This window comes from Heterodontus francisci, chromosome 8 (genome assembly GCF_036365525.1).
Source record: "Heterodontus francisci isolate sHetFra1 chromosome 8, sHetFra1.hap1, whole genome shotgun sequence".
Taxonomy (NCBI): domain Eukaryota; kingdom Metazoa; phylum Chordata; class Chondrichthyes; order Heterodontiformes; family Heterodontidae; genus Heterodontus; species Heterodontus francisci.
Window position 1 is genome coordinate 9,692,010 of NC_090378.1, and position 144,179 is coordinate 9,836,188.

At 44.2% G+C, this 144,179-nt stretch overlaps 1 protein-coding gene across 1 annotated transcript; it reads left to right on the forward strand.

The window, feature by feature from the left end:
* Positions 1–54,163: 54,163 nt before the first annotated feature.
* LOC137373168 (di-N-acetylchitobiase-like) lies at positions 54,164–109,015 on the forward strand. The gene is made up of 7 exons (XM_068038026.1): positions 54,164–54,313; positions 56,397–56,532; positions 86,464–86,660; positions 98,197–98,368; positions 98,454–98,551; positions 102,551–102,712; positions 108,812–109,015. The coding sequence occupies exons 1-7, from the start codon at positions 54,164–54,166 to the stop codon at positions 109,013–109,015; spliced, it is 1,119 nt and encodes a 372-aa protein (XP_067894127.1).
* The last annotated feature ends 35,164 nt before the right edge of the window (positions 109,016–144,179 follow it).

A 144,179-nucleotide genomic window follows, 5' to 3' on the forward strand; every position in this document is an offset into this window, starting at 1 on the left:
CTGTTATTACTTCCTTAATAATGGATTCTAACATTTTCCCAATGACATATGTTAAATTGACTGGTCTATAGTTTCCTACTTTCTTCCTCCCTTCCTTTTTGAATAAGAGCATTATATTAGCATTTTCCAATCCACTGGAACCTTTCCCGCATCCAGGGAATTTTGGAATATTATAACCAATGGATCCGCTATCTTGCTGCTCCTTCCTTTAAGACCCTAGGATGTAGGCCATCAGGCCCTGGGGACTTGTCTGCCTTCAATCCCAATAGTTTGCTCAGTACTTTTTCCCTAGTGATGATGATTGTTCTAAGTTCCTCCCTTCCTATAGCCTCTGCATTACATGTTACTATTGGGATGGTACCAGTGTCCTCAACCGTGAAAACTGAGGCAAAATATTGATTTAGCATCTCCGCCATTTCTGTGTTCCCCACCATTACCTCCCCAGTCTCATCCTCCAAGAGACCAACATTCACTTTAGCTACTCTCTTCCTTTTTATAGACTTTTTGAAGCTTTTGCTATCTGTTTTTGTATTTTGCGCTAGTTTTCTTTCATAATTTACCTTTGCTCTTTTTGTTACTTTTTTAGTAACCCTTTGTTGATCTTTAAATGTTTCCCAATCTTCCAGCCTACCACTGGTCTTTGCAATATGGTATGTCTTAGTTTTTTGTCTTCATGTTATCCTGAATTTCCTCGCTTAGCCATGGATATTTTTTCCCCCTCTTACAATCTTTCTTCCTCTCTGGAATATATTTTAGTTGGGAGGAATTGAATATCTCCTTAAACATCTGCCACTGCTCATCAACTGTCCTACTTTTTAATCTTCCTTCCCAGTTCACTGGGGCCAAATCTGTCCTCATGCCTATGTAATTACCTTTATTTAACTGCAGAACACTAGTGTGGGACTCCATTTTCTCGCCCTCAAACTGAATTTGAAATTCTAGCATGCTATGATCACTCTTCCCGAGAGGATCCTTAACTATGAGATCATTAATTAATCCCACCTCATTACACAATACCAAATCCAGAATGGCCTGCTCCCTGGTTGGTTCCACAACATATTGCTCCAAAAAACAATCTCTAATACATTCAATGAACTCTCCCTCAAGGATACCCTTGCCAATTTGATTAATCCAGTCTATATGCATATTAAAATCACCCATGATTATTGCCGTACCTTTCTTACAAGCCTCCAGTATTTTCTGGATAATATTATGCCCCACTACAGAACTAATCTTGGGGACCTATAGATTACTCCCACCAAGGACTTCTTTCCCTTGCTATTTCTTATTCTACCCAGACTGATTCTACGTCTTGATCTCCAGTGCCTATGTCATTTCTCATTACAGCACTGATCGCTTCCTTTACTAACAAAGCTAACACCACCTCCTTTACCTTCCTGCCTATCCTTCTGAAATACTGAGTACCCTTGGATATTCAATTCCCAAACCTGGTTTCCCTGCATTCATGTCTCAGTAATTGCCACTAAATCATACCCATTTGTCTCTATTTGTGCTGCTGCTCAGAAGGGCGGGAAAAAGAGTGGAAGGGCTATCGTCGTAGGGGATTCGATTGTAAGGGGAGTAGATAGGCGGTTCTGTGGTCGAAAACGAGGCTCCCGAATGGTATGTTGCCTCCCAGGTGCACGGGTCAGGGACGTCTCAGATCGGCTGCAGAACATTCTAAAGGGGGAGGGTGAACAGCCAGTTGTCATTGTGCACATAGGCACTAATGATATAGGTAAAAAACGGGATGAGGTCCTACATGCAGAGTTTAGGGAGTTAGGAGCCAAGTTAAAAAGTAGGACCTCAAAGGTAGTAATCTCAGGATTACTACCAGTGCCACGTGATAGTCAGAGTAAAAATGAAAGAATAGTCAGGATGAATGCGTGGCTTGAGAGATGGTGCAGGAAGGAGGGGTTCAGATTTTTGGGACATTGGGACCGGTTCTGGGGGAGGTGGGACTATTACAAATTGGACGGTCTACACCTGGGCCGGACTGGAACCAATGTCCTTGGAGGTGCTTTTGCTAACGCTGTTGGGGAGGGTTTAAACTAATGTGGCAGGGGGATGGGAACCAATTGAGGTCAGTTGACAGTAAGGAGGTAGTAACAAAAGCCTGTAAGGAACTAGATAATGAAGTCAGTGTGACTAAGGGGAAGAGCAGGCAGGGAGCAGATGATGAATATAAAGGGACTGGTGGTCTGAGGTGCATTTGTTTTAATGCAAGAAGTGTAGTAGGTAAGGCAGATGAACTTAGGGCTTGGATTAGTACCTGGGAGTATGATGTTATTGCTATTACTGAGACTTGGTTGAGGGAAGGGCATGATTGGCAACTAAATATCCCAGGATATCGATGCTTCAGGCGGGATAGAGAGGGAGGTAAAAGGGGTGGAGGAGTTGCATTACTGGTCAAAGAGGATATCACAGCTGTGCTGAAGGAGGGCACTATGGAGGACTCGAGCAGTGAGGCAATATGGACAGAACTCAGAAATAGGAAGGGTGCGGTAACAATGTTGGGGCTGTACTACAGGCCTCCCAACAGCGAGCGTGAGATAGAGGTACAAATATGTAAACAGATTATGGAAAGATGTAGGAGCAACAGGGTGGTGGTGATAGGAGATTTTAATTTTCCCAACATTGACTGGGATTCGCTTAGTGTTAGAGGTCCAGATGGAGCAGAATTTGTAAGGAGCATCCAGGAGGGTTTTCTAGAGCAGTATGTAAATAGTCCAACTCGGGAAGGGGCCATACTGGACCTGGTGTTGGGGAATGAGCCCGGCCAGGTTGTTGAAGTTTCAGTAGGGGACTACTTTGGGAATAGTGATCACAATTCCGTAAGCTTTAAAATACTCATGGACAAAGACGAGAATGGTCCAAAAGGGAGAGTGCTAAATTGGGGGAAGGCCAACTACACCAAAATTCGGCAGGAGCTGGGAAATGTAGATTGGGAGCAGCTGTTTGAAGGTAAATCCACATGTGATATGTGGGAGGCTTTTAAAGAGAGGTTGATTAGCGTGCAGGAGAGACATGTTCCTGTGAAAATGAGGGATAGAAATGGCAAGATTAGGGAACCATGGATGACAGGTGAAATTGTGACTAGCTAAGAGGAAAAAGGAAGCATACATAAGGTCTAGGCGGCTGATGAAAGACGAAGCTTTGAAAGAATATCGGGAATGTAGGACCAATCTGAAACGAGGAATTGAGGGCTAAAAGGGGTCATGAAATATCTTTAGCAAACAGGGTTAAGGAAAATCCCAAAGCCTTTTATTCATATATAAGGAGAAAGAGGGTAACTAGAGAAAGGATTGGCCCACTAAAGGACAAAGGAGGAATGTTATGCTTGGACTCAGAGAAAATGGGTGAGATTCTAAACGAGTACTTTGCATCGGTATTCACCGAGGAGAGGGACATGACGGATGTTGAGGTTAGGAACAGATGTTTGATTACTCTAGGTCAAGTCGGCATAAGGAGGGAGGAAGTGTTGGGTATTCTAAAGGGCATTAAGGTGGACAAGTCCCCAGGTCCGGATGGGATCTATCCCAGGTTACTGAGGGAAGCGAGAGAGGAAATAGCTGGGGCCTTAACAGATATCTTTGCAGCATCCTTAAACACGGGTGAGGTCCCGGAGGACTGGAGAATTGCTAATGTTGTCCCCTTGTTTAAGAAGGGTAGCAGGGATAATCCAGGTAATTATAGACCGGTGAGCCTGACGTCAGTGGTAGGGAAGCTGCTGGAGAAGATACTGAGGGATAGGATCTATTCCCATTTGGAAGAAAATGGGCTCATCAGTGATAGGCAACATGGTTTTGTGCAGGGAAGGTCATGTCTTACCAACTTAATAGAATTCTTTGAGGAAGTGACAAAGTTGATTGATGAGGGAAGGGCTGTCGATGTCATATACATGGACTTCAGTAAGGCGTTTGATAAGGTTCCCCATGGCAGGCTGATGGAGAAAGTGAAGGCGCTTGGGGTCCAAGGTGTACTAGCTAGATGGATAAAGAACTGGCTGGGCAACAGGAGACAGAGAGTAGCAGTAGAAGGGAGTTTCTCAAAATGGAGACGTGTGACCAGTGGTGTTCCACAGGGATCCGTGCTGGGACCACTGTTGTTTGTGATATACATTAATGATTTGGAGGAAAGTATAGGTGGACTGATTAGCAAATTTGCAGACGACACTAAGATTGGTGGAGTAGCAGATAGTGAAGGGGACTGTCAGAGAATACAGCAGAATATAGATAGATTGGAGAGTTGGGCAGAGAAATGGCAGATGGAGTTCAATTAGGGCAAATGCGAGGTGATGCATTTTGGAAGATCCAATTCAAGAGTGAACTATACAGTAAATGGAAAAGTCCTGGGGAAAATTGATGTCCAGAGAGATTTGGGTGTTCAGGTCCACTGTTCCCTGAAGGTGGCAACGCAGGTAAATAGAGTGGTCAAGAAGGCATACGGCATGCTTTCCTTCATCGGACGGGGCATTGAGTACAAGAGTTGGCAGGTCATGTTACAGTTGTATAGGACTTTGGTTCGGCCACATTTGGAATACTGCGTACAGTTCTGGTCGCCACATTATCAAAAGGATGTGGATGCTTTGGAGAGGGTGCAGAGGAGGTTCACCAGGATGTTGCCTGGTATGGAGGGCGCTAGCTATGAAGAGAGGTTGAGCAGATTAGGATTATTTTCATTAGAAAGACGGAGGTTGAGGGGGGACCTGATTGAGGTGTACAAAATCATGAGAGGTATAGACAGGGTGGATAGCAAGAGGCTTTTTCCCAGAGTGGGGGTTTCAATTACTAGAGGACACGAGTTCAAAGTGAAAGGGGAAAAGTTTAGGGGGGATATGCGTGGAAAGTTCTTTACGCAGAGGGTGGTGGGCACCTGGAACGCATTGCCAGCGGAGGTGGTAGATGCGGGCACGATGGAGTCTTTTAAGATGTATCTAGACAGATACATGAATGGGCAGGAAGAAAAGAGATACAGAACCTTAGAAAATAGACGACATGTTTAGAGAGAGGATCTGGATCGGCGCAGGCTTGGAGGGCCGAAGGGCCTGTTCCTGTGCTGTAATTATCTTTGTTCTTTGTTCTTTGTTGACTCGTTAATTTTATTCCAAATGCTTCGCGCATTCAGATACAAAGCCTTTAAGTTTGTTCTATTATCAAATTTCTCAACTCTTGTACGATTCCTTGGTGTAATATGACGTTCACACGTTCTGTCCCTTCCTTTTATTTTCTGGTAACAATCAGCCTCATCATTAACCTGCACTCCTACCTTCTCCTTTAACTTTGACTTCCTAATTTTCCATGCTACTGAACCCTGTCCCCCACTATTTAGTTTAAAGCCCTATCTACAGCCCTAGTTATGCGATTTGCCAGGACTCTGGTCCCAGAATGATTCAGGTGGAGCCCATCCCATCGGAACAGCTCCCTCCTTCCCCATTACTGGTGCCAATATCCCATGAATTCGAACACATTTCTTCCAATCCAATCTTTGAGCCACACATTTACCTCTTTAATCTTATTGACCCTTTGCCAATTTGCTCATGGCTCAGGTAGTAATCCGGAGATTATTACCTTTTTGGTTCTGCTTTTTAATTTAGCCCCTAGCTGCTCATATTCCTTCAGCAGAACCTCTATCCTCGTTCTACCTATATCGTTGGTACCTACGTGGATCTTGACAACTGGATCTTTCCCCTCCCACTCCAAGTTCCTCTGCAGCTCAGATGAGATATCCTGAACCCTGTCACCAGGTAGACAACACAGCCTTTGGGACTCTCGATCCTGGCCGCAGAGAACAGTATTTATGCCCCTGACTATACCATCTCCGATTGCGACTACATTTCTCTTTTCTCCCCTCACTTGAATGGCTCCCTGTACCACGGTGCTGTGGTCAGTTTGCTCATCCTCCCTACAGTCCCTGCTCTCGTCCACACAGGGAGCAAGAATCTCGAACCTGTTGGACAAGAACAAGGGCTGAGGGTCCTGCAGTACTACCTCCTGGATCCCTCTACCTGCCTCACTCATATTCACACCCTCCTGTCCCTGACCACTGGCCAAATTCAAGGTAGTTAATCTAAGGGGTGTGACTGTCTGCTGAAACACAGCATCCAGATAACTCACCCCCTCCCTGATGTGTCGCAGTGTCTGAAGCTCAGACTCCAGCTCATCAACTTTGAGCCGGAATTCCTCGAGCAGCCAACACTTGCTACAGATGTAGTCACCAGGAACCACAATGGGGTCCACCAGCTCCCACATCATGCAGGTACAACACATCACCTGGTCCTGCATCTCTATTTTATTTAATTAGAATTTAACTTGTTTTTTAAACTTCTGACTGGCATTTCATTATTTTAATCTACTTTAATTTTTAGTTTATATACTAATAAATCAATCAAGTCTTCCTCTATATTTGTTTTCAATTAAATTAAAAGTTTGCTCTCACTGTTGAATGTGACGTCACTCTGATGTCACTTTTCAATTTTTTTCCTCGGCTCTGCTCCTGCTGTATTTTTCTCTCTCTCTCTCTTTCCGGTCTCCGAATTCTTGGTGTGCTTTTTAAAGCTCTGCTCCCGCTCTCTCTTAATCATGGAGCATATTAATCTACATATAGACTGGAAAAATCAAATGGGCAAAGGTAGGAAGGTTCCATTAGATTGGAAAATAGCAAATGTAACTCCCTTATTCAAAAAGGGAGGGAGACAGAATTCAGGAAACTACAGGCCAGTTAGCTTAACATCTGTCAGAGGGAAACTGTTAGAAGCTATTATTACAGATGTTATAGCAGGGCACTCAGAAAAATTCAAGGTAATCAGGCAGAGTCAACATGGTTTTGTGAAAGGGAAATCAACCAATTTATTGGAGTTCTTTGAAGAAGTAACATGTGCTGTGGATAAAGGGGAACCGGTGGATATACTGTTCTTAGATTTCCTGAAGGCATTCGATAAGTTGCCACATCAAAGGTTATTGCAGAAAATGAAAGTTCACGGTTAGAGGGTAATATAGTGGCATGGGTAGAAAAGTGGCGAGCTAACGGGAACCAGAGAGGCATAAATCAGTCATTTTTTGGTTGGCAAGATGAAACGAGTGGTATGCCACAGTCATCAGTGCTGGGTCCTCAACGTTTTACAATTAATATAAATGATTTGGATGGAGAGACCAAAGGTATGGTTGCTAAATTTACTGATGACACAAAGATAGGTAGGAAAGTGAGTTGTGCAGGTAACTTAAGGACGCTACAAAGGGATATAGATAGGTTAATTGAGTGAGCAAAGACCTGGCGAATGGAGTATAATGTGGGAAAGTGTGAAATTGTTCATTTTGGCAAGAATAATGAAATGAAGCATATTATCTAAATGGTGAGAGATTGCAGAGCTCTGAGATGCAGAGGGATCTGGGTGTCCCAGTGCATGAATCACAAAATGTTAGTATGCAGGTACAGCACGGAATTAGGAAAGCTAATAGAATGTTATCATTTATTGCAAGCAGATTTGAATACAAAAGTAGGGAGGTTTAGCTTCAGTTATACAGGGCATTGGTGAGACCGCATCTGGAGTTCTGTGTACAGTATTGGTCTCCTTATTTAAGGAAGGATGGAAATGCGTTGGAAGCAGTTCAGAGAAGGTTTACTGGACTAATACCTGGAATGGGTGAGTTATTTTTAATTCATTCATGGGATGTTGGCACCGCTGGCCAGGCCAGCATTTATTACCCATCCCTAATTGCCCTTGAGAAGGTGGTGGTGAGCTGGCTTCTTGAACCGCTGCAGTCCATTTGGGGTAGGTATACCCACAGTGCTGTTAGGAAGGGAGTTCCAGGATTTTGACCCAGCGACAGTGAAGGAACGGCGATATAGTTCCAAATCAGGATGGTGTGAGCCTTGGAGGGGAACTTGCAGGTGGTGGTGTTCCCATGCATCTGCTGCACTTGTCCTTCTAGTTGGTAGAGGTCACGGGTTTGGAAGGTGCTGTCTAAGGAGCCTTGGTGCATTGTTGCAGTGCATCTTGTAGATGGTACATTCTGCTGCCACTGTGCGTCGGTGTTGGAGGGAGTGAATGTTTGTAGATGGGGTGCCAAACAAGCGGTCTGCTTTGTCCTGGATGGTGTCGAGCTTCTTGAGTGTTGTTGGAGCTGCACCCATCCAGGCAAGTGGAGAGTATTCCATCACACTCCTGATTTGTGCCTTGTAGATGGTGGACAGGCTTTGGGGAGTCAGGAGGTGAGTTACTCGCCTCAGGATTCCTAGCCTCTGACCTGCTCTTGTAGCCACGGTATTTATTTGACTACTCCAGTTCAGTTTCTGGTCAATGGTAGCCCCTAGGATGTTGATAGTGGGGGATTCAGTGATGGTAATGCTGTTGAATGTCAAGGGGAGATGGTTCGATTCTCTCTTGTTGGAGATGGTCATTGCCTGGCACTTGTCTGGCGCGTATGTTACTTGCCACTTATCAGCCCAAGCCTGGATATTGTCCAGGTCCTGCTGTATTTCTACAGGAACTGCTTCAGGATCTGAGGAGTCACGAATGGTGCTGAACATTGTGCAATCATCAGCGAACATCCCCACTTCTGACCTTATGATTGAAGGAAGGTCATTAATGAAGCAGCTGAAGGTGGTTGGGCCTAGGACACTACCCTGAGGAACTCCTGCAATGATGTCCTCTGAGGAAAGGTTGGACAGGCTAGACTTGTATCTGCTGGAGTTCAGAAGAGTAAGAGGCGACTTGATTGAAACATATATGATTATGTGGGTCTTGACAGGGTGGTTGTGGAAAGGATATTTCCACTTGTGGGAGAATCTAGAACTAGGGATCACTGTATAAAATAAGGGGCCCTCCTTTTAAGACAGAGAAGAGGAGTGAGTCTTTGGAATCCTCTTCCTCAAAAGGTGGTGGAAGCAGTCAAAGAACAAAGAACAAAGAACAAAGAATAGTACAGCACAGGAACTGGCCATTCGGCCCTCCAAGCCTGTACCGATCTTGATGCCTGCCTAAACTAACATCTTCTGCACTTCCGGGGTCCATATCCCTCTATTCCCTTCCTATTCATATATTTGTCAAGATGTCTCTTAAACGTCGCTTTCGTATCTGCTTCCACCACCTCCCCTGGCAGCAAGTTCCAGGCACTCACCACCCTCTGTGTAAAAAACTTGCCTCACACATCCCCTCTAAACTTTGCCCCTCGCACCTTAAACCTATGTCCCCTAGTAACTGACTCTTCCACCCTGGGAAATAGCTTCTGACTATCCACTCTGTCCATGCCGCTCATAACTTTGGAAACCTTTATCATGTCGCCCCTCCACCTCCGTCGTTCCAGTGAAAACAATCCGAGTTTTTCCAACCTCTCCTCATAGCTAATGCCCTCCAGACCAGGCAACATCCTGGTAAACCTCCTCTGTACCCTCTCCAAAGCCTCCACGTCCTTCTGGTAATGTGGGAACCAGAATTGCAATATTCTAAGTGTGGCCTAACTAAGGTTCTGTACAGCTGCAGCATGACTTGCCAATTTTTATACTCTATGCCCCAACCAATGAAGGCAAGCATGCCGTATGCCTTCTTGACTACCTTATCCACCTGCGTTGCCACTTTCAGTGACCTGTGGACCTGTACGCCCAGATCTCACTGCCTGTCAATACTCCTAAGGGTTCTGCCATTTACTGTGTACCTCCCACCTGCATTAGACCTTCCAAAATGCATTACCTCACATTTGTCCGGATTAAACTCTGTCTGCCATTTCTCCACCCAAGTCTCCAACCGATCTATATCCTGCTGTATCCTCTGACAATCCTCGTCATCATCCGCAACTCCACCAACCTTTGCGTCATCCGCAAACTTACTAATCAGACCAGCAACATTTTCCTCCAAATCATTTATATATACTAAAACCAGACAGCCTTCATGCACGCTGGGGGTGTGGGGCCCTCCTGATCAGGCACCCTGTGCCCCACGGAGGGCCGCCCACAAAGCCCCGACTGCACATAATGCACAGCACTACCCCTGCCCCCATAATGACCCCCATTGCCTCGCCGGAGCCTGGCCAATTGTCCCCAGCGAGGCCCTAAAATTCTATCTTTCTTCTGGGGCCATCCTCCATCTTGCTTGCGATGGCTGGGTGTAGTCCCAGCAGTGGTCACCATTCTCAGTGACTAAGTGCTACCAGCCCGCTGATTGGCCGGCAGCTCCATTAGGCAGGACCTCCTGCCTCTCGGAGGTGGTAGTCTCGCCCAAAACCAATTAAGGTCCGAGAGAGTAAAAAATCCCAGCCTGGCTCCCCAGGCCCAGCGGAGGCCGGATTGCCAATGACTTTTCGACTGGTGGGCGGGGCCTCCCGCTCAATGTAAAATTCTGGCCCCCATCTGGGTTTTTGGGGACTTGTTGATCTGTGGATTTGGTGAGACCTCGATCATTGTTGAAACAAGAGAATTTCACTCTAAGCAATAATAAATAGAATTCACTGACTGTGCAATATCTCTTGTTATTGTCACAATAAAAGCTGCTTTAATGTTATTTTTTGTTGGTCATGGTCCATGCATTCGAACTGTGGACTTACTGACTGATACACAATGAACTTTGACACAGCGAATAAGGATTTCAATTGGTGAACATTATGTCAGACACTGTTAACTTGTTGAAATAAGTAACAATTGAACTGATAGTATCTGGACAGAACTGTATATTGCATAAAGTGTGGTGGATAAAATATCATGGTTTGAAGTGATGTGTCAGCAGATGAAAAGTGTCTTTTATGCTGTGTTTTGTTTTAAGAAGTTTGCTCAGAAAGATTTCCCCAGTCAGTGGAGATTAAATTGGTTCACCTCACTGACACAGTTCCCTCTCTCTGACAACGGGTGTGCAGCAGGAAGTAACCGGAGAGGGAGAGCTTGCCTGCATGTTCTGACCCCATAGAGGAGACGGTGCTGTCTATTATGGCAAGTGCCATTGCTGAGGCCATGTCACCAGTGGGGCTGAAGCTACTGAAGATGAGGGTATCCTCAAACCGAATCCTCCTTGCCACATTCCACTTCTCCCTCATCCCTCAATCTCTTCTGATTTACAAGTTCCAGAAAGTATTTGCATCCACTTCTCACTTTCTCCTCTACTCATCACAGCCCTACCCTTTCCCCCTGTCAGTTCAGATACCCAAGAAGTGTAACCTGCACCGGCAGTGGTGGAAGAGCAGGAAGACTGCAAGGATGAAGAACCACCATCACCTGATTTCATAGTCACAGTCACTAGCTCAGATACTGAAACACTGTATAATATAGAGGGTAGCAGAGGTACCTGATACAGGCAAAGGAAGAATCACTAAGGGAATGCACTAGGGTGATTACTTTATTTTTAGATGCAATATGACATGATTTCATTTATAAATTTAGACTGGAATGTGTATTTTGTTGACCTGTTGTTTTTGCATTGTGAGCAAGAGGACGATGTTATGGTCAATTCCAAAGGATAGGTTAGGAGTGTGAGACTGTGGGTGAATGGGATATTAAGGTTAAAATTATTGGTATCTCTCTTGAATTGTTTGTTCATGTACAACCCAGGGAGAAAGGAGTTGTCTAAGTTGCAATGTCCCTCCCTCTTCCTCCTCTTCCTCTGGCTCCTCCTCCTCCTTCACTTCATGTTTTGTTTCTTAGCTTCTTGTTTAATAGATGGTGATGAGGGCTGTTCCCTCCTGATGGTGAGGTTGTGCAGTTTGCAGAATAACCACAACAAATCTTCAGACCCGCTCAGCCGAGTACTGCAGGATGCCTCCGGAGCAGATCAGTCAGCGGGATCATTGCTTCAGGATTTGTTTTGACAGCTTGGCTCTTGTTGTCTGCCTTTTGGAGACATGTGCATGGGTCATGAGCCACGTTTGGTTTGCAATGGTGTTTGAAATACAGCTGGCATGGAGGACCACTGGAGAATGAATGCATCGTGACTACTGCCAGGATACTGGGCATTGACCTACATGATGCACTACGTATGATCACACACCAGCTGCACACTGAGGGAGTGGAATCCCTTTCGGTTCAGCTACATGGCAGAGTTGACATGAGACACACTCAAAGCAATGTACAAGCAGTCAATGGCACCCTGCACCATGGAGAAGTTTGCAATCCCTCAAACCATCGTACTCGCTCTGTCTGCTTCTCTCTGGCAAGATGAAAATAAATTATCTCTCTTTGCAAAGAGCTTCTCAGTGAGCTCCCTTATGCAGCAGTGCACAACAAACTGTGAGATGTTGCTAATATTTCCAGTTGCTGCTGGGATTGCTGCTTTACTTTGGATGTGTGGTGAAGTTTCCAGCCTGCGAAGGCTTTGCACTTACGTTCCATTAGGTCCTCTATTTCCTGGTTGTTCTTGTCAAACCAGTCATGATGCTTCCTGGGGAGAAGCCAAGGACCTCTTTGCAGGTGATTGTTATGGTGGCTTTTAGGATCGACCAGGCACGAATGGCGCACAGCAGCTCCTGGTGGTTGGCCGGTGAGAGGTTGGCGGTAAGACACTGACCGAGAAGGGTCACTTTAACGGGAAATTTGAGGCCTCCAATGTTCATGTTCTTGTGGCATTGCTTTTGTTGCTTCTTCTACTTGGGAGCTGATGGAGATGGTAGATTGGATGAGGCAGTGCTCAGTCCAGCAGTTGTCGGTACCTGTAACGGCGCGGGTGATGTGGACCTCTCTGTGGTCCAACAATTGATGACATGGTTGAGTAGGCCTTTTTCGACCTCACACAGCCTTTGACTCTGTCAGCTGCAAAGGCTTATGGAGCATCCTGCTCAAATTTGGCTGTCCTCAGAAGTTTGTCACCATCCTCCGTCTACTCCACGATGACATACAAGCCATGATCCTCACCAACAGAACCACTACAGACCCTATCTCAGTCAAGACCAGGGTCAAGCAAGGCTGTGTCATCGCACCGACCCTCTTCTCCATTTTCCTTGCTGTAATGCTATATCTCACTTTCAGCAAAATATCTGCCAACGTGGAGGTGATCTATGGAACAGACAGGAAACTGTTCAACCGACGCCGTCTTCAAACCTAAACCAAAATCACTCCAACCTCATTCGTATCGAGCATTAGTTTGCAGATGCTGCTTTTGTGTGCTCACTCTGAAACTGAGTTCCAGATTATTGGCGACTCCTTCTCCAAAGCAAGAAAGGCGGTCTAACAGCAGCATCCTCTCCCAAGTCAACCTGCCCTGCAACTGGGTGCTAAACACCCAAAACCAACTCTACTGGGCTGGACACGTCATTCAAATGCCTGACACCAGACTCCTGAAACAGCTTTTCTACTCAGAACTTTGTCACGGCAGGAGACATCCAGGAGGACAGTGGAAACGCTTTAGAGATGTCCTTAAAGCATCCCTGAAGAGATCAAACATCGCCATTGACTCATGGGAGTCTCTGGCTCGTGACCGTCCTGGATGGAGGAAGCTCATTGGGGAAGGCATCGTGCACCTTGAGGGACTCCTTGAGGAAAACACGGAGGTGAAGTCGAGGCATTGGAGGGAAGCAACAACCTCCAAACTGCTCATCTACCAGAACCTTTAAGCACCACCTGCCCCTCATGTGACAGAGTCTGCAGATCACGCATTGGATTCATCAGCCATCTCAGAACCCATCGAGCCGGAGTGAAAGCAAGTCATCCTCGATCCCGAGGAACTGCCTAAGAAGAAGAAGAAGGGAAGAGAATTGTTCCCTAAGGACCCTGAGTGGTGAAGTCCTGCTGTGGAGGATCCTTCTCCCACTTCTCCTCCCCCCTCTTCCAGCAGATTGTCCTGCTCTGCATGGCCTTTGCTCTTGTTCCCAGTCATGCTCAATTCCAAGCGGAAGGCCGACTAGTGCACTCATGTCTGGGAGCAGCTGCTTTGTGAAGAAGCCTGATGTCAGCAATAAAGTACTTCAGCACCTGCTGCACCACTCCCTGTAGACTTTAGAAACTTTCAAAGTCTGCTTACAATGAGTTATACGATAATATGTTTCGCTTGTCAGTTCTTACTTTCTACTTTTTCGAGTTAGTCTGCATTACCACATTGTACCTCATTCCACAAGGTGAGGAATTCAGCAGCAACCTGTTCAATTTAATGGTTTATCACGTGAGAAAAAGTATTCAGATAACTAATGGGAGCAAAGGCCGACAAGTCTGATGGCCTGCATCCTAGGCTCTTCAAAGAAGTGCATTGTAGCCATATTGACTGATGATACAAAGATAGGTGGGAAAGCAAGTTGTGAGAAGAACCCTGAGTCTGCAAAGTGATACAGATAGTCTTGCTACAATGGTATAGGGTATTGATGAGACCACACCTAGAGTACTGCTTACAGTTTAGGTCTTGTTTAAGGAGGGATATACTGGCATTGGAAGCAGTTCAGAGAAGGTTCACTGGGCTGATTCCTGGAATGAAGGGATTGTCTTATGAGGAAAGATTGCACAGGTTGGGCCTGTACTCATTGGAGTTTAGAAGATTGAGAGGTGATTTTCCTGAAACATATAAGATTCCGAGGGGGTTTGACAGAATATTTGCTGAGAGGATGTTTCCCCACTTGGGGGAATCTCGAACCAGGGGGCACAGTTTCAGAATAAGGGATTTCCCATTCAAGACCGAAAGGAGGAGGAATTTCTTCTCTCAGAATGTTGTCAATCTTTGGAATTCTCTTCCCCAGAGAGCAGTGGATGCTGGGTCATTTAATATATTTAAGGCTGAGTTAGACAGAATTTTGATCTACAAGGGAGTCAAGGGCTGCGGGAGGGCAGCAAGAAAGTGGAGTTAAGGTCACAATCAGAAATCACAATCAGAGGGCAGGAAGTACAGCAACTCATTTACAGCCACCACATGCGTGGATTCTTCAGCACAGTCAAGACCATTTACGGCCCAAGTACCCAACGACCTACCCCACTGAGAGCAAAGAATGGAGTGGTGCTGAGCACGGATAGAGAAGCAGTCAGTACTGGTTGGAAGGAGCACTTTGAAGATCTCCTCAATCGCCACTCAGTCCTTGATGCGAGTGTCCTCGACCACATTCCACAGCATGCTACCAGACACCACCTCAGCATAATCCCAGCCCAACATGAGATCGAAAAGGCCATCTGACAGCTTAAAAAACAATAAGGCCACCGTTGTAGACAGAATTCCTGCCGAAATTCTAAAATACAGCAGAGAGGCACTCTTTACACAAATACATGGTCTCATCACCCTCGTCTGGAAGGAGAGTATCCCAGGGGATTTCCCAGATGCCCCAATTGTGACCATCTTCAAAAAAGGCCACAAGACCGGCTGTGGTAACTACAGAGGGGTATCCCTGCTGTCCGCCACAGGGAAGGTCATCGTACAACTCCTTCTCAACCACCCCCTCCCTGTGGCTGAAGAGCTCCTACTGGAATCACAATGTGGATTCCATCCATCATGAGGCACAGTGGACATGATCTTCACAGCAAGACAACTCCAGGAAAAATGTAGGGAGCAGCAGCGACCTTTATACATGGCCTTCTTTGACCTCACAAAGGCCTTTGACTCTATCAATCAGGAGGGATTATGTAACATCCTCCTCAAATTTGGCTGCCTGGAGAAATTCGTCACCATCCTCCACCTGCTGCGTGTCGACATGCAAGCTGTAATCCTTGCCAATGGATCCACCGCTGACCCAATCCGAGTGCAAACTGGGATCAAGCAAGGCTGTGTCATCACAACAACGCTCTTTTCCATCTTCCTCACCGCAACACTCCACCTCATTCCTTTGAAGTTCCCTGCTGGAGTAGATCTAATCTACAGGACTAGCAGCAAACTATTTAACCTTTGTCACCTCCAGTCCAGAACCAAGGCCACTCCAACCTCTGTCATCGAGCTGCAGTACGTTGACGATGCTTGTGTATGCGCACACTCAGAGGTCGAGATTCAAGCCCTCGTTGATGCATTCACGGAGGCATATGAAAGAATGGGCCTTCAGCTAAACATCCGGCAGACAAAGGTTCTCTACCAGCTGGCTATCAAGATCCACGGTGAACCACTGGACAATGTGAATCACTTCTCATACCTTGGGAGCCTCCTCTCAGCAAGGGCAGACATTGACGATGAAACTCAACATCGCCTCCAGTGTGTCAGCGCAGCCTACAGTCATTTGAGGAAAAGAGTGTTTGACGATAAAGACCTGAAACCTGACACTAAGTTCACGGTCTACAGGGCCGCAGTGTTACCTGCCCTCCTGTATGCATCATAAACATGGACACTGTACTGCAGGCATCTCAAAATCCTGGAGAGATATCACCAGTGTTGCTTCTGCAAGATCCTGCAAGTTCAGTGGTAGGACAGGTGCTCCAATATCAGTGTCCTGTCTCAGGCCAACATCCGCAGTATCGAGACACTGGTCATGGCTAGTCAGTTACGTTGGACGGGCCACATCATCCGCATTCCTGACACAAAACAAGCTTCCTACTCCGAGCTCCGTCACGACAAAAGGCTACCAGGAGGACAGAGGAAACACTACAAGGGTGTCCAGAAAGCATTCCTAAAAAAAATGTGACTAATTCGTAGTAATCTCTTGCCCGAGACCGTCTAAAATGGGGAAGAAGCATCCACCAAGATGCCAGACTGTTCGAACATTGTCGACATGTCCAGGCAGCGCCCAAGTGAAAACAGCGGAAGGAGCATTCAGAAATTCAAGCATCCCATTCACTCGCCTCACCAAACACCACCTGACCCACCTGTGGCAGAGTGTGCAGATCCAGAATTGGACTCTTCAGTCACCTAAGGACCCACAAGCCTGGAGTGGAAGAAAGTCATCCTCGCTCCTGAGGGTCTGCCTAAGAAGGAGAAGAGAAGAAGAAGGAGTTCAGGCCACAATCAGGTCATTCATGATCTTATTGAATAGCAGAGCAGGCTCGAGGGGCCAAATGGCCTACTCCTGCTCCTATTTCTTATGTTCTTAGTGATCTCAATAACTGTCGTGCAGTGTGAAGGTCACTTGTGCAGCTAGTTGATATTAAAAGGTGAACAGAATGTTGGTGCCCCTGATGCTCAAAGAAGTAAAATGGACAGCAGATGGTTTAACTTGCCTTCCCTCATCAGGTTATTGAACGTCTTGCAGCACCAGTCTACAGTTCTGAGGGCAAGAGGCACCTGCACAGTGTTACTCTCACCGAGGATTATAGAATGATACAGCACAGAAGGAGGCCATTCAGCCCATCCGGGTTCTTTGAAAGAACTATCCAATTAGTCCCACTCATCTGCTCTTTCCTCAAAGTCCTGCAATTGATTCCCCTTCAAGTATTTGTCCAATTCTATTTTGAAAGTTAGTATTGAATCTGATTCCACCATCCTTTCAGGCAGTACATTCAAGATAAAAACTCACAAAGAAGATTTTTTCCTCAAGCTGCCTCGCGTTCTTTTGCTGATAAGATAAATCTGTGTTCTCTGTTTACCAACCCTTCTGTCACCTGGAAACAGTTTCTCCTGAATTACTCTATGAATAAATAATCATGGTTTTGAACACCTCGACACAATCTCCTTTTAACCTTCTGCTCTGTAACTGTTGGGTTCATCACTCCCATCCTTTTTTGAACGAGTATGTAAAATTTGCAATCCTCTAGTCCTTTGGTACAGTAGCAACATGGATATGTAATTGGCTGAGCGACAGGAAACACAGAGTAATGGTTAATGGATGTTTTTCAGACTGCAGGAAGGTTTGTAGTGAAGTTTCCCAGAGGTCAGTGTTGGGACCTTGCTCTTCCTGATATATATTAATGACCTGGACCAGGGGTCGCAAAACGTTGATTGCGATTTACTGGAAGCTCGCTGTTGGCTTTTGAGTAGCTGACATAAAATCAATAATTTGTGACGGTAAAAGTAGAATTTAAAAAATGGCCTCTTTCCCAGACTGAAATTTGCGGCATTTTTCGAATTCAAACATTCTGCCTGTTTGACAATTTAAGCCAATGATTTACTCTATTTTCTTGTTCAAGGTCTGCGATTGGTTAAGACATGTGAATGAGAAAAAGGTGACCAATCAGAAGTGGACTCGGGTTTAGAGCGGGTGCAAACTGCGGGAATGAATGGTCCCTGAATGACTGAACTGAAACTAATCAGTTTCATAAACCCTGTCAGTTTCAGTGCAGGAAATACCGTCTCGGGGGAAATAACATCACAAATCATTCTTTGATTCTGAAGAAGGGTCACTGACCTGAAACGTTAATTCTGCTTCTCTCTCCTCAGATGCTGCCAGACCTGCTGAGTATTTCCAGCATTTCTTGTTTTTATATCACAAGTCATTCCATTCTGAAGATGTGATGTTACTTTTCACTGGGAGGGGAGAATCCGCCATCTGAGTAAATCAGCAACTTTATAACATCGTCTGCATATTCAGAAGAGAAACAATGAAAACTCTCGCCATAACCCTGATGCGCTGGAAACGCTAAAATTAAGAGGCTGGAATATTGAAAGAGCATAACGTAAATCATTTACTAATATCTCTAACACATCCCAGCTCCCGTTCCCAGGTCACTGCAGTCCCTATGAGGCGGTGGGTGGCTCTGAAAAGAGTCTTTCTTTAGTGCTTGGGAGAAATGGTTACGTTTTATGACCGCCGAATCCACAGGGAGTGCGACCCTGCTGTTTCAGAGCGGACACCACATGCTTGCATCTTGTGCTGGACCTGCTCAGTGCAGGTGACCACTTCACTGCTCCCTCATTCTCCAGGAAAACCACAAAGATCCTCCCAGGCAGTGAAACTTATCTTCCGAGAATCTCCATAGCAGATTGAAACGGAAAATACAAAGACAGTGAGAAAGATCCAGAGTGATACTTAGCATTAAAACCAAATAAATAAACCGATTCTATAGAGAGATGTTGGTGCAGCTTTTTCAGAGAGATTGTGGGTGGTTCTTAAAAAAGAGCCCTTGTGTTCAGAGTGTTTTTCAGTTCATGGTGGAGGTTTACTTGGAGCTGGTGTACTTGGTCACCGCCTTTGTCCCTTCCAACTTCTAAGTTGAGGCTGTCTAAGTTGAGCACTTTGTTGGGCGGAAATATTTATTCAGGCAGTTTCAACAGCTCAGAGCCAACACTGAGTTAGAAACCAGAAATGGGAGTTCGAGACAGAAACAAGGAAGTTGTTTGGAACCGTTATAAATCTCACTGTTTACAGGCCTCAGCGAGAGCACTGTGTCTAATTCTCAGCTTCACATTTCACCAGGGATGTCAAGGCCTTAGAGAGGGAGCACAGGAGATTTATGAGAATGGTACAAGAGATGTGGGAATTCAGTTAATGTGGAAAGAATATGGGTCTGGGTTCTGTGAAGCTGGGCTCGATCTCAGAACAGAGATATTAATGAGACAGTTAACAGTTGTTTTCAACATTGTGCAGGGTTTTTATAGAGTAAATAAAGAGAAACTGTTTCCAGTGGCAGAAGGGTCCAGAACCAGTGGACACAGAATTGGTAAAAGAATCAGAGAGGGAGATGAGGTGACATTTTTAACGTAACGAGTTACGATGATCAGAGATGCACGCTCCAATCATGCAGTGTCGAATATAACATTGAGAAAGTTAAGATCAGTTTTCCTTCATATTAAATATATTATAATGTAATTATAATACCTATCTATTTAGATATTTCTAAAACAGATGGTGAGAGTTTCTAGAGATACTTAAATAAGAAGTGATAACAAATTGGGCATTGGTCCTGCAGAAAGTGAGTCACGGGAATTAATAATGGAAAATAAGGAGATGGCAGATGAATTCAATAGTTATTTTGCATCGGTTTTCACCATGAAGGATATCAGTAACATCCCAGAAATAGCTGTAAATCAGGAAATGGAAGGGAGGGAGGAATCAAGAAAATTATAATCACCAGGGAAGTGGTAGTGAACAAATTGTTGGAGCTGTGGGCTGACAAGTCCCGGGGTTCTGATGGACTTCATCCTTGGGTCTTAAAAGAAGTGGCGAGTGAGATAGTTGATGCGTTGGTTCTAATTTTCAAAAATTCCCTAGATTTGGGATAATTCCATTAGATTGGAAAATAGCCAATGTAACTCTTTTATTCAAATAGGGAGGGAGACAGAAAGCAGGAAACTACAGGCCAATTAATGTAACACCTGTCAGAGGGAAAATGTTAGAAGCTAATATTAAAGACTTTCTAGCAGGGCACTTAGAAATATTCAAGGGAATCAGGCAGAATCAACATTGTTTTGTGAAAGGGAAATACGTCTAATCAATTTGTTCGAATGGTGTGCCTTATGTTAAGAGAGTTGGCCAAGATCTGGTAAATGGAATAAAAAGTGGAAAAATGTGAAATTGTCCATTTTGTCAGAAATAATAGAAATGAAGCATATTATCTAAATGGTGAGAGATTGCAGAGCTCAGAGATGTCGAGGGATCTGGGTGTCCTAGTACATGAATCACAAAAAGTTAGTATGCAGTTACGGCAATTAATTAGGAAGGCTAATATAATGTTATCATTTATTGTGAGGGGAATTGAATACAAAAGTATGGAGGTTCTGCTTCAATTATGCAGGGAATTGGTGAGACCGCATCTGGAGTACTGTGTACAGTATTGGTCTCCTTATTTAAGGAAGGATGTAAAGGTGTTGAAAGCAGTTCAGAAAAGGTGTCCTAGACTAATACCTGGAATGGGTGGGTTGTTTTCTGAGGAAATGTTGGACAGGCTAGGCTTGTATCCGCTGGAGTTTGAAGAGAACGTGGTGACTTGATTGAAACGGTTAGTAAAGTCATTATTTTTTGTTGAAAAAAATTTTTCAAGGATTTTGTGGTTAAACTGAATAAATGTTGGACCTGGGTATTTTTTTATAAAGGAAGCCATCAACAGGACACCGAGAAAAAGAGCCAGATTGGCAATAGTGTTGCTGGTTGTCACGTGGCTCGGGTTAGTCTTGGAGCAGAAATCCTGGCAACAGGGGCAGAAAAGTTACAAGTGCTCCTTTGATTAGACAAGCCCAGTTGTAAGAGAGTGAACCTGGAATTGGCAGATAACCCGACAAGCTTTCTGGTTATCAGTCTGTGTGTGTGTGGTTTTACCTTCCAGAAGGAGATAAAAGTCAAGTGCTGCTGAAGTGTCAAAAAAGGACAGAAGAAGGACAGAATTCCAAGGAAGAAAAGAAGACTACAACTCAGATCACTTTCCAGCAATTCTCTAAAAGATTCTGAGAAGTCCTTTGTGCCAGTTCATCTTGTTTCCTGTATATGAAGAAAGCCTGCGAAAAAAAATTCTCAATGCCGGCTGAACAGAACTGTTCTAAAGGTCCCGTCTATGTGTGCTCGAAGGTTGGACTTGGTGCCAGTTTTCATGCAGTGTGTTTCATCAGGTTTTTCTTCAGGGATGGGCAAGTGATCTGTCCGGGTGTTTGTTTTTTTGTGTGTAACAGAGCTCTGATCCAAAAATCCCTTTTTATTAGCTTTCGGTTAACCGGTATATCTGTGTCGATTAGTGTGAAGGGACCAAGGTAAAAAGGGACTTTGAAATTTGGTTAAGGTAGAAATGGGACTTTTAAAATTGAATGTTGGATTTTTAAAATTTGATCTGTGATATATTGTTTGACTTCATTACTAGTTAAGACTTGTTATATAATAAAATGTTAATTTTGTTGTTCAGTAAAGAACCCTGGTTGGTGTGTTCTATTCTGGGGAAAAATAATATATCTGATTGACTGTTTCAGTAAGTGGGAAAATGTTTTAAAAAAAATATGTTGTGACCTGTGGAGAAGTGGGACTGAATTAACAGTGCACTCCTCCCGCCTCAGTCGTAACATATTTAATTGGGGGCGCTCTCTTTCCGGGATAAGCCCAACATCGACGGCATACAATTGTAAGTGGGGTAATAATAATTGGGGAAGTTAAAAAAATATGTTGTGACCTGTGGAGAAGTGGGACTGAATTAACAGTGCACTCCTCCCGCCTCAGTCGTAACATATTTAATTGGGGGCTCTCTCTTTCCGGGATAAGCCCAACATCGACGGCGTACAATTGTAAGTGGGGTAACAATAATTGGGAAGGTTAAAAAAATATGTTGTGACCTGTGGAGAAGTGGGACTGAATTAACAGTGCACTCCTCCCGCCTCAGTCGTAACATATTTAATTGGGGGCTCTTTCTTTCCGGGATAAGCCCAACATCGACGGCGTACAATTGTAAGTGGGGTAATAATAATTGGGAAAGTGAAAAAAAATGAATCAGGTTGCTTGTGCAATAGAGTAAAGTTTACACCACCAGAATGTCTTTAACAGTTTCTGTGACTTTTCTGGGGAAGGACATTGTATCCCTAATTGATTTGAGATACTTAAACAAAGTTAAGCTAAAGGATTTGGCAGTCCTGATGGCATTAGAGTTAAAATCAGGTGCTAAGAAAGCAGACATAATTGAAGAAATAGCACACCATTTGAAACTGGAAGAAGAAGAAAGCAAACCAGGGAGTAGTGCAGTTAAACTCGCTAAAGTTCAGTTCAAACTGAAAAAAACTTGAGTTTGAAGAAGAATTGACAATGAAAAGACTTGAACTTGAGGAAAAGGAAAGGGAAAGAGAAGGAGAAAGGAAATACCAGATTAGAAAGCTGGAACTAAGTCAAAAGAGTGGTGTTGATACCAGTGGAGATTCTGATGAGGAAGAATCTGAATCCAGCCCAGGACCAAGTGAAAAGCTGTTTAAATTTATACAAGCTGTCCCTAAATTTGAGGGAAGGGATGTAGAGGCATTTTTCATTTCTTTAGAAAAGATAGGCAAAGAAATGAAATGGCCAAAGGAAAGCTGGACACTGCTTATGCAAAGCAGGTTGATGGGCAGAGTTTATGAAGTTTATGCCATGCTTTCTGAGCAGGTTTCTGCAGTTTGAGATGGCAAAAAAAGGCTATTCTCACTGCATATGAGTTAGTTCCTGAAGCTTATCGACAGAAATTTAAAAACCTCCTGAGATTATCTGGGCAGACTTATATAGAATTTGAGAGGGTAAAACAAATTAATTTTGATTGTTGGATATGGGCACTAAAGATGGAAACCAAGTATGAGAAACTTAGTGAATTAATTCTCCTGAAAGAATTGAAAAATTCACTCCCTCTGTTAGTAAGAACCCATGTAGAGAACCAGAAGGTTTCAAATGTCAGACAGGCAGCGGAAATTGCTGATGATTATGTGCTTGTGTATAAACCTAAGCCCTTTGTCCATCACCCCCACAAACCCGAGAAGGATAGAAGGCAGGAGAAAGGAAGGCAAGTAGCCGGGGATGGGAATGGATAGCTGGGAACGCCCTGGGATTTCCTTTTAAGGCCAGAAAGGAAGGTGCTGAAGGTGGAAGTGAGGTCCGCAAGCCAATGTTACCATTGTCACAAGGTGGGTCATCTCCGTGCAGAATGCTGGAAGTTTCGGGGAAGGTCCATGGGACTTCTTGGGGTGCACAAAGCCAAGGCAGTGAAAAGGCCCCTGACCAAGAGTATGACAGATCAGGCTGTAGCTGTAACTGTAGCTGTAAGGCCAGGTACAAAAACCACTGTGAGTGTAGGGGTTGTGAATAAGATACCTGAGAGTTATAGGGAATTCTTGTCAAAAGGAAAAGTAACTCCTTATCCCTCAAGTGAGGAAGGTAAACATATAGTTTTACTTAGCGATGCAGGAGCCACCCAAACTCTTTTGCTGGAGAAAGGAATACATTTCCACCAGCGAGTGTACTGAATGCTAAGGTTTTAGTGAATGGTATTGGTGGTGAGTATATACCCATACCTTTGTATTGGGTGCAGACAGAATGTGACATAATGACTGGAACGGTAACTGTAGGAGTTGTCCATAGTTTGCCAGTATACGGAGTTGACCTACTCCTGAGGAGTGATTTGGCTGGAGGGAAGGCAGTAGCTTCTCCAGTAATCACGGAAAAACCATGTGAAGTTAAAGAGATGGATCAGTTAGAGGAAAAAGTTTCCAGGAATTTTTCCTTTATGTGTATTAACCCGATCAATGGCTAAATAAGTTCCATTGTCAGGGGTAAAATTGAATATCTGGAACATTCTTTGGGTATTTAGGCAATCCAAAGGAAATAGTTTAATAAGTTTTCTTAGATCACAGCTCAGCAAGCTGATCCAGATTTGAAGAAGGTGGCACAATCAACTCTAACAGAAACTGAGGCAAAAAGAGTTCCAGAAAGTGATTATATTGAAAATAGGACTCTGATGAGATAGTGGAGACCTCCTCATAGACCTATGCACGAAGACTGCACAGTTGTTCGTCAGATAGTGGTACCGCTAAAGTATCACCAGGAACTATTAAGGTTAGCGCATGGGATTCCTCCAGCGGGACATGTGGGGATCGGGAAGACCAAAGCACATATCAGTCAACATTGGGCTGGGATTTAACATCCCCCCGATGTCAGGGATTGTGGTGGGGGGGGCCAGAAAGTACCTCTGGGAGAGGCCTCGCCCCATATTACTGGCGGCGGCAAACCCTTGTGGTGGCCCCCTCGTCACTTGGCAATGGGAACCCAATTAAAATATTTAAATTTATTTAAATTACATGAATAAAGACCAACCTGATGCAATGACCGTCAGGCTCCAATATTCCGGCCAGTTGCGGGAATGACAGTGCCTTTGGAGCTCCGTTCAGATATCCGAGGTGGAACACTGGTGGGGAGTGGGGAGGAGTGAAATTTTCAGGGTGGGAGGGGGAGCGGGGAAAACTCTTACTGTTGTTGAGGGGATGGTGGGAAGGGGTTGAAAGTTAAAGTGAAGAAAGTTCAGGAGGAAAAGGTCAGGATCGAGAGTTGACTTTTTTAGGGGGGAGAGGGCAATTAATAAATTGAGTAGTCATTTGAGGGGGTGGGAGAGGGGATTGAAACTGCTAATAAAGTTTTACATTTATATTTTAAAGACCTGCAACTTTAAAAATTTAAATGAACCTGAAGGGTTTGAAATCCCTTTAAAAATGGCGCCGGTGCCTGCGTCACCGCGGGCAGGCGTTCAGCCCCCTATATGTAAATGAGCTGTGACGATAGTTAGCGCAGTGGCTCAGCAGTGCACATCTTGCACGTGCACCGTGCCGTTTTTGAAGATCACTGCCGAGCTGGAAATGTTCAGTCCATTATTACTGACCAAGTCTTTCCAAGGACGTGGTGCTGTTTTGTAAAACCTGCCATACAGGACAGATTGTGGAAAAACCGCAACCTGTCACAAAACCAGCATCTCTAATTCCCATACAGGTTTTTGAGGAACCATTTAGTCAGGTGTTGGTAGACTGTGTAGGACTCTTACAGAAAACAAAAGCTGGATACTGATATATACTCACTTTCATGGATATGGTTACTCAGCTTCCAGAGGCCATTCCCTTCAGAACAATTTCTGCGAGGGTGCTGGCAGAGAAGCAGGGCTGCATTTTATCGGCTCGCTGCTGAGAACAGTGGCAAGCTTGAAAATGTGCACGGCGCACGCACGAGACGTGTGCCACGAAGCCGCCGCGATGTTACACGCTGCTGCTCAGTAACATGGAGCGCCCGCCCCAATGACATAAAAGGGGTTGGTTCTCCGTCCACGGCAATGGCGTCCGGCTACACCGCACAGGCGCCGGTGCCATTTTTAATGGGTTTCAGGCTCTGACCACTAATTTAAATTTTTAAAGAGAACAGCACATTTAATTTAAGTAAAAACAGTCAATTAATCATTAAAGCCCCTCTTCAAGCCCCCAATGATCAAACAAGATATTTATTTCCCTCTCCCCGCCTACAAACCATTTTTTCCAGTTCCGACCTTTCACCCCCAAACTTTATAATCTTTGCCCTTCAACCCTTTCCCACCATCCCCTCAGCCAGTCAAAACAGTTTTCTCTGCTTCCCCTGCATCCCGCCCTGAAAATTTCACTCCTCCCCCCTCCCCATCAGTGTCACGCGTCGTATCTCCGAACGGAGCTCTGAAGATGTGGGAGTTCCAGACAGCGGCCGGAATATCAGGGTGGGATGGCCACTGCTACCAGGTGAGTCATTATTCTTTAATTGTAATATTATTTGCATATTCAGATGAAGGCTCTGCCGCTGAGTGGCTGGGGGGGCCGCACCGAGGCCCCACCGCTGCCAGTAAAATGCAGCAGGGTCATACCGGCGTTGGGAGTCGTGGCGGGCTTATCCTGGAAGAATTTTCCGGGCCCCCCCCGCTGCGACCCCCAACGTCGGAGGGCTGGTAAATTTCAGCCCGTTAAGCCAGTTCTTCACTAAATATGGATTACTGATTGAGGTCCAGTCAGATCAAGGTTCCAATGTCATGTCCAGAATTTTTTATGAAGTTATGGATATAACACAGTTAAAGTCTTCAGCATTCCACCTACAGACACAGGGAGCTTTAGAGAGGTACCATCAGACCCTCAAAACAATGGTCAGGGCATATTGTCATAAATATCCCCATGATTGGAATAAAGGACTAGAATTTCTTTTGTTTGCCACAAGGGATTCACCTACAGGGTTTCGTCCTTTTGAATTAGTTTATGGACATGAGATAAGAGGTCCTCTAAATTAATTAAAGAAAGATTTTTGGGACAGAGGGATGAATCTTCTGTCTCAGATTGTGTATCCGTGTTCCAGGAATGGCTCACGAGAGCCTGCAAAGTGGCTCAGGAACACCTTAACGCTTCCCCAGCAACAATGAAGAAATGGGCAGACAAGCATGCGAAAACCCAAATGTTTCGGCCAGGGGATGAAATGTTGGTATTGATGCCTTTACAGGCCGAACCATTGAAAGCACGGTTCAGTGATCCATATAAAGTGGTCAAGAGAATTGGTGAAGTAAATTATTTGATTGACACCCCAGATCACCGGAAAAAGAATCGGCTGTGCATTATCAATATGTAAAAATATTATCACCGGGAGGAGGATAAGCGAACTCAGGAATGTCAGGTATTGGGGACAGTGAAGGATGAAAGGGATAGTGAGGATGAGGCAGGAGGCCTAGACAATTCTCAGATTGAACCTCCTGCTATCCGGTTAGCTAATACTGAATTGCTCGGGAGATTGGACACGATGGGCTGAATTTTAAGAACACATTGCAAACTGCGGCAGCGCGCTCTGAAGTTGGAATTTCACCCGTGCAGAGCGGCCCCCGCTCAGCTGCTACGTTATTTCACGTGGGGATCATTTAGATGCAGGGTGTGGAACGGCTGCTCCCGATAACATAGAGGGGGCGACCGCTCCATCCCCAGTAATGGTGTCATTTGCTGACACCATCTATCAAGGGTTTCAGGCCCTTTAGGTGTATTTGCATTTTTAAAGTCAAACAATGTGGAGACGTTCAGTTAAACATGAATGACATTTTCACTCCCCTCACTCACACTCCAAGGAAGAATCGACCCATTAATTGCTCATTACCCCTAAAAAAACCTTTGTGCAGATCCCGACCTCTCCCCCCGCCCCCGATCTTTAACAACATTAAACCTTAATCCCTTCCCATCATCCTCCCCCCCACCAATCAAAAGAGTTTTACCTACTCCGCAACCCCCCACCCAGAGAATTACACTCCTTGCCCCTCCCCACCAGTGTCTCGCCTCGGTTTTCCAAATGGGATTCGAAGCTGCGGGACGGCCGCTGTTCCAGGTAAGTTGATTAACATGCATTTGAATTAATCTCATTACATCACCGTCCAGCAGGGTGGGGGGCGGGGAGGTGGGGGCCACACCGAGACCTAACAAGGCAACTCACAGAGTTTAAAAGCGTCTCTCGGGACAAGCCAGGATCTGCAACCTTAGCCACACATGATGTGTATAAAGTGGAATCCATTCCGATAAAACAACATCCTTATTGCTTATGCCCAGAGAAACAGACCCAGGTAAAAGCAGAAATCCAATACATGCTGGAGAGCTCCTGGCAGAGAGGTCAGTTACCGGGGGCACAGATTTAAGGTGATTGGGAGAAGGATTAGAGGTGACATGAGGAAAACCTTTTTCACCCAGAGGGTGGTGGGTGTCTGGAATTCACTGCCAGGTATGGTGGTGGAGGCAGAAACCCTCAACTCATTTAAAAGTTACCTCAATATGCACCTGATTTGCTGTAACCTGAAAGGCTGAGGACCAGCTGCTGGAAGGTTGGATAAGATTGGGAGGCCAGATTTTTTGGGCGGTGCAGAAATGACGGGCTGAATGGCCTCCTTCTGTGTCATAACTTTTCTATGTTTCTAACTACCTAATGGAACCCAGTCAAAGCAGCTGGAGTTCACCAGTTGTATTAGTGCCTAAACCTAATGGTTCAACCAGACCTTTCATAGACTATAGAAAACTTAATGCGATAACAAAGACAGGCTCCGACACAATTCTTCGATTAGAACAACAGAGGGCGGTTCTGATTGGAAAGTTGCAGTCGGCTGATTTGGTGACAGTCTTGTTGAAAAATTTAAGATTAGAATGCCAGACTAGAGAGACAGAGAGAGAGGAGCACGGCCCGAGGAGCAAAGGTTTAAAAAGCGCGCCAATTCACAGAGTCACAGAGAGAGAGAGAGGGAGGGAGAGAGAGAGGGAGGGAGAGAGGGAGGGAGGGAGGAGCACGGCCCAAGCAGTGGAGGTTTAAAAAGCACGCCAATTCACAGAGTCGGAGAGAGAGAGAGAGGAGCACGGCCCGAGGAGCAGAGGTTTAAAAAGCGCGCCAATTCAGAGTCGGAGACAGAGAGAGCGAAAGAGAGAGGGAGGAGCACGGCCCAAGCAGTGGAGGTTTAAAAAGCGCGCCAATTCACAGAGTCGGAGACAGAGAGAGAGAGGGAGGAGCACGGCCCAAGCAGTGGATGTTTAAAAAGCGCGCCAATTCACAGAGTCGGAGACAGAGAGAGAGAGGGAGGAGCACGGCCCAAGCAGTGGATGTTTAAAAAGCGCGCCAATTCACAGAGTCGGAGACAGAGAGAGAGAGGGAGGAGCACGGCCCAAGCAGTGGAGGTTTAAAAAGCGCGCCAATTCACAGAGTCGGAGAGAGAGAGGAGCACGGCCCAAGCAGTGGATGTTTAAAAAGCGCGCCAATTCACAGAGTCGGAGACAGAGAGAGAGAGAGGAAAACGGCCCAAGGAGCAAATGTTTAAAAAGCGCGCCAATTCAGAGTCGGAGACAGAGAGAGCGAAAGAGAGAGAGAGGAGCACGGCCCAAGCAGTGGATGTTTAAAAAGCGCGCCAATTCAGAGTCGGAGACAGAGAGAGAGAGGGAGGAGCACGGCCCAAGGAGCAAATGTTTAAAAAGCGCGCCAATTCACAGAGTCGGAGACAGAGAGAGTGAGGGAGGAGCACGGCCCAAGGAGCAAATGTTTAAAAAGCGCGCCAATTCACAGAGTCGGAGACAGAGAGAGAGAGGGAGGAGCACGGCCCAAGGAGCAAATGTTTAAAAAGCGCGCCAATTCAGAGTCGGAGACAGAGAGAGAGAGAGAGAGAGAGAGAGGAGAACGGCCCAAGGAGCAAATGTTTAAAAAGCGCGCCAATTCACAGAGTCGGAGACAGAGAGAGAGGAGCACGGCCCAAGCAGTGGATGTTTAAAAAGCGCGCCAATTCACAGAGTCGGACAGAGAGAGAGGGAGGAGCACGGCCCAAGCAGTGGATGTTTAAAAAGCGCGCCAATTCACAGAGTCGGAGACAGAGAGAGGGAGGAGCACGGCCCAAGCAGTGGATGTTTAAAAAGCGCGCCAATTCACAGAGTCGGAGACAGAGAGAGAGGGAGGAGCACGGCCCAAGCAGTGGATGTTTAAAAAGCGCGCCAATTCACAGAGTCGGAGACAGAGAGAGAGGGGGAGGAGCACGGCCCAAGCAGTGGATGTTTAAAAAGCGCGCCAATTCAGAGTCGGAGACAGAGAGAGAGAGGAGCACGGCCCAAGGAGCAAATGTTTAAAAAGTGCGCCAATTCACAGAGTCGGAGACAGAGAGAGAGAGAGGAGCACGGCCCAAGCAGTGGATGTTTAAAAAGCGCGCCAATTCACAGAGTCGGAGAGAGAGAGAGGAGCACGGCCCAAGCAGTGGATGTTTAAAAAGCGCGCCAATTCACAGAGTCGGAGACAGAGAGAGAGAGGGAGGAGCACGGCCCAAGGAGCAAATGTTTAAAAAGCGCGCCAATTCACAGAGTCGGAGACAGAGAGAGAGAGGGAGGAGCACGGCCCAAGCAGTGGATGTTTAAAAAGCGCGCCAATTCACAGAGTCGGAGACAGAGAGAGAGAGAGAGAGAGGAGCACGGCCCAAGCAGTGGAGGTTTAAAAAGCGCGCCAATTCACAGAGTCGGAGACAGAGAGAGAGAGAGGGAGGAGCACGGCCCAAGCAGTGGATGTTTAAAAAGCGCGCCAATTCACAGAGTCGGAGACAGAGAGAGAGGGGGAGGAGCACGGCCCAAGGAGCAAATGTTTAAAAAGCGCGCCAATTCACAGAGTCGGAGACAGAGAGAGAGGGGGAGGAGCACGGCCCAAGCAGTGGAGGTTTAAAAAGCGCGCCAATTCACAGAGTCGGAGACAGAGAGAGAGGGGGAGGAGCACGACCCAAGCAGTGGAGGTTTAAAAAGCGCGCCAATTCACAGAGTCGGAGACAGAGAGGGGGAGGAGCACGGCCCAAGCAGTGGATGTTTAAAAAGCGCGCCAATTCACAGAGTCGGAGACAGAGAGAGAGAGAGGGAGGAGCACGGCCCAAGCAGTGGATGTTTAAAAAGCGCGCCAATTCACAGAGTCGGAGACAGAGAGAGAGAGGGAGGAGCACGGCCCAAGCAGTGGATGTTTAAAAAGCGCGCCAATTCACAGAGTCGGAGACAGAGAGAGAGAGGGAGGAGCACGACCCAAGCAGTGGAGGTTTAAAAAGCGCGCCAATTCACAGAGTCGGAGACAGAGAGAGAGGGGGAGGAGCACGACCCAAGCAGTGGAGGTTTAAAAAGCGCGCCAATTCACAGAGTCGGAGACAGAGAGAGAGGGGGAGGAGCACGGCCCAAGCAGTGGATGTTTAAAAAGCGCGCCAATTCACAGAGTCGGAGACAGAGAGAGAGAGGGAGGAGCACGGCCCAAGCAGTGGATGTTTAAAAAGCGCGCCAATTCACAGAGTCGGAGACAGAGAGAGAGAGGGAGGAGCACGGCCCAAGCAGTGGATGTTTAAAAAGCGCGCCAATTCACAGAGTCGGAGACAGAGAGAGAGAGGGAGGAGCACGACGGGAGCAGCAGGAGAGGAGCAGGGGAAAAAAAAAATCAAAAGGTGACATCAGAGTGACGTCACAATCAACAGAGAGCGCAAGGAAGAATCTACCTGTTGGTGAGTATCTGATAAGTGATTAAAGTCCATTCTCCTCCTAACGTTTAAAGTAATAAAGGAACTAGTGGTAAGCTTAATAATAGATATTACAAAAAATAAATAAATAAATAATTGAATAAAATAATTAAGTATTTAATAAAAACACATTAAGGATGGCAGGACAGGTGATGTGTCACAGCTGCAGCATGTGGAAGCTCCTGGATGCCAGTGTGATCCAGGGCAAACACGTCTGCAGTAAATGTTTGCGGATCGAAGAGCTTCGGCTCAGGGTCATTGGAGTTCCAGCTGCAGACACTGCGACACATCAGGGAGGGGGAAAGTAACCTGGACATTTTGTACCAGGAGACGGTCACACCCCTTACAATAGGGTCTTCTGATTTGGTCAGTGTTCAGGGACAGGAGAGTGCGGCTGCAACTGAGACAGGTAAGGTGACCCAGAGGGCAGGAGCCTCAGCCTCTGCGATTGTCCAACAGGTTTGAGGTTCTTTCAGTTTGTTTGGATGAGAGTGGGGGCTGCAGGGTGGATGAGCAACATGACCATGGCACCATGATACAGGAAACCATTCAAGTGGAAGGAGAAAAAAGGAATGTAGTGGTAGTAGGCGACAGTATAGTTAAGGGGATTGACACTGTTCTCTGCAGCAAAGAGCGAGAGTCCAGACGGCTGTGTTGCCCGATGCCAGGGTTCGGGACATCTGCTCACGGCTGGAGAGGAACTTACAGTAGGAGGGAGCATTTAGGAAGGACTGTTAATTTATGTTGTTATTAGCGCAGTAGAGAGGGATGACCTAAGTTCAGGAGACTAGGATGTAGAAGCAGTTTGGGTCGAGAGGAGTAATCATAAAGACAAGAAGCCACTTGTGGGAGTGGTGCACAGGCCACCTAACATTAACAACACTGTGAGACGGGGTATAAAGGAAGAAATAATGGCAGCTTGTCAGAAAGGTACAGCAATAATTATGGGGGATTTTAACCTATATATAGACTGGAAAAATCAGATGGAACAAAAGTAGCCTAGATGAGGAGTAGATAGAATGTTTTCAGGATTATTTCTTGAAACAATACATTCTGGAGCCAACCAGAGAGCAGACTATACTAGATCTGGTATTGTGCAACGAGACAGGAATAATGAATAACCTCATAGTTAAGGCAGCCCTAGGGAGCAGCGATCACAATATGATTGAATTTTACATTCAGTTTGAGGGAGAGAAGAATGGGTCCAAGACTAGTATTTTAAACTTAAATAAGGGCAATTATGAGCGCATGAAAGCAGAGCTAGCTAAAGTGAACTGGCAAATCAGGTTAAGGGATAGGTCAATAGTGATGCAGTGGCAGACATTTAAGGGGATATTTCAGAATACACAGAATAGATACATTGCAACGAGAAAGAAAAATTCCAGGGGTGGGACGCGCCATCCGTGGTTAACTAAAACAGTTAAAGATAGTATCAAACTTAAAGAAAAAGCCTATAATTGCGCAAAGATGGGAGGCAGGTCAGAAGATTGGACAGAATATAAAAAACAGAAAAGAAGGTAAAATTAGAGTACGAGAGAAAGCTAGCTAGAAATATAAAGACAGATAGTAAGAGTTTCTACAGATATTTTTAAAAAAAGAGTTAACAAAGTGAGTGTTGATTCTGGGGAATTAATAATGGATAATTAGGAGATGGCAGATGAACTGAACAGATATATTGCAATTGTCTTCACTACTGAGGATACAAGTAACATCCCAGTATTAGCTGTAAGTCAGGAAATGGGAGGGAGGGAGGAACTCAAGAAAATTACAATCACCAGGGAAGTGGTACTGAACAAATTGTTGGAGCTGCGGGCTGACAAGCCCTCGGTTCCTGATGAACTTCATCCCCGGGTGTTAAAAGATGTGGCTAATGAGATAGTTGATGCGTTGGTTTTAATTTTCCAAAATTCCCTAGATTCGGGGAAGGTTCCTTCAGATTGGAAAATAGCGAATCGAACTCCTTTATTCAAAAAGGGAGGGAGACAGAAAGCAGGAAATTACAGGCCAGTTAGCTTAACATCTGTCTTAGGGAAAATGCTAGTAGCTATAATTAATTGTTATAGCAGGGCATTTAGAAAAGATCAAGGTAATCAGGCAGAGTCAATATGGCTTTGTGAAAGGGAAATCATGTTTAACCAATTTATTGGAGTTCTTTGAGGGAGTTACATGTGCTATGGAATAAAGGGGAACTGGTGGATATATTGTACTTAGATTTCCAGAAGGCATTTGATAAGGTGCCACATCAAAGGTTATTGCAGAACATAAAAGCTCATGGTGTAGGGGGTAACATATTGGCATGGATAGAAGACTGGCCAGCTAGCAGGAAACAGTAGGCATAAATGGGTAATTTTCTGGTTGGCAAGATGTAACAAGTGATGTGCCATACGGATCTGTGCTGGGGCCTCAACTTTTACAAATTATTTAAATGTCTTAGATGAAGGGACCGAAGGTATGGTTGCCAAATTTGTTGATGACACAAAGATAGGTCACAAAGTAACTTGTGAAGAAGACATAAGGAGGCTACAAAGGAATATAGATAGGTCAAGAGAGTGGGCAAAGACCTGGCAAATGGAGTATAATGTGGGAAAGTGGGAAATTGTCCACTTTGGCCGGAAGAATAAAAAAGAAGCATATTATCTAAATGGCGAACGCTTGCAGAGCTCTGAGATGCAGAGGGATCTGGTTGTCCTGGTGCATGAATCGCAAAAGGTTAGTATGCAGGTACAGCATGTAATTAGAAAAGATTACAGAATGTTATCGTTTATTGTGAGGGGAATTGAATACAAAAGTAGGTAGGTTATGATTCAGCTATACAGAGCATTGGTGAGACCAGATCCGGAGTACTGTGTACAGTACTGGTCTCCTTATTTAAGGAAGGATGTAAATGCGTTGAAGGCAGTGCAGAGAAAGTTTACTTGATTGATACCTGGAATGAGCAGGTTGTCTTATGAGGAAAGGTTGGACAGACTGGACCCGTTTTCACTGGAGTTTAGAAGAGTGAGGGGAGACTTGATTGAAGTTTATAAGATCCTGAACAGTCTTGACAAGGTGGATGTGGAGAGGATGTTTCCTCTTATGGGGGAGTCCAAAACGAAGAGGCACTGTTTTAAAATTAGGGGTCACCCTTTTAAGACAGAGATGAAGAGAAATTTTTTCTCTCAGAGGGTTGTGCGACTTTGGAACTCTGCCTCAGAAGGTGGTGGAGGCGGGGCCATTGAATATTTTTAAGGTGGAGGTAGATAGATTCTTGTTAGGCAAGGGAATCAAAGGTTATCAGGTGTAGATGGGAGTGTGTGGAATTCGAAACACAAACAGATCAGCCATGATCTTATTGAATGGCAGAGCAGGCTCGATGGGCCTAATGGCCTACTTCTGCTCCTAATTCATATGGTCTTATGGAAAGGATGTTTCCACTTGGGGGGAGAATCTAGAATTAGGGGTCACTGTTTAAAAATAAGTGGTCGCCCATTTAGGACAGAGATGAGGAAAATTTTTTTCTCTCAGATGCTCGTGAGTCTTTGGAATTCTCTTCCTCAAAAGGCGCCAGAAGCAGAGTCTTTGAAAAATTTTTAAGGCAGAGATAGATAGATTCTTGATAAGCAATGGGTAAAAAGTTATCAGGGGTTGGTGGGATTGTGGAGTTGAGGTGACAATCAGATCAGCCATGATCTTGTTGAATGACGGAGCAGGCTCGAGGGGTTGAATCGCGTAAAAAAGTTCTTCCTTCCCTGAATCTTGTAGACCCAGTAAAAACACATATAACAAAAACACATAAAAACTTAGCTAAAACAAAGGGGCTAGTCACACAACAATAAATAATGTGTTAAAGCATAGGGAGGATGAGTAGAAAGGGGCCACAGAACACAGATGGCTGAGGAATTGTAAACAGTATAGATAGGACATATTACCAGACCCTGTCTTTGCATGTAGCAGATAAAGGGAGTGGTCATGGATACCAGATAAGATTTGATTCATCGTCGATAATGGGAAATTGTGACGTTTTGAACAGGTTGTCACTGAGCCAAATAAGGAATTATCATTATGTCAGTATACCAGACCCCTATGCATAAGAGGGGCGGGTCTTGGAAACAAGATTTAACCCCTGACTGAAACTGAGGAAGGTACGAGAACCCTGGGGAAGAACACTCGAAGATACCCTGAGCCAAGGGCTCAGAGAACAGAAGAGCAGCCGCAAGTCCGAGACTGATCACCTCGTGTCTTGACGGGTAGAATACTGTACAAGTAGTGAGAGCTTGTACTTTGATGATTTAGTGTGTGAATAAAATATTCATATACCTTTCACCAATCGGATTCTGTGGATTGTTTAAGAGTAAGTCCATATTCGGCACAACATAATTGGTGCCCGAACAGGGACTCGATTGTAGTGCTATTTCAAGTTATTTTGAATCGCCTCACTGAGTTTGAAGTAAATTATGAACAAAGTTACGAGTCTGCCGGATTGGATTGGTGAAACTTTGAGTAATTATGGCCCTGACCAGGCCAGAGTGGGAGTTGGAGCTCTGGAAATATTTGAAGGGCAAGTGGCCCTCGTGGGGAGAGTTTGCAGTTAAACAGTACACGGGCCAGGGGTCCGTTGGGGTACAGCATTGGGAGGATGCACGTACCCACCAAACCAAAAGGGCACCTAAGTTAGTGAAAGTCACTGCTATAGTGTCTTGTATGAGGGAATTAGATGAAAAAGAAAGTGAAGTTGAAAGATTGAAGCAGGAGTTGCGAAAGTCAGAAAAAGAAAAGAATGAGTGGCGTGATAGGGCCCTGAAGGCAGAGTCAGTTAGTACAGCACAGGTGGTGCATTTACGTCAATTCCAGTCTCAAGCTGAAACGGCTGAGTACAGTCGCAGTAAGGCTGAGAGGGAAGTGGACAAGGCAAAGGAACAGCTGACAAGAGCGGAACAGAAATGCTCTGACTTACAGACCGCAATGACAGTTATGCATCGCTCCCAGACGGAGCGAGCGTACCAGTCAGCGAAACATACCAAATGTCAGCAGGAGATAAGTAAACTACAGTCTGAACTCTTCACGCAAAGGGGTATAACAAGCACGTTTGCGGATAGGGAGGATGATGACAATGACGACATTAATTGGACCGACTTGGCAGACCAGGTCAGTAGGTACCATAACGATGAAAACGGTTCATGGGATGATCTACCTCCCGAACCGCCTGAACCCCACCCTGGCCTTACCCATGGCACCATTGATAACTAGGCGAGCAGACGGGGTCCAAGGGGGGCAGACACTAACATATACTATTCCGTATTATATCACTCAATTGGCAGAAATGCAGAAGGAGGTCCCTAAGTATGATGGAGAAGGGGACCCGTACGTTACCTTTGCAGCTATAACCCATTTACGGGCTCTACACGGATTGGACAATAGAGAGGAGGTTAAACTATTGGGAATGTGTTCAGATCCCATACTCTGCATTTCCACAAGCACAACAAGGGAACGAGGGTACCCAAGATGGAATGAAGGCAGCAATATTGGCAGCATCAGGGTGTAATAAAGGGGATCCCACAGAAGGCTTGTATAACTGCCAGCAGGGGTCGAATGAGCATCCGATGGCATTTGTCAATCGATTATGGAATAATTTCAATGGAGTTTATGGGCCCGGACGAGACAGAACTAATCTTGGGAATAATACATCCAGATGAGTGAGCACGTTGATAGCTCATTCTAATGAGAGTAGTCAGAATGCATGTGAGAGTTATGATCCGGAAGACCAAACCCACACTGAACAGTGGGCTCTCCGACATATGACCCGTGTATGGGAAAGAGGCCTGGGAAAATGGGAAAAAGATAAAGACAAGGGAAAGGACAAAATCAGTGCCTTTCACCCGAGGGGCCCGGGAACAGGACAGAGAAACGAGGGGCCCAGGAAAGATCGAGGTAGCACAGCTAGGGTACCACCACCACCCACTGATGAAGAACAAGTAGGGCAAGGTAGAGCGATGGCCAGAAACAATTCCCCCCTGCTCATAATCGGCAGATGTTTTAATTGCGGGATGCAAGGACATTTCGTTCGTGATTGTAATGCACCCCGGCGGCATATAAGGGAAGGAGAACCAGGAGTACCGTCCCTTTACCCTCCATTGCCTTTGGAAGGGGCCAGGAGACCGGTGACTCAGCAGCAGGAGCGCGAGGGTGGTCGATATCATCCTATGGCTCCTGTTAGTGAAATCCGGAGAAGGGCTGGACAGAAGGAAGGGTTAACCAAGTCAGTCACCAGGAATTCTGATCTAGATACCGATTGGGAAGATTGATGGTGTCAGGCCTCGGTGGAGTGGGTTTGCAAAGGGGGGTGGGATCCGTTTGGGCGACCGGTGGTGAAAAGTGAGGTAGGAGACCACCTCACTATGTTTTTGTGGGATACCAGTGGCTCCCGGATGGTCCTGAACCAATTTAAAGGAACGGACTTCTCTTGGCATACCCAGAATAAAGTGATGTTAAGTGGCTTTACAGGCCATGTTCAAACAGGGATTGAAACTAAACCATTACTATTCAGATTTGGAAATTATTGTTTCAACCACACATATATTAAAGCTCTGAGATCATTTTTAGGCCTCGTTGGGTATTGCAGGAACCATATTGATGGATTTGCCTTAAAGGCAGCCCCTTTATATGATCTCCTGAAAAAGAACTCCGAGTGGGTATGGACACCAGAGTGTACATCAGCAGTTGCAGAATGAAAACAGGCACTAGCCACAGCCCCGGGGCTACAGGTGCCGGACCCATCCCGACCCTTTGCCCTCGAGGTTGCTACCACAGATATTACCTTATCAGCAGTATTGCTTCAGGAAAAACATGGTCGATTTTGTCCGGTGGCATATGCGTCTCGCTTGTTAACATCAGTAGAACAAGCTTTTACAGTGTATGCAAAGCATTTGCTGGCCGTCTTCTGGGCAGTTCAACATTTTACTTATATTGTCAGCCTCTACCCCATAACTATTCTAACTGAACACATGCCTATCTAGTTGTTACTGTTAGTCAGAATCGTATTGCTCGGTGGACTTTATTCTTGCAAGGCAGAGACATTTCAGTAAAAAAGGCAAGAACTACTCCGTGCCTGGCAGATAATTTAATCTACCAGGGCAAAGCCCATGAGTGTCAGGTTTTGATAGCAAAAGCCCTCAAAGGACCTTTTGTGTCAAAATCATTGGGGGGTGTACATGGGAAAGAGCCAGAAATCTGTAACAGTTTAACTGAGTACCTACCTCTGTGGGAAGCAAGCGGTTTTGTGTCGGCAAATGGAAAACCTTTGCCGTCTGCCCTCTTACTGCAGAGGATATTAAATGCAGCAAGAAAAGGGGAAGGTCAGTACGGGATCATTAAAGTAAAGGCTCATAGCAAAGAGAGTCCCGAGGGAAATAAGAGGGCCGATGAGTTAGCAAAGATGGGAGCGAATCAGGGAAATATTGGGATCCAAGGGGAGATGACACGAACCCCATTACTGCAGTGATAGTTTCCCAGCTTAAGATTGAAGAGCTGGTAGAGGCACAGAGCCAAGATCCCATACTAAAACAGATACAGAAGGGAGAGAAATGGCCAGAAGAGTATTCTAGATGGAAGTCAAAGATACAGACAGAGACAGGAGTGGTACTGAAGGAAGGAAAATATGTAATGCCGATCCAGGATAGAAATCAAATAATTTATCAGTGTCATGATGTACAAGGACACCAAGGGATGGAGCTACAGAAGGTCAAATAAAGGAATTGTGTTGGTGGCCAGGAATGGGGGGAGATGTGAAGCATTATGTGGAAAACTGTTTGATTTGTGCTCAAAATAATCCAGACCAGTACACACAGAAAGGAGAATTACGACACAAACGTCCGGCAGAAGGGCCATGGACGAATCTGCAGATTGATTATGTGGGGCTATTGCCTCCATGCAGGGGAGGATTTAAATAGGTATTGGTGATTCTTGATACTTCCACTAAATGGGTTGAGGCTTTTCCCACAAAGACTAACACAGCATGGGTAACTGCTGATATTTTAGTGCAGCATGTTTTTACTCGATGGGGGTTGCCTCGAAGCATAGAATCAGATTAAGGGTCTCACTTCACTGCTGAAGTGATGCAGAGTGTGATGACTATGTTGGGGATTGATCAGAAATTCCATATAGCCTATCGCCGCCCTCAGTCAAGTGGGATTGTAGAAAGAATGAACAGGACTTTAAAGGGAATGTTGAGAAAGACAGTGCAGCAAAATAATTCCACCTGGTATAAGGTCCTACCCTATGTCCTGATGGTAATTAGAAACACAGTATCCAGCTCTAATGACGGGACGACAAATGCGAGGATAGAAACATTATTGGGGTTAGATCTTTCTGAACCTGAGATAACTGCCCTAACCCGTGAGAAATTTATGAATCAGTTATTGGAGCACTTGCGGGCAACTCAGAAGATAGCAGCGGAAACGAAAACAGAGTAAGGCATATTTTAATGGAAAGATAAAGATGGTAGAACTAGATGTGAGGCAACAAGTTATCATCCGAATCCAACAGGCAGGAACTTTCCAAAATACGTTGGGCCATACCATATTATGGATAAAGCCAGCCCGTCGGTGTACAAGGTAATGATGGAGAAGGACAGGGCACGCTGGTACCATGTGAACCAACTTAAACTATTCGGAAAACAGAATAGCCATCAACTCCATGTACAGTTAGACACACTCGGAGAGATAGAGATCGGGCAAGTGGGAAACGCTCCCGCCCATGGAGGAACGGACAGGATCAGAGTCCTCAGTTCTTAGAGGATGATATGGAAAACTTAAGTTTTGCATTCCAGAGAATGTTTCTAGAGGACCCAGGGGAAGCCACTTCCTCTGGAACCAAAGAAGTTGAGAATGGTAACATCAAAACAGAGAAATTAAATGTGGAACCAGCTGTCCGTTAAAAAAGGAAGCAGCTTAAACCGCACCTTCAGAGAGAGTGGAGGCGAATGGGGAAACCAGAGGGTAGTGGTCTGTCAGAACAAGGGGTACGGGGTCGATTAATCTGCATAAGTGATGATGAGTTTGACCCAGCTGGGGTGCACTAATCAGAACTGTAAATAAGAGCAGGTGTAATCTTGATCTTACAGGTAACAGAATGAAACCTTGGCATCTATCGCTCGTGATGACTGCTGCGGCTGTAGCCATCAACGCGTTGAAAGAGGATGACAGACCGTATAACATCAAGTGCTGTAACGGGAACTGGTTCGGGGGAGGACATTCAGATGACATCGTCCGACCAGTAGAAGTACATGGCAACTACCAGGGGCTACGGGAAGTTGCAGTTGGGGGCGAGCGGTGGGAGCAGTGGGCTTCTTTTGTAAATGTTACTATTGGACAGTGGGTATGTGTCGAATGCCCAAAGGGAACCACCTTACAGGACCCACCAGGGGGCCCCAAATTTCCTATTTGGGAATGCGATGAAAAAGACTGTAAGAACCGATCGCTGTGTATGAAGCCACACAGTGATAGGGTTTATTGGCTCCAATGTGTTGGGGAAAATAAAAAAGGACAGTTCTTACTCCAGATCGTGAGTGTAAACGGGCTTAACCACCACGGTTAACCCCACATCCAAATTACTGACAAGTCGGGTTACAATCCAGCAGCTACAACTGACTGATCTCCCTTGCCCTGCCTTAACTGCAGGACCAGAAAATGGACTTGTGATAATAAAAACTAATAAAATTGTATATAATATACAGCATGAGTTGGTACCAATAATATTAAATATCTCAGATATCCAGCTACCTGGCTGGTGCCCTGAGAAGACCCGAGAGTTGTACAAGGTATTACTGCAACAATTGCTGAGACAAGAATTTGGTGATGAGGGAATAATAAAGGGAAAGAGACGTAAACATAGTTTAATGAATTACGTAGCCACAGTCTTTAGTACAGGAACTTCAATTGTCAATACCATAGATTTGGAAAGCGTGGACCAGAAGGTTAGAACTTTCAGTCAGCTAGTAAAGGATATTTTGAAAAAGGAACAAAAGGGACAGAGTGGTGTAGCTAAAGTAGGAAAGGATCTGACGAAAACAGTGACAGGACTGGTGTGAGCACTGGAAGGTCATGTTCACACTATTAATGATATAATAGAAAAGGTAAAGGAGGCCCATGACATTTCAAATAATGAAAGTGTTTGCAATACATATGGTTCGTGGATGTTAGAACAAACTCGAGAAAATTTGAGGCAAATTGATTTGGGACAGGTGCCAAGTTGGATCAATAACACCCAGTTGGAGTACTTAGCTAGTCAGACAAATGATAAAATTACCAGGTGCCAACTCAGAAAACTTGTTAACGTATGGAAAGGTCAGGAGTGTGTAAGTACAAGATCGATGAGTATTGGAGTAGTATTGGGAATACCTGTAATTCTGAGATAAGTTAGGGATGCAATTATACAAAGTAGAAAATATAGGGCTGATAAGGGGAAAAGATTACAGAAAATACTATGATATTTTACCCTATGTTGTGGAAATTGGAAAAGAGGTAGTTGGAGCAACATTGTCTAAGTGTAGTCTGGAAAACCAGGTGGTCATATGTCCTCATCCTATATATAAAACAGCAGAATCAAAATGTGGATTTAATGCCACTGTAAATTGCACCATGGAGACTAGGAAAGCATTGTCAGGGCTAACCCATGTAGCCTATTTCGGAAAGGGGAGATATTGCTTAACCACCACGGCGGAGGAGTACCAGTATGGACGTAACCAGACTTGTACATTCTGTTTCAACCCACAAATACCAACCAGAGTAGGGAAGATGGAGTTGGTAGACACACAGAAACGAAAGACAGAAACGATAACTGTGACAGAACGTATTAAGGAGGATTTGATAAATTACCTCCGGGAATATGAATATACTATTCAGCCATTGTCCACGCGCTTGTGTGAAGAGAGACAGCAGCTTGAAGCCATTGGTGTTGTGTACTACAATCTGGAACAACAGTCGAAGAAGCTGCAAGATGAGATTGACGAGATAAATGATTCTACCTGGTGGGAGGACTTATGGAACTGGTGGTCAAATGTGCAGATACACCCCTGGTTTAGAATTATCTCCCATGTCCTGATAGTGGTTTTGGGTATCACGATGATATATGTGACCTACTTAATTTGGAAACTTAAGAAATTAATTAGGTAATGTGAGAGGATGTATGAACGCAGGTTGGACAGCTATCTAAAAGGCAATCAGTGTTCGAACTTGCTCTATAAAAGATAGACAATTAGTTATGTAACACAAGGGTAATTGTCTAACCTATTCATATATACTGAAAATGAATAAATGAATGATCAACATCCTCTAAGAATGAAATTGCGACTGTATTATGTTCGCACAATTGATTGATTATGTAATAGTGATGTTTAAATTGTGCTTTCTTTAATATTACACTGCTTATGGTTTTGCTTTGAAAATGAAATTGTAATTGCACAAGTGTACAACCTAAGAGACATGAGAGTGTGATCCCTTGGACATAGCCCTGCAGGATCAAAGGAGGGACTGTAGTCCCAGCAAAAACACATAACAACTTAGTTAAAACAAATGGGCCAGTCACACAACAATAAATAATGTGTTAAAGCATAGGGAGGATGAGTAGAAAGGAGCCACAGCACACAGATGGCTGAGGAATTGAAAACAGTATAGATGAAACACTGATGATACCAGACCCTGTCTTTGCACATGGCAGATAAAGGGAGTGGTCATGGATACCAGATAAGATTTGATTCATAGTAGATAATGGGAATCTGTGAAGTTTTGAACAGGTTCTCACTGAGCCAAATAAGGAATTATCATTATGTCAGTATACACGACCCCTATGAGTAAGTAAGAGGGGTGGGTCTCGGAAACAAGATTTAACCCCTGACTGAAACTGAGGAAGGTACGAGAACCCCGGGGAAGAACACTCAAGAAGATACCCTGAGCCAGGAACTCAGAGAACAGAAGAGCAGCCGCAAGTCTGAGACTGATCACCTTGTGTCTTGATGGGTAGAATACTGTACAAGCAGTGAGAGCTTGTATTTGATGATTTAGTGTGTGATTAAAATATTGAAATACCTTTCACCATTCGAATTCCGCGGATTGTTTAAGAGTAAGTGCATATAAGGCACAACAATCACTTGACCATATTCTTAAATCTGTGTCCCCCAATCCTTGTACATTTGGCTAATTGGAGCAATTTTTCTTTGTCTACCTTATCCAAACCTATCATAATTTTGTACATCTCTCCTCAATCTCCTTTGATCCAGGAAGAACAACCCCAGCTTCTCCAACCTAACCTTGTAACTAAAATCCCTCATCCCTGGAATCATTCCGGTAAATCTCATCTGCACCCTCTCAAGGACTCTCACATCCTTCCTAAAGTGTGGTGACTAAAATTGCACACAATACTCTAGTAGTGGCCTAACCAGAGCTTTATCAAGGTTCAACATAACTTCCCTTTTGTACTTAATGCCTCTACTTATGAAGCCCAAGATCCCATATGCTTTGCTGACTACTGTCTCAATATGTCATGCCACCTTCAAAGAGCGAGGGCATTTAACACAGTAAAACATAAGAACTAGGAGCAGGAGTAGGCAATTCAGCCCCTCGAGCCTGCTCCGCCATTCAATACGATCATGGCTGATCTCATCTCGGCCTCAACTCCACTTTCCTGCCTGTTCTCCATAGCCCTTCAACCCAATACTAATTAAACGGTCCAAGATGCTTCAAAGGAGCATCAGAGAAATTTATAAATGGAAAGTTTACCAATGAGAGTGTGAAGAATTTGGCCAACAGGAAGTGCGGTTTTGAAGACAGGAGACTTTTAATAATAGAAGAGATCAGTGAAAAGTGTGAAATTTATAAAAAAAATATTGAAAGACAACATCACATCCTATTGTCCACCTTCCATTGACACATGACTTTAATGAGGTAGTTGCCACGGATTTAAAGGTGTGGGACTGTGACAGAAACCACACCTGCCAAATGGAAACATATTAATTTTGTCATATGGAACACTATTTGAACGCTTGCTGGACATTGAAAATAACTTGCTTAAAAAGACCACAGAGCAGTGGCTGAAAACATGGCTACACATTTGCATTCTGAGAGACAGTTGCACAGAGAGACAATGGAAGTGTTTCCTGATTCAAGTAGCCAGATGGATTTTGTCATTAGTGATGATCAGAAGACATTGAGAATCAGTGTTTGTGTAAGAGCCAGCACTGCAACCCCCCACCCCCCGCCCGCACTGAGTGTGTCTGCTAAGCTTTGAAGAATCAACAAACCTCACAGGCGATGCTGTCTCAAACAAAGAGCTAGTCACATGACTAACCTGCTGGCCAACCTGGGAATTGATTGAATTCTGTTCACAGTAATGTTTTGAGACAGACTGCTTTTGAAGACCAAAGAGAAGCAAGGTCTCTCTCTCTCTCTCTCTCACGCAAAGTTCCAGGGACCCACGGAAGTAACTTAAGTCTCAAGATAGAAGACCCCGGCAGCCTTCCGGTACCAGCGAAACAAGTTTGAACGTGTGCACTTTGCCCCAACGAGAACTGCCAGACTTAACTTCAATCGAAGACTTCACAGCCAACCGAAAACCAGTAACTAAATTCCATCTACTACTTCAAACCTTCCTCCCTTTGATTCTTTCCCCTCCTCTGTGTCTGTTTGTGCATGTGTTCATTGCATATGCATGTTCGCGTGGTTATGTTATGTATTCTTAGTCATTTTAACTGCGTTTGAGTTTTAAGGTAAGTAAACTTACACTTTTCTTGTTTAAATCTGAGAAAACCTGTCTGGTTGATTGCTTTACAATTGCAATTAGACGGCAGTGAGCAAGGACTCACTGAGGAGAAGCTAAAAACACTGGGCTGAATTTTACCATCCCCTCAACCCTGCGGGTCGCGGTGTGGCGGCCAGTAAAATTTTGCAGGGAGAGGCCCGCCTCGACCCGCGACACCGGGAAGGGCCCGCCAGAGATTACTGGTGGCAGGGGAACCTCAATGCAGCCCGACCGCTGCCTGGTCGCAGGACCTTCATCTGCATAATCAAATGAACCTCAATGAGATGCAAATAAACTTAACTGCAGGCGGCAGACATCCCACGCCGATTTTACCGACTCCGAACGCAGCTTGGGTGCCTTTGGAGGAGTTCCGTGGCGGGAACCTGGTGGGGAGGGGGGAAGAATCAAATTTTCAGGGCGGGAGGGGGTGGAGTAGCGGAGAAAACAATTTTGCACTGACTGTGAGGATGCTGGGAAGGGGTTGAAGGGCAAAGAGTGCAAAATTTGGGGTTCAAAGGGCAGAACTGTCAAGAATGGCTTTTGCGGGGTAGAGGGAAATAAATTTATTGTGTGATGATTGGGGGACTGGATGTGGTGCTTTTATGTGAAATGTACAGTTTATATTAAAAATTGGTCCTGGTCCCTTTAAAATTAAAATTTCTGCTGAGCTTAACCCAGCGCCTGCGAAGTGGCACCGGATGCCTTTTCCGGGGATGCGGTGGCTGCTCCCTCTACGTCATCAGTGGCGGTCGCTCCACTCCCACTATTTAAATGTGCCCCCACTCGAAATATCGTGGGGGCTCCTTGGTGACACCTCCGTGTTGGAAGGCCACCGAGTTGAAAGTGCGCCACCGAGGAGCACAGTGCGTGATTAAAATACAGCCCACTGTGCTTTAAAAGTTAAACCGTGTTACGGCCAAACAAGGAAAAGGCCTGGAGTGGAGCCCGAGACACCTTCCTCACCTGGTCATAACAGGGACAAAGACAAGAACATTTTCATTCCATATTTTATAGACTTAGCAACTAGATTTTGTCTTTCTACAATAATAAATAGCAAGGACAAAAGGGTGATTATGGACAAAATTCTGGAGAAATGGATAGGGACTGGACTTGGGGCACCAGCTAAATTTCGGACTGATAATGGAGGGGAATTTGCCAATGACGAGTTCAGAGACATGTATGAAAACATAAGCATTGCAGTTATGAATACTGCAGCTGAAATATTCCGGAGGAGTTCAATAAATGGAGGGGTGCAACAGTTGTGAGATGTGCAGGAAATCTACAGGCAAGTTTAAATATTAGTTAATGTTTAAAATGATGGTCAAGAAGCAAGGTCCATGGACTGGCAAAATGGGGTGAAAGAGTGGAGGGTATGAAAGTGCAGTGCAAGTTCTCCTAGTGGGTCTGGAAGTGCCTCTTGCAAAAGGAAGCGATCCTGTCCTGGAGAAAGAGCCTCTGATAATGTGTGAGGGAGATCTTCTAGCAGTAGTCCTGAAAGATATCAAAGTGCTAATCGAGGCCCTAGTTTAAGTAGATTCCACAATGAAACGAACACAGTCTCGGAATAGAACTAGAAGCAGAAGTCCTCATGACTGTGACCTTTTACTGGCTGACAATAAACTTGAGGATAAACTATTAAGAAAAGCAATACATAAGGAATTAGAACGAAGGAGAGAGTTTGGAGTTTATTCTGAGGTACCAGATAGGGGACAGACAGTCTTGTCACAAAGGTGGATTTGTACTGAAAAAGTCCTTCCCGATGGAACTTATAAGGCTAAAGCGAGGCTAGTTGTGAGGGGTTTTGAAGAGTGACTGTGCGATACCGATGTTAGAGTGGACTCTCCCACATATTCAAGGGAGTGTAAATCCATTGACATAAAAGATGCATTTCTGTAGGGTGATTCTTTTCAGAGAGAAGTGTTTCTGAAACCACCCAAAGAGGCAGCAGATGCAGAGGGAAACCGATGGAAACTGAACAAATGTGTCTATGGCCTTAATGATGCTTCCAGGGTGTGGTGTTTCTTAGTGAGATCTGTTTTGTTGAAAATTGGATGTGTTCAAATAAAAGCAGATCCTGCAATGTTTTATTGGTATCATAAAGTGAAACTTTCAGGCACCTTCATGATGCACGTTGATGATTTATTATGGTGAGGTACTGCGGATTTTGAGAAATATGTCATTGATATGATGAGGGCAGAATTTAAGATTGGGAGTCAGGCTTGTGGGGCCTTTAAATATATTGGTTTAGATATTACATAGACTGAGTCTGGAATAAGTTTAAATTAACAATCCTATTTAAAGTGTTACTCCCATCCCGGTTAATCATGTTCGGTCATCACAGAAAGATGATATATCTAAAGCAGAGACTGACCAATTGCAAAGCTTGATTGGTCAATTAAACTGGTTGGGCTCTCAGCCTAGGCCTGATGCTAGGTTTGATGTTCTGGAGTTAAGCACGATGATGAAACATCCGAAAGTTGAGAATATTTTAAAGGCAAAATAAAACGTTGAAAAACTAAATCTGGAGAAATGTGTATTGAAGTTCCCATCCTTAGGTGACCCAAACAACGTGGAGCTAATCATTTTTATTGATGCTTCACATACTAATCTTGCTGATGGGTATTCGAGTTCAGCTGGTTTCATAACATTTCTGTTGGGTGAAAATGGGAAATGTTGTCCTTTCACTTGGGAGGCTAAGAAAATAAAACAGATCATTAAATACACTTTAGCTGCAGAAACACTGGGTCTTGAGGAGGCACAGGATATGGGGTTCTATTTTTCAAATATTTTGGGTGAAATTCTGAACAAGGGATATACTGAAGATAGGATCCCCATCAAATGTAATGCAGATAATCATTCTTTGTGGGACAATGTACACTCCACAAAAAAGTGTGAGTGAGAAAAGACTACATGCTGACCTTGCTAGATTGTAACAAATGCTGGAGAAAAAGGCAATCTCCAAACTTAAATGAGAAGATGCAAGTCATCAGCTATCCAATTGTTTCACAAAAAGAAATGCTGGTACAAAGGAATTGTTAGGATTGCTAAAGGGCATCTCACAATGTAATACTTTATTTTGATTTATTTTGAAATATTCTTCGAGCATATTAATAATTTGCGCAATATATGGAATTTATTTTGAAATGTTGTTTGAGCATATTAATCCACATTGTATTATAAGAGAGAGAAGGGAATCTGTTGCTCTGTTAATTGTGCATCAATTGTTTGATTATATTCAGGTGGAGGTTGTTAACTGGAGTCTTACTTGAGCAGTTATAAGCAGACACTTACTGAGATTGATGGAGGGTTTTGAGTGAGGAGCTACATGTTTGTAATCCTTTTACTCTGTACAATAAATGTGAAACAGAGTAAAGATAGGCTCCAGCATTATCCTTCCATAACAAGCTTTCTGGAGTTTAATGCCACACAGTGTACCAATACCCTACTAATTGTTTTCCCAAAAACTGGAATAGGAATTAGAGGTGTCAGTTTTATTGCAGGTTGCAGCTTTCCCACAATCGGGCACATATGACACGTTTTACAAAACTGCACCACGTCCTTGTGAAGACCTGGCCAGTTAAAATGTTGACTTCCGGATCCTTACATGTCCTGCCAAAGGAATTTCATGGATTGCCTTGATATGTCCCAGCGATAATTGGGTGATACCACCATCTGGTGAACCACCATCCATTCTTCATCCGTGGGTCTGTGAGGAGGTCTCCACTTCCTCATCAGGATCCCATTTTTAATATAATAGCATTCTGGAACTCTCTCTGCTTCAGCTTCAGTTAGAGCCGATTGTTCCCCTTTACTTAACTCTGGATCGGCTTGCTGAGCATCGATCAGAGATTTGCTGAACATTTCCTTCAGATTATCCAAATCCCCCCAAAAATTTCAGATGGCCAAATATCTGTCTGTGGTGCTAACTTGACCTTCGACAATGGAACTTGCTTAGCCATTGCTCAGTTCGCTACACATGAAGGAAAAATCCTGGGACCTTTTCCTTCAACTGCTCTGTCTCCTTGACTTCACTTGGTCTTCCGTAACCTCTGGAGAAACTACTAGCTTCACTCCGGTCAAATCATATCCTCAGGAGTAGGTCAACTCCATCTACAGGTAAACTATGGACAACTCCTACAGTTACCATTCCAGACATTAGATCACACTCCAGGTGCACCCAATACAAAGATATGGGTATATACTCCCCGCCGATACTATTCACTAAAACATAGCATTCAATGTTCTACCTGGTGGAAAAGTCATGCCTTTTCCCAGCAAAAGAGTTTGGGTTGTGCTATTTCCTTAAGTACAAATACAGGTTTACCTGCCTCACTTGAGGGATAGGGAGTTATTTTTCCTTTTGACAAGAATTCCCTGTAGCTCTCAGGTATCTTTTTCACCTTCCCCTGCACTCACAGTGGTGTTTGTACTTGGCCTTACAGCTGCAATCAGAGCTACAGCCTGATGTGCCGTCCTCTCAGTCAGAGCCCCTTTCTCTGTATTGGCCTTGCATACCCCAATAAATCCCATGGGTTTACCCTGTAACTTCCAGCAATCTGCACGAAGGTGTCAGGACTTGCGGCAATGGAAACACTTTGGCTTTTGGACCTCACTTCCACCTTCAGCATCTTCCTTTCTGGCCTGAGGAGGAGATCCCAGGGTGGTCCCAGCTGTCCCTTTTCATCCCTGGCTATTTGCCTTCCTTTCACCCTCCCACCTTCTATCATTCTCGGTTTTGTTGGGGTGATGGAGAAAGGGTTTGGACTTGTAAACAAGCTCGTAATCATCAGCGATCTCAGCTGCCTGTCTGGATCTTGAAACCTTCTGGTTCTCTATGTGGGTTCTTGCTAACAGAGGAAGTAAATTTTTAAATTGTTCCAGGAGAATTATTTCCCTAAGGCTCTCATACATGGCCGCTCCCTTTAGCGCCTGCATCCAATAATCAAAGTTAATTTGCGTTACCCTCTCAAATTCTATATAAGTCTGTCCAGGCTGTTTCCGGAGGTTCCGAAATTTCTGCCTGTAAGCTGCAGGAACCGACTCATAAGCTGTGAGAATAGCCTTTTTTGACATATCATAATCTGCAGAAACCTCCCCAGAAAGTATAGCATGAACTTCATGAGCTCTGCCTGCCAACCTGCTTCGCATGAGCAGTGTCCAGTTTTCTTTCGGCCACCTCATCTGTTTCGCTATCTTTAGAACAGAAATGAAAAATGCCTCTAAGTCCCATTCCTGAAATTTCAAGAATGCTTATGCAAATTTAAATAGCTCCTCACTGGGTCCTGGTTTGCAGTCAGGTCTTTCCTCACCAGAATTTTCATTGGGGTCAAGGGAATCCTTATTTTTTTAGTTCCATCCTTTTTAATTGGAATACCCTTTGTCACCCCCATTCTCTCACCTGCCTCTTCTCTTTCCCTTTGCAATTCTAGTTCCAGCTTATGAAATTCTCTTTCTTTTTCCTCTCTCTGAAGTTCAAGTTTACTCATTTCTTTTTCCTGTTCAAGCTGCTTCATCTGCAACTGAATTTTAGCTAATTCAACTGAATTACCATCTGGATTGTCTTTTCTTTCTTCCAATTTCAAATGCTGTGCTATTACCTGAATTGTACCTGCTTTCTTAGCCCTTGGTTTTGGCTCTAACTCCAATTTTTCTGCCAATGCTATTATTCAAGCCTTGGTTAAGTTTTGCAAATCACTCAGGGAAAAATCCTCCCTTTCCAGAAACATCACAGCAACTGAGAAAGCCCATTTGCATTTCAGTACATATAGCAAAGTTCACCATAAAAAACTTAATCAGCCTTAACCTCAGCAAGTCCCAGCACTTGTATTTGACTGTGGATTTCGAATCCTGCAAAAGCAACCTGATAGACAGATAGAGGTGATCCAATTTGGTAGGAGGAATAGATGTGCAGAGTATTTCTTAAATGGTAAGAGATTAGAAAGTGTAGATGTACAAAGGGACCTAGCTGTCCTCGTCAATAAGTCACTGAAAGCTGACATGCTTGTGCAGCAAGCAATTAAGAATTCTAATGGTATGTTAGCCTTTTATCGCAAGAGGATTTGAGTGCAGGAGTAGTGAAATCTTGCTTCAATTGTGTAGAACCTTGGTTGGACCACACCTGGAGTACTATGTGCAGTTTTGGTCCCCTTACCTTAGGAAGGATATTATTGCCATAGAGGGAGTGCAAAAAAGGTTTACCAGATGTTTCCCAGGATAGCAGGACTGTCCCATGAAGAGAGATTGGGGAAACTGGACCTGTATTCTCTAGAGTTTTGAAGAATGAGAGGTAATCTCATTGAAATCGACAAAATACTTCAAGGGATAGAAAGGACAGATGCAGCTCAGATGTTTCCACTGGTAGGGGAGTCTAAAACCAGGGGAGAAAATTTCAAAATATGTGGGAAGCCACTTAGGACTGAGATGAGGAGACATTTCTTTCCTCAGAGGGTTGTGAATCTTTGAACTTCTCTCCCCGAGAGGAGGCTGAGATGGATCATCAACTCGTCACTTCTGCCTGAAGATTGTTGCAAATGCTTCAGCCTTATCTTTTGCACGGATGTGCAAAATTGAGGATGGGGATACTTGTGGAGCCACCTCCTCCAGTTAGTTGTTTAATTGTCCACCACCATTCACGGCTGGATGTGACAGGACTGCAGAGCTTAGATCTGATCTGCTGTTGATGGGATCGCTTAGCTCTGTCTATCACATGCTGCTTATGCAGTTTGGCACGCAAGTAGCCCTGCTTTGTAGCTTCACCAGGTTGACACCTCATTTTGAGGTACGCCTGGTGCTGCTCCTGGCATGCCCTCTTGCACTGTTCATTTAACCAGGGTTGGTCTCCCTGCTTGTTGGTAATGGTAGAGTGGGGGATATGTCTGGCCATGAGGTTACAGATTGTAGTTGACTACAATTCTGCTGCTGCTGATGGCCCACAGCGTCTCATGGATGCCCAGTTTTGAGTTGCTAAATATGTTCGAAATCTATCCCATTTAGCATGGTGGTAGTGCCACACGACACTATGGAGGGTATCCTCAATGTGAGGGCGGGACCTCGTCTCCACAAGGACTGTGCGGTGGTCACTCCTACCATTACTGTCATGGGCAGATGCATCTGTGGCAGGCAGATTGGTGAGGACGAGGTCAAGTATATATTTCTCTCTTGTTGGTTCCCTCACCACCTACCACATACCCAGTCCAGCAGCTATGTCCTTTAGGACTCGGTCAGCTCGGTCAGTCGTGGTGCCACCGAGCCACTCTTGGTGATGGACATTGAAGTCCCCCACCAGTGTACATTCTGGGCCCTTGCCACCTGCAGTGCTTCCTCCAAGTGATGTTCAACATGGAGGAGTACTGATTCATCAGCTGAGGGAGGGCAGTAGGTGGTAATCAGCAGGAGATTTCCTTGCCCATGTTTGACCTGATGCCATGAGACTTCATGGTGTCCGGAGTCAATGTTGAGGGCAACTCCCTCCCGACTGTATACGACTGTGATGCCACCTCTGGTGGGTGTGTCCTGCCAGTGGGACAGGACATACCTGGGGATGGTGATGTAGGATAAACCAGAAAGTGCTGGAAATACTCAGCAGGTCTGGCAGCATCTGTGGAGAGAGAAACAGAGTTAACATTTCACATTGATGACCTCTCATCAGAGTTCATCGTCCTGAAGCATTAACTCTGTTTCTCTCTCCACAGATGCTGCCAGACCTGCTGAGTATTTCCGGCACTTTCTGTTTTTATTTCAGATTTCCAGCATTGACTGTATTTTGTTTTTAGTATGGTAATGGAGGAGACTGGAACACTGGCTGAAAGGTATGATTCAGTGAGTATGACTAGAATCTTGCTTGACTGGTCTGTGGAACAGCTCTCTCAACTTTGGCAGAAGTCCTCATATGCTGGTAAGGTGGACTTTGTAGAGTAACTGACTGGGGCGTTCCTTTGTCATTCCCAGTGCCCAGGTTGATGCTGGGCAGTCCATCCAGTTTAATTGTTTGTCAACTTTTTTGTAGTAGTTTGCTCGGCATTTCAGAGGGCAGTTAAGAGTCAACCACATTGCTGTGGTTGTGGAGTCACATGTCGGCCAGACCAGGAAAGGACAGCAGATTTCCTTTCCTAAAGGACATTCATGAACGAGATGGGTTTTTAACAACAATTCAGTAGTTTCATGGTCGCTATAACTGAGACCAGCTTCATTTAATTGAATTTAATTCCACCAGACCAGATTTGAACTTGTATCTCCGGAGCATGAGTCCAGGCCTCTGGATTTCTAGCCCAGTAATATTACCACCATGCTACTGAATGTTGGCAAAGTCAGAGAGGAAGAGGGGAGAGAGGGTTAGGATGAATGTTGTGCAAGACACTGAGGAAGGATGGAAAAAGTTTTGAAGATAAAAATTGCACAAATCATGAAGGAAGAGGGCAGAAGATTTAAGGATGAATGTTGAAAGAGGGCTGTGAGTTTTGGGGATGAATGTTGCCCAAGACAGGGAGGGATGGGGGTGGAGGGGGAAAGATGTTTAAGGATGAATGGTGACAAAGATAGCAAGTAAATGGGGAGAGATTGCAATAGGTTAGTGTTGCTCCAGAGATGGACGATGTGGGGGGCACAAGGAATCAGAGTTTCAGGGATGAATGCGAGCGAAGATCAGAGGAACGGGAGCAGAGAGGGTCATGGTGTTGCTCCAGAGATGCTGGAAGCAGTGGTAGCAGTGGTGGGGTGGAATATCAGAGGTTCAGAGATGAATATTAGCAAGGACGAGGAGGATGGAGGCAAACCTTTGGACAATGGAAATGGACCAAGAGGGGGAACGTGGTGGAGAGGCACAGGGATGAATGTTGCCCAAGTTCAGAGGAAAGGGGGAATATCGATAGAGGTTTGGGGATTAATGTTGCCCAGGTTCAGGAGGAAGGTGGGGAGTCAGATTCAGGGGTGAATGTTGAACACGACAGCGATATAAAGGGAGAAATGTTCACGGATGAATGAGTTGGAAAAGGGGAAAGGTTCAGGGATGAATGTTGCACAAGACAGGAAGAGAGGGGGAGAAGAGAACTTCCCAACAAAGTTGCATTTGACAGGATGAAGCTTGCGTCAACATTCCACTATTATCACACAAAGTGAGATAGAGATAGAGATCCAGGAGGTTTCATCATCAGTCACATGCAGCTCAATATAAATAAACCATCTCACTGTGTCTGACGGATTTTCATCTCCGGCGGAGAGGATGCGCTGGAGTTTGGTATTGGTGCGGGCACTGGCGGTGCTGGCGCTGTGGATCGGCGGAGACTCCGGGGTCTTTTCCCAGGATCCGTGTCCATGTTTCCCACGGGATCTGTGTCGACCCGTACCCGCGGACCATCAGTACCAAGTTGAGGTGAGTGTCTCAGATCATTAAATTCCCTCGGGAAAAGAGTTAGTTTACTTGAAGTTGTCTTTTGAAGTGTGTTGAGCAGTAACTCTTGGAATGGAGCATTGGGATGTGAGCTCCTGCCTTTCCTCATGTGGTTCAGCTCCTCTCACCCTCACTGATGTGGAAGGTCAGAGATTGTCCTCTTTAGGATGTTCCTTTTACACCAGGGGCCGGGACTCCACCCCCCGGGGCTGGGCTGGACTGGACTGGGGGGCTCGGGCTGGGCTGGACTGGGGGGATCGGGCTGGGCTGGACTGGACTGGGGGGCTCGGGCTGGACTGGGGGGCTCGGGCTGGACTGGGGGGATCGGGCTGGACTGGACTGGGGGGCTCGGGCTGGACTGGACTGGACTGGGGGGCTCAGGCTGGACTCGGGGGCTCGGGCTGGACTGGACTGGGGGGATCGGGCTGGACTGGACTGGGGGGCTCGGGCTGGACTGGGGGGATCGGGCTGGACTGGACTGGACTGGGGGGCTCGGGCTGGACTCGGGGGCTCGGGCTGGACTGGACTGGGGGGATCGGGCTGGACTGGACTGGGGGGCTCGGGCTGGACTGGGGGGATCGGGCTGGACTGGACTGGGGGGCTCGGGCTGGACTCGGGGGCTCGGGCTGGACTGGGGGACTCGGCTGGGCTGGACTGGGGGGCTCGGGCTGGACTCGGGGGCTCGGGCTGGGCTGGACTGGGGGAACTCGGGCTGGGCTGGACTGGGGGGCTCGGGCTGGACTGGAGTGGGGGGCTCGGGCTGGGCTGGACTGGACTGGGGGGCTCGGGCTGGGCTGGACTGGGGGGCTCGGGCTGGACTGGCCTGGGGGGCTCGGGCTGGGCTGGACTGGACTGGGGGGCTCGGGCTGGACTGGGGGGCTCGGGCTGGACTGGACTGGGGGGCTCGGGCTGGACTGGACTGGGGGGCTCGGGCTGGGCTGGACTGGGGGGCTCGGGCTGGGCTGGACTGGGGGGCTCGGGCTGGACTGGACTGGGGGGCTCGGGCTGGGCTGGACTGGGGGGCTCGGGCTGGGCTGGACTGGGGGGCTCGGGCTGGGCTGGACTGGGGGGCTCGGGCTGGACTGGACTGGGGGGCTCGGGCTGGGCTGGACTGGGGGGCTCGGGCTGGGCTGGACTGGGGGGCTCGGGCTGGGCTGGACTGGACTGGGGGGCTCGGACTGGACTGGACTGGGGGGCTCGGGCTGGGCTGGACTGGACTGGGGGGCTCGGGCTGGACTGGACTGGGGGGACTTGGTCTGGAGTGTGTTGATGTGGGGTAGAGAGTTCTCCAGTCAGGCTCCAGCCTGGGCTCCGGGGGAGATACAGACTGGAGAGGGGTCGTTAACACAGTCCCGAGTATCAGGAACAGGCTGAGGCTGTGAGTCGGGGTCAGTGACAGGTGAAGCTGGTGCAGCGGCGCAAGGGGCAGCTCAGATTATTGTTGAAATGCAAAGAGAATCCTGTTATATATAATACATATGTTCAAGTGTTAATCTTGGTATAGTTACAGCCTGTGTAAAATAGGACCAGCCGTAGTATTGGGCAGTGCAAAGATATTTTAACAAGTACAGCATCAATAAAATGTTTTTTTAATGTTTCTCCAACGTGCAGAGTCTTAAATGATGTGTGATCTAACTCTTACAGCCTCATACCATGGTTCAGGTTTGCAGATTTCACACAATATTGATCCCCAAAACACCAGTTAAAAATCCTGGAATCACATGGAATAAAATTGTGATTTGACCTCGGTCATTGTAAAATTGGGACCCTGGTCATGATTAAACTGAATACAATTTAGCAGATCTTTGAACAAATGTTTGTGTTAAATGTCTCTGTAACTGCTGTGTAGTTGATGAGGTTAGTATTTATTTCAGAGTAATGTTACTAAGTGGGCAGTGTGGCAGGAACAGGAGCTCCATCAATATAACCTGCAGACTAGATGTGTTCATTATCCCTTCCTTATCCTGTACCCTGGGGACAATTATATTGATCAGGAAAATCTATATTTTTAATGTCAGTTTTATATCCTTCATTACTGCAGCTGACAGCTTTATTTTTGTTACAGGTCATGGTGTTTTATCTTGCAGGAACAGATTGGAAACATTATGACTGGTCTAAGGTCACGACTGTAACCATGGAATCTGTTGACAGTGATCTTGTTTGTCATGCTCATGCACACAAAGCTCGAGTTGTCATGAAAGGTAACTAATTTTATCACAGAAAAGTGAAAATGTCCTTCTGTCTTCTAAGGCAAGCTGTGTTATTGAGAACCACGTAATGGAACATGCAGTGTACAGGTTTGAGGCTCGAGCATAATCGCTGGAATGGACTGATTGGGCCGAATGGCCTGTTTGTGTGCTGTATATTTTGTCATTCTATGATATTGCTGTTCTTGACGTTACAGTGCGGAAATACCTGGACAGCTCCGATACAACCATTAATTATTCTGCTAATGATTCTATATTCCATTTATAATATATTAAAAATCTTACATCAACACCCGCCTCCTACCTTCATAGAATGACAGAATGGTTACAGCACAGAAGGACGCCATTCAGCCTGTCCTTTTCGTGCTAGCTCTCTGCAAGAGTAACTCACCTAGTCCCCTTCCTCCGCCTTTTCCCTATAGATCTGCAAATTCTTTCTCTTCAGATAATCATCCAATTTTCTTTTGAGCTCCTCTATTGAATCTGTCCCCACCACACACTCAGGCAGTGCATTCCAGATCCTAACAAATCGTTGTGTGAAAAAGATTTTCCTGATGTCACTGTTGCTTCTTTTGCCAATTCCCTTAAATTGGTGTCCTCTGGTTCTCAATCCTTCTGCCAATGGGAATAGTTTCTTTCCAGCTACTCTGACCAGAACCCTCATGGTTTTGATCATCTCAATCAAAACTCCTCTTAATCTTCCCCAAGGAGAACAGTCCCAGCTACTCCAACATATCCATGTAACGATGTTCCTCATTCCTGGAACCATTTTTGTGAATCATTTCTCCACCCTCTCTGAAGCCTCCACAACCTTCCTAAAATGCAGTGCCCAGGGCTGGATGCAATATTCCAGTTGAGGCTGAGCCAGTGTTTTGTACAGGTTTATCCCAGCTTCTTTGTTCGTATACTCCATGCCTCTATTTGTAAAGCCCAGGATCCCATACGCTTTATTAATGCTTTCTCAGCCTGCCCTGCCACCTTCAATGATTTGTGCATGGATACTTCCAGGTGCCTCTGCTCCTGCACCCACTTTAGAATTGTACCCTTTTTTATGGCCTCTCCTCATTCTTCCTACCAAAATGAATCACTTCACACTTCTCTGTATTAAATTTCATCTGCGACTTATCTTCCCATTCCACCAACCTGTCTATGTCCTCTTGAAGTTGTTGTGCGACAAATCAACCACCACATGAGGAGACTCGGGCACAGGTTCAATTGATTTATTCAAGTGTACGCAGGGAGAAACACCACCTTGGATATTCCGAGGTAATGCTCAAACTTTACATTCTGGAGGACAAACTTATATACCGTTCTTATCATACAATGTGTTCAAACAACAGATGATCGATATGATTGATCACAAAACAATTGTGATTGATTACACATTCCAATGAACACACATCCTCAGCCTTATCAGTACACATACCAAATGGCTCCAAGCTGAGCTTATTATCCCTTTGTTTCCCATTTCACCAACATTCCACGGAAACAGTGGCCTCAAGGTCTCGGCTCCAACCTTCACTCCCTAATCCTTTACCCGAGCAGCATGTTTGTTTCTTTTCTCAATCTGACTGTTATATTCTGCTGAGAGGCTTTCCTAAGGCTTAGCTTGTTTCTACTTAACCCCTTCAAAGTTTATCATTATCTTCCTTACAGTTCAAAATGCCAATATGCCAATTTTGAAATTGTGTCCCACATACCCAAGTCTAGGTCATTAATATATATCAAGAAAAGCAGGGATTCTACACTGTCCCCTAGGGAACCCCACTATATACTTTCCTCCAGTCCAAAAACAACCCTTCACAATTACTCTCTGTTTCCTCTCATTCAGCCAATTTCATATCTATGCTGCTACTGTCCTGTTTATTCCATGGGCTCTAACTTTTCTGAGAAGCCTGTTATGTGGCACATTATCAAATGTGTTACAGACAGGTGGGAAATGGGGTGGCTGGCTTCCATTTTTGGCCGTAGATAGTGCTTTCGTTAAACTAGTGTTTCAGCCCCTGAGAGTTTTAAGAGTCAAATCAACAGACCAAGTACAGGTTTTCTCGTAGGTTTTTTTAAAAGGAAAGATAACTATGCATTTTTACACAATAAGAGAATTGTTTGCAATCTTCACCCATGCACACATTCACACACATACATACAGGGATAGATGGATAGAAAGAAGAGGGTAAGATGTAATTAACGTCTCAAGCCATGCAAGAATTTTATGGTTTGCAGAAACTTATTGAATTATCTTGGAAGGAAAGTCTTTTCAAATGTGGAGGCCTGGATGTTTGTAGTCTTGAACTTGCTGAGGTGTTGCAAACTTCTTGCTTGCTTCTGCAGGTGGGGGATTCAAAGTCACTTTGGCAATTTCTCTCTGCCTCGGTTGTTCAAAGATGTTTTAAAGAGGTTTTTTGGAGGCAAGGCTCCTTTGCTGAACTGGTTGCCCTCAGAGCTTCTCTGGCTGGAAAATATGGCCTTCTGCAGTCTCTGGTTGATCTCTGCCTCTCTCTACAGGTTAAGGTAAAAACTCATCACACTTGAGTTTCTGTTAGGTGATAAAATGGCCCCTCTCCCCTGCTGTCACCATACAATGGTCCAGGATTTGGAAATCATGCTATCTAATGTCTTCTGGATGGGATCCATTCTGCTGTGATGGAGCTACTTCACATTATTTTGGCTTTTGAATCCACAGTCTCTCTGTCAGCCAGGGTCTATGATAATTCAATTTTTGAAGATAGGAGCCGCATTGAATTGCCTGTTTTCCATTTTAATATTTCCCCGGGGCTGGACCAGACATCATGATGGGTTTTGGTCTTCAACAGCCCAAATATACTTTCCAGTACAGGAGTGGTGTCACCTGACACCGACTCCATCTTGTCTGTAGCAATGTGTCCATATTTTGGAGTTTAACTCACCAGTTCATTTTTTCTAGTCCTTAATTGCTCCAATTCACTTCATTTTTCATCCTTGCTTCTTTTGTGAGCATAACACCTCCCTGCAAAAGGAAAAAATGAAATTCTTTTTTGTTTCATTTTTTGTTTCTTGTTTTCAGAAAGAAAGGAAGCAAGTTAGACATAAGATAACACACATCTGTACACATTCATCCCTTGCACTCTTCAGGCTTCCAGTCATGATTTCTTTACAGGTTTCTGGCAATATAGTGATTTTAAATTTGGGATAGCACATCGGCAATAAGACTTTTTTCCTGCTTTATGAACAATTTTTATGTTTAACGGCTGAAGGAGTAAGCTCCATCAAAACAATCTGGCCTTTTTATCTTTAAATTTTTCCTGAGATGTTCGGCGGTTGTGGTCAGTATGGCTTCATTATCTGAGGAGTTGCAAATGGTGCTGAACATTGTGCAATTATCAGCAAACATCCTCACTTCTGACTGGAGGGAAGGTCATTGATGCAGCAGCTGAAGATGGTTGGGCCTAGGACACTATCCTGACAAACCCCTGCACTGGTGTCCTGGGACAGAGATGATTGACCTCCAACAAACACCACCATCTTCCTTTGTGCTAGGTATGACTTCAACCAGCGGAAAGCTTTCCCCCTCATTCCCATTGACTCCCGTTTTGCTAGGGCTCCTTGATGCCACACTCGGTCAAATGCTGCCTTGATGTCAAGTGCAATCACTTTCACCTCAGCTCTGGAGTTCAGCTCTTTCGTCCATGTTTGGATTCAAAGTAGTTAAAGTTCTCCTGGTGTTTTTGTACCAAAACCAGATGGTTTCCAGAGTTTAGAATAATGAGAGGGATCTCATAGAAACCTATAAAATTCTAACAGGGCTAGACAGGCTAGATGCAGAGAGGATGTTCCTGATGACTGGGGAGTCCAGAACCAGGGGTCACAGTCTCAGGATACGGAGTATGCCATGGAGAACCGAAATGAGGAGAAATTTCTTCACTCAGAGGGTGGTGAACCTGTGAAATTCTTGACCGCAGAAGGCAATGGAGGCCAAGTCATTAAATATATTCAAGAAGGAGATAAATACATTTCTTAATGCCAAAGGGATCAAGGGATATGGGGAGAAAGTGGGAATAGGGTACTGAATTAGACGATCAGCCATGATCTTTTTTGAATGGTGGAGCAGGCCCAAAAGGCCGAATGGCCTACTCCTGCTCCTATTTTCTATGTTTCTCTGTAACTAAGATGGACTGCTATCTGATTGTAAGGTTTGAGGATTGCATCGATAGGGTGGGAAACCCGACCTTTGTTAACAGTATTGATTTGCTTACGGGATCCCGGCAAGTCCTCTTGTCTGACCAAGCAAAGGAAATATCTGCTTTTGTGACACCAGATGGTCTCTTCCAGTGTAAAGTCATGACATCTGGTATGAAAAATACATCGGCCATATTTCAAAGATTGACCAATCAAGTGATTGCTGAGTTGAGTAATTGTGTTGTGTACATCGATGACCTTTTGATTAAGTGATCATATCCGATGTTTAAGGGCTCTGTTTGACAGGCTGGCCAAAGCCAACCTTGTCATAAACCCGGCAAAGTGCAAGTTTGTTAAGGCCAAGGTTTTATGTTGGACATATTGTGAGTCAAAGTCAAGTGTTTCCACAAGAGGCCAAGGTTCAGGCGATAATCGATTTTCCTGTACCCAAGACAAAGGAAGAAGTGTTACAGTTTCTGGGTATGTGTGGATTCTACAGTAAATTTGTCCCTAATTTCAGCAGAGTAGTCAGCCTATTAACTAATCTGTTCAAGAAGAATGTGAAGTTTGAAGATTAGAGTCATGCCAAACAGCATCTGTGAAGTTAAAGGATATTTTAATAAAAGAACCAGTTCTTGCAGCCCCAGACTTTAACAAAACATTCAAAGTAGCCATTGATGACAGTGATGTAGGGGTAGTGTTACGAACGAGGTGAGAGAAGTGCAGTGTTTATTCTACTTCCCCTTCTCCACGGGTCACAGCATATATTTAATTTTTTTCCCAATTACCAATACGGTCAATTGTAGATTCCATTTTTATCCCAGAATAAAAGACCAACCAGGTTTCTTTAATAAACAACAAATTATCAGTTTATTATAAAACATGTCCAAACCAGTAATAAGAGAAAGCATAAACACACAGATCAAAATATAAAAGTTCCCTTTTTACCTTAGCCCCTCACACTGACACACACCTACACTGGTTAACCGGAATAATAAAAAGACTTTTGTTTTTGTAGCTCTATTACAAACAAAAAAAACTTGGGCTGAATACTTACTCATTCTTGAAGAAACAGCAAATGAGATACGTTGTGTTCCAAAACTAGCACACAGTCTGGCCTCCGAATACATATGGACAGGTCACTGGGATCTTTTCGAGCAGTTATTTTCAAGCGGCGTTGAGAAATAAATGAACTGGCTTTTCTTCAAAGACAGAAGACGAGATGAGTTGACACAATGGACTTTTCAGGGTCTTTTAGAGAGGTGCTGCAAAGCTGAACTGGGTTGTGGTCTTCTCTTCCTTGGGAATTCTCTTCTCTCCTTGGAAGTTCGCTCCCTTTTTATACAGTTCAACCCCAACTCAAAACAATTCAAAAACAAAACCGACAACAGGAGGTCAATCTTTTGGCCTCCATCAATGTTGACCTGTCACTTCTTTGTAAACAACTTCTCCAGGTGTCCAAAATGCTCTGTTGTTTATTGAGCTGGAAGTCAGTGGTTTCCAGAAAGGCTTGTTTTCCTCACAAGACCTCGCAGTGCCCCTTTTAAAAACATTTCCAGGTACTAATATTCAGAGTCAAGTCGTCTTCTTACCTTCTTGGGCAGTCACTCAGGAATGAGGAAGACCTTTTTCCACTCCAGGGTTGTGGGTCCTTAGGTGACTGAATAGTCTAATTTTGGATCCGGACACACTGCCACAGGTGGGGCAGGTGGTGTTTGGTGAGCTGAGTGAATGGGATGCTTGAATTTCCAAATAATCCTTCCGCTGTTTGCACTTGGTCGCTGCCTGAGCAAGTCGACGTTTGAATTGATTGGCACCTTCACGGATGTTTCTTCTCCATTTTGGGCAGTCTTGGGCAAGAGATTCCCACGAATGAGTGGAGATGTCACATTTTTTCAGGTAAGCAGAAGAAAGTGAAGACTCAATCCAGGAGCTGTTTCTGTTACTGAAAGTACAAAGTAACCAGACCCGGCCATACAGTGCACAGGTTGTCACTGAAGGATTCAGATAAAGGGAAGACTGGTATATTCACACCATCAAGAATGTCATGAGCACAGCGGAGGAGGTAATAGAATGATAGAATCATTTATTGGACAGAAGGAGGCCATTCAGCCCATTGAGTCCATGCCGGCTTTCCATGGACCTATCCAGTCAGTTCCACTACCCTAGTCGATACCCATAGCCCTGCAAGTTTATTTCCTTCAAGTGCCCATTTAAATTCCTTTTGAAGTCATTTATTATCTCCGCTTCCACCAGCCTTGTGGGCAGCAAGTTCCAGATCATTATCACCTGCTGCATAAAAATGTTCTTCCTCATATTCCCCCTGTATCTCTTGCCTAAATCCTTCAATCTGTGTCCCCTAGTCCTTGTACCATTAATTAATGGGAACAGTTTCTCCTTGTCTAATCTTGTACACTTCCATTAAATCTCCCCTCCATCTCCTTTGATCTAAGGATGACAACCACAGTTTTTCCAACCTAATCCTGAAACTAAAATCCTACATCCCTGGAATCATTCTGGTAAATCTCCTCTGCACCCTCTCAAGGACCCTCACATCCTTCCTGAAGAACGGTGACCAGAAATGGATGCAATTTTCCAGTTGGGGCCTAACCAGAGTTTTATAAAAGTTCAACATAACCTCCCTGCTTTTGTACTCAATGCCTCTATTTATGAAGTTCAAGATACCATATGCTTTACTAACCACTCTCTCAATATGTCCTGCCAGCTTCAAAGATCTATGAACATGCATTCCCAGGCCCCTCTGTTCCTGCACAGTCTTTAGAACTGTGCCATTAAGTACACATTTCCTCTCCCTACTCCTTCTGCCAAAATGCATCACCTAACACTTGTCAGTATTGTTATGACTGAGGCGGGAGTAATGCACTGTCAATTCAGTCCCCTTACTCCACAGGTCACAGCACATTATTAAAGTTTCCCACCGATCAGAAATTAGCCAAACTAAACACTTTATTAACCCCTAGAATAAAACACACAAAACCAGGTATCTTTAAACAACAACAAATTAGCTATTTATTAATCAACTAAATCTTAAACAATATTGAGATAAATCTATGTCTAAAAAGCCTTTATAACTTCTTTTTCCTTCTCATCCTCATGCACACACACATAGATTCAAAAACCAACAGTTAATGGGTCTAAAATTATGTTTTTAAATTAGAACTGTTTCTTAGAAATAATAAAACTGGGTTGTAAGTCCTGGTTGGTTATTTTCCTGGATCAATGAGGTGTCCCAGAGTCGAATAGTCAGATGCCGCTCAAAGTCTTCAGGCGAGTTAATGAACAGTCTGGAGTGGATAGGCGTTCAAGGCACTTCAGCTGCAGTAGGCATCACACAGATCTTTCAACAATGAGTATAACAACAGTCCTATTCAGATTTTGAAATAGCAGTCTATCGGTCAAAGCTTTACAGTGTCTTAAAGGCACACAGACCGCCCCCTTAGTTTAAACAACAGAAAACACCTCCATGACAGTACTGAATTCCATCTGCCACCTCTCTGTGTATTCTGCTAACCTACGTCTTGTTGCAGGTGCTTCATATCATCCACACTGCTTGCCACACCTCCAAGTTTTGTGTCATTGACAAATTTTGAGATTCTACTCTGTATTCTAAGATCCAATGCATTTACATATAGCAAAAAATGAAGTGGTCCCAGTACTGACCCTTGGGGAACACCATTGTCCACCATCCTCCAGTCTGAAAAATAACCATTTACTATGCTCGCTGTTTTCTGTCCTTAAGCCAATTTTTTATCCATGCTGACACTGATCCTCCTATTCCATGAGCCAGAAGGGTCTGGAAGTGGTCACCTTGTGACCACCTTGTGGTGACCACTGCACTCGTGGAGTTCAGATTGAGGGTAAACTACTGTCGGAAGAAGAACCGCAGCTAAATCCTTGAAAAAAAGGCTGAAAATCTACCTGAAGAACTGCAGAGTTGTGAAGAACGGTGTGACTGCTTCACCTTACTCTCTATCTCTTTTGACATCCAGGGAGCTCTGAATCTGTTTGCCCTATCTTTCCGCCTCATGGGAATGTACTTTCACCATTCCTGAACTATCTCTTTAAAAGCAGCTCATGTAATATTACTTGTCCCTTGGTGTGTGATCTGTTGTTAAGACTCACAGGATTACAAGTATATACAAAATAAACATGGGTTTTATTATAACTGATCTGGAACATATATATGGAAAGAGTAACTGAATGAGCACGTATTAACACATCTTACTATGTCAGGCTCCACCCACAACCCCCTAGTCATGTGTGATGTGACATCACTTCCAATGATGCTCTTCACTTGCATTCCTTAAGGTAGTCCCTTCTTAAGGTCATCCCACAACATCCCACTTTGCTCCAGAGATAAAAGCATATGTACAATAAATAATGATGTTGTGGTCCAGACTAACTAGACATGATTGAACAAGATGTTATTTACAGATAAGCAAATTTAACCCGCTCTAAAACATAGAGGAAGTTTGCTGATTCATCCAGATCTGCTTTTTGTCAGTCTCTTCCCAGTGGTGAGCTTGTCTTGATGACTCACTTGAAATTCTGGTGACCCAGAACTCTGGTTCGTATTGTTCTCTTCAGTGCTTGTTGTCTCCGTGCTTTCATCTCCAAATTTTGTTTTTGAATGCATCTGCATTATCTCAGGGTTGTCACATGTAGTGCTGTCATGCATCTCTCTGAGCTGACTTCGGTTTCTCCTGGGTGTCTGGACCCTGTATGACCTGGGTTGGTGACATATCCTAGCAACCTCTGCAGAATACCAGGATATGTCGTGGTATACATTGGTACAAACGACATAGGTAAAAAAAAAGGATGAGATCCTGAAAGCAGAATATAGGGAGCCAGGAAGTAAGTTGAAAAGTAGGACCTCAAAGGTAGCGATCTCAGGATTACTACCAGTGCCACGTGCTAGTCAGAATAGAAATAGCAGGATATATCGGATGAATACGTGGCTGAAGAGATGGTGTGAGGGGGAGAGTTTTAGATTCCTGGGGCATTGGGACCAGTTCTGGGGGAGGTGGGACCAGTACAAACTGGATGGGTTACACCTGGGCAGGACCGGGACTGATGTCCTAGGGGGAGTATTTGCTGGAGTGGTTGGGGAGGGTTTAAACTAAAATGGCAGGGGGATGGGAACCATTGCAAGGAGTCAGAGGAGGGGGGATCAAAGACAAGAATAAAAGACAATAAGGGGAATAAGAAAAGTGATAGGCAGAGAAATCAAGGGCCAGAATCAAACAGGGCCACAGTGAAAAATAGTGGGAAGGGGACAAGTAATGTTAAAAAGACAAGCCTTACGGCTTTGTGCCTAAACGCGTGGAGCATTCGCAATAAAGTGGATGAATTAATCGTGCAAATAGTTGGAAACGGGTATGATATAGTCCGGATTACGGAGACATGGCTGCAAGGTGACCAGGGATGTGAAATGAACATCCAGGGATATTCAGTATTCAGGAAGGACAGACAAAAAGCAAAAGGTGGTGGAGTTGCATTGCTGGTTAAAGAGGAAATTAGCACAATAGTGAGGAAAGATATTAGCTCTGATGATGTGGAATCTGTATGGGTAGAGCTGAGAAACACTAAGGGGCAAAAAACATGAGTGGGATTTGTATATAGACCCCCAAACTGTAGTGGTGATGTTGGGAATGGCATTAAACAGGAAATTAGAGATGCATGCGATAAAGGAACATCTGTAATTATGGGTGACTTTAACCTGCATATAAATTGCACAAATCAAACTAGTTAAAATACCGTAGAGGAGGAATTCTTGGAGTGTATACGGGATGGTTTTCTGGAACAATACGTTGAGGAACCAACTAAAGAACAGGCCATTCGAGACTGGGTGTTGTGTAATGAGAGAGGAATAATTGAAAATCTAGTGGTGCGAGACCCCTTGGGGACGAGCGAACTTAATATGATAGAATTCTTTATCAATATGGAGAGTGACGTAGTTGATTCTGAGACAAGAGTCCTGAATCTTAGTAAAGGAAACTACGAAGGCATGAGGCGCGAGTTGGCCATGACGGATTGGGAAACGTTACTTAAAGGGATGACGATGGATAGACAATGACAAACATTTAAAGAACGCATGGATGAACTGCAACAATTGTTAATCCCTGTCTGACGCAAAAGTAAATCAGGAAAGGTAGCCAAACCATGGCTTACAAGGGAAATTAGAGATAGCATTAGATCCAAGGAAGAGGCATATAAATTTGTCAGGAAAAACAACAGACCTGAGGATTGGGAGCAGTTTAGAATTCAGCAAAGGAGGACCAAGGGAGTGATTAAGAATGGGAAAATAGAGTACAAGAGTAAGCTTGCGGGCAACATAAAAACTGACTGTAAAAGTTTCTGTAGGTATGTGAAGAGAAAAAGATTGGTGAAGACAAATGTAGGTCCTGTACAGTCAGAAACAGGGGAATTTATTATGGGGAATAAAGAAATGGCTGACCAACTAAATGCATACTTTGGTTCTGTCTCCACAAAGGAGGACACAAATATCACACCAGAAATGTTGCGGAACACAGGGCTTAGTGAGAGAGAGGAACTGGAGGAAATCAGTATTAGTAGAGAAATGGTGTTGGGGAAATTGATGGGCTTGAAGGCCAATAAATCCCCAGGGCCTGATGGTATGCATCCCAGAGTACTTAAGGAAGTGGCCCCAGAAATAGTGGATGCATTGGTGGTCATCTTACAAGATTCTATAGACTCTGGAACAGTTCCTTCAGATTGGAGGGTAGCTAATGTCACCCCACTATTTAAAAAGGGAGGTGGAGAGAAAGCAGGGAATTATAGACCAGTCAGCCTGATGTCAGTAGTGGGGAAAATTCTAGAGTCCATTATCAAAGATTTTATAGCAGAGCACTTAGAGAACAGTGGTAGAATCGGGCAGATTCAGCATGGATTTACGAAAGGGAAATCATGCTTGACAAATCTACGAGAATTCTTCAAGGATACAACGAGTAGAGTTGATGAAGGGGAGTCAGTGGATGTGGTTTATTTGGACTTTCAGAAGGCTTTTGACAAAGTCCCACATAAGAGATTAGCGTGTAAAATTAAAGCGCATGGGATTGGGGGAAGTCATAGAGTCATCTTGAGATACAGGCCCTTCGGCCCACTGAGTCCACGCTGACCATCAACCATCCATTTATACTAATCCTACATTAACCCCATTTTTCCCTCTCACGTCCCCACCTTCCCTCAATTCTCCTCCCACCTACCTACACTAAGGGGAATCTTTTTTTACAATGGCCAATTTACCTATCAACCCACATGTTTTGGCAGTGTATTGCGATGGAGAGAAAATTGGTTACCTGACAGGAAACAAAGAGTAGGGATAAATTGGTCTTTTTCCGAATGGCAGGCTGGGACTAGTGGGGTATCACAGGGATCGGAGCTCAGACTCCAGCTATTCACACTATATATTGATTTTGATGAGGGAACTAAATGTAATATCTCTAAATTTGCAGATGACTCAAATCTGGGTGGGAGGGTGAGTTGTGAGGAGGATGCAGAGAGGCTTCAGGATGATTTGGACAAGCTGAGTGAGTGGGCAAATGCATGGCTGATGCAGTATAATGTGGATAAATGTGAGGTTGTCCATTTTGGTAGCAAAAACAGGAAGGCAGATTATTATCTGAACGGCTGTAAACTGAGAGAGAGGAATATGCAGCGAGACCTGGGTGTTCTCGTACACCAGTCGCTGAAGGTAAACATGCAGGTGCAACAGGCAGTAAAAAAGGCAAATGGTATGCTGGCCTTCATAGCGAGAGGATTCGAGTACAGAGCAGGGATGTCTTGCTGCAATTATACAGGGCCTTGGTGAGGCCACACCTGGAATATAGTGTGCAGTTTTGTTCTCCTTACCTGAGGAAGGATGTTCTTGCTATAGAGGGAGTGCAGCGAAGGTTTACCAGACTGATTCCTGGAATGGTGGGACTCATGTATGAGCAGAGCTTGAGTCGGTTTGGATTATATCCGCTGGAGTTCAGAAGAGTGAGGGGGGATCTCACCGAAACCTATAAAATTCTAACAGGACTTGACAGGGTAGATGCAGGAAGGATGTTCCCGATGGTGGGGGAGTCCAGAACCAGGGCTCATAGTTTAAGGATACCGGGTAAACCTTTCAGGACTGTGATGAGGAGAAATATCTTCACCCAGAGAGTGATGAGCCTGTGGAATTCGCTACCACAGAAAGCAGTTGAGGCCAAAACATTGTATGTTTTCAAGAAGGAGTTAGATATAGCTCTTTGGTCTAAAGGGATCAAAGGGTTTGGGGCGAAAGCGGGAACAGGTTACTGAGTTGGATGATCAGCCATGATCATAATGAATGGCAGAGCAGGCTCAAAGGGCCGAATGGCCTACTGCTGCTCCTATTTTCTATGTTTCTATGTTACCAACTTCCCTTTGCAAGATTGAGGACTCTGCCCTTCTGCTCCATCTGCATTCGAGCTGATTCTGGTAAAGCTTGCGTGTCATATGATGCCTTCATCTTCTCTTATTTGGACAGTGTCATTCGAGGATCCCACCTGCCAAGAATGAGGCACATTAATTTTGTCATGAACATTGATTTTAAACCATTACTGATGTGAAGAAAGGATTTGTTAAACAGATTAGCCGTGGCTGGAAAAGGTATTCGCATATTAACAGCTAGTGCTTGGAAGGATAATGGACCATTCCCTGACACATTCAACCCACAACAGACCTTGATCACCAGGTATTGTGTGTAAGAGGACCATGACAGAGACTGCTAAGGTGATATAATCCAAGAGGTGATCAGAAGGTTAGTCACATGACTAACATGCTTGGCAACCTGGGTTATTCTGAATTATACAACCAGTTTGAACTGAGAGTATCCGTTTACCTCTAGACAGAGAAGATCCCTCCTGTCTGCTCCCATCTCTTTCTCACAAGCCTCTGAATCCACTGAAGACACATGAACCCCAAGAGAGAAAAGTCTCCTCCAGCGAACAAGGTTTAAGAAGAATACTGGGTCCCAATGAAAAGCAAGAACTACCCGCAATCAAGAACTCTACAGTGAGTTTGAAGAACTGTGGCAATAACTCTTCAGATATGGCCTCAAATTTTTCACTTTATTTTTCTTCCAATCTTTTCTGTCTCTATTTGCATGTGTGTATCGCATATGAATGCTCGCATGGGCAAGTCTTATATCCGTAGGCGTGAACCGAATTAGAGTTTAAGTTCAAGTTTAATAAGTTTCAACTTTTCTTCTTTAAACCTAAGAAAACCTATTTGTACTGGTTTCTTTGCCTTATAATTGAAAAGTGGTGAACAAGGATTCACCAAGGGGGAGCTAAAAACACGGTGTGTTTATAATTAAACCCTGTTACGGTAAGACTAGGTGAAGGCTGAAAGGGAATCCTAGACCTCTTTCTCACCGAGTCATAACAGAAAGATATCCTTTCCTGTGGACAACTTAGAGAGATGTTGACTGGGCAGGTTAGTTCTTCCCTGCCTTCCAAACATTAACTCTGTAGGTGATGATAATCCCCTGTCCGATGGAGTGGCCTGGAGGTTCAGAATTGTCACCTTGAGGTCTGCACCTGTCTGCTTACACTTTAAAATAAGTGCTTTGATAGTGCACACCATGTGATCAGCCATGCCATTGGACTTAGGATAATGCGGCAACAATGTCACGTGATGGACTCCCCACCTGGCACACACGTCTCGGAATGGTCTTCCTGCATATTGTGGCCCATGATCAGAGATGATTTCATCCAACACGCCAAACTGGTGAAAGAGAGCACTGACCATATCCGCAACAACTATATTTGATAATCCTGTAGCTGCCTGATGATTGGAAACTTGATGAAGTAATCTGTAACAAGGAGGAAATCATCATCCTGAACGTGGAACAAATCTGTGCCAATTTCACCCATTGGTGTGAAGGTGTTTCATGTGGAATCAAGGGTTCCTTCGTGTTGATTCAGCTCACAGATTTGACATGCCTCGTAGGATTTTACCAGCATCTCAACATCACTGTTGATTCCTGGCCAGTATACCATCTCTCTGGCAAGGCATCTGCTGCGTTCTATTCCTAAATGCCCTTGATGCAATTGCACTAGAATATCAGAATGTAGAGCCTCGGGTATTAGGATTTGTTTGCCTTTGATACGGCCAGTAACAGAGGTTCGGTTACTTCCTGTATGGTGTCAGACCATCTATCCACAATCATCTTCCACAACAATGGTAGGGTCGGGTCACGTGTCATCTCGTCTCTCAGCTGCTCCATTTGTGGGGTTCAAAACTCATGATGTTGATCTGGAGGACATTCTCAATCTCAGTATTCACCGTGGACATTCAAATCGAGTGGGACATCTGTGTTTTAATTTGGGTTGACAACCTGCTCAGGGTGTCTGAGGTGACCATTTTGCTGCCTGGTTTATATCATACATCACAGTCATAGCCATGAACCTTCATCAGAAGTCTCTGCAGCCGTGGAGGAGCACCATAAGTGGTTTGCGCCGTATGGTTTCAAGCGGCTTGTGGTCAGTCTCCACGGTGAAATGTTTTCCGAACAAGTAGGTGTGAAACCTAACGATGCCAAAAACTAGAGCTAAGGTTTCACGTTCAACATTAGAGTAAATGAATTGTGTTTACCACAAACCCTTCGACGTGAAGGCAATTACTTCCATTCCTGCATGATGCAGGTGCCTAATCCCTCCGGGAGGCACCGATCTCAAGCTTGGTCTCTTTGGTTGGGTCATAATACTGTAACATGCTGTGCTGTCTTGACAGAGAAAACTTTAAGGACTCAAACACCTGATGGTGGCCTTCCTGCCACAAGAAATGGGTATCTTTATGCAGCAGTTCCATAAGTGCTGCAGCTCGCTCAGTGAAATTTACGGGGTCAAAACGTTGAACAACCTTAGGCACAGTTGTAGGTTTTCCAGGTCCTGAGGAGTTGGCACAGCTCTGACATCTTCAACCTTATCCGGGTCTGGATGTATTCCTGTGTCGGAATATATTGACTCAAAGAAGTTGGTATATCCTGTGTTGACCTGGCACTTCTTGCTGTTAAATACAAGGCCTTCACAACAAGCAACCAGCATTAGCAAGTGCAAGTTTCAGTCATCCTCTGCCTTGGTCTGCCCCATCTCCGCAGTATCGTCGCCTATACAGATATAGCCTGGACATTTTCTATTATCCTGTCTATGTATTGTTGGAATATGTCCTGGCTGATGCACAGACCAAACAGTAACCATCTGAAGCAGTATCTACCGAAAGGTGTTCTAAAAGTTTTGACTGACTAAGACTGCTTGGCTAAGTAGACAGACGAGTAGCCATGTTTTGCATCAAGTTTTGAAAAGTACTTAGCACCAGTGAACTGAGGATTCAGTTCCTCCAGGGTCAGGATTTTGTGTGGGCCTCTCTTAAGGGCTAAATTCAGTCATCGTGGATTTGAGCTAATCCTGAGATTGCCATCTTTTTTCAGCACACAGGTAATGGAGCTGCACCAATCGGAATGCTGGTGTACTCGGAGGATGACTCTATTTCACTCCATCACATCCAGCTCCACTTTAAGCTTCTCTTGAATGTGCACGCTGCACTTCCTTGGCATGTCAATAACAGGAACTGCATCCTCCCTCATGTACAGTATGATATCACCCTTCAAATCGCCGATTGCATCAAACCTGTCTGGGTAAAATAGTTTCAGGTCACTAATTGACTCAGTGCACTCTGTGTTACAATCTTCTGAACCTTTCACTGCAGTACTGACGTCATGTATTGTGACAATTTGTAAATCTTGGCAGACTGGAAGTCCTGCGACAGCTGGTCCAGTTGTGTCGACAATGTAAAATGTTTGTGGGAGCCGTTCAGAGTTTCCATAGCTGCATTGTAAGGTTATCATTCCAATGCACTTAATTGGAGAACCATTGTCGGCCGTCAGCCCAGCTGTGGTGGGTTGCACCATGGATTCCCATTTCTTGGATTACATGTCCTTCACTATGTCGATGGGTAGAATATTTGCACTTGCATCTGTGTCATTTTCTCCACATAGCTTATGCTTGCTCCTTTTCTGCGGACAGATAATCCTCATCATGGTGAATGCCTTGGATTGCACAATAGCATAGACACGTTGATCCAAATGGACCATGTGAAATGTTTGCTTGCTGTTCGCATGAGTGCTCTCTTCATCAGTGTCCTCCTGGCAATCTGTCTCTTTGCTGACCTGATGTACCTGCTTGGGCTTCTGTTGTGTGTTGCCATACCTCTTGTTGCGTTTGCCATCCTTTCTTGCAGACGTTCTCTCTGCATGGGATCTGTCACCATTCCTATGTGCAGTGCCTGAGCTGGGTCTTCTGCATTTCCTTGACCAATGTCCTTGCATACCATAAACTTTGCAAAGGACCTGTTACGCTGGACAGCTGTGAATTGGCTTAGTCAGGCCATGTTTGCCACAAGGCTTAGCAGACTTCTCAGCCTTGGTAATCATACTGATTGTTGTAGCCACCCCCAACACTTGTAACTGTTCGTGCCCAGCCATAATGGCTTCAAATTTAATTTGTGCAGTGCGTCTATGGTGTGCCCTTTTCTCTTTTCTAGCAGGTCTTTTTGAAAGACCTCTATTGGGGTAAATGCGAAAACCCATTCTGACAATTCCGTATCTACGAAGTCACATTCCTGAGCTTTGTCTCAGCATCTTGCAACAAACTGGTCAATGGACTCATCTTGCCTTTGCCGGTAGATCATAAGCTCAAATCTATGTATTTAGAAATTTAGCTTTCCCTTCAGTTGCTGCTCCAGGAATGTCCAGATCTTTTTCGGGTCCTTCAGATCCTCATCCAACAATCCTGAGGTATTGAGTCATTTCAAACCTTTGTTAGCCTGTGAGAGCTTAATTTTGGTAATTTATTTCTTTCATTCAGTGACTTCTATGCCTAGGACGCACAGCTCCATCTACTGTCAGAATAGTTTAAATGCAGACACCAAGTCCAAAACCTTCAGTTCATAACTGAACATCTGACAGCCATTGTAATAATGATCTTTTTACTTTGTAAATAAAGAACTTTTACAGGTTGTGTTTATCACAGGAACAGTTCTTGTGTTTCCTTTTTAAGTCAGTTTCGGATAATTGCCACTTCTAAGAGTGACAGACGATAGCTCTCATTGTTTGCACAGACTGGCTGATTGTTGACACAGCTGTTCATTGTTGTTTTTAAACAAAGCTTTTGTAAGATGCCTGGGAGCTTGCAGTACTTGCAGCTGCCACAACCAGTCTTTAACCTAGTGATGGACCTCCCGTGGTGCTGTCTAGTCTTCCCACTCTTTTGGGCTTAGGCACTGCCCACAAACTGAAAGAAAGAGAACACTGAAACAGTAATAGCTTCAGGTACTGCTTTAGAAACCTTCTGACCCACTGTCAGATTGGTGAAAGCTCTCATATCTTGGTCAATTTCCTGTTGTACTTTCAGAACTCTACCACTTCCTGGTGTCCTGTCTGTGTCCTCGCTCGCTGCAGTGTTGTGGGGTTTCTTGCTAGCTGCTCTCCTGCCAGATCTTCGGCCACTCTGGTAGGCAGCTTTCTGTTCCTTGTTATCTTTTTTGATGTATTCTTCAAGAAAAATCAGATGTTGCCACAATATGATGTTTGGTGGTCTACAGATAAATCAATAGATCACAGCACAGCAACCATGCAATATTACTTGCACCTTGGTGTGTTATGAAGGTGTTTCTATTTTTATTTTAAATCGTTTGAAAATTCGTGTGTTAGAAGGAGATGGATTCATTAGCGAACTGAAGTAATTCCATTGAGGTTGGGCTTTGTTTTTTTAAAAGAGGTCGCCGGAAGGACACTTGAAGTCTTATTTGAAAACAACCTTCACTGGAAGTCACATGCCTTAAGCTCAATAAACAACAGAAACATTGGTGACTTGGGGGAGATGTTTACAGAGAAGTGGCATGTCACGATTTATGAGGGTCAGACAGTTCTGACTTGCTATTTGGTTTCACTTCTGACATATTGTTTTGGTTCAGTTGGGGTATGGACAGTGTTGAAAGCTGTTGGAGATCAACCACCCAGCTTGCCTCCTTCCTTGTGTCTCTGTGAAATTCTGCATTTCTCCTGAGGAGCCCCTGGAAAGCTTGCCAGATTAATTGTTGATGCTGCCTAAAAAGAACTGCTCCAGAAAAGATCCCAGTGACATATCTACATGTACTCGGATGCCAGACTGTATGCCAATCAGAGATACAAAATATCTCAACCATTTTCTGCAAGAATGAACAAGTATTCGACCAGCGTATTCTTTTCTATATCTTTTTGTGAAAGGGCTCTGCAGAGAAAATCTCTATTTTTTTGGTTAACTGCTGTGTGTGTGTGTGTGTGTGTGTGTGTGTGTTTGTGTGTGTGGGTGTGTATGCGAGGGGCTAAGGTAAAAAGGGAACTTTCATATTTCAATCTGTGTGTTAATGCTTTGTTTCATTGCTGGATAAATCCTATTTTATAATAAACTGATAATTTTGTTGACAATTAAAGAAACCTGGTTGGTGTACTTTATTTGGGGATGAAGAGTAGAGTGATCTTATTGGTAACTGGGTAAATATTTCAAGATATATTGTGACCTGTGGAGAAGTAGAACTAGAAAAGACAGTGCATTCCTCCCACCTTGGTTGAAACAGCTGTGTGATCTGTCATTAAGACTCACAGCATGACAAGTAATATCCAAAATAAATGCAGCCTTATTATAACTGAACTGGAACATATATATATTATATTTAAACACGTCTTACTGTGTCGGGATCTACCCACAATTTGCTGGTCAAGTGTGATGTGACATCACTTCCTCTGATGATCTTCACTTGCAGTTCTTAAACTGGTCTGGTTTAAGGTAGTCCCTTCTTAAGGTTGTCCTACAACAGCCCATTGTTCAATTACAATTTTGCCTGTCAATCTCTGATTCCAGTTTACCTGGGCCAGATCCATTCCCACTCCATTTTAGATGCTCACCCCCAATTAATTATCTTTAATCTGGATTCTTCCTTGTTCTTTTCCACAGCCAACATAAAATTTATGATGCTATGGTCACTGTCCCCTAAATGTTCCCACTTGACACACCTCATTCTCCAGAACCAGATACAGCAATGCCTCCTTCCTTGTTGGACCGGAAACATACTGATGTAGAAAATTCTCCTGAACACACTCCAGAAACTCTTGCCCCTCTCTGTCCTTTACACTACGACCATCCCAGTCTATATTAGAATAATTAAGGTCCCCCATTATAACTCTATAATTCTTGCCCTGCTCTGTAATTTCCCTGCAAATTTGTTCCTCTATCTTTCCCACTAATTGGTGGCCTATGGAAGACCCCCAGCGATGTAATGATTCATCTATTGTTTCTTAGCTCGAACCAAATAAATATCCCTCCAGGACATCATCTCTCCCCAGCACTGTAGTGTTCTCCTTAATCAATACAACTACCCCTCCTCCTTTCCTTCCTTCCCCAAAGTTTAGAGGGGATGTGCGAGGCAAGTTCTTTACACAGAGGGTGGTGAGTGCCTGGAACTTGTTGCCGGGGGAGGTGGTGGAAGCAGGTACGATAGCGACGTTTAAGAGGCATCTTGACAAATATATGAATAGGATGGGAATAGAGGGATACAGTCCCCGGAAGTGCAGAAGGTTTTAGTTTAGGCTGGCATCAAGATCGGCGCAGGCTTGGAGGGCCAAATGGCCTGTTCCTGTGCTGTCCTGTTCTTTGTTCTCTTTGTCCCATGCTTCCTGAACACATTGGGCTCACTGATATTAGTTTTTGTTTTGTATACTAATGAATCAATCAAGTATTACTTTATGGTTGACTATATTAAATTAAAAGCTTCCCAGTACACTCACCCCAGCCTGCTTTCTGCTTCCCCGCACTCTCTGTTGATTGTGATGTCAATCAGACGTCACTTTTCAATTTTTTTTCCTGCACTTCAAAACTTTACTTCCTGTTGGTCAAGTTTTTCACACTTTGATGACTTTTTTTTTCCATTTATAAATTCCTCTGATGCTCCTTTGAAGCATCTTGGTGTGTTTTACTGTGTCAAAGGAGCTATATAAATACAAGTTTTACATTAGTCATTGTTGTCCACATATATAATAGGAACTGTCTGTGTAAACTTGCTGCACATAATGAGGACCTCCCCCCAATGATGGCACTCTCTAATTTGCATCTTCTCATTTAAATTGTGATTTAACTATAAAATAATACCAGAAGACAGGATTAATTTGTAATAGGATTACATGCATCATGCCATGGCCGGCACAGACACGATGGGCCGAAGGACCTGTTTCAGTGCTGTATGACTCTGTGACTCTATGACTATTTCACAATGGGACTGAATTATATTTGAACACCCTGGTTGAGTAATCCCACACATTCTAACACTGCTTCACCTGAAGACGACACTTCGGCCTGGGCTCCCTTTGTCCATTGGCTGGGAGATTGACCAGTGACTTTTTTAAATGTTTTGCCTCCCAAACTTGCTGGATTTTTCAGCAAGGAGAGGGAGTCATGTGATCTAGGAGTGGGGAAGGGAATAATCATGACATGGGAGCTTGTCGTATTCAGGAGGATTCTGGAGATGGTTGGGATTACTGAGATTTGGCAGTATCGGGGGAGAGAGGGGCAGCAGCATCAAAAATATCTTGTTGAGGAGTTGGGGGGTGCTGTGGTTTTTAATGCAATGAGACAGAAACTGCTATTGGCTCCTTTGGTACCTTCAGGCCTTCATCCATTACCTGTTCCTGAAACTTAGGTGCCTGAACTTCCACCTCCCTGTTTGTCTGCCTATTCCTATCTTCTGTTATAGTCTTGTGCTGGGGAGCATAAATGCTTGGTTACCAAAACCATAAAAAGTACAAACAGAGAGCTGGGGTTCATTTCTAGAGGAATAGAATTCAAAAACTGACAGGTTGCTGGGTATTTTCCCAGGCAGTTGGAGACAGGCAGGATGGGTTGAAGGAGAGCAAGTAACTCCTGTGGGTCTGGCTGGTAAGTAATTTAGAAGTTGTTGAGATTCTTGAGAAGCCACTTGAGGTCATTTCGAACTTCATCCTGAATTTCCCTGTAATAGAAGGTGTTTCCTGAGCTGCGAGCAACCTCACCAGGATCAAAGAAGCAATTGTATAGCGGGAAAAGCTCATCAATAAAACCGACAAAGCTGGAAAGGCTTTGATCAATTACACTGAAGAGCTACAGCTATAGCCAGATGAGAGGCTGCTGTTCAAAGCACTTCTTCTCTCAGAGACTACTTTCACTGTTTGATAGGTGATTTCCAACTTCTTAGAAGTCACTTCCCCTATCCAGCACTTCACTGATCTTCAGCTTCATTTCGCTGCTGCCAGCCTTCAGCATCACATGGAAGCAGTTTCTGCAGCTCCACCACTGGTGCTCAGATGGGGATGTGAGGTGTTTGCAGGGAGACGAATGAGTAGAGCTGCAAGGTGTTCTGAGGTGTGCTGTTCAGGAGAATGCTGGGCAAGTCAGAATGGGGGGCTTGGCACCTGAACGTGTTAAGCCACTCACCCTTCATGCCCTCCTGAGGTCCTGGATCCTATTGAAGGTTATCTCCAGTTTGGAGGGCACACACTTCTGCTGCTGACTTCCTCAGCCAGTTCCATCCTCGCCTGCTTGGTGGGAGAGGCCGGCCTCTTCCTCCCATCGTTGGTAGAGGTCACCTCACTGCAGCCCCTCAGATCCCTCAACAGGACCTCCAGCTAAGAGTGAGCCCAGAGGAGGGCTCTTAGTTGGTTTGCTCTGGGAAAAAGCAACCACAAAGCCCAAACAGCAGGGAGTCAGCTTCCAAACCCAAAAATCATAGACTCATAGTCATAACAGCACAGAAGGAAACCATTTGGCCAGTCGATCCATGCCAGCTCTCCACAGAGTAACCAATCAGTCCCATTCCCCAGCTCTATCCCCTGTAAGAATTTCCCTCAGGTGCCCATCCAATTTCCTTTTGAAATCATTCATCAACGGAGTTGATCAATGACTTAAGAGGAAGTTGGATTGCCACCAGATTCGATGGGCTGAATGGCCTACTTCTGTGCCATAAATGACCCTATGACTCTACATTTCCACCACCCTCGTAAGCAGTGAGTTCTAGCTTACTACCACTCTCTGCATAAAAAAGTCCACCCCCCCGCCATATCTTGCCCAAAACCTTAAATCTGTGTCTCCTAATCCTTGTGCCATCAACTAAGGGGAATAGTTTTACTTTGTCTACCCAACCAAACCTGTCAGAATCTTGTACACCTCCATCATATCTCCCCTCAATCTCCTTCGCTTCTCCAACCTAACCTTGTAGCTAAAAGCCTTCTTCCCCGGACCCATTCTGCGAAATCCCCTCTGCATCCTCTCAAGGACACTGACATCCTTCCTAAAGTGTGGTGGCTAGAACTGGATGAAATATTCTTGTTGTGGATTAACCACAGCTTTCTAAAGGTTCAGCATAATATCCCAGCTTTTGAACTCAAGATCCCATATGCTTTGCTAACTCTCTGATTATATCCTGCCACTATTAAAGATCTATGCAAATAAACTCCCAGTTCTTCTGTCCCTCGACACTCTTTTGAACTGTACGATTTAGTCTATATTGTCTCTCCCTATCCCTTTTGCCAAAATCCACATCCCATTCCTTTTCCTAACCTTACAGTTCTCTGTATTAAATTCCATCTGCCACTTGTCTGCCCATTCTGCTAGTCTATCAGTGTCCTGTTGGCAGTCGATTGGCATCATCCTCACTAAATGCCACTTCTCCAAGTTTGGTTCATCACCAAATTTTGAAATTTTCTCCATATTCCAATATCCAAGTCATTTATGTATAATCAAAAAAGCAGTGATCCGAGCACTGACCCTTGGGGAACACCACTGTCTACCATCCTCCAGTCTGAAAAACAGCCATTTACCATGACTCCTTGTTTTCTGTCCGAAATCCAATTTTTTTATCCAAGCTGACACGAACCCTCCTATTTGAGGAGGCTCAATTTTGTTAACCAGCCTTATATGTGATACTTTGGCAAAGGCTTTCATACAATCAATATCGACAACATCCATTGCTTCCTCTTCATCAAATTTCTCTGATACTTCATCAAAAAATTCAATTCGATTCATCAAGCACAATCTGCCTTTTATAAATCCTTGCTGGCTCTCCTTAATTAATTCAAACCTCTCCAAGTGCCTGTTGATATTTTCCATGATTATTGTTACTAATACCTCACCCACCACAAATGTTCAACTGACCGGCCTGTAATTACGAGGAATGTCCTTACACCATTTCTGGAATAATGGTGTCACATTTCCCATTCTCCAATCCTCTGACACCTCCCCTGTATCTAGGGAAGATTGGAAGATTATGGCAAACCCTTCCACTATCTTCCACTCCCACTGCTTTTCACAACCTGGGATGCAAGCCAACTGGATCAGGTGACTTCTTTACGCTAACCATAGCCAGGCTTTCCAGAACATCCTGCCTATCAACTTTCACCTTATCCTTCACCTCTGCCATCTCCGCTTCACATGGGATTGGAGGTATTATAATGGCATGGATTGAGAACTGATTAATGAATGGAAAACAGACAGTAGGAATAAGCAGTGGCAGTTTGTGACTAGTGGGGTACCGCAAGGATCAGTGCTTGGGCCCCAGCTACTCACAATCTGCCACCTTCAACAATTTGTGCACATATACCCCAGGTCTCTCTGCTCTTTTAGAACTCTACCCTTTATTTTTAATTTTCTTTCCTCATTCTTCCTACCAAAATGAACACGTCATACTTCTCTGCATTAAATTTCATCTGCCACATATCCGCCTATTCCACCAACCTGTGTAATTCCTCTTGAAGTCTATTACTATCCACCTCACAGTTCACAATATTTCCGAGGTGACCATTGCTCTGCTTATTTCCTTTGGCACATCTACTCTATACTTTTTATATTCAGCCTGATTCTGCCCTGTATGATCAAGCTGACATTTGTCATATGCCCCCTTTTTCAGATTCATCCTGCTCTCTAACACCTTTCTAATCCTGGGAGCTCTGGAATTTGTTACCCTCACTTTCCCCTTGTGGGAATGTCCCTAAACTGTGTCTGAACCATCTCCTCTTCATTATATTTCTGCCTGCAAGTCTTTGACTCCAATTTGAAAACGAGTTTCTATAGATACTTAAAAAAGAGTCAACAAAGTGTGTGATGGTCCTATAGAAAGTGCATCTGGGGAATTAATAATTGATAATTAGGAGATGGCAGATGAATTGAACAGATATTTTGCATCGGTCTTCACCATTGAGGATACAGGTAACATGCCAGTATTAACTGTAAGTCAGGAAATGGGAGGGAGGAAGGAACTCAAGAAAATTACAATCACCAGGGAAGTGATACAGAGAAAATTGTTGGAGCTGTGGGCTGAAGTCCCCGCGCCCTGATGGACTTCATCCTAGGGTCAAAAAAGAAGTGGCTAGTGAGATAGTTGATGTGTTAGTTTTAATTTTCCAAAATTCCCTAGATTCAGGGAAGGTTCCGTTAGATTGGAAAATAGCATAAGTAACACCTTTATTCACATGGGATTGGAGGTATTATAATGGCATGGATTGAGAATTGATTAATGAATGGAAAACAGAGAGTAGGAATAAGAGACAATGTTTTCGAAGCAGATGTTGTGGCTACTTTGTCTCCAGCAAGGTCCCACAATTAGGAAATTAGATAATGGACCAGTTTCATTCCACCCCTTGCTTGTCAAGAATCTATCTACCTCTGCCTTAAAAATATTCAAAGACTCTGCTTCCACCGGCTCTTGAGGAAGAAAATTCCAAAGACTCACGGCCCTCTGAGAGAAAATAATTTCTCCTCATCTCTGTCTTAAATGGGCGACCCCTTATTTTTAAACAGTGACCCCTAGTTCTAGATTCTCCCACAAAGGGAAACATCCTTTCCACATCCACCCTGTCAAGACCCCTCAGGATCTTATATGTTTCAATCAAGTCACCTTTTATTCTTCTAAATTCCAGCAGATACTAACCTAGCCTGTCTACTCTTACCTCGTAAGACAGCCCGCCCATTCTAGGTATTAGTCCAGTAAACCTGCTCTGTACTGCCTCCAATGCGTTTACATCCTTCCTTAAATAAGGAGTACTGATCACAGTACTCCAGATCTGGTCTCACCAATGCCCTGTATAGCTGAAGCATAACCTCCCTACTTTTGTATTCAATTCCCCTCACAATAAACAATAACATTCTCTAAGCTTCGCTAATTACATGCTTGTACCTGCATACTAATCTTTTGCAATTCATGCTCTCGGACACCCAGATCCCTATGCATCTCAGAGCTCTGCAATCTCTCACCATTTAGAAAATATGCCTCTTTTTTATTCTTCCTGCCAAAGTGGACAATTTCCCACTTTCCCACATTATACTCCATTTGCCAGATCTTTGCCCACTCACTTAACCTATCTATATCCCTTTGTAGCCCCTTGATGTCCTCTTCACAACTTACTTTCCTACCTATCTTTGTGTCATCAGCAAATTTAGCAACCATTCCTTCGGCCCCTTCATCTAAGTCAGTTACATAAATTGTAAAAAGTTGGGACTCCAGCACAGATCCCTGTGGCACACCACTTGTTACATCTTGCCAACCAGAAAATTACCCATTTATGCCTCCTCTCCATTTCCTGTCAGTTAGCCAATCTTCTATCCATACCAATATGTTACTCCCTGCACCATGAGCTTTTATTTTCTGCAATAACCTTTGATGTGGCACCTTATCAAATGCCTTCTGGAAATCTAAGTACAATACATCCACCAGTTCCCCTTTATCCACAGCACATGTAACTCCCTCAAAGAACTGAAATAAATTAGTTAAACATGATTTCCCTTTCACAAAACCATGTTGACTCTGCCTGATTACCTTGAATTTTTCGAAATGGCCTGCTATACCCTCTTTAATAATAGTTTCTAATATTTTCCCTAAGGCAGATGTTAAGCTAATTGGCCTGTAGTTTCCTGCTACCCTCCCTTTTTGAATAAAGTCTTGTTACAACCAAGGTGGGAGTCATGTACTCTTAATTCAGTCCCACTACTCCACAGGTCACAGAATATTAGTAAAGTTTCCCACCTACCAGAAATTAGCCAAATTAAACTCTTTATATATCCCCGAGAATAAAGCACACCAAACCAGATTTCTTTAAGCAACAACAAAATTAACTCTTTATTCATAAACTAAACCTTAAACAATAATGAGATAAATCTATTTATATATATAAAAGATTGATAACTTCTTAGTCTTCCTAACCCTTGTGCACACACACATACATTCGAAAACCGGTTAACTGGGGAAAAAGGCTTTTTGGTGTTAAACTGTTTCTTAGGAATAATAAAATAGTTAGTGATCATGGTCTGGTAGGATATTTCTGGATTAGTGAGGTGTCCCAGAGTCGAATAGTCAGATGCTATTCGAAGTCTCTCATGAGTTTGATGAACATCTGTGATGGGTAGGCATTCAAGGTAGTTCGTCTGCAACAGGTTTCACACAGATCTGTCACCGAAAGGAGTAGCAACAGGTCTACTTAAATTTTAAAGCAGAAGGCTAGCAATAGAAGCTTTCTTGAGATTTCAGGATCTCAGAAGAATACGAGTAACAGGAATCATTCTTGAGGCAGAGATTTCCCAGAGATTGGAGGCAATACAAGTTTGCTACCATTAACAATGCAGGGCTTCCTCTCCGCAAAGGAGCCTTTCTCCAATCTTATTCTCAACCTCTACTCTCACTTTGGTTTTTGTGTCTGATTTTACAGCTGCCGTTAAAGCTACAGCCTGGTTTACTGTACTCTCAGTCAGTGCCCCTTTCTCTGCATTATCTTTCTGTACCCCAACAAGTCCCATGGTTTAGCTAACCACTTCCAGCATTCAGAACGAAGATGTTTCATCTTGTGACAATGATAACACTTTGGTTTGCAGACCTCACTTCTACCCTCAGCACCTCTCTGTCTGGCCTGAGGAGAGGATCCTGGGGTGTTCCCAGCTGCTCCTTCTTGTCCCCAGCTACTTGCCTTCCTTTCACTCTCCCACTTTCTATCCATCTCATGTTGTAGGGGTGATGGACAAAGGGTTTTGGCTTATTCACAAGCACAAAATCATCAGTGATTTCTGCTGCTTGTCTGACTTTTGAAACTTTTAGGTTCTCCACATGAGTTCTCACTACTGGAGGAATTGAATTTGTAAACTTTTCCAAGAGAATCAGTTCTCGAAGGTTCTCATATGTGGTTTCCATCTTTAATGCCCGTATCCAACAATCAAAATTAATTTGCTTTACCCTCTCAAATTCTACATAAATCTGCTTGGCCAACCAGCCAATCTACATAAGTTCCAAAACTTTTATCGGTAAGCTTCAGGGTCTAACTCCAACGCACCGAGAAAAACTTTTTTTTCCATCTCATAATCTGCAGAAGCCTCTTCAGGAAGTATGGCATAAACTTCATGATCTCTGCCTATCAACCTGCTTTGCATAAGCAGTGTCCAGCTTTCCTTTGACCATTTCATTTGTTTGGCTATTTTTCGAAAGAAATTAAAAGTGCTCTGCGTTCCTTTCCTCAAACTTCAGGAGAGCTTGTATAAATGTAAACAGCTTTTTGCTGGGTCCTGGGTTGGGTTCAGATTCTTCCTGACCCGAATTTTCCTGGAGTCAAGTCGACCTCTTTGTCTTAGTTCCATCTCTTTTAACCTAAATTCCCTCTCTTCTCTTTCACTTTCTCTCTGAAGTTCAGGTTTTCTTATTGCTTTTTTTTTCTGTTGAAGTTTTCTCATTTCTTTTTCAGCCTCAAGTTGTTTCATTTGTAATTGAATTTTAGCTTATTCAACTGCATCACCCTCTGACTTACTATTTTCTTGTTTATCTTCTTCTTCTTGTAATTTTAAATGTTGAGCTATTACGTCAACTATCTCTGCTTTTTTAGCACCTGATTTCAATTCAAACCCCAATTCTGCTGCCAACTCTTTTAGTTTAATCTTGGTTAAAGTTTTCAATCACTGAGGGGCATATTCGCCTTTCTCAGTAAAACTGCGACAACTGCTAATGCCATTCTGATGGTATAGCCTGTACCTGATTATACAAGAAACCCTGGTTCCCTTTTTTTCTCATTCAATTATTTTCCCTTACAACCAACATAATTAGTGTTGGAACTATCCCTTCAAGAGCCCCCAATGAATGTGTCATGACCAAGGCGGGAGTGATGTACTGTTAATTCAGTCCCACTACTCCACAGGTCACAGCACATTAGTAAAGTTTTTCATCTACTGGAAATTAGCTGAATTAAACACTTTAATTATCCTCCAGAATAAAGCACACCAAACCAGGTTTCTTTACACAATAATAAAATTAACTATTTATTAATAAACTAAATGTTAAACAACAATGAGATAAATCTATATATATATATATAAAAGATTTATTACTTCTTCCTAATCCTCATGCAGACACACATATGTTGGAAAACTGGTTAGCTGGGGAAAAAGACTTTTTGGCAACTGTTTCTTAGCAATAATAAAATAGATGGTGGTCACAGTCTGATAGGATATTTCCAGATTGGTGAGGTGTCCCAGAGATGAATAGTCAGATGCCACTCAAAGTCTTTCCAGGCAAGCTTGATGGTCAGTGATGGGTTGACATTCAAGGCAATTCTTCTGCAGCAGGTGTCACACAAATCTGTCAGCAAAAGGTATAGCAACAGGTCTTGTATATTAAAGTAGCAGTCTAGCAATAGAAGCTTTCTTGAGATTTCACAATCTCCCAAAAACAAAAGCACAGGAATCACTCTTGAGGCAGAGGTTTCCTAGACACTGGAGGCAATAGGTGTTTGCCACATTTAACAATGTAGTGCTCCCTCTCAGCAAAGGAGCCATTCTCCACAGAGAGCAGCAACTCCTCTTTCTCTGGGTCTTTTCCTCTCCAGTGATCTTTTTCCCTCCAGGCAGAACACAGTCACAACTCAAATGTAGACTTTCTTTTTTCAAGAGATGCAAGCCTTCGTTTCAGGGAGAGTTCTTTTTCTGTTCTGCAAAAAGCACAGGTCCCGGCCAGTTTGTTCTGCCTCCTGCCTGCCCAGCACTGGTCTTTCTCAAAACAAAAGTGAAACTGAACTCTTAACAATAAGTCATGTGACCTGTCAGTTCCCTTGCTGTTGAGTTGTTTGGAAACAAGTTGTCTTGCAGTCTGTGCCCCACCCAGTTCAGCATTCAATGTTCTCAGAGATTTTTTTCTCTCTCTGTCTTTCAAGACACAGAACACCAAGTTTTCTTTTTAAAACCAAACAACTTGGAACACACTTCAAAAATAATTAATAAGTATGTAAGAAATAGGAGCAGGAATAGGCCATTCGGCCCCTCAAGCCTGCCCCACCATTCAATAAGATCATGGCTGATCTGCCCCAGACCTCAACTCCTCTTTCGTGCCAGCTCCTCATAGCCCTTAACTCCCCGATATTTCAAAAATCTATCTACCTCCTCTTTAAATACTTTCAGTGATCTAGCCTCCACAACTTCTGGGGGAGAGAATTCCAGACATTCCATAATGAATATTTAGCATGGAAGGACATCTTGAGGATGTGGAAGGCACTAGGTAAATGCAAGTTCTAGCGAAATCTTCCCCTCCTAATTTCTACTTGATGCTGCCAGTTTTGTTTGTAAAGTGTCTTGGGACTTACTGTTCTGTGAAAAAAGCTGTATCAACATTAGTTGTTATTTCTTCATGCTTCACCAGAATTAATAGAACAAAGCTACTTGACTGACAGTACACAACGAGCAAATTGGATCACATATATTGTGAATTTTTTTAAATTACTGTATCTGGATGGAATTAATTTGGATCTGCAGAGCACTACTTCAAATTATAGTGCACTACCTCAGCTGCTCAGGGAAACCACAAACATGTTCCACGAGAAAATACCAGGATCTCAGGTAAAAGCCATCTTTTTAAAAATAGGGACAAGCAATTTAGTTCCACTTAATTATAAAGAAACATGGATAGTTTCCTGGATTAGTAAATTGAAATGAAGATTTCCAGCTGTTGTTTATCAGAGCATCAACTTGTTACGAGACTGTTTGGACCAAAGCTGAGAAAAGACATTTTAGTTTGAATCAGCTGAATCTGAATCTGCAGCAGACTTGGTGATGCAGAACATGTAGCCCAGAATTATACAAGTGTATTGAGGCCCAGATTCTAGTGATGGCATGTTTCAAACTGTAATTATCACACAAGTGGAAGAATGATACAGCACAGAAGGAGTCCATTTGGCCAATCGTGTTTGTGCTGGCTGTCTAAAAGAGCAACTCACTTAGTCCCACTCCTCTGCCAATTCCCTATAGCTCTGCAAATTTTATCTCTTCAGTTAATTATCCAATTCTCTTTACAAGGCCTCGATTGAATCTGCCTCCACCACACTCTCGAGCAGTACATTCCTGATCCTCACAACCCGCTGTGTGAAAAAGTTTTCCCTCATGTCGCTGTTGCTTCTTTTTCCAATCCCCTTAAATTGATGTCCTCTGGTTCTCAATCCGTCCACCAATGGGAACAGTTTCTCTGTATCTACGCTGTCCATGTCCCTCATGATTTTGGACACCTAGGAACGAACAAACATATGAACATATAAATTAGGAGCAGAAGTAGGCTATTCAGCCCCTTGATCCTGCTCCCCCACTCAATAAGCTCATGGCTGATCTGTTTGTGTTTCGAATTCCACACTCCCATCTACTTCTGATAACCTTTGATTCCCTTGCCTAACAAGAAACTATCTACCTCTGCCTTAAAGATATTTAATATCCCCGCCTCCACCACCTTCTGACGCAGAGAGTTCCAAAGTTGCACAACCCTCTAAGAGAAAAAATTTCTCCTCATCTCTGTCCTAAAAGAGCGACCCCTAATTTTAAAATAGTGCCCCCTAGTTCTGGACTCCCCACAAGAAGAAACATCCTCTCCACATCCACCTTGTCAAGACCGTTCAGGATCTTATATACTTCAATAAAGTCTCCCCTCACTCTTCTAAACTCCAGTGAAAACAAGCCTAGTCTGTCCAACCTTTCCTTGTAAGACAACCCGCTCATTCCAGGTATCAATCTAGTAAACCTCCTCTGATCATACTTCAACATATTCACATCCTTCCTTAAATAAGGAGACAGTATTCGAGATGTGGTCTCACCAATGCCCTGTATAAGTGAAGCATAACATCCTTACTTTTATTTTCAATTCCTCTCATAATAAAGGGGAGCATTCCATTACTTCTTTAATACCTGCTGTAGCTGCATACTAACTTTTTACGACTCATGCACTAGAACACCTAGATCCCTCTGCACCTTGGAATTTTGCAGTCATTCTCTATTTAAGTAGCATTCAGCTTTTTTATTCTTCCTGCCAAGCTGAACAACTTTACATTTTTCCACATTATATTCCAGCTGCCAGATTTTTGCCCACACATTCTACCCATCTATATCAGTCTGCAGTCTCCTTATGTCCTCTTCATAACTTTCCTACCTATCTTTGTGTCATCTGCAAATTTAGCTACCATGCCGTCGCTCCCTTCATCTAAGACATTGATATAAATTATAAAAAGTTGTGGCCCCAACATAGATCCTTGCGGGATACCACTCGTCACATCCTGCCAATCAGAAAAGGATTCATTTCTGCATACACTCTGTTTTCTGCCAGTCAGCCAATCTTCTATCCATGCTAATATGTTACCCCCTACACCTGAGCTCCTACTTTGCACAATAACCTCTAAATGGCACCTTGTCAAATGTTTTCTGGAAATCCAAGTACAGTACGTCAACGGGTTCCCCTTTATCCATAGCACATGTCACTCCATCAAAGAACTCCAATAAATTGATGAAACATGATTTTCCCTTTCAGAAAACCATGCTGACTATTCCCGATTTCCTTCAGTTTTTCTAAGTGCCCAGTCACGACCTCCTTCATGATCGATTCTAATGACAGACGTCAAGCTAACTATCCGATAACTGACCTCTACCTACTTTCCTCTTAATCTTCTTTTCTCCAAAGAGAACAACCCCAGCTTCTCCAATTTATCAGCAGGAAAGCGGGAAACAACAGGCCAGTTACCTTAACATCTGTCATAGGGAACATGTTAGAAGCTACTATCAAAGATGTTGTAGCAGGGCACATAGAAAAATTCAAAGTAATCAGGCAGAGTCAACATGGTTTTATATTGCCTTCCCTTATTCTTCCTACAAAAATGAATCACTTCACACTTTTCTGCATGAACTTTGGGGCCACTGCTGTTTGTCATTTTTATAAATGACCTGGAAGAGGGTGTAGAAGGGTGGGTTAGTAAATTTGCGGATGACACTAAGGTCGGTGGAGTTGTGGATAGTGCCGAAGGATGTTGTAGGGTACAGAGGGACATAGATAGGCCGCAGAGCTGGGCTGAGAGATGGCAAATGGAGTTTAATGCGGAAAAGTGTGAGGTGATTCACTTTGGAAGGAGTAACAGGAATGCAGAGTACTGGGCTAATGGGAAGATTCTTGGTAGTGCAGATGAACAGAGAGATCTTGGTGTCCAGGTGCATAAATCCCTGAAGGTTGCTACCCAGGTTAATAGGGCTGTTGAGAAGGCATATGGTGTGTTAGCTTTTATTAGTAGGGGGATCGAGTTTCGGAGCCACGAGGTCATGCTGCAGCTGTACAAAACTCTGGTGAGACCGCACCTGGAGTATTGCGTGCAGTTCTGGTCACCGCATTATAGGAAGGATGTGGAAGCTTTGGAAAGGGTGCAGAGGAGATTTACTAGGATGTTGCCTGGTATGGAGGGAAGGTCTTACGAGGAAAGGCTGAGGGACTTGAGGTTGTTTTCGTTGGAGAGAAGGAGGAGGAGAGGTGACTTAATAGAGACATATAAGATAATCAGAGGGTTAGATAGGGTGGATAGTGAGAGTCTTTTTCCTCGGATGGTGATGGCAAACACGAGGGGACATAGCTTTAAGTTGAGGGGTGATAGATATAGGACAGATGTCAGAGGTAGTTTCTTTACTCAGAGAGTAGTAGGGGTGTGGAACGCCCTGCCTGCAACAGTAGTAGACTCGCCAACTTTAAGGGCATTTAAGTGGTCATTGGACAGACATATGGATGAAAATGGAATAGTGTAGGTCAGATGGTTTCACAGGTCGGTGCAACATCGAGGGCCGAAGGGCCTGTACTGCGCTGTAATGTTCTATGTTCTATGTTCTCTATCTGCTCCTCTATCTCTCCCTGACTGTTTGGAAGCCTGTTGTACACTCCCAGCCAAGTGATTGCCCCTTTTTTGTTTTCAAGTTCTACCTAAATTGCCTCATTTGAGGAACATTCTGTGATATCATCCCTCCTTACTGCAGTAATTGATTCCTTGATTAACAGTGCAATGCCACCTCCTCTTTTATCCCCTCCCCTGTCACGCCTGAATGGCAAAGTTTGTTCACTTTGGTCGTAAAAATAGAAAAGCAGAATATTTTTTAAAAGGTGTGAAACTGGTAAGTGTTAATGTTCAGAGAGACTTGGGCGTACTCGTCCAAGGAATACACAAAGTTAACATGCAGGTGCAGCAGGCTATGAGGAAGGCAAATGGCATGTTGGCCTTTATTGAAAGGGGATTGGAGTACAGGAATAAAGAAGTCTTACTAAAATTGTACAGGGCTTTGGTGAGACTGCACCTGGAATATTATGTGCAGTTTTGGTCTCCACATTTAAGAAATGATATACTTGCACTGGAGGCAGTGTAGCGAAGATTTACTAAATTGGTTCCTGGAATGAGGAGATTGTTCTAAGATGAGAGGCTGAGTAAATTGAGCCTATATTCTGTGGAGTTTAGGAAAATGAGAGGCGATCTAATTGAGACATACAAGATTCTGAAAGGGCTTGATAGGGTAGAAGCTGAGAGATTGTTTCTGCTGGTCAGGGAATCTCGGCACAGTCCTGGGATCATTCAGGACCGAGACGAGGGGAAATTACTAGTCTCAAAGGGTTGTGAATCTTTGGAATTCTCTACCCCAGAGAGTTGTGGATGCTCCATCATGGAAAACATTTAAAGTTGGGATAGAGAGATTTTTGGTCTTGCAGGGTATCAAGGATATGGGGTGTGGGCAGGAAAGTGGAATTGAAGCCCAAGATCACCCATGATCGTATTGAATGGTAGAGCAGGTTCAATGGGCCATATGGTCCACTGCTCCTATTTCTTGTGTTCTTGTGAACCCCACTATTTACCCTTCTCCAGTCCAAACACAACCGTTCACCACTATGCTCTGTTTCCTGTCACCCAGCCAACTTCGTATCCATGCTGCCACTGTCCCTTTTATTCCACGAGCTCTACCTTTGCTGATAAGCCTGTATTATGGCACTTTCTCAAATGCCTTTTGGAAGTCCATGTACACCACATCAACATCATTACCTTCATCAATCCTCTCAGTTACCTCATCAAAAAACTGAAGGAAATTAGTAAAACATGATTTTCCCTTTAAAAATCCATGCTGGCTCTCCTTAATTAATCCACATTTATCCAAGTAACTATTAATTTTGTCCCAAATTATCATTTCTAAAATTTTTCCCACCACCGATGTTAAACTGACTGGCCTGTAGTTTCTGGATTTGTCCTTACACCCTTTCTTGAATAAGGGTGTAACATTTGGAATTCTCCAGTCCTCTCGCACCATCCCTGTATCTAAGGAGGATTGAAAGTTTATGGACAGTACCTCTGCAATTTCCACCCTTACTTCCCTCAGAAAACTTGGATGAATCTCATCCAGTCCTGTTGACTTTAAGTACAACCAGTCTATCTAATACCTCCTCTTTATTAATTTCTAGCCCCTTCAATGTCTCAACTACCTCCTCTTTCACTGTGACTTGAGCAGCACCTTCTTCCTTGGTGAAGACAAATGCAAAATACTCATTTAATATCTCAGCCACGCCCCCTGCCTCCATTCATAAATCCACTTTTATATCCCTAAAAGTCCCGGCTTTTCCTTTTACCACCCCTCTACTGTTTATATGGCTATAGAAGACTTTTGGGTTCCCTTTTGTGTGAGCTGGTAGACTCTTCTCATACTCTCTCTTTGCTTCTCTTAGTCATTGTTTCACTTTCCGTCTGAACCTTCAATATTCAGCCTGGTGGCAATTGTATTATCCACCTGAAATCTGTAATATGCAGCCATTTTCAGCTTATTCTCTATCTCTTTTGTCATCCAGGGAGTTTTTGATTTATTTAGAGACACAGCACTGAAACAGGCCCTTTGGTCCATCGGCTCTGTGCCGACCATCAACCACCCATTTATACCAATCCTTCATTAATCCCATTACCCTCTCACATCCCCACCTTCCCTCAATTCCCCTACCACCTACCTATACGAGGGGCAATTTACAATGGCCAATTCACCTATCAACCTGCAAGTCTTTGGCTGTGGGAGGAAACCGGAGCACCCGACGAAAACCCACGCGGTCACAGGGAGAACTTGCAAACTCCGCACAGGCAGTACCCAGAATCGAACCCTGGTCGTTGGAGCTGTGAGGCTGCAGTGCTAACCACTGCGCCACTGTGCTGCCCCAGTTTGTTTGCCCTGCCTTTCCCCTTTGACTGTACACAAACTATCTCCTCTTTAAAGGCTGCCCATTGTTTCAAAGAACAAAGAAAGAACAAAGAACAGTACAGCACAGGAACAGGCCATTCGGCCCTCCAAGCCTGCGCCGATTATGGTGCCTGTCTAAACTAAAACCTTCTGCACTTCCGAGGTCCGTATCCCTCTATTCCTATCTTACTCATATATTTGTCAAGATGCCTCATAAACGTCGCTATCGCACCTGCTTCCACCACCTCCCCCGGCAGCAAGTTCCAGGCACTCACCACCCTCTGTGTAAAGAACATGCCTCGTAGATCCCCTCTAAACTTTGCCCCTCTCACCTTAAACCCATGTCCCCTAATAATTGACTCTTCCACCCTGGGATAAAGCTTCTGACTATCCACTATATCCATGCCACTCATAACTTTGTAAACCTCTATCATGTCGCCCCTCCACCTCTGTCGTTCCACTGAAAACAATCCGAGTTTATCCAACCTCTTCTCATAGCTAATACCCTCCAGACCAGGCAACATCCTGGTAAACCTCTTCTGTACCCTCTCCAAAGCCTCCACGTCCTTCTGGTAGTGTGGCGACCAGAATTGTACGCAATATTCCAATATTCCAATATTCTAAGGTTCTGTACAGCTGCAACATGACTTGCCAATTTTTATACTCTATGCCGCGACCAATGAAGGCAAGCATGCTGCATGCCTTCGTTGCAGGTTTGCCTGCAAATCTTTGATTCCAATTTATTCATACGGTCATGGAGTCATTTACCACACAGAAGGAAGCCATTCGGCCCATCAAGTCTCCATGAAGCAATCTAGTCAGTCCCAATGCCCTGCTCGATCCCTGTAGTCCTGTACATTTATTTCTTACAAGTGCCCATCCAATTTCCTATTTAAATCATTGATTGTTTCCCCTTCGACCACACTCATGGCAGCGAGTTCCAGGTCATTACCACTCGCTGTGTAAAAAAGTTCTTCCTCACCTTCCCCCTGCATCTTTTAGCCAAAACCTTAAATCAGTGTCCTCTCGCCCTTGTACCATTAGCTAATGTGAACAGTTATTCCTAGTCTACCTTATTGAAGCCTTTCATCATCTTGTACACCTCTATCTCACCTCAATCTGCTTTGCTCCAGTGTTTCCAAACTAACCTTGTAACTTAAATCGCCCATTGCTGGAACCATTCTGGTACATCTCCTCTACAGCCTCTCACAGACCCTCATAACCTTCCTAAAGTGTGGTGAACAGAACTGGATGTAATACTTCAATTTGGGCCTAACTAGAGCTTTACAAATGTTCAACATTACTTACCTGCGTTTGTACTCAATGCCTTTATTTATGAAGCCCAAGATCCCATATGATTTGCTAACCACTCTCTCAATATGTCCGACCACCTTCCAAGATCGATGCACATGCAGCCCCAGGTCCCTCTCTGTTCCTGCACACTCTTTAGAACTGGGCCATTAAATCTATATTGCTTCACCCTATTCCTTCTACCAAAATGCATCACCTCACACTAGTCTGTTTTAAATTCCATCTGCCACCTGTCTGCCTATTCTGCTCGCCCAGGGTTGTCCAACATACGACCCGTGGGTCAGGATCCAGCCTGTCAAAGGTTTCCATCCGGCCCACATTCCTCTGTGGAGAGAGAAGCAGAGTTAATGGCTCAGGTCTGTGACCTTGTATCAGAATGGGGACAGAGAGGGGTGAACAACACAGAGAGGGGAAACAACACAGAGAGGGGTGAACAACACAGAGAGGGGGGAACAACACAGAGAGGGGTGAACAACACAGAAAGGGGGGAACAACACAGAGAGGGGGAACAACACAGAGAGGGGGGAACAACACAGAGAGGGCTGAACAACACAGAGAGGGGGAACAACACAGAGAGGGGTGAACAACACAGAGAGGGAGAACAACACAGAGAGGGGGGAAACAACACAGAGAGGGGGGAACAACACAGAGAGGGGGGAACAACACAGAGAGGGGTGAACAACACAGAAAGGGGGGAACAACACAGAGAGGGGGAACAACACAGAGAGGGGGGAACAACACAGAGAGGGCTGAACAACACAGAGAGGGGGAACAACACAGAGAGGGGTGAACAACACAGAGAGGGGGGAAACAACACAGAGAGGGGGGAACAACACAGAGAGGGCTGAACAACACAGAGAGGGGGAACAACACAGAGAGGGGTGAACAACACAGAGAGGGGGGAAACAACACAGAGAGGGGGAACAACACAGAGAGGGGGGAAACAACACAGAGAGGGGGGAACAACACAGAGAGGGGGAACAACACAGAGAGGGGGAACAACACAGAGAGGGGGGAAACAACACAGAGAGGGGGAACAACACAGAGAGGGGGGAAACAACACAGAGAGGGGGGAACAACACAGAAAGGGGTGAACAACACAGAGAGGGGTGAACAACACAGAGAGGGGGAACAACACAGAGAGGGGGAACAACACAGAGAGGGGGGAACAACACAAAGAGTGGGGAACAACACAGAGAGGGGGAACAACACAGAGAGGGGTGAACAACACAGAGAGGGGGAACAACACAGAGAGGGGGAACAACACAGAGAGGGGGGAACAACACAAAGAGGGGGGAACAACACAGAGAGGGGTGAACAACACAGAGAGGGGGGAACAACACAGAGAGGGGGAACAACACAGAGAGGAGTGAACAACACAGAGAGGGGGGATCAACACAGAGAGGGGTGAACAACACAGAGAGGGGGAACAACACAGAGAGGGGGAACAACACAGAGAGGGGGGACATAGGGAGAGAGAAAGAGACTGAGAAAGAGGGAGAGAGAGTGCTCAAGATCACTCCTGACAGAATGACATCTATCCGGAATACTCGGCATCACTGATGAAAAGTCACAGACCTGAAATGTTAACTCTGCTTCTCTGTCCACAGCTGCTGCCTGACCTGCTGAGTATTTTCAGCACTTTCTGTTTTTATTTCAGATTTCCAGCATCTGCAGTATTTTGCTTTTATGTTAATGTACATTTGTTGTTTTGATTAATAATAATATAATTTTGTTACGCCTTTCTCTTTCTGAAATTGTCTCACCACCGCCTATGTCAGACACAAATTGTAATGTGCTCCCCCCACCCCCGCCATTTGAAAAGTTTGGATCACCCTGTGCTAGTCAATTTCTGTCCTGTTGCAGGCGATTCGTATCATCCTCACTGTTTGCCACTCCTCCAAAATTGGTATCTTCAGCAATTTTTTTAAAATTTTGCTTTATATTCCAAGATCCAAGTTGTTTATATATAGCAAAAAAGCAGTGGTCCTAACATTGACCCTTGGGAACACCATTACCTCCCATTCTCCAGTCTGAAAAACAACCATTTACCACCACTCGATATTTTATATCCTTCAGCCAATTTTTTATCCAATTAGTCACTGATCCTCCTATTCCATGTGCCTGAGTTCCATTAACCAGCCTTTTATGTGGTATTTAATCAAATGCTTTCCAGATCTGTTCTCATCCCATTGATGTTGACCCTCCCCCTATTAATTATTTTCACTCTGGATTGCTCCTTGTACTTTTCCACAGCCAACCTAACCCTTATGATACTATGATCACTGTCCTCTAAATGTTCCACTACTGACACTTGATCCACTTGACCCACCTCATTCCCCAGAACCAGATACAGCAATGCCTCCTTCCTTTGTTGGACTGGAAACATACTGATGTAGAAAATTCTCCTGAACACACTCCAGAAACTCTTGCCCCTCTCTGTCCTTTACATTACTACTATCCGAGTCTATATCAGGATAATTAAAGTCCCCCATTATAACGACTCTATAATTCTTGCCCCAGTCTGTAATGTTCCTGCAAATTTGTTCCTCAAATCTTTCCCACTATTTGGTAGTCTATAGAATACACCCATCAGTGTAATGGGGTACCTCTATTGTTTCTTAGCTCTAACCAAATAGATTCTGTCCTTGACCCCTCTAGGACAACCTCTCTCTCCAGCACTGTAATGTTCTCTTTAATCAATGCAGCTGTCCCTTCCCCCACCTTTCCTTCCCTATCTTTCCTGAACACCTTGTATCCAGGAATATTTAGTACCCAGTCCTGCCCTTTATTTGAGCCAGGTCTCCATTATCACCACAACATCATATTTCCACTTGCCTGCAGCTCACCAACCTTATTTATTACACTCCACGCATTCACATTCATGCACTATAAACCTAATTTCGACATTTTTACATTCCCTCTTACTCTGACCCCACCTAATGCCTTACTATTTCCTATTCTAGTGCTATCCGTTTCTCCAAATCCTCTGTGCACCTTGTTTTATTCTCTCTACTATTACCTCCTGGTTCCGCATCCCTGCCAAGTTAGGTTAAACCTTCCCAAATAGCACTAGCAAATCGCCCTGCAAGGACATTGGTCCTGGCTCTCTTCAGGTGCAACTCGTCCGGCTTGCATAGGTTCCATCTCCCAGAACCAGTCCCAATGTCCAAGGAATCTAAAGCCTTTCCTCCTGCACCATCTCTCCAGTCATGCATTCATCTGCTCTTTCTTCCTATTTCTGTACTCACCTGCGCATGGTACTGGGAGTAATCTGGAGATTATTACCTTTGAGATGCTGCTTGCTAGTTTCTTTCCTAACTCCTTGAACTCTACCTGCAGGACCCCATCTCTCTTTCCAGCTGAGTTGTTGGTACTGATATGGACCACGACCGTTAGTTGCTCACCCTCCCCCGTCAGAGTGCTCTGCAACTGTTGAGTGACATCCATGACCCTGGCGTCAGGGAGACAACATAACATCCTGGATTCACATCTGTGGCCACAGAAACACCTGTCTGTTCCCCTATTGAATTCCATCTCACTATTGCTTTTCCAATCTTCCTGATTAATATTTAGACAATCAAGGATCCTAACAATTAAGACTCACTATTTTCCCCAACTTTATCATGTTCCATTTTATAAAGTCATGAACATTGCAGAACATCTCCCCTGTTGAATTTCACAGCTTCAATGCCCTGTGCATTAGAAGGGAATGCTTAATAAAAACCAAATAACTACGTGTGACAACAACAGAAGGGGCTGAATATTCTGCAGCGGGTGAAAAGACTGGCGGCCCACCTGGGTGGGCCACACGCCAAAGAGTCACCGCGATTCCAAGTGCTGCAGCTCATTTAAATAGCTGGGACAGGCTGCCCCCACTCCGATCCTGTGGAGCGGGCAGCCTGTCCGTCCCTGACAATGGCATCAACTGCCTGTGCTCAGGCGCTGACATCATTTTTAAAAGGCTGTCAGCCCTACCGGGACATTTAAATATTAAAAGTCACATTGAATTACATTTCTTTTGCCTCTCTCCCAACCCCCAATATCAATTGGATTAATTATTTCCCCTTTTCACCCCAAAACACTGACCTTCACAATCTGACCTTCCCTTCAAACTGCACAAAATTTAAACTGTAACCTTTCCCACCATCCCCTGCACCCATAACATTCATTTGAGCCCCCATCCCCCGCACTGAGAAACTTACCTTCTCCCCCCTCCCATCCAATGTTGTGTCTTGTTTCCCTGGACGGGAATCCGAAGGTTTGGCAGTGCCAACCGCCAGGGTGAAGATCGCGGTGGGATGTAAGGAGGCGACGGGAGACTCATTTAATCAGGTGAGTTAATTTATAAAAATATTAAATGGCCGTTGTGTCGCCGCATGGTGAGGGGGGCCGCCATGAGGCCTTACCCGTCACCAGCAATATCGGGCTGTGCCCTGCCGGTGTCGAGGTCCATGGCTGGCCTCATCCAGGGCAATCTTCATGCCCCCTTCCCCACCATGGATCCCGACATCGAGGGCTCGAAAAAATCCAACCCAAGGTGTGAGATAAAGTTAACTTCTCATTACTATTTGTTCCTTAGGTCACATTTAATGTACCTTGGACTCCAGACTGCCCAAATGGCCAATGCCATGATTATGTGGGAATGGCAAATTCCTGTGACTTCTTAGTCGTGCAGTCCTACAATTTGCAGAACCAAATGTGGGATGAGTGCTTTGCAAAAGCAGGTGCTCCCTATCACCAGGTTTATTCAGGTATGTACATTAAAACCTTCTGGTTCAGGGTCTGCCTCCCGGATATCAATGTTTATCTCAGACTGTCATATTTTTATCTATTTAGGTCTCTCTGCTTATATCAAACTGGGTGTTGATTCCAGAAAGCTGCTGATGGTAGTTCCATGGTATGGTTACGACTATAATTGCCAGCGCTTTTATGAGGTAAGAAATGTTTAGTTTGCATTGCACAAGAAATGGGAGTGAATCATAGAATCGTAAAACGTTTAAGACATAGAAAGAGGCCACTTGGCACATCATATCTGCGCTGGCCGAAAAACGATCTATCTATTCTAATCTCACCTTCCAGCATTTGGTCCGTAGCTCTTTAGCTTACAGCATTTGAGGTGCATATCCAGACTCCTTTTTAATGAGTTGAGGGTCTCTGCCTCAACTACCCTTTCAGGCAGTAAGTTCACCCTCTGGGTGAAAACGTTTTTCCTCATCTCTCTAATTATTCTGCCAATCACTTTAAATCTATACCCCCTCATCACTGACCTTTCTGCTAAGGTGAATAGACCCTTCACCTCCACTCTATCCAGGCCCCTCAAAATTTTGCACATTTCACTCAGAACTCTCCTCAGCCTTCTCTGTTCCAAGGAGAACATCCCAACCGATCCAATCTTTCCTCATAGCTGCACTTTTCCAGTCCTGGCAACATCCTCGTAAATCTCCTCTGTATCCTTTCTCGTGCAATTACATCCTTTCTACAATGAGGTGACCACAACTGCACGCAATACTCAAGTTATGGCCTAACCATCGAGTTATACAGTTCCAGCATAACGTCCCTGCTCTTATATTCTGTACCTCGGCTAATAAAGGAAAGGATTCCATATGCAGATTCCATTACAGTCAGAAACAGGGGAATTTATTATGTGGAATAAAGAAATGACTGACCAACTAAATTCATACTTTGGTTCTGTCTTCACAAAGGAGGACACAAATATTATACCAGAAATGTTGGGGAACACAGGGCTTAGTGAGAGGGAGGAACTGAAAGAAATCAGTATTAGTAGAGAAATGATGCTGGAGAAATTGATGGGATTGATGGGATAAATCCCCAGGGCCTGATGGTATGCATCCCAGAGTACTTAAGGAAGTGGCCCCAGAAATAATGGATGCATTGGTGGTCATCTTCCAAGATTCTATAGTCTCTGGAACAGTTCCTACAGATTGGAGGGTAGCTAATGTAACCCCACTATTTAAAAAGGGAGGTGGAGAGAAAGCAGGGAATTATTGACAAGTCAGCCTGATGTCGGCAGTGGGGAAAATTCTAGAGTCCATTATCAAAGATTTTATAGCAGAGCACTTAGAGAACAGTGGTAGAATCGGGCAGAGTCAGCATGGATTTACAAAAGGGAAATTGTGCTTTACAAATCTACTCGAATTCTTCGAGGATATAACTAGTAGAGTTGATGAGGGGGTGCCTGTGGATGTGGTTTTTTGGGACTTTCAGAAGGCATTCGACAAAGTCCCACATGAGATAATAGCATGTAAAATTAAAGCGCACGGGATTGGGGGTAATGTATTATCGAAGGATAGAAAATTGGTTGGCGGACAGGAAACAAAGAGTAGGGATAAATGGGTCTTTTTCCGAATGGCAGGCAGTGACTAGTGGGGTACCGCAGGGATCGGTGCTAGGACACCAGCTACTCACAATATACATTAATGATTTAAGAACAAAGAACAAAGAAAATTACAGCACAGGAACAGGCCCTTCAGCCCTCCAAGCCTGCGCCGATCCAGATCCTCTATCTAAACATGTCGCCTATTTTCTAAGGGTCCGTATCTCTTTGCTTCCTGCCCATTCATGTATCTGTCTAGATACATCTTAAAAGACGCTATTTTGCCCGCGTCTACCACTTCCGCTGGCGACCCGTTCCAGGAACCCACCACCCTCTGCGTAAAGAACATTCCATGCATATCCCCCCTAAACTTTTCCCCTCTCACTTTGAACTCGTGACCCCTAGTAATTGAATCCTCCACTCTGGGAAAAAGCTTCTTGCTATCCACCCTGTCTATACCTCTCATGATTTTGTACACCTCAATCAGGTCCCCCTGATTTTGATAAGGGAACTAAATGTAATATCTCTAAATTTGCAGATGACACAAAACTGGGTGGGAGGGTGAGTTGTGAGGAGGATGCAGAGAGGCTTCAGGGTGATTTGGACAAGTTGAATGAGTGGGCTAATGCATGGCAGATGCAGTATGATGTGGATTAATGTGAGGTTATCCACTTTGGTAGCAAAAACAGGAAGACAGATTATTATCTGAATGGCTGTAAACTGAGAGAAGGGAATATGCAGCGAGACCTGGGTGTTCTCGTACACCAGTCGCTGAAGGTAAACATGCAGGTGCAACAGGCGATAAAAAAGGCAAATGGTATGTTGGCCTTCATAGTGAGAGGATTCGAGTACAGAAGCAGGGGTGTCTTGCTGCAATTATACTGGACCTTGGTAAGACCACACCTGGAATATTGTGTGCAGTTTTGGTCTCCTTATCTGAGGAAGGATGTGCTTGCTACAGAGGGAGTGTAGCAAAGGTTTACCAGACCGATTCCTGGGATGGTGGGACTGACGTATGAGGAGAGATTGAGTCAGTTAGGATTATATTTACTGGAGTTCAGAAAAGTGAGGGGGCATCTCATAGAAAACTTTAAAATTCTAACAGGACTTGACAGGGTTGGTGCGGAAAGGATGTGCCCGATGATGGGGGAGTCCAGAACCAGGGGTCATAGTCTAAGGATACGGGGTAAACCTTTCAGGACTGAGATGAGGAGAAGTTTCTTCACCCAGAGAGTGGTGAGCCTATGGAATTTGCTACCACAGAAAGCAGCTGAGGCCAAAACATTGTATGTTTTCAAGAAGGAGTTAGATATAGCTCTAGGGTCTAAAGGGATCAAAGGGTATGGGGCGAAAGTGGGAACAGGTTACTGAGTTGGATGATCAGCCATGATCACAATGAATGGCAGAGCAGGCTCGAAGGGCCGAATGGCCTACTCCTGCTCCTATCTTCTATGTTTCTATGCCTTCTTAACCACCTTATCGACCTGTCCTGCTACCTTCAGGGATCTGTGAACATTTACTCCGAGGTCCCTTACCTCCTCTGCACCACTCAGTATTTTACCATTAATCGTGTGTGAAAGAATGAACTTTGAGAAAAAAATCCGGAAGTAATTGAGTGAATTCAGTTCACCTGAAATTCATCCCTTGTCCACATTATCTGTCCAATCAAGGCATCTATTTGCATTTTGAAACAGCCCAGTATTTTCTCTTGCTCAGCTTGCTTGTAGCCTAGTTCAATAATTTTGCTTTTTTTACTTTAAGCGTTTTTAATACTTGCTTTACAATTTTGCTACTTTCCATTTGTATCCATTGGTTTTCTGTCTGGGCTGACCTTATCCATACTATTTAACATTTCATTTCACTGAGGCATTTCCTTAACTGCATTCTTCTAGACTGTAAATCTTAAGCTTCTGAATTTCTTTCTCAAAGCTCTTGTTTTTATTTCAGATTTCCAGCATCCGCAGTATTTTGCTTTTATACACCTGAAACACATCCCTCGTCCACATTAACTGTCCAATCAGGGTATCTAAATGTATTTGAAAACAGTCCAGTATTTTGCCTTATTTAGCTTGCTTGTAGCCCCGTTCAATAACTTTGATGTTTTTTACATTCAGCATTTTTATTACCCGTTTTACAGTTTTGTTAATTTCCATTTGTATCCGTTGGTTTGCTGTCTGGACTTACCTTATCCATGCTATTTAACATTTCATTTCACTGAAGCATTTCTTTAACTGCATTCTTCTGGACTGTAAATCTTAAGCTTCTGAATTTTTTTTCTCAAAGCTCATTCCTTCACACATGGAATCAAAGAAGCACAGGAGATACAGTAGACCATTCAATTACTCAAGCCTGTTCCACCACTCAGTTTGAATGTTACTGATTTTTATCCCATATACCTGCCTTGACTTTGTCACGATTAATACCTCCACCTAACAAAATTCTATTGAGCTTCGTTTCGAAATTTTCAATTATCCTTGAGTCCTAATTGCCCCTCAGAGCCTATACACTAGGAGATCAGTCATGCTGTCACTACATTTTTGAAGTTAGCAGAGTAACTATATTCACAAGTAATAATTTCTCATCCTTTTGTACTTTACAGCCTGGTAGATGTGAATTGCAAAAGATTCCTCTCGGAGGTGCTCCTTGCAGTTCACAAGTTGGAAGATCGATTCCATATAAAGAGATCATGCAGCAGCTGCCCAGATCAATTACCGGCAGATATTGGGATGATGATTACAAATCCCCATATTATGTCTACAGGGTAAGACAATCAATCAAAGCACAGTGGAGACCTGTGCATTTCAACATTCTTTGTAGAATGTGAACATTGCAGGGTTTCATGATTCAGTATTCTCTGTGTGCAGGATTCAGCAAAGTTCAAAATGTCCAGTTTGTAAAGTCGGAAACGTGTGTAGTTGGAGAATTGACAAGAAAATGGGAGTTGAGAAGCAAAGCACCAAAACCAGTTCACCTTGTTAAAACATTGTGAAAAACCAGTTGCAGACACTGTCGGAGGTGTTGTTTTTCAAACAGGAAGTTAAACTGAGGCCCTAACCGTCCTCTGAGGTGGACATAAATGTTCCAATAGCACTATTTTGAGGAAGAGTGGAGGTGTCCTCCCTGGTGTCCTGGGCAATATTTATCCCTCAACCAACATCACTAAAAGATTATCTGATCATTATCACATGCTGTTTGTGGGATCTTGCTCTGTGCAAATTGTCTGCTGCATTTCCTACATTACAACAGTCACTACATTTCAAAAGCACTTCATGAGCTGCACATTGCTTTGGATGGTCTGAGTTTGTGAACGGTGCTATTTAAATGCCAATACTTTCTCTAGAAGCTTTACATGAATATATCTAAAGTAATGATGTAATTTTATTAATCAAGGCAAACAGTCACAGTCATCATGACAATTTTGAGGAATATATTTGTCCTGTTAACATGTGCCTTGTGTTCAGATGTTGCACAGCATCCAGATGAGTTCATTGTTTTTGGTGTTAAAAAGATTGACTGGGAATTTCCTTGGAGCTGCTCCTCCAAGAAACCAAAGAATGTCCTTCATACTGAATTTGATCATATCTGTTTAAATCATCGCAAGGGTTTCACACAATAAGTTTCTTTCAAGTGCAGTAACATAGTTATGTAATTGGCTTGAAATTATGTTGTGAGGTGTTCGTGGATGAATGTTTAATTCAGTCAGATGAACAAACTTACACTAATTTAATGCCATCATGAAACTATTAAATTGTTTGGACACTATCCCATGGTCCAATCTTCAGGTCAATGCTGCCATTGACTTTGCCAATTTTAGTATTTTATAAAATTAAAACAGTTGATATTTATTCACATCCAAGGCCCTGTGATCTCAATGAAGGATCAGTGGTGAGAGTTTTCGAGCAATAGTTTCCATTTCAGTTCTATTCCATGTGTGATTTGTTAATGTACTAATACACTTTACAGATTAATAAAGGGGGAGGTGGTGGCATAGTGGTAATGGACTGGTAATCTAGAGGCTAGGCTAATGTACTGGGGACAAGGGTTCGAATCCCACCATGGCAGATGGTGAAAATTTAAATTCAGTTCAGAATTCTGGAATTAAAAAAGCTAGTCTAATGGTGACCATGAAACCACTGTCAATTGTTGTAAAAACTCATCTGGTTCACTAATGTCCTTTCGGGAAAAAAATCTGCTGTCCTTACCTGGTCTAGCCTGCATGTGATTCCAGACCTGCAGCAATGTGGTTGACTCTTACAAGCCCTCTGAAATGGCCTAACAAGCCACTCAGTTGTATCTAACTGCTACGAAGTCAATAAAAAGGATTGAAACCAGACAGACCACCTGGCATCAACCTCGGCACCAGAAACAACAACGGCAAACCCAGCCCTGTTGACCCTGCAAAGCCCTCCTTACTAACAACTGGGGGCTTGTGCCAAATTGGGAGAGCTGTCCCACAGACTAGTGAAGCAACAGCCTGACATAGTCATACTCAGGGAATTATACCTTACAGAAAATATCCAAGACACTACCATCACCATCCCTGGTGTCAGGCACAGTGGTATACAGTCAGGAGGTCTCATGGCATCAAGTCAAACATGGACAAGGAAACATCCTGATGATTACCACCGACCACTCTCCCTCAGCTGATGAGTCAGTACTCCTCCATGTTGAACACCCCTTGGAGGAAGCACTGAGGGTGGCAAGGGCACAGAATGTACTCTGGGTGGGGGACTTCAATGTCCATTACCAAGAGTGGCTTGGTAGCAGTAGCACCACTACTGACCGAGCTGGCCGAGTCCTAAAGGACATAGCTGCTATACTGGGTATGCGGCAGGTGGTGAGGGAAAAACATACTTGACCTCGTCCTCACCAATCTGCCTGTCGTAGATGCATCTGTCCATGACAGTATTGGTAGCAGTGAACACTGCACAGTCCTTGTGGAGATGAAGTCCCGCCTTCACATTGAGGAAACTGTCCATCATGTCGTGTGGCACTACCACCGTGCTAAATGGAATAGATTTCAAACAGATCTAGCAATGCAAAACTGGGCATCCATGAGGCGCTTTGGGCCATCAGTAGCAGCAGAATTGTACTCAACCACAATCTGTAACCTCATGGCCCCGTATATTCCCACTCTACCATTACCATCAAGCCAGGAGACCAACCCCGGTTCAATGAAGAGTACAGGCGGACATGCCAGGAGCCACACCAGGCATACCTCAAAATGAGGTGTCAACCTGGGGAAGCTACAACCCAGGGCTACTTGCGTGCCAAACTGCATAAGCAGCATGTGATAGACAGAGCTAAGCGATCCCATAACCAATCGATTAGATCTAAGCTCTGCAGTCCTGCCACATCCAGCCATGAATGGTGACGGACAATTAAACAACTAACTGGAGGAGGTGACTCCACAAATATCCCCATCCTTAATGATGGGGGAGCCCAGCACATCAGTGCGAAAGATAAGGCTGAAGCATTTGCAACAACTTTCAGCCAGAAGTGCCGAGTTGACGATCCATCTCGGCCTCCTCCTGAAATCCCCAGCATCACAGATGCCAGACTTCAGCCAATTTGATTCACTCCGCATGATATCAAGAAATGACTGAAGGCACTGGATACTGCAAAGGCTATGGGCCCTGACAATATTCCGGCAGTAGTACTGAAGACATGTGCTCCAGAACTTACTGCAGCCCGAGCCAAGCTGTTCCAGTACAGCTACAACACTGGCATCTACCTGGCAATGTGGAAAATTGCCCAGGTATGTCCTGTCGACAAAAAGCAGGACCAGTCCAACCCGGCCAATTACCACCCCATCAGCCTACTCTCAATCATCAGTAAAGTGATGGAATATGTCAGCAACAATGCCATCAAGCGGCACTTGCTTAGCAATAACCTGCTCAGTTTGGGTTCCGCCAGGGCAACTCAGCTCCTGACCTCATGACAGCCTTGGTTCAAACGTGCACAAAAGAGCTGAACTCAAGAGGTGAGGTGAGAGTGACTGCCCTTGACATCACAGCAGTATTTGACTGAGTATGGCATCAAGGAGACCAAGCAAAACTGAAGTTAATGGGAATCAGGGGGAATAATCTCCGCTGGTTGTAGTCATACCTCGAGCTAAGGAAGATGTTTGTGGTTGTTGGAGGTCAATCATCTGAGCTCCAGGACATCACTGCAAGAGTTCCTCAGGGTAGTGTCCTAGGCCCAACCATCTTCAGCTGTTTCATCAAGGATCTTCCTTCAATCATAAGATCAGAAGTGGGGATGTTGGCTGATGATTGCACAATGTTCAGCACCATTCGCAACTCCTCAGATACTGAAGCAGTCCGTGTAGAAATGCAGCAAGACCTGGAGTGGCAAGTAACATTTGCGCCACACAAGTGCCAGGCAATGACCATCTCCATCAGGAGAGAATCTAACCATCTCCCGTGACATTCAATGGCATTACCTTTGCTGAATCCCCCGTTATCAACATCCTAGAGGCTACCATTAACCAGAAACAGAACTGGAGTAGTTATATTAATACCGTAGCTACAAAAGCAGTCAGAGGCTAGAAATCCTGAGGCGAGTAACTCACCTCCTGACTCCCAAAGCCTGTCCACTACCTACAAAGCACAAGACAGGAGTGTGATGGAATACTCTCCACTTGCCTGGATGGGTGCAGCTCCAACAACACTCAAGAAGTTCGATACCATCCAGGACAAAGCAACCTGCTTGATTGGCACCCCATCCACAAACATTCACTCCCTCCACTACCGACGCACAGTGGCAGCAGTATGTACCATCTACAAGATGCACTGCAGCAACACACCAAGGCTCCTTAGACAGCACCTTCCAAACTTGCGACCTCCACCAACTCGAAGGACAAGGGCAGCAAATGCATGGGAACACCACTGCCTGCAAGTTCCCCTCCAAGTCACACAACATCTTGACTTGGAACTATATCGCCGTTCCTTCACTGTCACAGGGTCAAAATTCTGGCACTCCCTTCCTAACAGCACTGTGGGTGTACCTACCTCCCATGGACTGCAGCGGTTCAAGAAGACAGTTCACCACCACCTTGTCAAGGGCAATTAGGGATGGGTAATAAATGCTGGCCTAGCCAGCGATGCCCACATCCCATGAATGAATTAAAAACATGGATTCTTATCCTCTGACCTGCTCTTGCAGCCATGGTATTTATATGGCTACTCCAGTTCAGTTTCTGGTCAATGGAAACCCCCAGCTTGTTGTTAGTGGGGGATTCAGCAATCGTAATGCCATTGAATGTCAAGGGGAGATGGTTAGATCCTGTCCATGAAAAGCAGGACAAATCCAATCCGGCCAATTACCGCCCAATCAGTCTACTCTTGATCAACAGAGAAGTGATGGAAGATATCGTTGACAGTGCTATCAAGCGACGCTTACTCAGCAATAACCTGCTCACCAGTGCTCAGTTTGGGTTCTGCCTGGGTGTCTTATCTCCTGACCTCATTACAGCCTTGTTCCAAACATGGACAAAATAGCTGAATTCCAGAGGTGAGGTGAGTGACTGCCCTTGACATCAAAGCAGCATTTGACCAAGTGTGGCATCAAGGAGCCCAACAAAATTAATGTCAATGGGAATCAGGGTGGAAACTCTCCACTGCTTGGAGACATACTTAGCACAAAGGAAGACAGTTGTGTTGTTGGTGGCCAATCATCTTGTCTCCAGGACATCGCTACAAGAGTTCATCAGGGTAGTGTCCGAGGCCCAACTATCTTCAGCAGCTTCATTAATGGCCTTCCCTCCATGATGAGGTCATAAGTGGGAATGTTCACTGATGATTGCACAGTGCTCAGTACCATTCGGAACTCCTCAGATACTGAAGCAGTGCGTATTCACATGCAACAAGACCTGGACAGCATTCAGGCATGAGCTGCTAAGTGGTGAGTAAAATTCATGCCATACAAGTGCCAAGCAATGACCAGCTCCAAAAAGAGCGATTCTAACCCTTCACATTCAACAGCATTCCCATCACTGCAACCGCAACCATCACCATCCTGCAGGTCACCATTGAGCAGAAACTGAACTAGAACAGCCATATAAATAATGTGGCTACAAGAACAGGTCAGAGGCTGGGTATTATGTGGTGAATAACTCACCTCCTGACTCCTCAATGCCTGTCCATCATCGACAAGGCACAAGTCAGGAGTGTGCTGGAATACTCTGCATTTCTTCGGATGAGTGCAGTTCGAACAACATTCAAGAAGATCAAACTTTGACACCATCCAGGACAAAGCAGTTCATTGATCGGCACCCCATCCACTACCTTAAACATTAATTCGCTCCACCACCAGCACACACTGGCAGCAGAGTGTACCATCTACAAAACTCGCCCAGACTCCTTCGACAGCATTTTCCAAAGCTGTGAACACTACCATCTGGAAGGACAAGGGCAGTAGATGCATGGGAACACCACCACCTGCAAGTTCCTATCCAAGCCATAAACATCCTGACTTGGGACTATATCGCTGTTCCTTCACTGTTGCCGGGTCAAAGTCCTGAAACTCCCTTCCTTGCAGCACTGTAACTGTAAATACACCACATGGACTGGCTCACCACAACCTCATGGACAATTAGGGATTGGCAAAAATGCTGGACTTGCCAGTGACACATTGAATGAAAGAATAGATTTTTTAAAAATCAATTTAAATGAGATTTGGAACAAACTGCCTTTATATGTTTCATCTGTTTAATCCACCTAAACTTATCCTTTAATGCGAGTACAAGTTTAATGTATTTTAAATGGTGATGTTGAAGATGAACAGCATTGTGTCTAGAACTGTGCATTGACCTAAACTTAGCTCCTATCTGTCTAACTCTCTTTGGCTATTTTGGCAGGTTAATAACACATACCATGAGGTTTGGTATGATGATCCAGAGAGCATTTCACTAAAATCATCGATCTTGAAGAAACTAAAACTCCGTGGCATAGGTGCGTGGACTGGAAATGACCTAAACTACACTGGTTATCCTGCAGCAGCAGTGCAAACTGAAGAAATGTGGAATGCTCTGTGCCCTATCCGAGGAAAATGGAGAACTTAAACCATTTACTCTTCTCATAATGTGATTATTTAATTTTGCAAGTAAACAGAACAAAAAGTGAAATAAAAACGGCAAGTGCTGGAAAAGCTCAGCTGGTCTGGCAGAATCTGTAGAGAGCGAAACAGAGTTAATGTTTCAGGTCAGTGACCTTACACCAGAATGTTTCTGATGAAAGGTCACAGACCTGAAACGTTTACTCTGTTTCTCTCTCCTCAGATGCTGCCAGAGCTGCTGAGTTTTTCCAGCACTTTCTGTTTTTATTTCAGATTTTCAACATCTGCGGTATTTTGCTTTTATTACAACAAAAAGTGAGCTCACTTCCAATGTTAGAAATTTAACTGATGCAGATCTAGGGAAAGATTTAATATTTTATCTGATCAATCAATTCCTATTCAATGGAAAGTAAATGTACAAATATGATTTGTAATCCAAGATCTGGTCACTTCAAGCATCTTAAATTGTGAACAAAATGCACTAAATCAGCATTAACTACCATAATTGGTCAGAATATAAAGAACAGCAGAGAAAAACAAAAAGGTTACTAGGGAGAAAGAAATTAGAGTATGCGAGGAAGTAGCGAGAAATGTAAAAACGGATAGCAAGAGTTTCTACAGGTATTTAAAAAGGAAAAGAGTAAGTAAAGTGTGTGTTGGTCCTCTGGAGAATGAGAATGGGGAGTTAATATTAGATAATAAGGAAATGGCAGATGAAATGAACAAATATTTTGCTTCTGTCTTCACTATAGAGGATACAAAAAACATTCCAGTAATAGCTGTAAATCAGGAGGTGGAAGGAGGAGAGGAACTTGGTGAAATTACAATCAAGGGAAGTGATACTGAGCAAACTGATGGAGCTGTGGACTGACATGTCCCAGGTCCTGATGAGCTTCATCCTAGGGTCTTAAAAGAGGTGGCAAATGAGGTAGTAGATGCGTTGGTGTTAGTTTTTCAAAATTTGATAGATTCTGGAAAGGTTCCATCAGAGTGGAAAATATCCCCTCTATTCAAGAAGTGGAGGAGGCAGAAAACAGGTAACAATAGGCCAGTTAGTTTGAAGTCTGTCATGGGGAAGGTGTTAGAATCAATCATTCCGGAGGCTATTGCTGGCCACTTAGAAAAATTTAAGGTAATCGGGAATAGTCAGTGTAGTTTTATGAAAGGGAGATCATGTTTAACCAATTTATTGGAGTTCTTTGAAGGAGTAACACGCGCTGTGGATAAAGTACGTTGATGTACTGTATTGGATTTCCAGAAGGCATTTGACAAGGTGCCACATAAAAGGTTATTGCGCAAAGTAGGAACTCATGGTGTAGTTTGTAACATATTAGCATGGAAGATTGACTGGCTGGCAGAAAACAGAGAGTATGCATCAAGGGGCCCTTTTCTGATTGGCAGGATGCGACAAGTCGAGTCCCGCAGGGGTCTGTGCTGGGGCCTCAACTTTTTACAATTTATATTAGATGAGGGGAGCGATGGCATGGTCACTAAAATTTACAGATGACACAAAGATAGGTAGGAAAGTATGTTGTGAAGAGAACATAAGGAAGTTGCAGACTGATATAGACAGATTAAGTGAGTGGGCAAAAATGTGGCAGATGGACTATAATGTGGGAAAGTGGGAAAGTGTGAAGTTGTTCACTTTGGCAGGAAGAATAAACAAGCAGAATATTACTTAAACGGAGAACAACTGCAGAACTCTGAGGTGCAGAGGGATCTAGGTGTTTTAGTGCATGAGTCACAAAAGGTTAGTCTGCAAGTAATGAAGAACAAGTAATAAAGAGGGCTAATGGAATGCTATCCTTTATTATGAGAGGAATTGAAAATAAAAGTAAGGATGTTATGCTTCAATTAAACATGGCATTGGCGAGACCACATCTCGAATACTGTGTGCAGTTTTCATCCCCTTATTTAAGGAAGGATGTGAATGCGTTGGAGGCTGTTCAGAGAAGGCTTACGAGATTGATACCTGGAATGAGTGGGTTGTCTTATGAGGAAAGGGTGGACAGACTGGGCTTGTTTTCACTGGAGTTTAGAAAAGTGAGGGGAGACTTGACTGAAGTATATAAGATCCTGAATGGTCTTGACAAGGTGGATGTGGAAAGGATGTTTCCTCTTGTGGATGAGTCCAGAACTAGGGGACACTGTTTTAAAATTAGGGGCCGCTCTTTTAGATTAGAGATCTCAGACGGCTGGGCGACTTTGGAACTCTCTGCTTCAGAAGGTGGTGGAGGAGGGGTCATTAAATATTTTTAAGGTGGAGGTAGATAGATTCTTGTTAGGCAAGGGAATCAAAGGGTATCAGGGGTAGATGGGAGTGTGGAATTCGAAACACAAACAGATTAGCCATGATCTTATTGAGTGGGGGAGCAGGCTCGAGGGGCCGAATGGCCTACTTCAGCTCCTAATTCGTATGTTCATTTCATGCTTAATGACAGTACAGCCTAAAACTTGTTGCCACTAAATACTTACTATTCAGGAAACAATTCAACTTTCCCGTTGTGTAATAATCAGTTCTGACATACACAAGTGCTGCCTGTTTGATACACATCTTCACTCTCAACCATGATTTATTATGATTTTATTTTGCCATAGTTTATCATTATGAACTTAGAGAACCTTTTAATGTTCAGTTTCCTCCATTAAGGGGTGTGAATGGACCACAAATGTTTAGTTTAGTTTAGAGATACAGCACTGAAACAGGCCCTTCGGCCCACCGAGTCTGTGCCGACCATCAACCACCCATTTATACTAATCCTACACTAATCCCACATTCCTACCACATCCCCACCTGTCCCTATATTTCCCTACCACCTACCTATACTAGGGGCAATTTATAATGGCCAATTAACCTATCAACCTGCAAGTCTTTGGCATGTGGGAGGAAACCGGAGCACCCGGAGGAAACCCACGCAGACACAGGGAGAACTTGCAAACTCCACACAGGCAGTACCCAGAATTGAACCCGGGTCGCTGGAGCTGTGAGGCTGCGGTGCTAACCACTGCGCCACTGTGCCGCCCACAAATAGTGTCCTCTTTTTGCTGCTTGCTTTTTAATTGTAATAATACAAACACTGTAACTATTTGCATTTTAATCTTCATGAGAGATTTACAATTGCCTATTCCTGAAAGACAAGTTGAATCTTCCCATGAATATGTATTTCACAAAATAAAATGCTGTTTTCAAAGTAAGTGTTTTAATTCTGTTGCTCGAGGCAAGTGGAAATTGTGGAAATATAAAACAATTGTGGATCTGGTTAGAAAAGAATTCCCATCGATGTAATCTTTGCACATATACGTAGTTGTCCTTTGTTAATCACCTTCCCTCCTTATTTCTAATGTGAAAAACTCACCATTGGGGCCGGGTGGATTGCAGTTCGGTATTTCTCTCATATTCTCTGTATTTGTAATTCTACCCAGCAAGAATTATCATTCTTTATTCCTGATACAAATTTCTTCAGTAACAATGTAGTTTCAGTAACTTTGTATGTAATATTATGGGTCTAACCAGTTCCCTGATAAGAGTACAATTCTGGTATGGAATTTGCAAAAACACAGTTAATTTGAGATGAAGGTAAAGAAGGCAGAAGAAAACGACCTCTTTCAGTGATTATTAAAGTTACCTTTCTTTTTCCCTGGCAAACTATAAATACTTTAAACTACAACACTGTCTTTGCAGCAAAACCTTGAAAGTTTGAGAATTACTAAAGCCGTACAGATGCATCCTGCGCATCCCTGGTTTATATCATCCCACCATTGGTGGCAGTGTCTTCAGCAGCCTAAGCCCTAAACTCATTGATTTCTGAATCCTCATTTTCTCTCTCTCCTCCTTTCGGACACTTCTTAAAACGTACCTCTTTGATGAAGCTATTGGTCACCTGCCCTAATATCTTCTGTGTGAAGGCATTAGAGACAATGCAGAAACATGTACAAGAATGGTTCCAGGGATGAGGACTTCATTTTTTTTATTCATTCATGGAAGGTTGGCGTCACTGGCTCGGCCAGCATTGATTGCCCATCCATAATTTCCCTTGACAAGGTGGTGGTGAGCTACCTTCCTGAACCGCTGCAGTCCATGTGGGGTAGGAACACCCACAGTGCTGTTCGGAAGGGAGTTCCAGAATTATGACCCAGCGACAGTGAAGGAACGTCAATATAGTTCCAAGTCAGGATGGTGTGTGACTTGGAAGGGAACATGCAGGTGGTGCTGTTCCCATGCATTTTCTGCCTTTGTCCTTCTAGTTGGTAGAGTTCGCAGGTTTGGAAGGTGCAGTCTGAGTTGCTGCAGTGCATCTTGCAGATGGTACACACTGCTGCCACTGTGCGTCTGTGGTGGAGGGAGTGAATGTTTGTGGATGGGGTGCCGATCAAGCGGGCTGCTTTCTCCTGGATGGTGTTGAGCTTTTTGAATGTTGTTGGAGCTGGACCCATCCAGGCAAGTGGAGAGTATTCAATCACACTCCTGACTTGTGCCTCGTAGATGGTGGACAGGCTTTGGGGAGTCAGGAGATGAGTTACTCGCTGCAGGATTCCTAACCTCTGACCTGCTCTTGTAGCCGTGGTATTTATATGGCTACTCCAGTTCTGTTTCTGGTCAATGGTAGCCCCTAGGATATTGATAGTGGGGGATTCCACAATGGTATTGAATGGCAAGGGGAGATGGTTAGATTCTCTCTTGTTGGAGATGGTCATTGCCTGGCACTTCTGTGGCGCGAATGTTACTTGCCAACTATCAGCCCAAGCCTGGATATTGTCCAAGTCTTGCTGCATTTCTACACGGACTGCTTCAGTCTCTGAGGAGTCGGGAACGGTGCTGAACATTGTGCAATCATCAGCGAACATCCCCACTTATGACCTAATGATTGAAGGAAGGTCATTGATGAAGCAGCTGAAGATGGTTGGGCCTAGGACACTACCCTGAGGAACTCCTGCAGTGATGTCCTGGAACTCAGATGATTGACCTCCAACAACCACAGAAATCTTCCTTTGCCCTAGGTATGATTCCAACCAGTGGAGAGTCTTCCCCCTGATTCCCATTGACTTCAGTTTTGCGAGGGCTCCTTGATGCCATACTCGGTCAGTTACAAGGATTGATTTCAGAAGCTGGGGCTTTGAAAAGAGAAGGTTGAGAGGAAATTTTGATAGAGGTGTTCAAATTCATGAGCGGTCTGGCAGGGTAGTTAGGGAGAAATTGTTCCCATTGGCAGAAGGGTCGAGAATCAAAGGACACACATTTAAAGTGAATTATAAAAGAACCAAAGGTGATATGAGAATAAACCTCTACAGAGCATATGGTTAGGATCTGGGATGCACTGCCTGAGAGTGTGGTAGAGGCAGATTTAATCATGGCTTTCAAATGGGAATTGGATAATGATCTGAAGAAAAGAAATTGCAGGGCCATGGGGAAAGACGGAATGAAGATTCAGAAATGAATTCTAGAGGGGTTGCGGTGGGAATTGCTGAGTTGCTGTTGCAGAGAGCCATCATGATGCTGTGACCATTCTATGATTCTATGGTGTCAAATATTGCTTGATAACATTCCTGTGAAGCACCTTGGGATGTTTTACTGTGTTAAAGGCACTATATAAATACAAGTGTTGTTGATCAGTGTGTTTCCAGCCCAACAAGGATGGAAGCAGTACAGGATCAAGCTCTCAGGAAGTAGGGCAAGTGGGGAAGGTTTTAGTTGAGGATCATTTGGGCAACAGTGATCATAATAACTGGTTAAGAATAGTTCTGGAGAAAAGACAAGGGACAACCAGGCATAAAAATTCTTCACTAGAGGAGGACTAATTTCAGTGATTCAAAAAGGGATCGAGCCCAGGTGGATCAGAATTGAAAATTGCTAAGTAAAGCTGGAACTGAACAATGCGATGCTTTCAAATAGGAGATGGTTCGAGTACAAAGTAGACATTGCCATGAGGGGAAAGGAATTGCATCCAAAGTGTCCTGGATGACTAAAGACATAGATATAAAATGAAACAGAAAAATTAAGCTACGAACAATATGATTGTTAACACTGTAGAGAATCGAGCTGAATACAAAAAATAGAGGAGATCTAAAAAGAAATGAGGGACATGAGATTAGCAGTTCACATAGAAAGGAACCCAAAAGTTTTTTTATAAACATGTAGTAAGAGAGTAGTCAATGGAAGAATGAGGCTGATTGGGGGCCAAAAAGTGAACTTCTTGTGGAGACAGAGGTCATGGCCGAGGTACGAAATGCTATTTCTAATCTCTGACCATTAGAGAAGAGGATGTTGCTCATCACGCAGTAATGTAGGAGGTAGTAGCAATATTGCATATAATAACCTTTCACTGAATGATAGAATTGTTACAGCACAGAAGGAGACCATTTGGCCCATTGTGTCTATGCTAGCTCACCAAAGGAGCAAGTTACCTCGTGCCACTCCCCTGCCTTCTCCCCATATCCCTGCACATTCTTCCTTTTCAGATAATAATCCAATTCCCTCTTGAATGCTTCTGTTGAACCTGCCTCCACCACACTCCTGGGCAGTGCATTCCAAATCCGAATCAATCGCTGCGTGAAAAAGTTTTTCCTGATGACTCCATTGCTTCTTTTGCCAATTACCTTAAATCTCTGCCACCTTGTTCTCAATCCTTCCATCAGTAGGAATAGTTTTTCCCAATCTATGCTGTCCAGACCCCTCATAATTTTGAATTTTTTAAAAATTCATTCAAAGGATGTGGGCGTTGCTGGCCAGGCCAGCATTTATTGCCCATCCCTAATTGCCCTTGAGAAGGTGGTGGTGAGCTGCCTTCTTGAACCGCTGCAGTCCATTTGGGGTAGGTATACCCACAGTTCTGTTAGGAAGGGAGTTCCGGGATTTTGACCCAGCGACAGTGAAGGAACGGCGATATAGTTCCTAGTCAGAATCTAGAACTAGGGAACACTGAGAGCGGGAAACAGCGAGACCGGAGCTGGAGCTTAAAAAGACTGGGAGAGAGAGCAAGAGCGAGAGTTTGAAAATAAAGTGAACAGTGACATCACAGTTATAAACTGGATTTTTCTAAATGTTCAGAATAAACAGGAAAGCTGCAAGGTGATTGTTTGGTGAGTAACTGCTGTTAGGGAATAAACTCTAAATAGCTGGGTTAGTAACTAAAGTAAAGAGAAAGGTAAGGTCTGCTCGAGGAACAGCATCTCATCTACCGATTAGGCACACTACAGCCTGCCGGACTGAACATTGAGTTCAATAATTTCAGAGCATGTGACTTTTCTAATATTTGTCAGTTCCGAAGAACGGTCACTGACCCGAAACGTTAACTCTGCTTCTCTTTCCACAGATGCTGCCAGACCTGCTGAGTGATTCCAGCATTTCTTGTTTTTATTTCAGATTTCCAGCATCCGCAGTATTTTGCTTTTATTTTAGTTCCAAGTCAGGGTGGTTTGTCAGGATGCATCTATCAAATCTCCTTTCGACCTTCTCCAAGGGAAACAGTCCCAATTTCTCCAATCTATCCACCTAACTGAAGTTCCTCATCCCTGGAAACATTCTCGTGAATCTTTTCTGTACTCTCTCTAATGTCATCACATCTTTCCTAAAGTGTGGTGCCCAGAACTGGACACAAAGGCCGAACCAATGTTTTATACAAGTTTAACATAACTTTTCTTTCATTCATGGGATGTGGGCATCGCTGGCTGGGCCAGCATTTATTGCCCATCCCTAATTTCCCTTGAGAAAGTGGTGGAGAATGTCCTCACTTTTGTACTCTATATCCTTCTTAATAACTCCTAGGAGACTGTATGTTTATTAACCACTCTCTCAACCTGCCCTGCCACCTTCAATGATACATGCTCATCAAGGAGCCCGAACAAAACTGGACTCATTGGGAATCAGGGGAAAACTCTCCGCTGGTTGGAGTCATACCGAGCACAAAGGAAGATGGTTGTGGTTGTTGGAGGTCAATCATCTGAGCTCCAGGACATCACTGCAGGAGTTCCTCAGTGTAGTGTCCTAGGCCCAACCATCTTCAGCTCCTTCATCACAGTGTCCCCAGCCGCTCCAGATCCGAAATGTGGATTTCGAGTAGCTGCAGCTGGCGACACTTCCTGCCCACGTGTTTGCCCTGGACACTGGAAGTGTCTCTGACTTCCCACATTGGACAGAAGGAGCATTCTACGCTTCCGAGTTGCCCTGCCATGACTTACCCTTAATTTACTTCCTTAAATTACTCAAAAATTAGAGATTATTGACACTAGGGACTTTGATTCCCTCAAAAAACACTACTTACCATATAAAAAAACTGCAGACCTTACCTTTCTCTTTACTTTAGTTACTAACCCAGCTATTTAGAGTTATTCCCTAACAGCAGTTACTCACCAAACAATCACCTTGCAGCTTTCCTGTTTATTCTGAACATTTAGAAAAATCCAGTTTATAACAGTGATGTCACTGTTCACTTTATTTTCAAACTCTCGCTCTTGCTCTCTCTCCCGGTCTTTTTATGCTCCGCTCCGGTCTCGCTGTTTCCTGCTCTCAGTGATCCCGAGTTCTAGATTCTCCCACAAAGTGGGAAAATCCTTTCCACAGCTACCCTGTCAAGACCCCTCAGGATCTTAAATGTTTTGTTCTGAACAAGGCAGGAGGAGTGCACCGTTAATTCAGTCCCACTTCTCCACAGGTCACAACATATTTATAAAAAAGATTTTCCCACTTAATCACCAGTGTTCTTTACTGAACAACAAAATTAACAGTTTATTATAAAACAAGTCTTAACTAGTATTGAGGTAAAACAATATATCACAGATCACACTTTAAAAAGTCCCCTTTCTATCGTAACCAAATTTTAAAGTCCCTTCACACTCACACACACATATGCACCAAAAGCTATTAAAAAGGGATTTCTGGATTAGAGCTCTGTTACAGACAAAAAAACACCCATGCAGATCACTTGCCAACCCCTGAAGAAAGCAGCCAATGAGACACACTGCATGAAAACTGGCACAGAGTCCAACCTTTGAGTACACGTAGACAGGATCTTTAGAACAGTTCTCTTCAGGCGGTATTGAAAATTCTTTTTAGCAGGCTTTCTTCAAATACAGGAAACAAGATGAATTGACACAAAGGACTTCTCAGAGTATTTTAGGGAATTGCTGGAAAGCGAGCTGGGTTGTAGTATTCTGCTCTTCCTTGGAATTCTCTCCTTCTTCTGTCCTTTTTTCACACTTCAGCAGCACTTGACTTTTATCTCCTTCTGGAAGGTAAAACCACACACACACTGACTCACAACGAGAAAGCTTGTCATGTTATCTGCCCATCTCAGGTGCACTCTCTTACAACTGGGCTTGTCCAATCAAAGGAGCATATCACTTTTATGCCCCTGTTGCCAGGGTTTCTTTTCTAAGCCTAACCCGAGCCATGTGACATCCAGCAACCCTGTTGCTAATCTGTCCCTCTCTCTCTCTCAGTGTCTGTTTGATGGCTTCCTTTTTTAAAAAATACCTAGGTCCAACATTTACTCAGCTTAACCATAAATTCTATTAAAAATATTTAACAAAAAAGAATGACTTTCATGACAGTTTCAATCAAGTCACCACATACTCTTCAAACTCCAGCGGATACAAGCCTAGCCTGTCCAACCTTTCCTCATAAAACAACCCACCCATTCCACCCATAACAGATGAAGTCCTGCCAGCTTCAATGAATTATGCACATATACACCCAGGTACCTCTGCTCCTGCACCCCTTTAGAATTGTACCCTTTAATCTATCTCTATGTCTCTCCATGTTTTTCCTAAAAAATGAATCACTTCACATTTCTCTGCATTGAACTTCATCTGTCACCTGTCTGCCCATTCCACCAACTTGTCTATGTCCTTTTGAAGTTCTACACTATCCTCCTCACAGTTCACAATGCTTCCAAGTTTCGTATCATCTGCAAACTTTGAAATTATGCCCTGTACACCAAGGTCTTGGTCATTAATATATATCAGGAAAAGCAAGGGTCCCAACACTGATCCCTGGGGAACTCCACTACAAACCTTCCTGCAGCCGGAAAAACATTCATTAACCACTACTCTTTGTTTCCTGTCACTCAGCCAATGTTGTATCCTACTGTCCCTTTTATTCCATGAGCTACAGGTTTGCTCACAAGTCTGTTGTGTGGCATTGGATCAAATGCCTTTTCAAAGTCCATGTACACCACATCAACAGCATTGCCCTCATCAACCCTCTCTGTTACCTCCTCAAAAAACTCCAGCAAGTTAGTAAAACATGATTTTCCCTTAAGAAATCCATGCTGGCTTTCCTTAATTAATTCGCATTTGTCCATATAACTATTGATTTTGTCCCGAATTACTTTTTCTCCAAGTTTTCCCACCACCGAAGTTAAACTGACTGGTCTGTAATTGCTGGGCTAATCTATACACCCTTTTTTGAACAAGGGTGTAACGTTTGCAGTTCTCCAGTCTGCTGGTACCACCCCTGAGTCTAAAGAAGACTGAACAATTATGGCCAGTGCCTCTGCGATTTCCACCCTCACTTCATTCTGTGTGCTTGGATGCATCTCATCTGGTCCTGGTATTTTATCCACTTTAAGTACAGACAGCCTATCTAATACTTCCTCTTTATCAATTTTAAACCCCTCTAGTATCTGACTCATCTCCACTTTCAACATTGCCTGGTTTGCATCTTCTTCCTTGGTAAAGACAGATGCAAATTATTAATTTAGTATCTCAGCTAGGCCCTCTGCCTCCCTGTGTAAATCCCCTTTCTGGTCCCTAATCGGCCCCACTTCTCCTTTAACCACCCTTTTACTACTTTTATGCCTAAAGAAAACTGTGGGATTTCCTTTAATGCTAGCTGCCAGTCTCTTTTCATGCTCTCTCGTTGCTTCTCTTATTTGCTTTTTCACTTCCCCTCTGGACCTTCTATATTCAGCTTCAATAGTATTTTCTACCTGCATCTGCCATAAGTACACTGTTTCTTCTTTATCTTAATCTCTACCTCTTTTGTCATCCAGGGAGCCCTGGATTTGTTTGCCCTACTTTTCCCCTTTGAGGGAACATACCTTGACTGTGTCTGAACTATCTCTTCTTTGAAGAAGACCATTGTTCATCTATCGGTTTTCCTGTCAGTTTTTGACTCCAATTTATTCACCCCAGCTCCATTCTTACTCCATTGAAGTTGGCCTTCCCCCAGTTAATTATTCTTTCCCTGGATTGCTTTTTGTCCTTTTCCATAGTCAGCCTAAACCTTATGATACAATGATCACTATCCTCCAAATGCTCTCCTACTGATACTTGATCTACTGGGCCCACCTCATTCCTAAGAACCAGGTCTAGCACTGCCTCCTTTCTCCTTGGACTAGCAGCATACTTGTTGTCGAAAATTTTCCTGAACACACTTTCGGAAATCTTGCCCCTCACTACCCTTTACACTACTATTATTCCAGTCTATGTTTGAATAATTAAAGTCCACCATTATAACTACCCTATAATTTTTGCACCCTCTCTGTAATTTAAGAATGTAGTAACAGGAGTAGGCCATTCAGCCCATCGAGCCTGCTCTGCCATTCAATACGATCATGGCTGATCATCCACTTCAATGCCTTTTTCCCACAATATCCTCATATTCCTTTATGTCATTTGTATTTAGAAATCTGTCAATCTGTGCTTTAAACATACTCAATAACTGAGTTTCCGCAGCCCTCTGGGGTAGAACATTCCAAATATTTACAACCTCTGAGTAAAGAAATTTCTCCTCATCTCTGACCTAAGTGGCTTCCCCCTTATTTTGAAATTGTGTCTCCTGGTTCTCGACTCCCAACCTGGGGAAACATCTTACCTGCATCTACCCTGTCTATCCCTTTAAGTATTTTGTAGGTTTCAATGAGATCACCTCGCACTCTTCCAAACTACAGAGAATACAGGCACAGTTTCCCCAGTCTCTCTTCATAGAACAGTCCCACCATCCTGGGAACAAGTCTGGTGAACCTTCGTTGCACTCTCTCTATGGCAATAATATCCTTCCTAAGGCAAGGGGACCAAAACTGCACACTATACTCCAGGTGTAGTCTAACCAAGGTTCTATACAATTGAAGCATGATTTCACTATTCCTGCACTCAAATGCTCTTGTGATAAAGGTTAACACTAGCCTTCTTAATTGTTTGCTGCACCTGCATGTCAGCTTTCAGTGACTTATTGACAAGGACACCCAGGTTCCTTTGTACATCTACACTTTCTAGTCTCTTACCATTTAAGAAATACTCTGCACATTTGTTCCTCCTACCAAAGTGGATAACTTCACATTTTTCCATATTATATTCTATCTGCCATGTTCTTGCCCACTCACTATGTCTTTCCAAATCCCCTTGAAGCCGCTTTGCATCTTCCTCACAATATACATTCCCACCTAGTTTGAACTTGGAAATACTACATTTGGTCCCCACATCCAAATCATTGATATATATTGCGAACAGCTGGGGCCCAAGCACTGATGCCTGCGGTACGCCACTAGTCACTGCCTGACAATGTGAGAATGACCCATTTATTCCTACTCTCTGCTTTCTGCCTGTTAACCAATCCTTAATCCATGCCAGTATATTACCTCCTATCCCATATGCTCTAATTTTGCTAACCAACCTCCTGTGGGGGACTTTATCAAGGGCCTTTTGAAAATCTAAGTATACCACACCCACCAACTCCCCTTTATGAATTCTGTGAGTAACATCCTCAAAAAACTCCAACAGGTTCATCAATCGTGATTTTCCATTCATAAGTCCATGTTGACTATGCCCAATCAGATCATTATTATCCAAGTGTCCATTTAACACATCCTTTAGAATAGATTCTAGCATTTTCCCAATGACTGATAGAAGGTTAACAGGTCTGTAATTCTTCTTTTTTCTCTCTCCCTCCCTTCTTAAATAGTGAGGTGAAATTTGCGACCTTCCAATCAGCAGGAACTGCTCCAGAATCCATAGAATTTTGGAAGATGATCACCAATGCATCCATTATCTCCATAGCTACCTCTTTCAACAGTGTGGGATGTAGAATATCTGGTCCTGGGGACTTATCAACTTTCAGTCCCATTAATTTCTCCAATACAACCTTCTTATTAATACCAATTTCCTTCAATTCCTCATTCCCGCTAATCTATTTCTGGGAGATTTCTTGTATCTTCCTCATTGAAGACAGACAGAAAGAAATCATTTAGCTTCTCTGCCATTTCTCTGTTTCTCATTATAAATTCTCCTGACTCTGCCTGTAATGGACCCACATTTTTCTTAGCCAAACGTTTCCTTTCTATGTCCCAATAGAAGCTGTTACGTCCCTTTTTATATTTTTTGCTATCTTGCATTCATATTCTATTATCCCTTGCTTTATCCGTTTCTTCATCCTCCGTTGCTGTATTCTAAAATCCTCCCAATCCTCAGGTTTACTATTATTTTTGGAAACTTTATAGGCCTTTTCTTTTAATCTTATACAATCCTTAACTTCCTTTGTTATCCATGGTTGACTGCCTTTACTGTTGGGTTTTTTGTGTCTTGAAGGAATGTATAGTTGCTGTACGCTATGTAATATTTCTTTAAAGACTATCCATTGCCTATGTACTGTCATACCTTTCATTGTATTTTCCCAATCCACCTCAGCCAATTTGCCCCTTATACCTTCATAATTTCCTTTGTTCAGATTTAACACCCTGGCTTCAGACTGAACTATCTCACTTACAAATATAATGTAAAATGTAATATTATGGTCACTCATCCCTAAAGGTTCTTTTACAACAAGATTATTAATAAGCCCTTTCTAATTACATAATACTAGATCTAAAATAGCTTGTTCTCCGGTCGGTTCCTCAACATACTGCTCTCGAAAACCATCCCTAACACACTCCAGAAAATCGTCCTCCACAGCATTAGTGTTCATTAGGTTTAACCTGCCTATATGCAGATTAAAATCACCCATGATTACTGTATTACCCATGCTACATGCTTCTCTAATCTCTAATCTCCTGCCCCACACTACCATTACTGTTTGGTGGCCTATAAACAACTCCTACCAATGTTTGCTGCCTCTTGCTGTTTCTTCGCTCCACCCAAACAGATTCCACATTTTGTTCTTCCGATCTGAGATCCTGCCTTGCTAATGTACTGATCCCATCCCTTATTATCAGCACAACAACACCTCCTTTTTCTTTTTGCCTGTCCTTCCTAAATGTCAAATATCCTTGAATATTCAGTTCCCAGTCTTGGTCACCCTGTAGCCACATTTCTGTTATGACAATTAGATTATGCCCATTTACCTCTATTTGGGCCTTTATGTCACCTACCTTGTTGCGAATGCAGCGTGTATTTGGGTAGAGTGCCCTTAACCTTGTCTTCTTGACATTCTGCATTCTAAACCTAGTTGATGATCGCCTTTGTTTTGCCTGCCTTCTAATGTCACTTGCTACTTTTCTACCTCCAGTTCCCAGCTTCATTTCCTTCTAATTTGAGCTACCCCTCAGGTTCCCATCCCCCTGACAAGCTAGTTTAAACCCTCCTCAACAGCACGAGCAAATCTCCCTGCGAGAATGTTAGTTCTGGTCCTGTTCAGGTGTAGTCCGTCCACCTTGTACAGGTCCCACCTGGTACAGGTCCCACCTGCCCCAGAACCGGTCCCAATGCCTCAGAAAACTGATGCCTTCCCTCCTCCACCAATTCTCCAGCCACATGTTCAATCAATCAATCCTCCTATCACTATGCTCACGAGCACGTGGCACTGGGAGTAATCCTTAGATTACTGCTTTGGAGGTCCTGCTTTTTAACTTCCTTCCTAACTCCCTAAAATCTGCTTTCAAGACCTCATCCCTCTTCCTACCAATGGCATTGGTACCAACGTGGACCATGACCTCTGGCTGTTCACCCTCCCCCAGAAGGATGTCCTGCAGCTGCTCCGTGACATTCTTGACCCTGGCACCAGGGAGGCACACACCATCTTGGAGTCACGTTTACTGCTGCAGAAATGCCTGTCTGATCTACTGACTATCGAATCCCCTATCACTATCGCTCTTCCACTCTTCTTCCTTCCCTCCTGTGCAGCTGAGCCACCCATGGTGCCACAGACTTTGCTCTGGCTGCACTCCCCCGAGGAACCATCGCTCTCACCAGTATCCAAAGTGGAAAACCGATTGGCAAGCAAGATAGACTCAGGGGAATCCTACACTTCCTGCCTGGTTCTCTTAGACTGCCTGGCAGTCACCTATACCCTCTCTGCCTGTGTGCTCCTAACCTGCTGTATGACCACCTCCCTAAACATGCTATCCACATAGTCCTCTGCCTCACAGATGCACAACAGTGACTCCAGCCGCCATTCAAGTTCCAAAACCTGCAGCTCAAGCTTCTGCATCTGGTGACACTTTCTTCAGATGTGTTCATCTAGGACGCGTGGTGCTTCCATGACTTCCCACACACTGCAGGACTTACATTCCACTTGGCCAAGCTGACCTGCCATAAGGTAACTTTAAAAACTTTTGATTCCAATGAGAAGTAAAATAACTTACCAGTTGCTCACCAATCAACTTCTTCCTCTGTACCAAAGAGAAAGGCAGCTACTCGAGGCTAAAAAACAGAAATAAGAAAGGAAAGAAAAGAAAGAAAGAAAGAAGGAAAGAAAGAAAGAAGGAAAGAAGGAAAGAAAGAAAGAAAGAAAGAAAGAAAGAAAGAAAGAAAGAAAGAAAGAAGCCCCTCCCTGATGCACCAAACTCCCACTTTATACTCAGCGCTCAAATTTATTTTCTTCTTATATTATAATTCCCTTTCTTACCCAACTCCCTCACTTACTAAACTCCCTTCTTCACACTCTGTGCCCTCCAGCATCACTAAGTGCAAATTTCTTTGGAAATTTGTGCCTCCGCATCCTTCCCACTAGCTGGTGGCCTTTAGACAACACCGAGCAATGTAACTGCACCTTTTTTGTTCCTTAGCTCTAGCCAAATTGATTCTGTCCTTGACCCCTCTGGAACGTCCTTTTTCTCCAACACTGCAATGTTCCCCTTAATCAATACCGCTACCCCTCCCCATTTTTCCCTTTCCTATCTTTCCTGAACACCTTGTACCCAGGAATATTTAACACCTAGTCCTGCCCTTCTTTGAGCCAGGTCTCTGTTATATCCACAACATCATATTTCCACATGGCAATCTGCGCCTGTACCTCAACAGTCTTATTAACCACACTTTGTGCATTCACATACATGCACATTAACCCGGATTCAGACTTTATTACTTTCTTCCTTACTCTGACCCCACCGAATAATTTACTATTCCTTACTCTTGTGCTATCTATCTCCCCCAGTATTCTATGCACCTTGGTATTTATCTCTGATACCTGCTCCTGGTTCACACACCCCTGACAAGTTACCAGTTTTGCTTCCCTCCAATCTGAGCTCCCTCTCAGGATCCCAATCCCCTGACACTTTAGTTTAAACCCTCCTAAACAACACGAGCAAATCTCCCTGTGAGGATATTCGACCTAGTCCTGCTAAGATGCAACAACCCAACAAAGTGCTCAACTCAGACAGCCCGGAAAGTGGGAAGGGACAAAAGCGGTGATCAAGTACACCAGCTCCAAGTAAACCTCCACCCTGAACTGAAAGACACTCCAAACACAAAGGCTCTTTTTTAAGAGCCACCCACAATCTCTCTGAAAAAGCTGCACCAACATCTCTCTATCGAATCGGTTTATTTATTTGGTTTTAATGCTAAGTATCTCTCTGGATCTTTCCCATTGTCTTTGTATTTTCTGTTTCAATCTGGTATGGAGATTCTCGGAAGATGAGTTTCACTGCCTGGGAGGATCTTTGTGGTTTTCCTGGAGAATGCAGGAGCAGTGAAGCGGGTCACCTGCACTGAGCAGGTCAAGCGCAAGATGCAAGCATGTGGTGTCCGCTCTGAAACGGCAGGGTCGCACTCCCTGTGGATTCGGCGGTCATAAAACTTAACCATTTCTCCCAAGCACGAAACAAAGACTCTTTTCAGAGCCACCCACCACCTCATAGGGACAGCAGTGACCTGGGAACGGGAGCTGGGATGTGTTAGAGATATTAGTAAATGATTTACGTTATGCTCTTGTAATATTCCAGCCTCTGAATTTAGCGTTTCCAGCGCACCAGGGTTATGGTGAGAGTTTTCATTGTTATTTTCTGAATGTGCAGACGATGTTATAAAGTTTTTAATTCATCAGATGGCGGATTCTCCCCTCCCAGTGAAAGGTAACTTCACATCTTCTGATATGTCTTCCTTTTGCCTCAGCCGAAGATTCCACCCACCACCCACCCCCCCACCCCCCGCCCCACTGTGGTTGACAGGGCCCTCAACTGTGTCTAGCCCATTTCCCTCACCTCTACCCTCACCCCTTCCCCTCCCTCCCAGAACCACGAAATGGTTTTCCTTGTCCTCACTTTCCTCCCCACAAGCTTCCACATCCAAAGGATCATCCTCTGCCATTTTCGTCACCTCCAGTGTGATTCCACTACCAAACCCATCTTCCCCTCCCTTCCCCTGTCAGCATTCCGAACGGATCTTTCCCTCCGTGACACCCTGGTCCACTCCTCCATCACCTCACCACCCGGTCCCCTTCCCAGGGCAACTTTTCCTGCAATCGCAGGAGGTGTAATACCTACCCATTTACCTCCCCTCGCCTCACTATCCAAGGCTCCAAACATTCCTTTCAGGTATAGCAGCGATTTACTTGTACTTCTTTCAATGTAGTATACTGTATTCGCTGCTCACAATGTGGTCTCCTCTACATTGGGGAGACCAAATGCAAACTGGGTGACCGCATTGCAGAACATCTCCGCTCAGTCCGAAAGCAGGACTCTGAGCTTCCGGTTGCTTGCCATTTCAACACTCCCCCCTACTCTCATGCTCTCATCTCTGTCCTGGGATTGCTGCAGTGTTCCAGTGAACATTAACGCAAGCTCGAGGAACAGCATCTCATTTACCGATTAGGCACACTCCAGCCTGCCGGACTGAATGTTGAGTTCAATAATTTCAGAGCATGACAGGCCCCCACTTTTATTTTTATTTTGAGTTATTTTTTATGTGTTTATTTTATTTCAGTTTGGTTAGTTTGTTTCTACGATGCCTACCCACTGTGTTGTGCTTGGGGCCAGGCTGTTCAGTTTGCTGTCAATTAACACCCTCTCTGTACTAACGCTTGTCTTTCACCGCACCATTAACATACCGTTTGCCTTTGCTGCATGACGTCTTGGTCAGTTATTCTCTGTGACTTTGTCCTATCAACACCTCTTTTGTTATCTCTTGCCCCACTCCCTGTTTACTTGCTTAAAACCTATTACATTTCTAATATTTGTCAGTTCTGATCAAGGGTCACTGACCTGAAATGTTAACTCCGTTTCTCTCTCCACAGATGCTGCCAGACCTGCTGAGTATTTCCAGCGTTTCTTGTTTTTATATTACATCTTCACATCTGTCCATTGTTTTGTAATTTGATAATTCGTCACTTGGAATGATTTGTCGTGTTATTTTGTCCGAGACGGTGTTTCCTGCACTGAAACTGACAAGGTTTGTGAAACTGATCATTTGTGAAACTCAGTCATTCAGGGACCATTCATTCCCACGGTTTGAACCCAATCCATATCCCAAGACCACTTCTGATTGGTCACCCTCTTCTCATTCACATGTGAAGAGTAGGACCAACAAGTCCAGCGAACCCTGGATGTCAACGGATATAGAGGATTTGATCAGGCTATAAAAGGAGGCGTATGGCAGATTCAGAGTGCTGAAAACAGCGGAGGCCCTATAGGAGTATAGAAAGTGGAGGGGAGTCCTTAAAAAAGTAATTAGGAGAGCGAAGAGGGGGCATGAAAAATCACTGGCAGACAAGATAAAGGAAAATCCCAAGGCGTTTAATAAGTATATTAGGGGCAAGAGGATAACCAGGGAAAAAGTGGGACCTATTAGAGATCAAAGTGGCAATCTGTGTGTGGAGCCAGAGGACATAGGGGAGGTTTTGAATGATTACTTTTCATCTGTGTTCACTATGGAGAGGAACGATGCAGGTGTAGTGATCAGGGAAAGGGATTGTGATATACTTGATCAAATTAGCATTGAAAAGGAGGAAGTATTAGCTGTTTTAGTGGGCTTGAAAGTGGATGACTCCCCAGGCCCAGATGAGATGTATCCCAGGCTGCTATGTGAGGCAAGAGGGAGATAGCAGGGGCTCCGACACAAATTTTCAGATCCTTTCTGGCCACAGGAGAGGTACCAGAGGATTGGAGGACAGCGAATGTTGTACCATTATTTAAGAAAGGTAGCAGGGATAAACCTTGTAATTACAGGCCGGTGAGTGGTCGGGAAATTATTGGAAAAAATTCTGAGAAACAGGATTAATCTCCACTTTGAGAGGCAGGGATTAATCAGGGATAGTCAGCATGGCTTAGTCAGGGGGAGATCGTGTCTAACAAATTTGATTGAATTTTTCGAGGAGTTGACTGGAGGTGTAGATGAGGGTAAAGCAGTTGATGTAGTCTACATGGACTTCAGTAAGGCTTTTGATAAGGTCTCGCATGGGAGATTGGTTAAGGAAGTAAAGGCCCATGGGATCCAGGGTAATTTAGCAAATTGGATTCAAAATTGGCTTCGTGGCAGGAGGCAGAGGGTGATGGTAGAGGCTTGTTTCTGCGAGTGGAAGCCTGTGATCAGTGGTGTTCCACAGGGATCAGTGCTGGGACCCTTACTGTTTGTAGTGTACATTAATGATTTTGACGTAAATATAGAAGGTATGATCAGTAAGTTCGCAGACGACACGAAAATTGGTGGTGTCGTAAATAGTGAAGAGGAAAGCCTTAGATTACAAGAGGATATCGATGGGCTGGTAAGATGGGCGGAGCAGTGGCAAATGGAGTTTAATCCTGAGAAGTGTGAGGTGATGCACTTTGGGAGGTCAAACAAAGCAATGGAATATACAATGGATGGTAGGACCCTAGGAAGTACAGAAGGTCAGAGGGACCTTGGGGTACTTGTCCATAGATCACTGAAGGCAGCAGCACAGGTAGATAAGGTGGTTAGGAAGGCTTACGTGATACTTGCCTTTATTAGCCGAGGCATAGAATATAAGAGTAAGGGGGGTTATGATGGAGCTGTATAAAACGCTGGTTAGGCCACAGTTGGAGTACTGTGTACAGTTCTGGTCGCCACACTATAGGAAGGATGTGATTGCAATGGAGAGGGTGCAGAGGAGATTCACCAGGATGTTGCCTGGGCTGGAGCATTTTAGTTATGAAGACTGACTAGATAGACTAGGGTTGTTTTCCTTGGAGCAAAGAAGACTGAGGGCGGACCTGATTGAGGTACACAAAATTATGAGGGGCATTGATAGGATAGATAGGAAGAAACTTTTTCCCTTAGTGGAGAGGTCAATAACTAAGGGACATAGATTTAAGGTAAGGGGCAGGAGGTTTAAAGGGGAGTTGAGGAAGAATTTTTTCACACAGAGGGTGGTTGGAATCTGGAACACACTGCCTGAAGGAGTAGTAGAGGCAGGAACCCTAACAACACTTAAGAAGTATTTAGATGATCACTTGAAACGCCATAGCATACCAGGCTACGGGCCAAGTGGGGGGAAATGGGATTAGAATAGTTAGGTGCTTGATGGTCAGCATAGGCTCGTTGGGCCGAAGGACCTGTTTCTGTGCTTAAAACTGTATGACTATGACTCTATGTCTTAACCAATCCTAGACCTCGAATAAGAAAATAGAGCAAATCATTGGCTTAAATTATTGACCTGGCAGAATGTTTGAATTCGAAAAATGCCGCGAAATTCAGTCTGTGAAAGAAGCCATTTTTTATTCTACTTTTACCGTCACAAATTGCTGGCTTTATGTCAGCTACTCAAAGACCAACAGCGAGCTTCCAGTAAATCACAATCAACGTTTTGCAACTCCTGGTTTAGATCATTAATATATGTCAGGAAGAGCAAGGTCCCAACACTGACCTCTGGGAAACTTCACTGAAAACCTTCCTCCAGTCCAAAAAACATCCATTAACCATTACTCTCTGTTCCCTGTCACTCAGCCAATTTCATATCCATGTTGCTACTCTCCCTTTTATTCCATGAACTGTAACTTTTCTCACAAGTCTGTTGTGTCACATCAACAGCATTACCCTCAGTAACCCTCTCTGTTAATAGATAAAGAGGAGGTTGGCAGCACTCAAAGTAGCAATCCATCATAGATTACAGAGGGAAGTAAGGGTGGAAATTGCAGAGCTCTGGTTACAATCAGCCAATCTCCTTAGATATGCACGTCGTGCCAAAGGATTAGAGGATTGCAAATTTTACACACTCGTTCAAAAAAGGGAGGAGTGATGAACCCAACAGTTACAGAGCAGAAGGTTAAAAGGAGATTTGGTAGAGTTGTTCAAAACCATGATTATTTATTCATAGAGTAATTAAGGAGAAACTGTTTCCAGGTGACAGAAGGGTTGGTAACTAGAGAACACAGATTTATGTTGTTAGCAAAAGAAAGAACGAGAGGTGACTTGAGGAAAAAATCTTCTGTGTGAGTTGTCATCTAGAGCGCAGTGCCCGAAAGAATGGTGGAATCAGATTCAATACTAACTTTCAAAAAAGAATTGGACAAATACTTGAAGGGGAATCAATTGTAGGACTTTGAGGAAAGAGCAGATGAGTGTGACTAATTGGATAGTTCTTTCAAAGAACCCGGATGGGCTGAATGGCCTCCTTCTACGCTGTATCATTCTATAATCCTCGGTGAGAGTAACACTGAGTGCAGGCGCCTCTTGCCCTCAGAACTGTAGACTGGTGCTGCAAGAAGTTTAATAACTTGATGAGGGAAGGCAAGTTAAAACCAGATGCTGTCCATTTTACTTCTTTGACCATCAGGGGCACAAACACCTTCTAAAATCAAGTGACCCTCACACTATACTAAGAAGTAGGCCTTTTGGCCCCTCGACCCTGCTCTGCCAGCCAATAAGATCTGATTGTGGCCTGAACTCCTTCTCTTCTTCTTCTTCTTAGGCAGTCTCTCAGGAATGAGGATGACTGTCTTCCACTCCAGGCTTGTGGGTCCTTAGGTGACTGAAGAATCCATACGACCATACAAATTAGGAGCAGAAGTAGGCCATTCGGCCCTTCGAGCAGGTTCCGCCATTTAATAAGATCATGGCTGATCTGTTTCTGTCTCGAATTCCATACTCCCATCTACCCCCGATAATCTTTGATTCCCTTACCTAACAAGAATCTATCTACCTCCGCCTTAAAAATATTCAATGATCCTGCCTCCACCACCTTCTGAGGCAAAGAATTCCAAAGTCACACAACCCTCTGAGAGAAAAGATTTCTCCTCGACTCTGTCCTAAAAGGGTGACCCCTAATTTTCAAACACTGCCTCCTTGCTCTGGACTACCCCACAAGAAGAAACATCCTTTCCATTTTCACCCTGTCAGGACTGTTCAGGATCTTAAATACTTCAATCAAGTCTCCTCTCACTCTTCTAAACTCCAGTGAAAACGAGCCCATTCTGTCCAACCTTTCCTCATACAACCATTGCTCATTCCAGGTATCAATCTAGTAAAGCTCCTCTGAATCACCTCCAGCACATTCATATCCTTCCTTAAATAAGGAGACTAAAACTGCACACTGGTTTGCACACAATTCTGGATCTGCACACTCTGCCACAGGGGGGGCAGGTGGTGTTTGGTGAGGCGAGTGAATGGGATGCTCGAATTTCCGAGCGCTCCTTCCGCTGTTTGCACTTGGTCACTACCTGGGCATTTCGACGTTGTTCAAACTGGCTGGCACCTTGGCCGATGCTTTTTTTCCATTTTGAGCGATCTCGGGCAAGAACTTCACATGAATCAGTGAAGATGTCACATTTTATAGGGAGGCTTTAAGGACATCCTTGTAGCATTTCCTCTGCCGTCCTGGTAGCCTCTTGCCGTGACAGAGCTCGGAGTAGAAAGCTTGTTTTGGGAGTCTTGTGTCAGGCATGTGGATGAAGTGGCCCGCCCAACGTAACTGACGAGACATGACCAGTGTCTCGATAGTGTGGATGTTGTCCTGAGAGAGGACACTGATATTGGAGCAACTGTCATGCCATTGAATTTGCAGGATCTTGTAGATGCACTGCTGGTGATATCTCTCCATGACTTTGAGATGTCTCCTATACGGTGTTTATGTTTCTGATGCATACAGGAGGGCAGGTAACACTGCAGTCCTGTAAACCATGAGCTTAGTGCCAGGTGTGAGGTCTTTGTCGTCAAACACTCTTTTCCTCAGATGACTGAAGGCTGTGCTGACGCACTGGAGGCGACGTTGAGTTTCATCGTCAATGTCTGCCCTTGCTGAGAGGAGGCTCCCAAGGTATGAGAAGTGATCCACATTGTCCAGTGGTTCACCATGGATCTTGATATTCGGGGGGCAGTGTTGTGCTGTGGGAGCAGGCTGGTAGAGGACCTTTGTTTTCCGGATGTTTAGCTTAAGGCCCATTCTTTCATATGCCTCTGTGAATGCATTGATGAGGGTTTGAAGCTCGGCCTCTGAGTGTGCGCATACACAAGCATAGTTAGCATACAGCAGCTCGATGCCAGAGGTTGGAGTGGCCTTGTTTCTGGACTGGAGCGGACGTAGGTTAAATAGTTTGCCGCTGTTCCTGTAGAGTAGCTCTACTCCAGCAGGAAACTATAAGCCAATGAGGTGGAGTCTTGCGGTGAGGAAGATGGAAAAGGGCGTTGTTGTGATAACACAACCTTGCTTGACCCCAATTTGCACTCGGATTGGGTCAGTGGCAGATCTGTTGGCAAGGATTACAGCTTGCATGTCGACACGCAGCAGGTGGAGGATGGTGACGAATTTCTCCAGGCAGCCAAATTTGAGGAGGATGTTCCATAATCCCTCCCAGTTGATAGAGTCAAAGGCCTTTGTGAGGTCAATGAAGTCCATGGATAAAGGTTGCTGCTGCTCCCTACATTTTTCTTGGAGTTGTCTTGCTGTGAAGATCATGTCCACTGTGCCTCGTAATGGATGGAATCCACATTGTGATTCCAGTAGGAGCTCTTCAGCCACAGGGAGGAGGTGGTTGAGAAGGAGTCTTACGATGACGATGACCTTCCCTTTAACGGACAGCAGGGTTACCCCTCTGTAGTTACCACAGGAGGTCTTGTCACCTTTTTTGAAGATGGTCAGAGTTAGGACATCTCGGAGATCCCCTCGGATGCTCTCCTCCTTCCAGATGAGGGAGATGAGACCATGTCCTTGGGGGTGCTTTTGCTAACGCTGTTGGGGAGGGTTTAAACTAATGTGGCAGGGGGATGGGAACCAAATGAGGAGGTCAGTGGACAGTAAGGAGGTAGTAACTAAAGCCTGTAAGGAACTAGATAATGAAGTCAGCATGACTAAGGGAAAGAGTAGGAAGAGAGCAGATGATGTACGCAAAGGGACTGGTGGTCTGAAGTGCATTTGTTTTAATGCAAGAAGTGTAGTAGGTAAGGCAGATGAACTTAGGGCTTGGATTAGTACCTGGGAGTATGATGTTATTGCTATGACTGAGACTTGGTTGAGGGAAGGGCATGATTGGCAACTAAATATCCCAGGATATCGATGCTTCAGGCGGGATAGAGATGGAGGTAAAAGGGGTGGAGGAGTTGCATTACTGGTCAAAGAGGATATCACAGCTGTGCTGAAGGAGGGCACTATGGAGGACTCGAGCAGTGAGGCAATATGGGCAGAACTCAGAAATAGGAAGGGTGCGGTAACAATGTTGGGGCTGTACTACAGGCCTCCCAACAGCGAGCGTGAGATAGAGGTACAAATATGTGAACAGATTATGGAAAGATGTAGGAGCTACAGGGTGGTGGTGATAGGAGATTTTAATTTTCCCAACATTGACTGGGATTCACTTAGTGTAAGAGGTCTAGATGGAGCAGAATTTGTAAGGAGCATCCAGGAGGGTTTTCTAGAGCAGTATGTAAATAGTCCAACTCGGGAAGGGGCCATACTGGACCTGGTGTTGGGGAATGAGCCCGGCCAAGTGGTTGAAGTTTCAGTAGGGGACTACTTTGGGACTAGTGATCACAATTCCGTAAGTTTTAGAATACTGATGGACAAAGACGAGAGTGGTCCTAAAGGAAGAGTGCTAAATTGGGGGAAGGCCAACTATACCAAAATTCGGCAGGAGCTGGGGAATGTAGATTGGGAGCAGCTGTTTGAAGGTAAATCCTTGATATGTGGGAGGCTTTTAAAGAGAGGTTGATTAGCGTGCAGGAGAGACATGTTCCTGTGAAAATGAGGGATAGAAACGGCAAAATTAGGGAACCATGGATGACAGGTGAAATTGTGATACGAGCTAAGAGGAAAAAGGAAGCATACATAAGGTCTAGGAGGCTGAAGAAAGACGAAGCTTTGAAAGAATATCGGGAATGTAGGACCAATCTGAAACGAGGAATTAAGAGGGCTAAAAGGGGTCATGAAATATCTTTAGCAAACAGGGTTAAGGAAAATCCTAAAGCCTTTTATTCATATATAAGGAGCAAGAGGGTAACTAGAGAAAGGATTGGCCCACTCAAGGACAAAGGAGGAAAGTTATGCGTGGAGTCAGAGAAAATGGGTGAGATTCTAAACGAGTACTTTGCATCGGTATTCACCGAGGAGAGGGACATGACGGATGTTGAGGTTAGGGACAGATGTTTGATTACTCTAGGTCAAGTCGGCATAAGGAGGGAGGAAGTGTTGAGTATTCTAAAAGGCATTAAGGTGGACAAGTCCCCAGGTCCGGATGGGATCTATCCCAGGTTTCTGAGGGAAGCGAGAGAGGAAATAGCTGGGGCCTTAACAGATATCTTTGCAGCATCCTTAAACACGGGTGAGGTCCCAGAGAACTGGAGAATTGCTAATGTTGTCCCCTAGTTTAAGAAGGGTAGCAGGGAAAATCCAGGTAATTATAGACCGGTGAGCCTGACGTCGGTGGTAGGGAAGCTGCTGGAGAAGATACTGAGGGATAGGATCTATTCCCATTTGGAAGAAAATGGGCTTGTCAGCGATAGGCAACATGGTTTTGTGCAGGGAAGGTCATGTCTTACCAACTTAATAGAATTCTTTGAGGAAGTGACAAAGTTGATTGATGAGGGAAGGGCTGTAGATGTCATCTACATGGACTTCAGTAAGGCGTTTGATAAGGTACCCCATGGTAGGCTGATGGAGAAAGTGAAGTCGCATGGGATCCAGGGTGTACTAGCTAGATGGATAAAAAACTGGCTGGGCAACAGGAGACAGAGAGTAGCAGTGGAAGGGAGTTTCTCAAAATGGAGACGTGTGACCAGTGGTGTTCCACAGGGATCCGTGCTGGGACCACTGTTGTTTGTGATATTAATTATTTGGAGGAAAGTATAGGTGGACTGATTAGCAAGTTTGCAGACAACACTAAGATTGGTGGAGCAGCAGATAGTGAAGGGGACTGTCAGAGAATACAGCAGAATATAGATAGATTGGCGAGTTGGGCAGAGAAATGGCAGATGGAGTTCAATCAGGGCAAATACGAGGTGATGCATTTTGGAAGATCCAATTCAAGAGTGAACTATACAGTAAATGGAAAAGTCCTGGGGAAAATTGATGTACAGAGAGATTTGGGTGTTCAGGTCCATTGTTCCCTGAAGGTGGCATTGCAGGTCAATAGAGTGGTCAAGAAGGCAGACGGCATGCTTTCCTTCATCGGACGGGGTATTGATTACAAGAGTTGGCAGGTCATGTTACAGTTGTATAGGACTTTGGTTCGGCCACATTTGGAATACTGCGTGCAGTTCTGGTCACCACATTATCAAAAGGATGTAGATGCTTTGGAGAGTGTGCAGAGGAGGTTCACCAGGATGTTGCCTGGTATGGAGGGTGCTAGCTATGAAGAGAGGTTGAGTAGATCAGGATTATTTTCATTAGAAAGACGGAGATTGAGGGGGGACCTGATTGAGGTGTACAAAATCATGAGAGGTATAGACAGGGTGGATAGCAAGAAGCTTTTTCCCAGAGTGGGGGCTTCAATTACTAGGGGTCACGAGTTGAAAGTGAGAGGGGAAAAGTTTAGGGGGGATATGAGTGGAAGGTTCTTTACGCAGAGGCTGGTGGGTGCCTGGAACGCGTTGCCAGCGGAGGTGGTAGACGCGGGCACGATAGCGTCTTTTAAGATGTATCGAGACAGATACATGAATGGGCAGGAAGCAAAGAGATACAGACCCTTAGAAAATAGGCGACATGTTTAGATAGAGGATCTGGATCGGCGCAGGCTTGGAGGGCCAAAGGCCCTGTTCCTGTGCTGTAATTTTCTTTGTTCTTTGTTCTTTTTTCCTTGTATTTGTGTCAAGAGTGCCTCTCTGCTGTATTTTAGAATTTCGGCAGGAATTCTGTCCACACCGGTAGCCTTATTGTTTTTTAAGCTGTCAGATGGCCTTTTCAATCTCATGTTGGGCTGGGATTATGCTGAGGTGGTGTCTGGTAGCATGCTGTGGAATGTGGTCGAGGACACTCGCATCAAGGATTGAATCGCGATTGAGGAGATCTTCAAAGTGCTCCTTCCAACCAGCACTGACTGCCTCTCTGTCCGTGCTCAGCACCACTCCATTCTTTGCTCTCAGTGGGGTACGTCTTGCTGTACATGCATCCTAACTTTTTATGATTCATGTACGAGGGCACTCAGATCCCTCTGTATTGCAGTATTCTGTAGTCTCTCTCCATTGAAATAATATTTTGCTGTTCCATTCTTCCTACCAAAGTGGATAACCTCACATTTTTCTACATTTTATACCTTCTGCCAAATATTTGCCCACTCACTTAACCTTTCTCTATCCACACTACCAGAAGGACGTGGCGGCTTTGGAGAGGGTACAGAGGAGGTTTACCAGGATGTTGCCTGGTCTGGAGGGCATTAGCTATGAGGAGAGGTTGGAAAAACTCGGATTGTTTTCACTGGAACGACGGAGGTGGAGGGGCGACATGATAGAGATTTACAAAGTTATGAGCGGCATGGATAGAGTGGATAGTCAGAAGCTTTTTCCCAGGGTGGAAGAGTCAGTTACTAGGGGACATAGGTTTAAGGTGCGAGGGGCAAAGTTTAGAGGGGATGTGCGAGGCAAGTTTTTTTACACAGAGGGTGGTGAGTGCCTGGAACTTGCTGCCGGAGGAGGTGGCAGAAGCAGGTACGATAGCCACGTTTAAGAGGCATCTTGACAAATATATGAATAGGAAGGGAATAGAGGGATATGGGCCCCGGAAGTGCAGAAGGTGTTAGTTTAGGCAGGCATCAAGATCGGCGCAGGCTTGGAGGGCCGAATGGCCTGTTCTTTGTTCTTTGTAGTCTCTGGGTCCTCCTCACAACTTGCTTTCCCACCTATCTTTGTATTGTCAGTCAATATGGCTACAATACACTGCAATCCTTCATCCAAGTCATTTATTTAGATCATAAATAGTTGAGGCACCAGCACTGATTCCTGTGGAACTCCACTAGTTACAATTTGCCAACCTGAAAATGACCCATTTATCTCGACTCTCACTTTCCTGTTAATTAGCCAATCCTCTATCTATATAATATATTACCCCCAACACAATGAGCTCTTATCTTGTGTACTAACCTTTTATGTGGCACCTTATCAAATGCCTTTTGGAAATCCAAATACACTACATCTTTCGGCATCACTTTATCCACTCTGCTTGTTACATCCTCAAAGAACTCTAATAAATTTGTCAAGCACGATTTCCCTTTCATAAAACCCTGTTGACTCTGTTTAATTGTATTATGATTTTCTAAACGTCCTGCTGCTACTTCCTTAATTATGGATTCCAGCATTTTTCCAATGACAGATGTTAGGCGACAGTTTCCTGCTTTCTGTCTCTCTCCTTTATTGAATAGGGGTGTTACATATGTGGTTGTCCAGTCTGCTAGATTCCAGAATCTAGGGAATTTTGGAAGATTACAACCAGTGCATCCACGATCTCTGCAGTCACTTCTTTTAAGAGCCTCGGATGCAGGCCATCAGACTTGTCAGCCTTTGCTCCCGAATTAGTTATCCAAATACTTTTTCTCACATGTAAACCATTAAATTGAAAAGGTTGCTGCTGAATTCCTCACCTTGTGGAATGATGTACAATGAGGTAATGCAGACTAACTCGAAAAAGTGGAAAATATGAACAGTCAAGCGAAACATATTATCGGATAATTCATTGTAAGCAGACTTTGAAAGTTTCTAAAGTCTACAGGGAGTGGTGCGGCAGGTGCTGAAGTACTTTATTGCTGACTTCAGGCTTCTTCACAAAGCAGCTGCTCCCAGACATGAGTGCACTAGTCGGCCTTCCTCTTGGAATTGAGCATGACTGGGAACATGAGCAAAGGCCATGCAGAGCAGGACAAGCTGCTGGAAGAGGGGGAGGAGAAGTGGGAGAAGGATCCTCCACAGCAGGACTTCACCACTCAGGGTCTTTAGGGAACAATTCTCTTCCCTGAAGTTCAGTGCCTTCTTCTTCTTCTTACTTCTTAGGCAGTTCCTCGGGATCGAGGGTGACTTGCTTTCACTCCAGCTCGATGGGTTCTGAGATGGCTGATGAATCCAATGCGTGATCTGCAGACTCTGTCACATGAGGGGCAGGTGGTGCTTAAAGGTTCAAGTAGATGAGTAGTTGGACGTCTGTGCATTCCCTCTGACACCTCGACCTCACCTCTGTGTTTTCCTGAAGAAGTCCCTCAGGTGTACGATGCCTTCCCGAATGAGCTTCCTCCATCCAGGATGGTCACAAGCCAGAGACTCCCACAAGTCAATGGGGATGTTTGATCTCTTCAGGGATGCTTTAAGGACATCTCTCAAGCATTTCCACTGTCCTCCTGGACGTCTCCTGCCGTGACAACGTTCTGAGTTGAAAAGCTGCTTCAGGAGTCTGGTGTCAGGCATTTGAATGACGTGTCCAGCCCAGTAGAGTTGGTTTTGGGTGTTTCGCGCCCAGTTGCAGGGCAGGTTGGCTTGGGAGAGGATGCTGCTGTTAGACCGCCTTTCTTGCCACCAGATTTGCAGGATCTTGCAGACGAACCTCTGGTGGTATTTCTCCAGTGCTTTGTGGTGCCTGCTGCAGGTTGTCCAAGTCTCCAAAGCATATAGGAGAGCAGGGATCATTGCTTCCAAGTAAAACATGATTTTCATCTTGGCTTTGAGATCCTGATCCTCAAATACTCTCTTCCTCAGTCGGCCGAAGGCTGAATTGGCAAATTGCAGGCGTGATGAACCTCATTGTCCATGTCTGCCTTCGCTAAGAGATGTGGAAAATGGTCCACATTTTCCAGGAACTCACCATTGATCTTGATTGACAGGGAGAGGTATTGTGCTGTGGGAGCTGGTTGGATGAGGATCTTTGTTTTCCGAGTGTTTAGTGAAAGACCCATTTTCTCAGATACTTTGGAGAAGGAGTTGACAATGATCTGGAACTCAGTTTCAGAGTGAGCACACACAAAAGCACCATCTGCTTCCTGTTGCTCGACGATGCTGGCAGATATTTTGCTGAAAGTGAGATACAGCATTGCAGCAAGGAAAATGGAGAAGAGGGTCGGTGTGATGACACAGCCTTGCTTGACCCTGGTCTTGACTGAGATAGGGTCTGTGGTGGTTCTGTTGGTGAGGATCATGGCTTGTATGTCATGCGTTAATAGACGAAGGATGGTGACAAACTTTTGGGGACAGCCAAATTTGAGCAGGATGCTCCATAAGCCTTTGCAGCTGACAGAGTCAAAGGCTTTTGTAAGGTTGAAAAAGGCCGACTCAACTACGTCATCATTCAAGCGTTGGACCACAGAGAGGTCCAGATCACCCGCGTTGTTACAGGTACCGACAACTGCTGGACTGACCACTGCCTCATCCAATCTACCATCTCCATCAAGCAGAAAAAGCAACAAATGCATTGCCACAAGAACATGAACATTGAAGGCCTCAAATTTCCAGTTAAAGTGGCCCTTCTCAGTCAGTGTCTTACCACCAACCTCTCAACAGCCAACCACCAGGAGCTGCGTGCGCCATTCGTGCCTGGTCGATCCTCAAGGCCACCATAACAAGGACCCTCTGAGACTGGGTGTCTGGAATTCACTGCCCTGATCGGTGGTGGAGGCAGAAACCCTCAACTCATTTAAAAGGACCTGCATCTCAAGTGTTGTAACCGGCAAGGCTATGGACCAGAAGCTGGAAGGTGGAATTAGATTGGACGGCTTGTTTTTTCGGTCGGTGCAGACACGACGAGCTGAATCGCCCCTTTCTGTGCCGTAACCTTTCTATGGTTTCTAAAAGCCAGCTATGCCAGCAGCCCCTACATGCCTGCAGTGAATTTATAGCAATATCATTTGTAGGGGGATGGAAAGCACATTTGTTCTTTCTTTCTAATGGATGAAGCTCAAAACAGGCAATGCATAGATAAATTGTATTGAACTAAGGTTGGTAGATCCTTAGAATGGACTGCACAGGGAGGCTGTCAAGGCTGGTAACATCAGCAATGTTAAGGGGACATTGGAGAGGGTTATACTGAGAAACATGAAGGAATCTGGATATTCACTATTGAAATCAAGAAATGGGCAGATGGAGCAAATTGGGATTTTCCTCTCCTGAACAGTCCTATGTTCCTACAAAGACCCACAAAGTTTGAATCTCCTTCTTTACCATAATCTGGCAAGTTTTAGTTTTATCCAGTGCAGACATGATGGGCTGAATGGCCTCCTTCTGTGCCATAACATTTCTATGGTTCTATGGTTCTACGGCTCATGTCTATTGTGTCAGTGCCAGTACAGCACTGTTATTTGTTGGTTCGATGGTTGATAATTTCACTAAGGGAGTAATAGCGAGTGGGAGAGAAGAACTTATCAATTTGGTTCAACGTCTGAGTAATTCCAATTCATATTTTCTGCTGTCACTGAAACTTTTCACAAACATTTCACTCATTTTGCTGGATACAAATGTCACCAGGGTTTTTTTTAATAAAAAAGAGGTCTGTGTGCCTTGAAGACTAAGTAAAAGGACTTTCTGTGAACAGTGACTGCAGAGACCTAGTGTTTGAACTGCAGGCTGTAAAACTTGTATCTGAGCAACCAGAAAGACTTTATTGCTATCTTGTGATTCAGCTGTTAAAAGTTTTTAGCTTCGCTTTTGGGTTGAGAAGCCAGTTACTGTTGGTGACCTGGGTTTGCAGACCAGAAAAATAACTCTCCCTGAAAGGAATGCTTGTCTCTTGTGTAAAAATAGGAATTTTACATTTCAGTTGGGGCTGTGCTCTGCCTGCAGAGAGGAAAAGAGCACTGGAGAGAGAAAGAGACCCTTGGAGAGGAAAATACCCAGAGAAAGAGGAGTTGCTGCACTCTGTGGAGAAAGGCTCCTTTGCTGAGAGGAAGCCTACATTGTTGAAGGTAGCATAATTCCTGTTGTCTCCAGTCTCTGGAAAATCTGCCTTCAGAGTGAGTTCTGTTGCATTTTGTATTTTTGGGAGTTCTTGAAATCTGAAGAAAGTTTCCATTGTTAAGACTGCTACTTTAAAATGTAACTTGGCTTGTTTCTATATTATTACTGAAAGATCTGTGTGACACCTGTTGCAGACAGATTGTCTTGAATGCCTACCCATCACAGACTGTTTATCAAACTCACCTGGAGTTACATTGAGTGCCATCTGACTATTTGAGTCTGGGACACCTCACCAATCCAGAAATATCCTACCAGACTCTGACAAACAATTGTTTTATTGTTCCTAAGAAACAGTTGCAACTCAAAACACCCTTTTCCCCTGGTATGTGCTTGAGGGTTAGGAAGAATAAAGAGTTAAAAATATTTTCATACATATACATTGATCCCATTATTGTTTAATATTTTACTTTATTAATAAATAGTTAATTTTGGTGATTGTTTAAAGAAACCTGGTTTGGTGTGCTTTATTCTGGGGGATAAATAAAGTGTTTAATTTGGCTAATTTATGGTAGGTGGGAAACTTTACTAATGTGCTGTGAGTTGTGGAGTAGTGGGGCTGAATTAACAGTACATTATTCCCATCTTGGTCGTAACATATTAATTGGGGGCTCTTGTCAGGATTCAAATCCAATGCTAATGATGTGAATTATAAGGGGAGTAATAATTCAAAAGAGAAAAAAATAAAAGAACCAGGTTTCTTGTGATAGGGTAAAGGCTATATCACCAGAATGTCATTCGCAGTTCCAGCAGGTTTTCTGGGAAAGACGAATGTGTCCCTCAGTGACTTGAAAACTTGAACCAAGGTTAAATTGATAGAATTCATAGTAAAATTGGGGTTAGAATTGAAATCAGGTGCGAAAAAAGCAGAGATAATTGATGGAATAGCACAACATTTAAAATTGGAAGAAGAGGAAGAAGAAGAGAGTAAATCAAAGGGTAATGCAGTTGTATTGGCTAAGATTCAGTTTGAACTGAAAAAACTTGAGCAGCAAAAAGAATGAAGAAAACTTGACAAAGAAAAAGAAAAAGAAACAGCAACAGAAGTGGATAAACTTCAGCTTCACCAGGAAAAAGAAAAAGAAATAGAAATGGAAAGACTTGGGCTTGAATTTCAAAGAGAAAGTGAAAAAGAAGCAAGGGAATTCAAATTTAAAAAGATGGAACTAAGACAAAGAGGTGGTCATGACTCCAGGGAAAATTCTGGTCAGGAAGAATCTGAATCCAGCCCAGGACCCAGCGAAAAGCTCTCACGAAGTTTGAGGAAAGGGACATAGAGGCATTTTTCACTTCTTTTGAAAAAATAGCCAAACAAATGAAATGCCCAAATGAAAGTTGGACACTGCTTATGCAAAGCAGGTTGATGGGCAGAGCTCGTGAGGTTTATGCCATGCTTTCTGAAGAGGCTTCTGCAGATTATGAGATGGCAAAAACGGCTATTCTCTTTGCAGATGAGTTAGTCCCTGAAGTTTACCATCAGACGTTTCGGAACTTATGGAGATTGGCTGGAGAGGCATGTAGAATTTGACAGGGTGAAGCAAATTAATTTTGATCACTGAAATTAGGCATTGAAGATGAAAGCCATGGATGAGAACCTTACAGAACTGATTCCCGTGGAAGAATTTAAAAATTCAATCCCTCCAGTAGTGAGAACTCATGTAGATACCTGAAAGTTGGAAAAGCCAGGCAATCAGCAGAAATTGCTGATGATTTTGAGCTTGTGAAAAAGCCAAAATCTTTCGTTTGTCACCCCCACAAACCTGAAAAGGGGAGGAAGTGGGAGAGTGAAAGGAAGGCAAGTAGCCGAGGACAAGCTGGGAATGCCCCAGGGTCACTTCTTCAGGCCAGAAAGGAAGGCGCTGAGAGCAGAAGTGAGGTCTGCAAGCTGAAGTGTTATCATTGCCACAAGGTGGGTCATCTTTGTTCCGGATGCTGGAAGTTGCAAGTTAAACCAATGGGACTTGTTGGGGTATACAAAGCTAATGCAGAGAAAGTGGCTCTGACTGAGAGTACAGCAGATCAGGCTGTAGTTTTAACAGCAGCTGTAAAACTAGACACAAAAACTAAAGTGAGTGCAGATGTTAAGAATAAGATACCTGAAATTTATAATGAAGTCTTGTCAAAGGGAAATGTAATTCCATATCCCTCAAGTGAGGCAGGCAAACCTATCGTTATACTTAGGGATACAGGAGCAACCCAAACTCTTTTGCTGGGGAAAGGCATAACCTTTCCACCAGAGAGCGCACTGAATGTGAACGTCTTAGTTACTGGTATTGGCAGAAGGCAAATATCCGTACCTTTATATAGAGTGCACCTAGAGTGTGACCTACTATCTGGGATGGTAACTGCAGGAAGTGTCCATAGTTTGCCAGTAAAATTGACCTACAACTAAGGAATGATTTGGCTGGATAAAAAGTATCAGTTTCTCCCATAGTCACAGAGAAACCAAGTGAAGTTAAACAAACGGAACAATTACAGGAACCAGTTCCAGGAATATTTCCTGCATGATGCTTAGTTTGGGTTCCGCCAGGGCCACTCAGCTCCTGACCTCATTACAGCCTTGGTTCAAGCATGGACAAAAGAGCTGAACTCAAGAGGTGAGGTGAGAGTGACTGCCCTTGAAATCAAGGCAGCATTCGGCTGCATATGGCATCAAGGAGCCCTAGCAAAGCTGAGGTCAATGGGAATCAGGGGGAAAACCTGCCGCTGGCTGGAGTTATACCTAG

What these genes read in the sequence shown, in the direction of transcription:
- LOC137373168 (XM_068038026.1), top strand. Translation starts at nt 54,164, where the DNA reads ATGCGCTGGAGTTTGGTATTGGTGCGGGCACTGGCGGTGCTGGCGCTG. An exon ending in ATTGCCAGCGCTTTTATGAG is followed by an intron (nt 98,552 to 102,550) that starts GTAAGAAATGTT and finishes TGTACTTTACAG; the next exon opens with CCTGGTAGATGTGAATTGCA. An exon ending in CCCCATATTATGTCTACAGG is followed by an intron (nt 102,713 to 108,811) that starts GTAAGACAATCA and finishes CTATTTTGGCAG; the next exon opens with GTTAATAACACATACCATGA.